Source organism: Rutidosis leptorrhynchoides, chromosome 6 (assembly GCF_046630445.1).
Source record: "Rutidosis leptorrhynchoides isolate AG116_Rl617_1_P2 chromosome 6, CSIRO_AGI_Rlap_v1, whole genome shotgun sequence".
Taxonomy (NCBI): domain Eukaryota; kingdom Viridiplantae; phylum Streptophyta; class Magnoliopsida; order Asterales; family Asteraceae; genus Rutidosis; species Rutidosis leptorrhynchoides.
In genome coordinates, this window is record NC_092338.1 from 42,111,548 (window position 1) to 42,255,726 (window position 144,179).

The 144,179-nt window shown below is 34.0% G+C and overlaps 5 protein-coding genes and 1 pseudogene across 7 annotated transcripts in view; 3 read left to right on the top strand and 3 right to left on the bottom strand.

Moving 5' to 3' along the window:
- The first annotated feature begins 40,854 nt into the window (after positions 1–40,854).
- On the top strand, positions 40,855–45,742 carry LOC139851978 (probable linoleate 9S-lipoxygenase 5). Its single transcript, XM_071841183.1, has 9 exons — positions 40,855–41,065; positions 41,854–42,143; positions 42,242–42,479; positions 43,031–43,360; positions 43,472–43,557; positions 43,705–43,812; positions 43,888–44,192; positions 44,276–44,539; positions 44,989–45,742. Exons 1-9 carry the CDS (start codon positions 40,855–40,857, stop codon positions 45,740–45,742), a joined length of 2,586 nt encoding a protein of 861 aa, XP_071697284.1.
- A 72-nt stretch (positions 45,743–45,814) lies between these two features.
- On the bottom strand, positions 45,815–79,717 carry LOC139853593 (isoleucine--tRNA ligase, cytoplasmic-like; annotated as a pseudogene).
- A 322-nt stretch (positions 79,718–80,039) lies between these two features.
- LOC139855984 (mannosylglycoprotein endo-beta-mannosidase-like) lies at positions 80,040–85,329 on the top strand. 2 transcript variants are annotated; one of them, XM_071845219.1, is made up of 12 exons: positions 80,041–80,358; positions 80,957–81,095; positions 81,213–81,440; positions 81,536–81,594; positions 81,695–81,743; positions 81,858–81,941; positions 82,035–82,088; positions 82,155–82,324; positions 82,793–82,997; positions 83,074–83,745; positions 83,826–84,053; positions 84,314–85,329. In XM_071845219.1, exons 1-12 carry the CDS (start codon positions 80,222–80,224, stop codon positions 85,100–85,102), a joined length of 2,814 nt encoding a protein of 937 aa, XP_071701320.1. In that variant the 5' UTR covers positions 80,041–80,221; the 3' UTR covers positions 85,103–85,329. The 2 variants fall into 2 exon arrangements, with proteins under 2 accessions (XP_071701319.1, XP_071701320.1); XM_071845218.1 differs by having other exon boundaries at positions 80,040–80,358; positions 81,858–82,088.
- An 863-nt stretch (positions 85,330–86,192) lies between these two features.
- Positions 86,193–88,296, top strand: LOC139855376 (pentatricopeptide repeat-containing protein At3g05340). The gene has a single exon (XM_071844593.1). The coding sequence runs from the start codon at positions 86,209–86,211 to the stop codon at positions 88,177–88,179; it is 1,971 nt and encodes a 656-aa protein (XP_071700694.1). The 5' UTR covers positions 86,193–86,208; the 3' UTR covers positions 88,180–88,296.
- Positions 88,297–88,532: 236 nt separating this feature from the next.
- LOC139852263 (mitogen-activated protein kinase kinase kinase ANP1-like) lies at positions 88,533–94,366 on the bottom strand. 2 transcript variants are annotated; one of them, XM_071841516.1, is made up of 17 exons: positions 93,988–94,366; positions 93,872–93,913; positions 93,168–93,233; positions 92,980–93,090; positions 92,819–92,899; positions 92,666–92,743; positions 92,491–92,573; positions 92,295–92,376; positions 91,956–92,056; positions 91,633–91,672; positions 91,494–91,550; positions 91,362–91,411; positions 90,639–90,834; positions 90,373–90,534; positions 89,466–89,803; positions 89,303–89,370; positions 88,533–88,848 (listed from the first exon to the last, which is right to left on the bottom strand). In XM_071841516.1, the coding sequence occupies exons 1-17, from the start codon at positions 94,273–94,275 to the stop codon at positions 88,748–88,750; spliced, it is 1,944 nt and encodes a 647-aa protein (XP_071697617.1). In that variant the 5' UTR covers positions 94,276–94,366; the 3' UTR covers positions 88,533–88,747. The 2 variants fall into 2 exon arrangements, with proteins under 2 accessions (XP_071697617.1, XP_071697618.1); XM_071841517.1 differs by having other exon boundaries at positions 89,287–89,370.
- Positions 94,367–139,813: 45,447 nt separating this feature from the next.
- Positions 139,814–144,179, bottom strand: part of LOC139853594 (kinesin-like protein KIN-14S) — a 7,107-nt gene continuing 2,741 nt past the window's right edge. The window contains exons 2-12 of the mRNA XM_071842977.1: positions 143,720–143,829; positions 143,533–143,633; positions 143,285–143,426; positions 142,975–143,217; positions 142,605–142,884; positions 142,363–142,524; positions 142,047–142,262; positions 141,759–141,796; positions 141,506–141,669; positions 141,291–141,404; positions 139,814–140,701 (exon numbers count right to left, since the gene is read on the bottom strand). Coding sequence (XP_071699078.1) covers positions 139,907–140,701; positions 141,291–141,404; positions 141,506–141,669; positions 141,759–141,796; positions 142,047–142,262; positions 142,363–142,524; positions 142,605–142,884; positions 142,975–143,217; positions 143,285–143,426; positions 143,533–143,633; positions 143,720–143,829 — 2,365 coding nt within the window. The 3' untranslated portion in view covers positions 139,814–139,906. The remainder of the gene's footprint in view (positions 140,702–141,290; positions 141,405–141,505; positions 141,670–141,758; positions 141,797–142,046; positions 142,263–142,362; positions 142,525–142,604; positions 142,885–142,974; positions 143,218–143,284; positions 143,427–143,532; positions 143,634–143,719; positions 143,830–144,179) is intronic.

Here is a 144,179-nt window from a genome sequence, read left to right on the forward strand (position 1 = left end):
ATGATATGAAAATAAAAATAAAGATAAAATAAAGATTTCTAAAGAGCACTAAAAGACTATAATATTTCATCTCAAGATTTCAAGTTAAAATGATGGAAATCACTAAACCTGCGCACTTGTACGAGAAATATCATAACTAAATCATACTAACTCGAAAAAAGGGTGATTCCAGTGTCCAAACGACTGTAACTCAAAAATCTACAACTTTCGTGAAGACACTATACGCGGATCGCGTACCCATCTACGCGAAACGCGTAATGTTTCAAAACATTACGTAGAATTTGTAAACTTTACGCGAAACGCGTAATGTTTAAATAATTGAGGCAACTTTACTGTTTTTCACCGTTTTTCACTATTTTAACACGTTTTATGTATATTATATTATTATATTATATTATTTAAATTATTATCAATCATCGGTTAGGTGAGAAAAATGTCTATAAGTTCGTCCGATTTCGTTCCAGTTTATCACTCCCTCTTCTATCTATCTCTGATCTCTCTCTATATATAAATAAAAATAATAATAATAATAATAATAATAATAATAATAATAATAATAATAATAATAATTATTATTATTATTATTAATATTAATGAGATTAATATTATTATTATTAATCATTGTTGTTAGTAGTAGTATTATTATTTATACAAAAAATACTACGACGGAGTGCTGTTCGGGTAATTTCAAAACGGGTTTTCAAACGGGTTAGAGCTAAGAAAATTATGGGTTATAGCTAAGGAGGTTATGGGTATTGCTTGGGGGTTTTGATCATGAGTCAAAGGTCAACCTAGCGTTTATCATCTCCGTTGCGTCTACGTACCTTCCTACAATATTGAATCACAATATTGATACGTGAGCATTCATATCTTATCTTTTATATATTAATAGTGTATCCATGTCTAGTGCTCGAGTATATATGATTATGCATGCTTGTATGTTTAATTTTGTCATTAGATAGTTTATGATGAATCACGAATTTGATACATATGCTACTGATATAAAGTATATGATATGCATGTTTTTGGAAAGCTGGCGAAAAATTATTAACTTTTCATTTACAAAATCGCGTGATTTCGATGAACGGATTAAAAGATACCGTCAACTAAATTATATTTGGCGTTAATTGAAATTGTGTTTGAAACTGTAAATTAATATTTAAACAACTTGTCTATGAGATTGATAAATTGGATTTTTAGATATTACTAATCGAGTAAATAAATTTCTATACAAGGCACGTCTTGTTTTGTTGAACAATTGTCAAAGTTAATTGTCTTATCATGTTTTAAAGCTTTATAAACACTATAATATGATTTTACAAGTGTTGGAAAACTATGTGAAATAATAAAATAATTTCGATTGCCATGATAATTCAAATATAATATAGCTCATAAAATAAATAATATTTTGAGTTTGATAAACTGTAAATTCGTTTAATTATCAAGACTTATACTATGTTAATAAACATGTATAGATTTAAAGATCATATTGGGTCAGGTTGACTTTTGAGATGACCTTTGTTAACTTTTGCATGTCGGTCTCGAGCATTAGGATTGTGATACACTATGACCTGACCTAGCTTGTTAGACATGTATTGACCAACATATGTTCTTTAGGTTGAGATCTACGGTTAATTTGCATTCCGAGTTTCGGTCACAGTTCGGTGAATGACCTTATGTGCTGCTAAGGTGAGTTTCATTTGCTCCCTTTTTTAATTGCTTTTGCAATATATATTTTTGGGCTGAGAATACATGCACTTTATTTTCAACGCAATGGATACAAGTACACACTAAATTCTATACCGAGTTTGAATCGAAAATCCCTTAGCTTTGGTAACTAGTAACTGCTGGTTATAAGAAATGGTGGGCGCGAGTAGTTATATATGGATCCATAGGGCTTAACATCCTCGTCTGTTCCAGGTATAGAAACCCTAGCCTGAACTATAAAACAGACGTATGCTATTTGAGTTTAGTACACGTTGGTTTGCGTATATTGTACATGTTGGTTGCATGTATGTTAAAACAGGGGTACTTATTATATATACATTAAAGTTTAGTTACCAGGATGCTCAATCTTGTAGAATAATTTGATAAACGTTTCTGGATGAAACAACTGAAATCTTGTGATCCACCTTTATATACAGATTATGCGCAACATTAAAACTATGAACTCACCAACCTTTGTGTTGACACTTTTAAGCATGTTTATTCTCAGGTTCCTAGAAGTCTTCCATTGTTTGCTTATATGTGATACAAGCTATGTGCATGGAGTCATACATGCTTTATTCGAGAAAACGTTGCATTCACAAAATCATCACCATGTATCTTATTTAGACTGCATTATCAACGGATGTAGTATTTTAAACTATTAATTACGGTGATTGTCTATATGTAGAAATCATCAAACTTCAAAAACCTTGGAATTTGATATTTAATTATGGTGTACCTTTTCAAAAGAATGCAATGTTTACAAAATGTATCATGTAGAGGTCAGTACCTCAATGTGAAATCGATGAATGATGTATTTGTCCAAATGGATTTGGAAGGATCATCACAGTTGGTATCAGAGCTTGAGGTCATAGGGAACCAGAATTTGCATTAGTGTGTTTAACTGGTAATTGTTAGGATGCATTAGTGAGTCTGGACTATGACCGTATCTGTTTTTACCGAGTTTTGCTTATCATTTCTTGTTAGAAATTACATGCTTATCATTCTTAAGTCTAGACATGTTTGCCTGTATTTGTTGCATGAATAGTGTATAGACAAAATTCATATCTTAGCGTATCTGTTACTGTAAACTTTTCCTGACATTTTCCAAAAATTTCTCCGTAACTTATGGGATTTTGGTATTATATATACATATGTAAATTATGTATCGGAGAATACCAAACTAAATCCTATAATCTATCTCATATCAAAATCAATTCCCTGATTGTACAAGATGGATCACGTATCTAGTTCAAATTCCTTAGATTCCGATAAATATTCCGATATGGATTTCCATTCAAGCTCCGAAAGCAGTGTGACCGGAATGGATCAACCAATTAGCCATCATCTATTCTGGATGAATTGGGGATGAGTTTGTAGTCTACTTAATCATTGGAGACAAGAAGAAGGTGATCCCTTCCATCCACCATATTGCCCTCTTGGCGAGGAACCTAAAGCACTTACCGGCGAACCTATTCGTAATACCATATTCTCTCTCATTTCCAGAGTATCTCGTCATGATTATATACTATCTCAAATTCTAGATCTTATTCATCCGCTCGTCCGAACCGCCAATCGTCCCGGGGTAGTAGAAGAAGTCAACGAGCTTCGTGCTCAGGTAGTGACTTTAGAGAATATGGTGAAAAGTTTACAAGCACCAGCAGCATCACCGGCATCAGCAGTACCACCATCATCACCGACACCAACAGTATCATTACCACTACCAACAACAACATCCGCATCCCACACCTCAATATCACAATCTGTACCTCGAGCATCAACGTCATACGCACCATAGATACCAAGGAATACCAACAACAATAAACGATGAAGTATTGATTCATAACTTCATCGAAGAAATATTCTTCAGAGAAAATGTAGTTTCTAAAAGTTTTAGAGATTATATATTCTAGTCCTAGTCGAAAAACGGATGAGATTAATATTATGCTAACTCATTAAATCCATGATTACATCTAAAGAAAATATATATGTAGGTATATTTTCATAAAGATTGTAATTAAGAAAATTCTTTTGTACAAATTGTTAATGGTGAGAATATTTTAACGGTTAGGTAATACCCGAGAGATATATAAATTCACAATTAATATGTTACATTCTTCGATTCTGATTCAACAAATCATCAACTATACTCACTACTTTCACAACAATATATATATATTCTTTTATAAAAATCAAAACAACCATCCTCATCCAAATTTGATTACATATTTTGATTTTGACAAATCAAAATCCAAGTCAAGATTTAACAGAAGACACCACTCTTAGATTCCTATATCTTTCAAAGTTATACTTTGACTTCAAAACTGTGCTAGAACATCATGTGTATATTAACGATTACAATCTGTGTTCAAACCCTTCGAAATTCCTGAAGACACTTCAAATAATGAACAATCGAGATGATGATCCAACCACATGTTACCCACAGTTATGTACCTAAAAAACTCTTGAAACCAAAGTCATAATTTAACACGTATCTGTGTCAGACCCTTTGGCATTTATTAGCTAAAATAACTTTTCAATCCCTTCTAAAAATAGACATTTTTGTCGCAGCTCCAACAAACCAACTTCAATTGTTCATTCGAATAAGCCTTATTATAATGATTACCCTTTCATCATTGTTACCGGGGAACCTTTTATATCTCGCCACATTAGCAGTAAACTTACTAGCAACTTCATTGATCTTTGAGCCTCTTCGAAAAATCACTATACTTATTCATTGGAACCCTATCATTTACTCATCCGCATCTTGTAACAATAATTGCCATACCAACTACCGGGAATTAGAAATCAGTATTTTGAATCTCGCAGTATTTCTACGCCAATAGTTATATATATGCATATAACGTCCATCTTCTAGACTTATATATTTCAAATGTGAAGTTTCTAAAAAACACCACAATCTACGATTTAGTTCTCGAAATTTTGAAAAATGCTGATGAAGCAGCAAAAACTGTAAATGACCTTAACAGTAAAAAGTTTGATGATAAAGAATAGTATATTGGCAAAGCTCAGAAAAAAAAGAGAAGTTTTGGAACTGGAAAACAGATTGAGCAAACTATGAAGGAGGCTGTGGACAAATCACAAAGACTAAACCTGCCTTCAAAGAATCCAAATGATTCAGTATCTACTGAAGTCATTAACGAATATCTTGCTCCTGACTCTAAACCCTTGCGAACAATATTCTTCATCATCATCTGATATTAAAAATTCTAAGATATCATCATATCTTTCATTATAAATATCTTCAATGTTTCTGAAGATATCATCACAACTATTGCTATCCGAAATCATTTACTTCTTCGCGCTATCTGTGTAATATCATAAAAGAAACTATTTTAGTTTCTAAATTCTGAAACCTCCGAGTTTAAAATATGAATGTTATTGAAGTAGTGTTGGGAACTGAAGCATGAGTTAGTATAATATAATGACACTTGATCAACGTGATTATATTACAGTAAGTCATGCTGAGTTTCTAAATGGAACGTGACGATTCACATATCATAACGTCATAATGTGCCATATTACACGACTCCTGTATTCTATTTAACCTCTAAAAATATCAAGAAAATATTTTCTTGATGATTCAGTCTTGTAACATCCTCAATCGGGCCTAGTTGAGAAAAGGAGAAAGAGAAGGTTCAGTGATTAGATAACTGAACACCTTCTCGTTTGCTGGTAATCGGTGAGTGGGACTAACTGGAGAATATAGTATATAGTAGCATGTTATATTATGACTGCCATGCTTGTTAGATATACTTATTATTGTGGATAGTTAGTACATTGTGATGACTGCATGTTGGTTGATGCTTGTCTGCTGGAGCCCAGTGCGTCCCTATTGTGTGGTGGCCTCGGTAGGAGAGATCAACCTGCGGGTTGGGTTCCTCATGTGGTGGTCTAGACAATCGTGGTGTATATATATGTGAATGACGCGTCCGTCGCGTGTGGATTATGTATATACATACGGTGGTGGAGGAACTTCTGTTAAGCCCCAGTCTGATCAGATGGTGGTTAATGGTTTGGCCGAGCCGCCAGAGTCTCTGTAGACGGCACTTGGGTGATGTTTGTGTGTTAGACTATTGTGACATGATTAGTATAACACTTCTGTATGCTATGGCCTGTAGTTAGTCGTACTCTCTTAGCTTCGTGCTAATTCCCCTCCATCTCTTCCCTGCAGGTTGTTAGCTTTTGTAGATAGTGCTTTTGGGAGAAGACGGGCATGATGATGATATGTTTGACGGAGTCAACTCTGATGTGACTTTTTGAATATGAACCGTGTACTTTTGAAAACAGAATGTATTTACGTCTCTTCCTGTTAATATGTAAATTGTTTTAATGACACGTGACATCGGTTTGTACAAATGTCGATATCGTATTTAATTAATATTATGCTTCCGCCACGTATTTATTATAAAAAAAATAGCGGTGTCACAAGTTGGTATCAGAGCACTTGTGACACCGCTATTTTTTTTTTATAATAAATACGTGGCGGAAGCATAATATTAATTAAATACGATATCGACATTTGTACAAACTGATGTCACGTGTCATTAAAACAATTTACATATTAACAGGAAGAGACTTAAATACATTCTGTTTTCAAAAGTACACGGTTCATATTCAAAAAGACACATCAGAGTTGACTCCATCAAACATATCATCATCATGCCCGTCTTCTCCCAAAAGCACTATCTACAAAAGCTAACAACCTGCAGGGAGGAGATGGAGGGGAATTAGCACGAAGCTAAGTGAGTACGACTAACTACAGGCCATAGCATACAGAAGTGTTATACTAATCATGTCACAATAGTCTAACACACAAACATCACCCAAGTGCCGTCTACAGAGACTCTGGCGGCTCGGCCAAACCATTAACCACCAGCTGATCGGACTGGGGCTTACCAGAAGTTCCTCCACCACCGTATGTATATACATAATCCACACGCGACGGACGCGTCATTCACATATATATACACCACGATTGTCTAGGCCACCACATGAGGAACCCAACCCGCAGGTTGATCTCTCCTACCGAGGCCACCACACAATAGGGACGCACTGGACTCCAGCAGACAAGCATCAACCAACATGCAGTCATCACAATGTACTAACTATCCACAACAATAAGTATATCTAACAGGCATGGCAGTCATAATATAACATGCTACTATATACTATATTCTCCAGTTAGTCCCACTCACCGATTACCAGCAAACGAGAAGGTGTTCAGTTATCTAATCACTGAACCTTCTCTTTCTCCTTTTCTCAACTAGGCCCGATTGAGGATGTTACAAATCTAACCCCCCTTAAGAAGATTCCGTCCTCGGAATCTGGTCAAGGTCAAACAAATGGGGATAGCGCGCCCTCATTAACTCCTCAGTTTCCCACATCAAGTTAGAACCTAAACTGTTCCGCCATTCCACTAACACCATAGGAATCTGTTTCTTTCTTAGCTTTGTGACTTTCTTGTCCACTATTCTAACCGGCTCTTCTACTAACTTCTTAGTTAAATCAACTTTCAAATCCTTCAATGGAAGAATCTGACTTTCATCGTCTACTTTGCACTTTCTCAGATAGCACACGTTGAACGTGTTGTGAATTCCTGCTAACTCTGATGGAAGATCTAAAATAACAGTTTGATCATTCAAAATTTCATTGATCGGAAATGGTCCAATAAATCTCGGCGCTAGTTTACCACGTTTACCAAATCTGATCACCCCTTTCCAAGGTGAAACTTTCAAATATACACGATCACCTACATTAAATATCACCGGACGTCTGCGCGGATCAGCATACATCTTTTGCCGGTGATAATGCTAAAAACGAACATATATTTCATAGCATTATTCCTCAAGAAAGACAAGCTTTTAGTTGCAATTGTTCTATTTAAAAGTGATATTCGTTTAAATAATAAAAGGTGAAGACAAAAGACAGATTCGACGAATTGAAGACGCAAACGACCAAAAAGCTCAAAAGTACAAAAGACAATCAAAGAGGTTCCAATTATTGATAAGAAACGTCTCGAAATTATAAGAGTACAAGATTCAAAACGCAAAGTACAAGATATTAAATTGTACGCAAGGACGTTCGAAAATCCGGAACCGGGACCAGAGTGAACTCTCAACGCTCGACGCAACGGACTAAAAATTACAAGTCAACTATGCACATAAATATAATATAATATTTAAATAATTCTTATAATTATTTATATATTATATAAATAAAAAAATCCGTCGGCAAGAAAGACTCCAAAGTTTGTGAGCTGTAATTTCAAACTCAACGAATCGCGGAGTTTGAAGGCAAAAGTTGCCGCGAGTCGCGGAGTAACCCTGAACTCAATTCCCTATAAAGCCAACCGAATTCTGATCATTTTCATCATCCTTTTTCTTCTTCTCTCATAAAACGTATTATATATATATATATATTATAATTTTAATTTTAATTTTAATTATAATTCTAATAATAAGGGTATGTTAGCGAATGTTGTAAGGGTGTAAGTCAAAATTCTGTCTGTGTAACGCTACGCTATTTTTAATCATTGTAAGTTATGTTCAACATTTTTAATTTAATGTCTCGTAGCTAAGTTATTATTATGCTTATTTAAAACGAAGTAATCATGATGTTGGGCTAATTACTAAAATTGAGTAATTGGGCTTTGTACCATAATTGGGGTTTGGACAAAAGAACGACACTTGTGGAAATTAGACTATGGGCTATTAATGGGTTTTATATTTGTTTAACTAAATGATAGTTTGTTAATGTTAATATAAAGATTTACAATTGGGCGTCCCTATAAATTACCATATACACTCAATCGGACACGATGGGCGGGGTATTTATATGTACGAATAATCGTTCATTTAACCGGACACGAGAATGGATTAATAGCCACTAGAATAATTAAAACAGGGGTGAAATTATGTAAAAGGACACTTGGCATAATTGATAACAAAATATTAAAACCTTGGGTTACACTCAGTCGACATCCTGTTGTAATTATTAAACAAAGTATTAAAATCTTGTTATAGTTTAAGTCCCCAATTAGTTGGAATATTTAACTTCGGGTATAAGGATAATTTGACGAGGATACTCGCACTTTATATTTATGACTGATGGACTGTTATGGACAAAAACCAGACGGACATATTAAATAATCCAGGATAAAGGACAATTAACCCTTGGGCATAAAACTAAAATCAACACGTCAAACATCATGATTACGGAAGTTTAAATAAGCATAATTCTTTTATTTCATATTTAATTTCCTTTATTTTATATTTAATTGCACTTCTAAGTATAGCACTTTTATTTATTGTTATTATATTTAATTGCACTTTTAATTATCGTACTTTTTAATTATCGCAAGTTTATTTTATCGCACTTTTATTATTCGCAATTTCATTATCGTTATTTACTTTACGCTTTAAATTAAGTCTTGTATTTATTATTTTACATTTGGTTTTAACTGCGACTAAAGTTTTAAAATCGACAAACCGGTCATTAAATGGTAAAAACCCCCCTTTATAAGAATAATATTACTTATATATATATTTGTATTTTTATAAAAGTAAACTAATATAGCGTTAAGCTTTGTTTAAAGATTTTCCCTGTGGAACGAACCGGACTTACTAAAAACTACACTACTGTACGATTAGGTACACTGCCTATAAGTGTTGTAGCAAGGTCTAAGTATATCCATTCTATAAATAAATAAATATCTTGTGTAAAATTGTATCGTATTTAATAGTATTTTCTTGTAAAATTTAATAGTATTTCGTATACCCCGCTGCACACATCAAGTTATTTTTGGCGCCGCTGCTGGGGAACAATCTAGCTTAAAAGCCGGAAGCAACGCTAATATAAAAAAAAATAAAAATTTTGTTTACCTTTATTAAAATTCGTTTTTATAAAAATACGTTTTAAATATTCGAAAATATAAAAAGAAAAACAAAAATATAAGTATTTTTAAGATTTTGTTAAATATTTAAGTTTTATAAAGTTTCTATATTTTTATATAAGTTTTATTTAAGTATTTTGTTTTTATTTAAAACATATAAAAAAAAATATATATATATAAATCTAGTTTTAAGATTTTTATTTATAAAATTATAAAGTAGTTCTATTTTTATTCTAATTTTTAAAATATAAGTTTTTATTATATAAATATTTTAGATTTGAAAACAGAAAATATAAAACAGAAAAAAAAAACGTCAAATAAAAAAAAAACTGTACCAGAGTTGAATTTTGGAACCCCGCGACTCGCGGGGTTTGCTGCTTGGAATACCGCAACTCGCGGAGACACTCTGACACCGACAGAACCCTAATTTAGCATTTATTACGGGTAATTATTAATTATTATTATTATTAACCCTAATTAATTATTATTATTATAATTAGTTTTACTTTTTATTTAATTTATATAATTAGTTAAATTAGTTTAATTAAATTGTAAAATTAATAGTTTTAATAAATAAATAATATAAAAATAATATTTTTATAAAAATTGTACTTTTTACAACTTTTTGTATATTTTTATATTTTGTCCCTTTTCAATCGTTTTAACGTAATATTTGTATTTTTAGCTCATATTTAGTTTTAAACTTAGTTTTTGCCATAGTTATTTTTACTTCTAGATTTTTTAGGCTTTGCCGTAGAATTCCTTAAGTGCTTTTTCTTTAGACTAAGATTTAGGTGCTTTAGAATTTTGCGACGCCTTTTTAAGTTTTAGTTTCTTTTTAAGTTATTTCCATTTGGGATTTAGTTTTTCCTGTAAGCTTTAATATTTTTAGACACCTTTTACCTATGTATCAATTATCATTCCAATTAGTAATCTCAATTTGCGATTATAATTTTAAGTTAGTTGTAGTAATAAGGTTAGGTTAGTCAAGTATTTTTAAGTTTTATAAGTTTCTTTTATTTTTCCGTCACCTTTTATTTTTCAACCATTTTTCTTTTTCGACCTTTTTCAACGAACTCTTTTTCTTTCTTATTTCTCGCTATTCTAGTTTTAGGACATAGATTTTTATTCTCCTTCTTATCTAAATTTCTTAAAATTACGAAAATTTATTTTAAGTGGTTAAATTGATAGACATCAAAATTTTCTGGTTTGTAGTAATAGTTGGATTTGTACATGGACCGGGTTATTGGAGCCAAACAGTCCTCAATTATATTGAGACCAAACGAATCCTGCCCCTCTGCTGCATCTTTTGACTATTCGAAACGTGGGCAAAATCAGAAAAGTCTATTGATTGGATAACTTATTATAATTTTTCTTTCCTTTTAAAAATTAATAGGATAGGATATTCAGTGAATGCACCGAGCAAGACGTTCACCACCTTTTGTACGTTCACCACCTGTAACTAGATCAAGACATTTAGCAAATATTACTGCCGTTGATTTTTCTTTAGAATCGTCATCCAGTCGACCAAGTACTCCAGTTCAAATTTCCGATAATCCATTTTTTGAACCCGACCTCACAATTGAGAATCCGGAGAAAATTCAGGAACGATTCATAGATCCTGAACCACTAAATTTTCCTCCGGAACCACCAATCATTCAAACAGAGATTGTTGAGGAACGAACCATTAAATCAGAATCCTCTAGTGATTCCGATTCAACAAATTCAATTATGGAGAATCTGGAACCTTTAAGTATGGAAGACCGAATGAGAGCTAAACGCACTGGCCAAGGTCGCGCAATTACTCATCCAGACATTAATGCGCCAGATTATGAAATCAAAGGACAAATTCTACACATGGTGACTAATCAATGCCAATTTAGTGGTGCGCCAAAGGAAGATCCAAATGAACATCTACGTACCTTTAATAGGATCTGCACACTATTTAAAATAAGAGAAGTGGAGGATGAACAGATATATCTCATGTTATTTCCTTGGACTTTAAAGGGAGAAGCCAAAGATTGGTTGGAATCGTTACCTGAAGGGGCGATTGATACATGGGACGTATTAGTTGAAAAATTTCTTAAACAATTCTTTCCGGCATCTAAAGCCGTAAGACTTCAAGCAGAAATTGTTACGTTTACACAGAAGCCAAATGAAACTCTATATGAGGCGTGGACTAGATTTGGAAAGTTGTTAAGAGGATGTCCGCAACATGGTTTAGACACCTGTCAAATAGTACAAATATTCTACCAAGGATGCGACATCACTACAAGGAAAGACATAGATATAGCAGCTGGTGGTTCTATTATGAAGAAAACCGAAACTGATGCTTACAAAATTATTGATAACACTGCTTCCCACTCACATGAGTGGCACCAAGAAAAAGATATCGTTAGATCATCTAAAGCAGCTAGAGCCGATTCTAGCTATGACTTAGATTCCATTTCCGCAAAGATAGATGCTGTCGAGAGACGAATGGAAAAGATGACTAAAGATATCCACTCAATACGAATTAGTTGTGAGCAGTGTGGAGGACCACATTTGACAAAAGATTGTCTCAGTATTGAATTAACAATGGAACAAAGAGAGAATATTTCATACATAAACCAAAGGCCTGGAAATAATTATCAGAATAATTATCAACCGCCAAGACCGATTTACAATCAAAACCAGAATTATAACCAAAATATTCCATACAACAACCAACAAGGTCCTAGCAATCAACAAGTATCCAATAATACTTACAACCAGCAAAGACCTAATTTTCAAAACAAACCACCACAACAAAACGATGATAAAAAGCCGAATTTAGAGGATATGATGACGAAGCTAGTTGAAACTCAAACGTAATTTTTCACATCTCAGAAACAAACTAATGAACAAAATGCTCAAGCATTTAGAAATCAACAAGCTTCTATTCAAAATCTGGAACAAGAAGTAAGTAACCTAGCAAGGTTAATAGGTGAAAGAAAACCGGGAAGTCTACCTAGTGATACAAATGCTAACCCCCGAAATGAAACAGCTAAAGCCATTATCACAAGAAGTGGTACAACACTTAAACCACCTGAAATACCTGTAACTTCTAATGAAGCTATTCCTACTCCACAAGAACCACAACCTAATCAAGATAAGGAAAAAGAACCGGTAGTTGAAAAGGTTAATGAAGATAACACAATTAAGAATAAACATTATATTAAACCATACCAACCACCACTTCCTTATCCGAGTAAAATGAAGAAAGAGAAACTTGAAGCCGAGCAATCCAAATTCTTGGATATGTTTAAACAGATAAATGTAAATCTTCCTTTCATTGATGTGATTTCAGAAATGCCTAGATATGCTAAATTCTTGAAAGATCTAATCTCAAATAGAAAGAAAATGGAAGAACTCTCGGCTGTTACCATGAATGCTAATTGTTCAGCAGTGCTGTTGAATAAGATACCAGAAAAACTATCTGATCCAGGAAGTTTCACAATTCCATGTTTTCTGGGTAGTCTTAGTTCAATAGAAGCATTAGCAGATTTAGGTGCTAGTATAAATCTAATGCCGTATTCACTATACGCTAAACTAGACCTTGGAGAATTGAAACCAACCAGAATAAGCATACAACTAGCCGATAGATCAATAAAATATCCTAGAGGGATAATGGAGAACATGCTAGTTAAAGTTGGTACTTTAGTATTTCCAGTAGATTTTGTTGTTCTGGACATGGAAGAAGATTCTCAAGTTCCTCTCATATTAGGAAGACCATTCTTAAACACGGCTAAAGCAATGATAGACGTGTTCGGTAAGAAATTGACCCTAAGTATAGAGGATGAGAGTGTTACCTTTTCAGTTGATAGAGAAATGAAACAACCACAATCTGCAGATGATACATGTTATTATATTCAAACTATAGATGCACATGCAGAATTATTAGAAGAATTTTCAGAATTACAAGGAACAGGAGAATGTTCTTTAGGAGAAGGTAATGAACCAATTGATGAAGCTGAAATATTAGCTACACTTATAGCTAATGGATATGAACCAACAACAGAAGAAATTCAAATGCTAAAAGAAGAAGACAGATATCGATACAAATCATCGATAGAAGAACCTCCGAAATTAGAGTTAAAGCCACTTCCAAACTATTTGGAATACGCTTATTTACATGGTGAATCTGAATTACCTGTAATAATATCGTCTTCTCTTACTAAAAATGAGAAATCACAACTCATTTCTGTGTTGAAAGCTCATAAACCAGCCATTGCATGGAAGATTCATGATATTAAAGGAATAAGTCCTTCGTATTGCACACATAAAATCCTTATGGAAGAAGGTCATAAAACGTATGTGCAACGCCAACGAAGACTAAATCCTAATATGCAAGATGTAGTTAAGAAAGAGATTATTAAACTGCTAGATGCAGGTCTAATTTATCCAATCTCTGATAATCCATGGGTAAGCCCAGTCCAATGCGTACCTAAGAAGGGTGGCATGACTGTCATTACAAATGAGAAAAATGAGCTTATTCCTACTAGGACTGTAACAGGATGGCGTGTGTGTATTGATTATAGAAAATTAAATGACGCCCACTTTCCCTTACCTTTCATAGATCAAATGTTGGAAAGATTAGCCGGAAATAGTTACTATTGTTTTCTAGATGGATTTTCCGGATATTTTCAAATTCCAATAGCACCTGAGGACCAAGAGAAAACCACATTCATGTGCCCTTATGGTACTTTTGCTTACAAACGCATGCCATTTGGACTTTGTAACGCCCCTGCAACCTTTCAAAGGTGTATGATGGCGATTTTTCATGACATGATAGAAGAATGCATGGAAGTTTTCATGGATGACTTTTCAGTCTTCGGTGATACATTTGAAACATGTCTAGTTAATCTGAAATGAATGCTTATTATATGCGAACAATCAAATCTAGTACTTAATTAGGAGAAATGCCATTTCATGGTTAAAGAAGGCATCGTTCTTGGTCATAAAATTTCAAAAGAAGGAATTGAAGTGGATAGAGCTAAAGTAGATGTAATTGCTAAACTTCCACATCCCACCAATGTTAGAGGAGTTAGGAGTTTTCTAGGGCATGCCGGTTTTTACCGACGTTTCATAAAAGATTTTTCTAAAATTGCCACTCCTATGAATAAACTCCTAGAAAAGGATGCTCCATTCATCTTTTCAGATGAGTGTATCAAATCTTTTAATATTCTTAAAGAGAAACTCACTAATGCGCCGATCATGATAACACCAAATTGGAATCTACCATTTGAACTAATGTGCGATGCAAGTGATTTTGCAATGGGAGCCGTTTTAGGACAAAGAATTGAAAAACGATTTCAACCTATATATTATGCTAGTAAGACGTTACAAGGAGCACAAACGAACTATACAACTACTGAAAAAGAACTCCTTGCTATTGTCTTTGCTTTTGACAAATTTCGATCATATCTTGTTCTAGCAAAAACGGTGGTCTATACCGACCATTCTGCTCTTAGATACCTATTTTCAAAACAAGATGCTAAACCAAGATTAATCCGTTGGATCTTACTCTTACAAGAGTTTGATATTGAAATCCGAGATAAAAGAGGAGCAGAAAATCTCGCCGCTGATCATCTTTCTCGTCTTGAAAATCCCAAATTAGAAGTTCTAAATGAATCGGCCATACAAGATAACTTTCCTGATGAATATCTATTGAAGATAGATTATAAAGAAATTCCATGGTTTGCAGACTATGCAAACTATTTAGTATGTGAATTCCTTGAAAAAAGATTATCGTACCAAAGACGAAAGAAATTCTTCAGTGATATAAAACACTATTTTTGGGAAGATCCACATCTGTTTAAAAGTTGTCCCGATGGAATAATACGCCGATGTGTATTTGGAGATGAAGCTAGTAAAATATTAAACCATTGTCACACAGGACCAACAGGAGGGCATTATGGGCCTCAACTAACAGCAAGAAAAGTTTATGATGCTGGATTCTATTGGCCTACAATTTACAAAGACGCACACCTTCTTTGCAAATCCTGTGATGCTTGTCAATGGGCCGGAAAGATAAGTCAACGTGATGAAATGCCACAAAATGTCATCCAAGTATGTGAAGTATTTGACATTTGGGGTATTGACTTTATGGGTCCATTTCCAAAATCTCATAATAATCTATATATACTCGTAGCCATTGATTATGTATCTAAATGGGCGGAAGCACAAGCTCTCCCAACTAACGATGCACGAGTTGTAGTCAACTTTTTAAAGCGTCTTTTTGCAAGGTTTGGAACACCGAAAGCTTTAATAAGTGATCGGGGTACTCATTTTTGTAATAATCAACTTGAGAAAGTTCTTAAAAGATATGGAGTAACTCATAAAATCTCCACCGCATATCATCCACAAACAAGTGGACAAGTTGAAAATACCAACCGAGCTTTAAAACGTATTCTAGAGAAAACCGTAGGATCAAATCCGAAGGAATGGTCCATTAAATTGGAGGATGCACTCTGGGCTTTTAGAACAGCCTACAAAACTCCAATTGGAACCACACCTTTTAGACTTGTTTATGGAAAAGCATGTCATCTTCCAGTAGAAATTGAACACAAAGCATTTTGGGCTTTGAAGACATGTAATCTTGATTTACATGAAGCCGGACGTCTACGATTAAGTCAACTAAACGAATTAGAAAAATTAAGACATGAAGCATACGAAAATTCGTTAATCTATAAAGAAAGAACGAAGAAATGGCATGATAAAAGAATCAGAAGTTCAAAAGAATTTAAAGAAGGAGACAGAGTTCTTCTTTTCAATTCACGATTCAAGCTATTTCCTGGAAAATTGAAATCAAGATGGTCTGGACCATTCATAGTCAAAAGAGTTTTTCCATACGGAACGATAGAATTAACAAATTCAAATGGGATTGAATTTAAAGTTAATGGTCACAGAGTTAAACACTACATAGATAGTCCGATGGAAGTCGACAACGAAGTTAATCACAATTTCGACACCACAGCTAACTAAGTGTGGGGAGAATCAAGTCTTTAAAGGATAATATGTATTTCTGTTAGAGTTAGATTGTCTGTTTTCGTGTAGTTCTCGAAAATGGAATCCGAATGGTCTTTCCCTAGCAGACCCTAAAGAACTAGTCTTCTCCCCCCATTCTGAATTTTTATTTTTTTTAGGAAATGAAGACTGCCTGTGAACTAAACCATGGTCTAATGCTACACGCTTTGATCACTAAACGTAATAATGACACACTACCGAGTGAAATAGTATCATTAATCAGAGAAAGATTGGACGGAGTTAGAAAAGAATCCAGATGCGAAGATAATAAGTTACAATTTGGTAAAGGAAAATCAAAATCCGCAGCGAAAAGAAGAGCACGACACCTAGAAAGATGTCACAAATGTGGAAAATGGTCACATGGAGGTAAATGTTCAAATAATCAAACCTATTCAAACACCGAATTTGTTACTTTATGCAGAGACGGACCGTTCATATGTTTAGAAGAAAAGACACTGAATGCTCGAGGTTACGCCTATGTAGCTATGGAAAACCAATTAAACCGACTATCTTATGAATGGGATAGATCATATAACTAAGAAATCTATTTCACAGGTAAGTCTGTACAGTCTTTATTATTATTTTTTTTAACCTTTTGATAATAAACGCTAATTTGTTCGCTATAAAGTATTAAATTGGTATTGAATAAAATTAGGTTTGGCGACCGAAATTATTGATATCATTCAAAAATTTATTACATCACTGCGAAATTTAACATTTATTCTTAAGGTATAAATACCTTTAATCAATCAACCCAAAATATTTCAAAAATTCGTCATGAGTTAAATTAGGTCTTGGAACCGAAATTACTTTACCGAAAAGAGGGGCGCATATTTTTGATAATATTTGATTGATTAAAGTAGGATAAAAAGCCAAAAAGATTTTTAATTTTATTTTTACCATGTTTTTAAAATTAATATATAAATCTTAAATTAATATTGTAAACTTTGTAAAAACAATATATTTAAAATTGTAAATATTTAAAAAATTTATATAAGTTTGGTGTGAATTTATAATATGAATTTTTAAATTAAGTTTGGTGTGAATCTTTAATTTTTAAAAATATGAATTTTTAATTTAATGCATTTTAAATTTTAAGTTTGGTGTGAATTTTTAATATTAATTTTGAATTTTATGTATTTTTATTTTAAGTTTGGTGTGAATTTAAAAACAAAAATTTACTTTATCTCATTAAGTTAAAAATATGATTTTTAAAATTCGTCGTAAGTTGAAGACTAGGTCTTTAAACCGAAATTGCTTTACCCAAGGGAGGGACGCGAACTTTTATTATCATTATTTTTAATCTTATTGAATTAAAGTATGCCAAAAACATTAAAAAAACCCAAAAATCTTAGCTTTTAAAACAATCGCTACAAAAAGACAAATTTTAAAATTTTGTCGAAGGACGGACTAGGACATCGATCCGAAACGACCTCGTCCTAAATAACAAGGGAAACAAAATTTTAAAATTAATTACTTAATTGTTTTAATTAATATAAGATGTTATATAAAAAAAAAAACTCCGCGACTCGCGGAGTTTGAAGGTCCAAACACCGCGACTCGCGGAGGGACCAAAAATCAGGAAAAAAATAAAAACGCATAACTGATCAGTCCCCAACCCACAAACAATGAACAGGATTTGTTTTACCATATGTGTATTCGAGACCCACAAAGCGTTGTAAGTATACCTTATTGTGTGGGTTATTATTTATCAGCTATGGTTAGGGGGATGAGACCGCATAGCATAATAGGAGGTGGTATTTTTATTACTTTGATTGCTGAATATCTCGGTGTGGATATAAGTCGGGGGGGATTATTAGTCGAAGAACCAGAACCCCGCGATACAATAGGTTTAAATGTATACCATGGTGCGAAAGTTTTGAAGAGGCGAAATAACGCCGCAGTACAATACCATGGTAGACATCCACAGGTTGAGAGAAACCAACAGCAAGGTAATGTAGGAGGGGGAAATGAAATGCAAGAAATGCAAAGGTTTATAGCTTCACAGGAGTACAAAAATGCTAGACAGAGAGCATTTGAAGATTGGCAAGTTCATCAAAACCAAATCATAGCTCATTGCCAACATATAGGTAGAAACTATATTCCTACTCCAAAACCCATATTCCCTCCCTGGTCTATAGAGATGCAACCACCGTATCCTACGTATAACCCAGCCGAAGCATTTTATAGCACCTATGGTTATGCGTGGAACCCCTATTGGTATCAGTATCATCCCTAGTCTACTTAGTTTTATTTATTTTGTAATTTGTAATGTTGATACGTTTAATACTTATGTTAATATTGTAATAGTTTTTATAATTTTCTAACTTTTATTCTTAGATTTTAATAATTTTTGAATGTGGGGTAATATACCAAACTTCAAAAATATGTATATTTGTTTGCAGTTTATCTTATGTACACAACAGGGTAAAACAACGCATTTTCAAAGACTGGCATTAAGTTCAGCAAAAGCAACTAATTTTGACGACAAGATGCAAAATATATGTGAAATAACAACAAGACAGAATGAACAAATGATGTGTACCATTTATCATTCAGCAAACAAACACCAATATATTTGGAAACTTTGGTAAAATTTAATCATTTTCACACAAATCACCCTCAATAATTTAAATTGTTACTGATTTCTTGCAAATGAGGGCATTGCAAGATCTTAAGTGTGGGAAGGGGTTAAATTCTTTCGGATTTTAAAAATTTTTATCTTAAACACTGGGTTACCATTAAAAATACTAGTAAAGCAGTAGTTGTATTAGAATCTAGTGCTCTCTGATAATAAAGAACAGCCCTAGTCTTATATACTGACTACCCAATTCTAGTAAAATTTTTCAAAATTTTCAATTAAATGAACTCAAAATCATGTTTATACATATTTATGAACGATAAAACTAGGTTTTAACACCGAAATTATTGTTACCTCAGAAAGGACATAAATTGAGAAACAAACCAAAATGTTAAAATTCATTTAAAATGGAATAGATGACGATAAAAAGGAAAATAAAAACCAAGTGTGGGAAAATTTACCAAGTTATCTTAAACATATATCACATATTTTTATACAAATAACTGAAAATACTTTTGCTTTGGACTAAACTAAAAAGTTTTACCTGATTTACTGTAAGAAAGATGGATCTACACGATGAATCAATTCCATCATTAAAAGGAAGTAAAGTCTTCCGAAAAAGACACGCGCTTCTTGATTTAGGTCAAGAAGTTGTCGTCCAGACCAGCTGTAGGTTGACGAAAAATCTAGAAAAGTCATCACTAAAATCAGCAGGAAATCCACGGACCTCAGCATTAAACAGGGTCGCCAAGTGGTCAGATTTATCCCAACCATGAGAAAGATTTATCTCGTACAATGGGGGGGCACCATGCAAATTAGCTTGATAAGACTAATGAATCAGATCCTCAGAAAGGATAATCTCCTTAAAAGATCAAAAATCAGCTTTTAAGCCTGATATTACTCAATCCTTGAGATTGACCTTAAAGATTGAGAATTACAAACTCATGGAATTCAATGATATCTAAACTCGAGCTTGAACGAGAAAATATTTTGATCAAAATTACAAACCGATTTGTTTTCTGAAAACCCTATTTTCAATGCGTTCATTACCATTGAACGTAAAATCCTAGAAATTCACCTGGAATTCATTAGGTCACCTAAACTAAATCGGGTGTCAACCGTAAGAACGGTGGTTGCATATAGTGGTCAAAGACAGGACCTTGTGCCAGACCGAAAAATCATAAGGGTGAGCTTTACTATTGCTCCTACCAAGGATAGTAATTGCGTTCGACACGTTATAGACCATAATTAAAAGCATGTCAGGGGACATTGCCTTAACAGTTGCTTGTTCAACGCTTTCCTTTACAACCGGACGGTAGTTTACCAAAAGGTAATATACGGGACAAGTAAACTGGACGTGTTGCTTTCCTAATACAAGGTTAGCAAGTGGGTGACACAAAACCGCAAGTTTTGAGCTAAAATTTTCAAATCTGAAACCCACCAAACCCACAAAAATATTTTGCAAACACCGGTGAAGGGTTATTCCGGAAAACTTATCTAGGGTAAAAACTAGATTTAATTTTCAAAAGATCAAATGTTTTCATAAAGATCCAATTTCCTTAATGGATCTAAATTTTTATAGTCATGTGGGACTGTAAACCATATCGTTACTACCATTGTTTATACCGCCGTATAGAAATCACTGATGTACAAAGTGTGAAGAATAAAGAAGTGATTCTAGTATTTCAAGATGATATTGCTTGAGGACAAGCAACGCTCAAGTGTGGGAATATTTGATAATGCTAAAAACGAACATATATTTCATAGCATTATTCCTCAAGAAAGACAAGCTTTTAGTTGCAATTGTTCTATTTAAAAGTGATATTCGTTTAAATAATAAAAGGTGAAGACAAAAGATAGATTCGACGAATTGAAGACGCAAACGACCAAAAAGCTCAAAAGTACAAAAGACAATCAAAGAGGTTCCAATTATTGATAAGAAACGTCTCGAAATTACAAGAGTACAAGATTCAAAACGCAAAGTACAAGATATTAAATTGTACGCAAGGACGTTCGAAAATCTGGAACCGGGACCAGAGTCAACTCTCAACGCTCGACGCAACGGACTAAAAATTACAAGTCAACTATGCACATAAATATAATATAATATTTAAATAATTCTTATAATTATTTATATATTATATAAATAAAAAAATCCGTCGGCAAGAAAGACTCCAAAGTTTGTGAGCTGTAATTTCAAACTCCGCGACTCGCGGAGTTTGAAGGTAAAAGTTGCCGCGAGTCGCGAAGTAACCCTGAACTCAATTCCCTATAAAGCCAACCGAATTCTGATCATTTTCATCATCCTTTTTCTTCTTCTCTCATAAAACGTATTATATATATATATTATAATTTTAATTTTAATTTTAATTATAATTCTAATAATAAGGGTATGTTAGCGACTGTTGTAAGGGTGTAAGTCGAAATTCTGTCCGTGTAACGCTACGCTATTTTTAATCATTGTAAGTTATGTTCAACCTTTTAATTTAATGTCTCGTAGCTAAGTTATTATTATGCTTATTTAAAACGAAGTAATCATGATGTTGGGCTAATTACTAAAATTGGGTAATTGGGCTTTGTACCATAATTGGGGTTTGGACAAAAGAACGACACTTGTGGAAATTAGACTATGGGCTATTAATGGACTTTATATTTGTTTAACTAAATGATAGTTTGTTAATGTTAATATAAAGATTTACAATTGGGCGTCCCTATAAATTACCATATACACTCAATCGGACACGATGGGCGGGGTATTTATATGTACGAATAATCGTTCATTTAACCGGACATGGGAATGGATTAATAGCCACTAGAATAATTAAAACAAGGGTGAAATTATGTAAAAGGACACTTGGCATAATTGATAATAAAATATTAAAACTTTGGGTTACACTCAGTCGACATCCTGGTGTAATTATTAAACAAAGTATTAAAATCTTGTTATAGTTTAAGTCCCCAATTAGTTGGAATATTTAACTTCGGGTATAAGGATAATTTGACGAGGATACTCGCACTTTATATTTATGACTGATGGACTGTTATGGACAAAAACCAGACGGACATATTAAATAATCCAGGACAAAGGACAATTAACCCATGGGCATAAAACTAAAATCAACACGTCAAACATCATGATTACGGAAGTTTAAATAAGCATAATTCTTTTATTTCATATTTAATTTCCTTTATTTTATATTTAATTGCACTTCTAAGTATAGCACTTTTATTTATTGTTATTATATTTAATTGCACTTTTAATTATCGTACTTTTTAATTATCGCAAGTTTATTTTATCGCACTTTTATTATTCGCAATTTCATTATCGTTATTTACTTTACGCTTTAAATTAAGCCTTGTATTTATTATTTTACATTTGGTTTTAACTGCGACTAAAGTTTTAAAATCGACAAACCGGTCATTAAACGGTAAAAACCCCCCTTTATAATAATAATATTACTTATATATATTTGTATTTTTATAAAAGTAAACTAATATAGCGTTAAGCTTTGTTTAAAGATTTTCCCTGTGGAACGAACCGGACTTACTAAAAACTACACTACTGTACGATTAGGTACACTGCCTATAAGTGTTGTAGCAAGGTTTAAGTATATCCGTTCTATAAATAAATAAATATCTTGTGTAAAATTGTATCGTATTTAATAGTATTTTCTTGTAAAATTTAATAGTATTTTGTATACCCCGATGCACACATCAGCCGGTCTCTGGCTGCTTTTAACTTCTCTCATGCAATTTCAACCTTTTCTGCAGTTAACTGAACAATTTCAGGACCTGCAAATTGTTTCTCACCTGCTTCTAACCAACACGTAGGAGTTCTGCACTTGCGACCATACAACATTTCATATGGCGGCATTCCGATACTCGAATGATACGAATTATTGTAAGCAAACTCTATCAATGGAAGATGTGAATCCCAAGAACCACCATATTCTAAGACACACGCTCTCAACATGTCTTCTAACGTTTGAATCGTCCGTTCACTCTGACCGTCTGTCTGTGGATGATATGCTGTACTTAGATTCACACGTGTACCCAAATTCTGTTGTAAACTGTTCCAGAAGTTCGATACAAACCTAGTATCTCTATCGGAAACTATTGACAACGGTATACCATGTCGACTAACGATCTCTTTCAAGTACAATTCTGCCAAATCACTTAACGAAGCTGTTTCACGAGTAGCTAAAAAGTGAGCACTCTTTGTTAAACGATCCACAATCACCCAGATCTTGTCGTGTCCTTTCTGGGTTCGGGGTAACTTGGTTACAAAATCCATCGTTATATGATCCCATTTCCACTGAGGAATTTCTAACTATTTTAGAGATCCATACGGTTTCTGATGTTATGCCTTAACTTGCGTACAAATATGACATTTTTCGACAAAATTTGCAACATCTGTCTTCATTGTAGGCCACCAATACAATGTTTTCAAGTCTCTATACATCTTTGTACTACCTGGATGCACTGATAATCTCAATTTATGCGCTTCAGTAAGGATTAAATCCCTCAAATCTCCAAGCATAGGCACCCAAATTCGATCTTTATAGGTCTTTAATCCTCTAGAATCATTGCATAGGTCAAATTTTCTTTTAGTCATTTGTTCAGTCTTTAGGTTTTTGTCATTCAAAGCTACTAACTGAACGGTTTTCAATCGATCAATCAAGTCTGAAACTATTTCGATTCTCATAAATCTAACATTTTCGATGGTTTTCTTGCGACTCAGAGCATCTGCGACCACATTTTCTTTACCCGGATGGTACTTAATCTCACAATCGTAGTCTTTAATCAATTCTAAACATCGACGTTGACGCATATTTAATTCTTTCTGCGAAAAGATATATTGAAGACTCTTATGATCTGTAGAGATTTCAAAATGTGTACCATACAAATAATGTCTCCAAAGCTTCAAAGCAAACACGACTGCAGTTAACTCTAAATTGTGAGTAGGGTAGTTTCGTTCATGATTCTTCAATTATCGTGAAGCATATGCTATGACTTTATTTCTTTGCATCAGAACACAACCTAAACCTGCGTGTGACGCATCGCAGTAAACCACAAAATCTTCTATTCCCTCTGGTAAAGCTAAAACTGGCGATTGACATAACAACTGTTTGAGAGTCTGAAAAGCTTTTTCTTGTTCGTCAGTCCATCGAAAGGCTACATCTTTTCTAGTTAACTTATTCAACGGACCTGCTATTTTGGAAAAGTCTTTGATAAACCGGCGGTAATAACCTGCTAAACCCAAAAAACTTTTAATTTGTGTCGGCATTTTTGGCGAGTTCCAATTCATTACAGCTTCTATCTTAGACTGATCTACTTTGATACCCTGTTCACAAATCACATGACCCAGAAACTGTACCTCCCGCAGCCAAAATTCACATTTGGAAAACTTAGCGTACAACTGTTCCTGTTTCAGAAGTTCTAATACCAATCTCAAATGTGTAGCATGATCTTTCTCGGTTTTCGAATATATCAAGATATCATCTATGAAGACAATCACAAACTTATCAAGATACTGACGACACACCCTGTTCATTAAATCCATAAACACTGCTGGCGCGTTTGTCAACCCAAATGGCATAACTAAAAATTCATAATGACCATATCTAGTTCTGAACGCTGTTTTCGGTATATCACTCTCTGTAACACGTACCTGATGATACCCTGAACGTAAATCAATCTTTGAAAAGTAGGAAGCACCCTGTAACTGATCAAATAAGTCATCTATTCTTGGTAACGGATACTTATTCTTGATTGTTCTCTTATTTAAGTCGCGGTAATCTATACACATACGAAGCGACCCATCTTTCTTTTTCACAAATAAAATAGGAGCACCCCACGGTGAAGAACTTGGTCGGATAAACCCCTTATCTAACAGTTCCTGAATCTGAGACATCATTTCTCTGATTTCTGACGGAGCTAATCTGTAAGGAGCTTTTGCAACTGGCGTAGCACCTGGAACCAAATCAATTTTATACTCTACTTCACGTACTGGAGGTAACCCTGGTAAATCATCTGGAAATACTTCTGGAAATTCTAAAACAACGGGAATATCGGTCACCTGCTTCTTCTCTTTCTTAACATCAATCACGTAGACTAAGAATGAATCACACCCTTTTGTTATTGCCTTCCGAGCTTTCATTAGGGAAACCATAGGAAAGTTAAATCCACTGCGCTCTCCCCTAGCTATCACTCGGGATCCGTCGGCCAAACGAAAAGAAATCATCTTCTTATCACACTTAATATTAGCCCTATTAGCTCTTAACCAATTCATGCCTATGACTACATCAAAGCTAGGTATAGGCATCAACAAACAGGTTAAAGGAAAGGAATGGCCATCAATTTCGATGGTAATTCCAGACACAGATGATGTGCATGGAACCATTTTACCATCAGCTACTTCTATTCCCAAAGGCGCATCTAACCTCCTAACAGGCAAATTCAACTTATCACAAAAGCTTAAGGACATAAAAGAACGATTCGCTCCAGAATCAAATAACACACGAGCTGGCAAGGAATTAACCAAGAACATACCGATAATGACGTCATCGGTAGCGGTTGCAGCGTCTACCGTCATCTGAAACGCCCTTGCCTCTGCTGTTGGAGGATTCTTTCTCTTCTGCCCGGCAGTAGAAGCAGAAGATCCCCCGAAAGTAACTGACCTCGCCCCTGACCCTGCCCCAGAACCGGATCTTGACGCAGATGGAAAATTTGCTGATCTATGCCCCTCTTGATGGCAACTCCAACAAACATTAGACTTAAAAGAACAAGCTGTTGATTCATGACCTAACACTCCACATTTCAAACACCTTCTGGTCATTGGAGAACACGGACCGACATGGGTCGACTTGCAAACATTACACCACCCAGACTGACTAGAACCCGATCCACTCATACCAGACTTACTATTCTGTTTAAACCCACCTGACTTCTTACCACGAAATCCTGATTGCTTACTTGATTGTTGAACAGACTGACCACCTGTTTGACCTTCTGATTTACCTCCAAAAGATCCACTTCTCGAACTTTCTCTTTTTGCTGCCATTATATCACCTTCTGTAACTTTAGCCAACTCATGAGCCTGCGCCAAGGTTATTGCAAATCTCGCAACGGTTCTGTACTCCGGCTTAATCACCCGCATAAAATGCTGAATCTTATCTTTCTCAGTTGGTACCCACTGTTGAACGAACCTTAGCTTAGATGTGAAATCTCTGTCATCTTCATACTCAGAAACTCAGTTTTCAATCTTTCCATCTCATACTCAGAACAATATTGCTCACGAACCTTAGCAGCAAATTGTTCCCAGGTAATCTGGCTGATCTGTTCTTTGGGTAAATATGCAGTGATAGAGTCCCACCATTCCATTGCTTCACCTTTGAGAAGCCTACTAGCAAATAACACTATGGATTCTGGCTCACAAAAACATGCTTCTAACGCCCTCTCCACTTCTCTTAGCCAATTGAGGGTCATCGTAGGGTTTGTGTGTCTGCTGTACTCAGGAGGTTTGCAGTCCATAAACTGTTTATAGGTACACTTCCTTCTTGTCTCAGGGACTTGAAATGGGTACATCATTTGATTAGGAAAAGTCTGGTTAAATGGAAATGGCATTTGATAGTTTTGATAGGTATTTTGTGGAAACTGCGATTGAGAACTGCCACCGGCTTGATTATAAAGGTTTGAAGGAAAAGTTGTGTTTAACGCAGTGGTATTAGGGTTCCATTGCGCCCGTTCCTGTTCTAATTCCTTAATTTTCTCCTGAGCTTCTAGTAACCGACTTTGAAGTTCTATTACTTCTTGAGAAGTTTCTTCTTCTGAAGACACATGTCCATCTTCGTCAGGGGCTCTGAATGTACCAGTTCCAGGGGCAGCAGGGCCAGTAGCATTAGCTTCGTTATCTGTCATTGCTGCACTACCACAAAACTCACACCAAAGCTTAGTATAAATTCTGTTAGTACTAACAACTAACATATATCCTGTCCTAATACTCACTTAACGCATCTCCAGCATGTTATATTTGACATGACTCTTCTAAGTTTGGGAACATGACATGTAGATCACAATGCACATGCTGCCAAACTCAGCTCTGATACCAACTTGTGACACCGCTATTTTTTTTATAATAAATACGTGGCGGAAGCATAATATTAATTAAATACGATATCGACATTTGTACAAACCGATGTCACGTGTCATTAAAACAATTTACATATTAACAGGAAGAGACGTAAATACATTCTGTTTTCAAAAGTACACGGTTCATATTCAAAAAGACACATCAGAGTTGACTCCGTCAAACATATCATCATCATGCCCGTCTTATCCCAAAAGCACTATCTACAAAAGCTAACAACCTGCAGAGAGGAGATGGAGGGGAATTAGCACGAAGCTAAGTGAGTACGACTAACTACAGGCCATAGCATACAGAAGTGTTATACTAATCATGTCACAATAGTCTAACACACAAACATCACCCAAGTGCCATCTACAGAGACTCTGGCGGCTCGGCCAAACCATTAACCACCAGCTGATCGGACTGGGGCTTACCAGAAGTTCCTCCACCACCGTATGTATATACATAATCCACACGCGACGGACGCGTCATTCACATATATATATATACCACGATTGTCTAGGCCACCACATGAGGAACCCAACCCGCAGGTTGATCTCTCCTACCGAGGCCACCACACAATAGGGACGCACTGGGCTCCAGCAGATAAGCATCAACCAACATGCAGTCATCACAATGTACTAACTATCCACAACAATAAGTATATCTAACAAGCATGGCAGTCATAATATAACATGCTACTATATACTATATTCTCCAGTTAGTCCCACTCACCGATTACCAGCAAACGAGAAGGTGTTCAGTTATCTAATCACTGAACCTTCTCTTTCTCCTTTTCTCAACTAGGCCCGATTGAGGATGTTACAAGTCTTTTCAGGATATTCTGGTAATTTGACAAATCAAGATCATGCCATTATAATTTCTTTCTTGGAACATTAATCATGTTCATTCCGAAATTCATATCTACGAATTCTGGACCATATTTCGCTTGACTTAAAGTCGGGAAGAGAAAACAAAAGCATGAAGCTTCAAAATATCAATGGGAGTATAAATCACAGTAAATTGGAGAGAGTATTAACTGTGGATGTCAATGATTATAGAAAGACAGAAGCAGAGGCATCGTAATATAAGGGAAGATATAAAACCCAACAACAACCCAGAAGTTACAAACTGTATATATCGATGCATATAGTAATATAAAGGCACGGGAGAACTAAAAACACTATAAAACCAAGGGTATAGTAAAAGTAAATAGATTCTTCCGGCGGTAGATGAAAAAGAAGAATGACAGATATGAAAGTGAGGAGTATATCAAGAATTAGAACTGGATGGAGCATATCGATGAATGCTTTAAAGTATAAATTGGGAAAGAAAGAATAGAAGGTGTGAGTTGTAAGGAAAAAAAGGGGGTGAATTTATTGAAAAATATTCGACAGAGCAATCAAAACAGATGATCGTATTTAAATCGGATCCTAATTTCCTTGATTTTCGAAGAATCAAATCTTATTACGAAGATTTTCTACAAATCCCTTGAACTCTAGAAAATCAATCCTATCTACATCAAAAGATATGACGAATCTACACTTATTCATTTCACTCTTTTGTGATAACTTCACTCGTACGCTTCACTTAAGCAATTTGTTTTATCCATATTACTCGCTGATGATAAAATTCTAATTTTCAGCTCGTATGCGTCATGAAAACATACTTATTGTTAGCAATGACCATCCCAATCAAATTTCGGGACGAAATTTCTTTAACGGGTAGGTACTGTGACAACCCGGAAATTTCCGAACAAATTTAAACTTAATCTTTTTATGTTTCCGACACGATAAGCAAAGGCTGTAATGTTGAAATCTCAAAAACTTTGAACTATGTTCATGTATTCATTTACCTTTCGACTGCTCTCGACGATTCACGAACAATTATGTGTAAATAGATATGTATGAACATATATATATGTGTGATTATTAAATTGAGAAATATTAATGAAACATTAAATGGTTTGATTAATATGAAAATAAGTTACGAAATCTATTATATGACTTGAGAACATTAACAAGGTATTAGATGAATAATACTTTACATGAACGTAATTATTTCAAGATATTTTTCAACGGAATTTAAAAGATAATATCAAATGATTGATTTATCAGATACATTGTATGATTACGAGTCTCTGTTGAAAGGTCCACTTTGATTTAGGAAACCTTTCCTTTTTAACGGTATTCGGAATGATTGGTAAAGTGATTTACAAGTAAGAACAAAAGTGTCAATTAACGGTAACTGGACAAAAGTTAGTAGAGATTCCTGCTTAATTTTCAATGCATGCTTTACAATAACTTTCTCGTGACTCTTGATAAGTTAATTATTTAACTTTCATAAAATTTATAGTAAGAACATGAAATGTAAATGGATGTCGACAAAATAAGAAAATGGATATGTTGATTTAAAACGATTTCATACGTTTAATTGTCCATTGGACTTAATCCTACGATTCACGAATAAACTGTAAGTAAAAACTGGAAACCATTATGACTTATATATTATATGATTTTACTTTATGAAATGAAAATGTTTTATGACATAACAATTTCTATTATTTAAACCTTTGAATAAAATGATTTTTAATATAAGTAGTTTTGGAAAAACTAAACTTTATAGTATTATTTGATTTAGTTTCAAACGTACGAAAACATTTTTTTTGATATAATAGAATTTGATTATAAAATGTTTTTATGGATTTTCAATGATATGAAAATAAAAATAAAGATAAAATAAAGATTTCTAAAGAGCACCAAAAGACTATAATATTTCATCTCAAGATTTCAAGTTAAAATGATGGAAATCACTAAACCTGCGCACTTGTATGAGAAAAATCATAACTAAATCATACTGACTCTAAAAAGGGTGATTCCGGTGTCCAAACGACCGTAACTCAAAAATCTACAACTTTTGTGAAGACACTATATGCGGATCACATACCCATCTACGCGAAACGCGTAATGTTTCAAAACATTACGCAGAATTTGTAAACTTTACGCGAAACGCGTAATGTTTAAATAATTGAGGCGGCTTTACTATTTTTCACTGTTTTTCACTATTTTAACACGTTTTATATATATTATATTATTATATTATATTATTATATTATATTATTATATTATTTAAATTATTATCAATCATCGGTTAGGTGAGAAAAATGTCTATAAGTTCGTCCGATTTCGTTCCAGTTAATCACTTCCTCTTCTATCTATCTCTGATCTCTCTATATATATAAATAAAAATAATAATTATTATTATTAATATTAATGAGATTAATATTATTATTATTAATCATTGTTGTTAGTAGTAGTATTATTATTTATACATAAAATACTACGACGGAGTGCTGTTCGGGTAATTTCAAAACGGGTTTTCAAACGGGTTAGAGCTAAGGAAATTATGGGTTATAGCTAAGGAGGTTATGGGTATTGCTCGGGGGTTTTGATCATGAGTCAAAGGTCAACCTAGCGTTTATCATCTCCGTTGCGTCTACGTACCTTCCTACAATATTGAATCACAATATTGATACGTGAGCATTCATATCTTATCTTTTATATATTAATAGTGTATCCATGTCTAGTGCTCGAGTATATATGATTATGCATGCTTGTATGTTTAATTTTGTCATTAGATAGTTTATGATGAATCACGAATTTGATACATATGCTACTGATATAAAGTATATGATATGCATGTTTTTGGAAAGCTGGCGAAAAATTATTAACTTTTCATTTAGAAATCGCGTGATTTCGATAAACGGATTAAAAGATACGGTCAACTGAATTATGTTTGACGTTAATTGAAATTGTGTTTGAAACTGTAAATTAATATTTAAACAACATGTCTATGAGATTGATAAATTGGATTTTTAGATATTACTAATCGAGTAAATGAATTTCTATATAAGGCACATCTCGTTTTGTTGAACAATTGTCAAAGTTAATTGTCTTATCATGTTTTAAAGCTTATAAACACTATAATATGATTTTACAAGTGTTGGAAAACTATGTGAAATAATTAAATATTTTCGATTGCCATGATAATTCAAATATAATATAGCTCATAAAATAAATAATATTTTGAGTTTGATAAACTGTAAATTCGTTTAATTATCAAGACTTATACTATGTTAATAAACATGTATAGATTTAAAGATCATATTGGGTCAGGTTGACTTTTGAGATGACCTTTGTTAACTTTTGCATGTCGGTCTCGAGCATTAGGATTGTGATACACTATGACCTGACCTAGCTTGTTAGACATGTATTAACCAACATATGTTCTCTAGGTTGAGATCTATGGTTAATTTGCATTCCGAGTTTCAGTCACAGTTCGGTGAATGACCTTATGTGCTGCTAAGGTGAGTTTCATTTGCTCCCCTTTTTAATTGCTTCTGCAATATATATTTTTGGGCTGAGAATACATGCACTTTATTTTAAACGCAATGGATACAAGTACACACTAAATTCTACACCAAGTTTGAACCAAAAATCCCTTAGCTTTGGTAACTAGTAACTGCTGGTTATAAGAACTGGTGGGCGCGAGTAGTTATATATGGATCCACAGGGCTTGACATCCCCGTCTGTTCCAGGTATAGAAACCCTAGCCTGAACTATAAAACAGACGTATGCTATTTGAGTTTAGTACACGTTGGTTTGCGTGTATTGTACATGTTGGTTGCATGTATGTTAAAATAGGGGTACTTATTATATACGTTAAAGTTTAGTTACCAGGGTGCTCAATCTTGTAGAATAATTTGATAAACGTTTCTGGATGAAACAACTGAAATCTTGTGATCCACCTTTATATATAGATTATGCGCAACATTAAAACTATGAACTCACCAACCTTTGTGTTGACACTTTTAAGCATGTTTATTCTCAGGTTCCTAGAAGTCTTCCGCTGTTTGCTTATATGTGATACAAGCTATGTGCATGGAGTCATACATGCTTTATTCGAGAAAACGTTGCATTCACAAAATCATCACCATGTATCTTATTTAGACTGCATTATCAACGGATGTAGTATTGTAAACTGTTAATTACGGTGATTGTCTATATGTAGAAATCATCAAACGTCAAAAACCTTGGAATTTGATATTCAATTATGGTGTACCTTTTCAAAAGAATGCAATGTTTACAAAACGTATCATGTAGAGGTCAGTACCTCACTGTGAAATCGATGAATGATGTATTTGTCCAAAGGGATTTGGAAGGATCATCACAAAAGTATTTCGATAAAAGAGCCGATGATGCTTTCTGCATATATGATGACACCCACGTGATTTGTATTGTGTCTTCCTAATCTTTATAAATAGCGGGACCCTCCAGTAGAATAGATTGAAATATTGAAATATAGAATGGATTAAAAATTATTTTTACCAATGAATAAGAGATATGATGATGATGATGATGATGATGATGAATTTCGTTGATGCTAGCAGCGGCGGTATGTACGTCGACCAGGAATTTTAGGTATTAGGTTACAGCTCGTGATACCATGTTAAGGTGAATTATTATTGATAAATTGATGTCCCGTACAAGAATGCTAATATCAAATATAAATAGATGATAACTTAAACCTAATGGGCTAACACTATAAACTGGGCCCTTATAGAAATGGGCTTACAAAGCATAAACATAATGGTAATAATAATATCCGCTAACACTTATTTAGTTTATTATCCAACTAATATAATTACAAAAAGTTTTCTTAAAACTAATGGATACCTTTTAAACTTTATAAAATATTAGTCCAATAAATCTCACATACTCAAACCCTAAAAATAAGCCTATGTAATCTTCAAATGTACAAACGCATCATAATGTTATGCTTTCATCTTGCTCCTCATATTCCCATTGCCATGTTCGATCTCCTGTTTTTTCTTCTATCTTTTCCCGACATATTTCAACTCAGCGGAGACGAAGCTAAGAAGCCTCTACGCCATCGGGAAAAGAAATGACACGTAAAATATGACATAAGAGATGAATCGTTGACACTACTCTTAAATTTTAAAAGTAATATAATCGTAGACAGTTTTTTTAAAAAAATAAAAATTAATAATTAATGAATAATATAATATAATTAATAATAATAACAATATAATAAATAATAATAATAATAATAATAACAATAATATAATAATAATAATAATAATAATAATAATAATAATAATAATAATAATAATAATAATAATAATAATAATAATAATAATAATAATAATTGTAGACATGTTATTATCTTAGTGCATTTAATACAACTTACAAAAAAAACAAAATGATGTTAATTAAATCATCGTCGTTAGGTATAAGAATTAAAAATCAAAAGTTCCTTTACATGACTTCATCACTCCCAAATCATCACCCCTCAATCTCTCTCTCAAAACCCAATTTCTCATCCTTTGAAAACCCTAACCCCAACTCCGACGATGGTGCCGGATTTTCTGGTCAATTGCCTAACCCGCCTATGTTTTCTGATCTTCTTAGGTCAGTAGAAGGTGTCAACCTTCCTCATTCTGGTTTGAGTTCCGATGGTACTATTCCGGCTAAGAAGGCTGTGGCAGCAGAGGATTCCTCTCAATTTACGGTGTTCATTGGTAGGTTGGAGAAGGAGGTCACTCGCCATATGATCGAGAGTGCATTTTGCAAGATAGGTACGATCTCTGAAATTAAACACTGGACTGCTAGAAGGTACGCTTTCATCTCCTTCCTGGACCCTTCCAATGCCGTGAAGGCGGTAGAGATGTTGAATGGATCTTGTGTGTTTGGAAGACCCATTTATGTGGGATGGCCTACACGTTCAAGGTCTTATCGTTTTTCAAATAATCTCAAGATTTCTGCAGCCAAAGCTTTCCGATGCAATTTGTCTGTTAATGGGCCTTGTGCGAATGGTATGAATACGAGTTTGAGCATTTTGTTAGTCGATCATGTTCCGTTGGATGAAAAAAAAGTTCAAGATTTTTTGATTAAATCAAAGGCTGAGGTGTTTTCAATTCACAAGATTGGTGTCTTTGGTTGTGTGGTGTTATGCAAGGATGGTAACAGCTTTAATAGGATTTTAGGGAGTGATTTAGCTTTGGTTGGTTTCGTGTTGATCTCGCCTTTTGTTGCTCATGAATATGAATATAGTTGATTTGTATGGGTTGAAATCAGGGGTGTACCTTTTAAGTGTATATCGGAACACAACATTCAGCAGGTGGCGACTTTGTTTGGGGATGTGTTATACGTTGCTAACTCGTCCAAACACATCGGAAATATAGGGTCTCTTTTTGCGTTTGTTAGGTCTAAATACGTAAAACACATACATGAGTTAGTCATGGCTAAGTTGGATGACGATGGGGATTCTTCGATTCAACTTTGGGTTAACGAATTGGGGATGTCGGTTGATGTTCGTTCGATTATCAATGACGGTTTCTCAAGTGAAGTATTGGTGAATGTAAATCTTAGTATCACAGGTGGGTTGAGTTCGAATGTTGATAACTTTGCTGCTCCGAACAGTGACTCGGTGTTGGATGCAACTCCTGTTTGTAATGCTCAAAATGAGGACTCTATCGTGGACGATGACACGAGGGTTGTAGATGCAGTTATGTTGGCTTCGGGTTGTTTCGATGGTATGGAGGAGATGGCTGATTTGAATAAGGGTAACGACATGGCTATTGGGGATGAGAAGGCGATGGAGGGTAAGAAGTCGGAAGGCGTTAAGGGTAAGGAATCGGGTGTTGTTAAGGGTAACATGACTTGTGATGATGGTGGGATTAACAGTAATTCGTATTCTCTTGAGTTTGTTGAACAAAAGCTTAGCGGTTTAAGTGCGGGTCCTTTATCAAAAAAAGACGACTTGCGGAGGTTTTGAATCCGGTTGCGGGTGATAAAACTAATTGTGAACTACTAGATAATTTGGCTAAAGTTGCTACAGGGAATATTGAGGGCCGTAAGTTTTGTATTTGTGCGAATAAACAATGTAAAGGTTTTTGTAGGGGTTGGCACGTTCACTCTCGCAAGTTTCGAGTTAATGGGGGATAGAAGCTTGAGTCGAAGGGCAATTTAAAGATGAAAGGTAAGGTTAAGAAAAAAAGTTCAAAGGGTGGAGGGTTATGTTTGCACGATTCTAGCGATGAAGATGTTAATGGGGATGCTTCTCATGGGAAAACTTTTGATTCTCAAAACATTGAGAATTGTAAGTGGAAGCGCATCGGATCGGGTTCGGGAAAGGTGTTAGATGGTGTGGGTTTTTTTGATCAATTTAGGAATGGTGGCTTGAATGCGGATGGTGTCGGTATTGAATCAACGTTTGCGTTTAAAGCTAGGGCGGATGATGAAGCGAACAACAAAAACCATAATGTTTAAGTTGTAGTGTCTTGGTTCCCTTTTAGTTTGTGGAGATCTTTGTTTTATGTTCTTTGTTTGTTTTTTCGTTTTGTTTCTTCTCGGAGAGGCTCGGGTCTAGTTATAGTTTCTTTTTTGTCTTGTTTAGTTGATGTTTAATGTTGTTGATCCTCGGTCGTGGATGTTGGTTTTGTGCCTTTGTTTGCTTGGCTCTTTTCGAGTTCAAGTTTGTTATAAAAGTTTAAAAGTTTTTGTTTCTTTGCAAAAAAAAAAAAAAAAAAAAAAAAAAAAAAAAAAAAATCAAAAGTTTTGAGTAAAGTTACCAACTCCTAACAAACCCACATTAGACAACTATACAATACAATTTCAATTGACCATCTCTGTCTGACTAATCAACTATAGCCATCATAATTCTTTTCATTGATTATCTTACGTTGTAATACTAATATCTGTCTATAATAATTAACATTGGTAAATTTTTTGTAATAATTACTTTTTTAAAAGTTCGAAATTTTTGATGATTTCGAAAGTTTTTATTGTTTAAGTACTACACAACCTTTATTAGAAATATATAGATAATAGATTTCATATATACTAGTGAAATGACTCGTGGAACCACGGGTTTATTTAAACGAAACAGTTTAATGATATATTTTAAGTATTAAGTGAACGTAAATGCTAAAGTTATTTAGTTTAATGACCTGTGGAATCACATAGTCTGACCAAGAAACTCGTCAGCTGAACATTTCATCAAACACCTAAAATGCATATTAAACAATCATCATCCAATCATAAGAGATAATATTGGTTGTCATTTTATTTTAAAAGTGTAAATTAAAAATATAAATATAAAATTGGTTCCTTCTACCTAACTTTTATACCTTCTCGTATTCAATTCAAAATAATTAATTACAATAATTTAAAATTATTTAATTTTAATAATTAAAATAATTATTAATAAGATTTAATAATAATAACTAATTAATAAGATTTAATTTTATTTCAAAACTATTTAAATTAATGGCATCATCCACAATGCTTAGATTTTTTTCTTTTTCTTTTTTGATTTTTTCTTAACAACGGAATTAGCCTAATAATGACATCATCATTTTAGCAATATAATAGAAACTATACATACTTACAGATTTTATTTTAATTTTTTAAAAAGCAAAGCTTTTAATACAAGTCTTGCTTTTCAAAAAAAATAATAATAAAAGAAATAACATATGTTGATTGACAATTACTCGAAAATTCATTTTCTATCTATTTATTAGAAGGTCAAATAGTAAAATTAAATATAATATAGAGTATTTATCTATATAATTACTCTGAATATATAAATATATATTAATTTTTTTTTATAAAAGTTTAAATTCTTTTCACCAACAATATTATAAATTTAGCCGGTTAAACTTGATTTTTTTTTGTTAGCACAAAAATAACCTGAGACAAATACCATATAAATATTTTTACTTTGAAATATTATAGATTTTACACTGATCATTCAAGTACAAACAAGGTTGCAAAATTCGCTATTAGGGGATTAATCGGTCGGGATTTTGAAATGATTAATCAGAAATTCGGCGATTAATCGGAGATTAATCGGATTGTACTGTATACATTTAAATATTAAATTTTAAAAATTATATGTGTAACTATAGAAAAAACCATAAATATAAAGATAATTTTTAACATAATTGTCTAAAATTGTTCATCAAAACTAAAAAATTCTATTTTAAATTCATGTTAAAATGTTAAACATGTTTGACTTTGACTGACTTTGGTTACCAAATTCGATTTTGATCCATCAATTGACGTTGACTGTTTAATTAAACGTATTTTTGGAAATTGGAACGGATTGCTACTAAAAATGATTAATCAGATATTAATCGACGAATAATCGAGTTTTTTTACAACACTGAGTACAAGTACTCAAATTATAAGGAGGTGGGGGCCCATCTGGAGTACCCTTATATTCCGCTTGCTGTATGTAAGGCCACTTGGTATAATTTGATTCTTTCACAACCATTTTCCCTACTACATCAGCGCCACATAAGCACAAACTCTTTAACATTTGTTTCACATTCCTTTCACTAAACACTCACTATCATACACTCACTTTCAAACTTTAACCAATTTAAAATTATTATTTAAATACAATAAATAAATACCAATAATTAAAAAATAGTTTATTTAATAAAATAAAAAACATTACATTAATAATAATTTTAAACATTACATAATTAAAAAAATAAAAGACAATACATAAAAAAACGTTACATAATAAATAAAAAAATACGAACTTATTAATAAAAAAACGAGCTACTCGAGTGGTGTCGGGTCGTCGTCTTCGTTTTGTTGTTCTTCGGTGTTTGCGTTTTATTCGTCTTCGTCGGTTAACAAGATCGTCTTCATTTTTTGTCGATACTTTTGAAGTATTTTTTGGTCTTCCCTTGGCAAGTCCGGGTTGATGCTTGTATTGAAAATTCGAAATGCACGATTCATTACTTTCATCAAAGCCGATCGCCGTTTTTGTTTTTGAGTTAAAGCAATTTTTTGTTGGGCGACCAACATTTGAGAACGAACTTCTTCGGGCGACCAACACTTTGACGCTTCCGATATTCTTCACGCACCGCTTCAATGACATCTGCGTCATTATGTCTACTTTGCCAAAAAAAAATTAATTGGTCGTAAATACCAATAAAAACTTTGATATCTCTTGACATTTTCGCCCATTTCCCGGTGATTTGATCATTGTTCCTATGTCGATCGGCGACTTGATTATAGTTGTTCACAACCGTATTCCAAAACGAATCGACCGATTGTGAAGTTCCAATTTTCGAATTTTTCGTGGCATCGAGCCAACGTTCGGCCAAAATTTCTTCTTCTTCCTGAGTCCAGTGCATAAGTTGACGTTTCGGCTTTTCGCTTCCTTCAACTAATTTACTTTTTCCCTTTCTTTTAGCTTTTTGTTTTTTGGTCTTGGGTTGTGTTTCGGGGACGCTTTCAAGCGTCGGTTGTGTTAAATGTTGTTGTATGTATGGAAGTTGTTGTTGTTGTTGTGATTGGGAAAAGAATTGTTGTTGGTTAATAGAAAATTGTTGAGGTGAATAATATGTATTCATGTTTTGAAATTGTAATTGTTGTTGAAATGGTAGTGGTGGTGGTTGAACAAATTGTAATTGTTGTTGAAATGGTGATAGTTGTTGGGATGGAACAAAATTTTGTTGTTGAGAAAAACTAGTTTGGCTTGGAGACGAATTGCTAGCTTGGTTCGAAGATGATTGATTTGGTGACGGGATTGGATTGTTTAACATATGGTTGAAGAAATCGTTATTTGGTTAGACATTTTTTTTTTTTAATTGAAAGATTGAGAGTGTATTGTGTTTGAATAAAGATTGAGATTGAGAGTGTAGTGATTGAGTTTGTGTACGTAGTATGTGTATGTATATAGAGTGAAATAAAGTAAAGGAAGAAAAAAAAACTGCATTCTAGCCGTTGGGAAAAAAAAAGTGCATTTTAGCCGTTGGGAATATAAAAAAAAAAAAAAAAAACTGAATTTTAGCCGTTGGAAAAAAACAAAATATTGTAGGGCCCACATGTCAGCCCGTTAGAGCCGTTGCAGGCTTGGCTAACGGACGCTTTCACGGCTTGCTGGTGGTGGTGGTTAATCGTTAACGGGAAGTGGCAGTGGTGGTTAATATGCCATAGCAAGTGGCCTAACCATACATAAACATTACATACATTATCGCTCCGACTAGATTTTGACAAAACTTTTTGACCAAATGATATATGGCTACCAATATTTGATAATGTGGCATTTAAGTATAAGGAAACGAATCCCTTTTGAGCAAAATTAAAAATCAATATTAGTTCGAGTGTTAAAAATCAGGGTTTGGTTTAATGATAATTGATTGATTCTTAAATCGTGTAATCACTTTCTCAATTAAGCATTTCGACCCCATAACCTCGGGTATCACAAAATCTTAATTGGGATAAGACAAGAACAAGATTTGATTCCAGACAAAAAGGTCAATATCCAAGTTATATGAGAGAATGTGTATATTTCAATATGTTCTTATGAAAGCAAATTCCAATTCCCATATATATAAGACATGAAAAGGTGCAGTGAAATGACACAATCTTTCATTGAAAAGATGCAACATTTCAATGTAGAGGTGTAATTTTTCGTTCACACTTTTTTGGAAATTAACTGTAATATAATTTAACCATGTTAATGATGCAATTTCCATAACGTTATCGAGTTATCCTAAACGACCGTGCACTTCACACTCTTCAAACTCGCCATTAAATATAATTCGATAACCATTTGCTCGATAACCATTTGCTTTTCAGTAAACTCCGAGTAACTAAAATGATTGTTCAAAACACTAAAATTATCAACATCAAGTAATTATAACATTACATTTTACGTTACATATTTATCTATTATCCTTTTCCAATATTCTTCTTCTAAAGGTAAGGCCTATGTTATGAAGATTGAACATGAATCTTTAGTAGAAATTTTAAGTCTATCTCGAACACCATGTTATCTCCTCGACACTGTCTCTAATACACTTAATAAATAAACTATCACATATTCTCAGTTAAATAAATAAAGTTTTCTCTATTAATGCTATCAAGTATCAAGTAAGGTTAAATATTTTTTATTGATACATACTCTTTAAAATGTGGTGACCGTGATGTAATCATTAGACTGTCATTTCTTTACAAGTTGATGTCTAAAATACACAGGATCATGCATGCAGGCGGCTCACGTATGTAGTAGTTGGATTATGATGCATAATCAGCTTTTTGACTATATATATTTTTATTAATTTCAAGTTGTGACATATAATAAATCTTATATCATGACCCATTGTGATATCAGACAGAAGATAAGTACTGACTACGATCATAATTAAGGATATGATTATTCTATCTTCGCGGCTCGTTTCCAAGAGACCGTTGAAGAAAGCTTGAATTAGACTATATAAATATCAACTTAGTCTCCCTATCTTTATTCACTTTAAAACTTAAACTTTGATACACAAAAATGACTAGCCATTGTTTGTTCATTTCCGAGAAGAAATTAAATAATTATGAAGCTAAGAAAACAAGATCGAAGGGTACGTGCACGAATAACATGTTTCGTAAGGTTGGAAATTGTTTGTTGGGAGAGAATTATAATGAGATGAAGAAATATAAAGTTAAAGGGAAAGTGGTGTTAATGAAGAAAAACTTGCTGGATTTTAATGACTTGGGTGGCTCGGTTCTGGATCGAGCTCACGAGTTGTTTGGGCGACATATATCGATTCAATTCGTTAGTGCGACTCATGCCGATCCCCAATCCTCAGGTAATTATAAATATAACATACTTGTATTAGCTAGCTTTTGGTGCATGATCAAATTTTAATAAATACCTTTAATTAGTACGTTATTCGATGGATTATATGTTATGCTACTCGGTATGTCTAATGAAAAGATTGATAAAAAAAAAAAAAAACTAATCATATCCTATACTACACTACAACGTTAAAATGTTAGGAGTCTCTAGTATTGGAATTCTACTTTTCCGCTTGTATAACATCCGATCCGATTAATATTCATGTAATCTAATCCGTTTATAACGGACATCGATAATCTAAATAGATGAATATTTGATATGGATATGGATGTTTGTTGGGTCGGATATGAATGGCAAACTTTTTAGGTTATAGACTTATAGGTTCGAGTCCCGTTCTAAACAAAAAATTGGGGGGGGGGGGGGGGGGGGTGTGGGTGTGGGGGTGGGGGTGGGGGTGTGTGTTTCCCGAAAGAAAAAAAAAACATGTTATGTTCAAACTTCACTAACAACATATCTTGAGATAGACAAGAAAAAATGTCAAAATCAGTCACGAGATAACCCGGTTAAACTGCGTACATCTAAGTAAAATACTCTCAATTTTTGGGTAGTCTGAACACGCAAAACCTTATCCATTTACTTTACTTGTTTAACGTACAAGCCATATGTGAAACTAAAACTACATAGGCCAGGAACGGACTATTATAGGGGCATCAGTATCAAGGAATCTCATTAACTTAACTATTATTTGATCAGCAAAGTAATTAAATGCTAATTATGTTCATGGCCTTTCTGGTGTAGAGAAAAAGTTGAGAGGAAAACTTGGAGAACCAGCAATATTGGAAGACTGGATTAGCACCATTACTCCTTTAACCGTGGCAGAATCAACATATGAAGTCACCTTTGATTGGGATGAAGATTTTGGAATACCAGGAGCCTTTTTGGTTCAAAATCTGCACCACGCTGAATTTTACCTCATCAGACTCACTCTTGAAAATATTCCAGGTTATGGCCAACTTCATTTTGTTTGCAACTCATGGGTTTACCCTACCAAAAACTACACTAAAGATCGCATATTCTTCGCTAATAAGGTAAAACTTAATTGATATGTATAATCATCATGACACAGATTATGTTAATTTTATCAAAGATGATTTTTTTTAATGAGTCATGTAACAAAATGTTGTAGGCCTATCTTCCTAGCGAAACACCTAAATTGCTACGTCCGTATAGAGAGGAAGAGATGGCAATCTTGAGAGGAAATGGGACCGGAAAGCTCGAGGAATGGGACAGAGTTTACGACTATGACGTGTATAATGACTTAGGAGATCCAGATGATGAGGAGAAAGTGCGTCCGGTTATTGGAGGGTCGTCTGAGTACCCTTATCCTCGTAGGGGTAGAACAGGCAGACCACCAACTAAATCAGGTTAGTTTCGGTTATTTGCCCACATTTTTTGAGTGACAAATATATTATTGCATTGGATCAAAAAGATCAATTCAATGTAGTTTGGACCTAGAGGCCCATCTACTTGTTATCGAGTTGGGTTTAAATAAATAGTTTGGAATTTTTTTATAAAATACTCTTAAAATTGCTCGATATTTATTTATGATTTATAGTTTTTTGAAGGTAAATGACCACTGAGTACCTTTCAAGTATAATTAGTTTTGAAAAAATAATAATTTTGGATGCCTTTGAGTGTTGATCCCAGATTCACCACTGTCTGGGCTCTGATTTCCTCACAAGAGGTTACACGTTCAAACTGTCCGGGCTCTGATTTCCTCACCACTAAGTACCTTGTTAGGGCCGCGTACATTTGTCTAAAAATTACTTCTCCTCCTCCCCAGCTAACCTGAATAGGCAAAACATTATTTGTTTACAGTTTAACCTAAAAATTATATTGTATAGTTTGATTTATGTTCATGTAAGATGAAGAGTATGATGATAATGTAAAAGCTTTTATTTTCTGATTTTGGCAGATCCTAAAACAGAAAGCAGGCTATCTCTTATTAAGAGTTTAAGTTTGTACGTTCCAAGAGACGAGCGGTTCGGTCACTTGAAAAAATCCGACTTTCTAGCTTATGGACTCGAAGCCATTCTTAAAATCCTTCTCCCTGAAGTTGAGGTTCTAGCTGATGACACATTAGATGAATTTGATTCATTTGAAGATATCTTAAAGCTTTACCATGGAGGAATAAAGCTTCCTCAAGGCCATTTACTTAATAAAATCTCATTACAAGTGTTTAAAGAGCTCGTTCGTTCAGATGGCGAAGGACTTTTCAAATACTCGACGCCACAAGTCATTGAAGGTATCATCACAAGTCATACATCGTGTACACAAAGTAAATGTAAATTGTGATGTTTGGGTTTAATTAAGTTTTAGTTACTAATCCAACTTTTCTTCTTATATGGAAATATAGCCGATTTATCTGCTTGGAGCACAGATGAAGAATTTGCAAGAGAAATGGTGGCTGGAGTTAACCCTGTATCGATAAAACTTCTGACAGTAAGCTTCACATCTTTATAATTTGTATTTAAAAAAATAGCATGTACCAATTAGTTGTTTTGAACCCTACCTGATTCGAAGTGACCCGCTCGTTTTGCACCCTTAAAACAAACACTTATGTCAAAATGTGTTGCTTACATATTTCAGAATTTTCCTCCAACAAGTAATCTGGATGCTGAGGTATATGGTAACCAAAACAGTTCAATAAGATCACATCACATAAAAGAACATCTAGATGGTTTAGAAGTACATGAGGTAACTTTATAAGCTCAAATTCTTATTCTAAAAAAAAATTAACTTTAGTTGAAATCATTGAAATTTGTCATACAGGTACTAAAAGCAAATAGGTTATTTATATTGGATCATCATGACTCATTAATGCCATACGTGAAGCGAATAAACGCAACTTCTAGCAAGATTTACGCCACACGAACTTTACTCCTGTTACTAAAAGATGGAACCTTAAAACCTGTTGCGATTGAGTTAAGTTTGCCACATCCTGAAGATGATAAGCTCGGTGCCATTAGCAAAGTGTGTACGCCAGGACAACATGGTCTCGAAGCAGGAATTTGGAAACTGGCTAAAGCTTATGTAGCAGTTAACGATTCAGGGGTTCATCAACTCATTAGCCATTGGTATGTTTTTATAAACAGTTGATTACGCTTCGTTGTATAGTTCTAATTTGTTTGTTGAGATATATACGATTCATATTTTATAGGTTGAATACACACGCGGTAATTGAACCATTTGTGATAGCAACAAATAGGCAACTAAGTGTTCTTCATCCGATCAACAAGCTTTTGCACCCTCATTTTCGCGATACAATGAATATAAATGCAGCTGCTAGAAATGTATTGATCAATAGTAAAGGTATTCTTGAAAGAACGTTCTTTACCGGGAAATATTCGATTGAAATGTCTTCCAAGATCTACAAGAATTGGGTGTTTCCCAACCATGCTTTACCTAAGGACCTTGTATCTAGGTAAACAATTCAATCTTTTTGTCCTATATAGTAGACTTTTTGCGTCGTTCATACATCAAATTGCATGCCGCGTCCCTGTCATCTTTATTAGCTCCGGTGATCCTTTGATTTTACAAATGTTACCTTGGTGGTCCTCCGTCTATTTTTCGTTAATATGTCTGTTAGTTCAATCACGTGATGTCGTTTAAGATGAATTAAACATTATTTAACGACATCGTGTGTTAATCATGTGATGACACTTAACGGAAATTTTTAACGAAAAGTAGACGGAAAGACCACCAAGGCAACATCTACAAAATCAAGGGATCACTGGAGCTAAAAAATGACTGGGACACGGCATACAATTTGATGTATAAACTAGGGACCACCGACGCAAAAGTCTATAAATATATAAATGTTCTTGCTCTTACTAGTATGATAAATGACCAACATACGAATTTGATTCTTAGGGGAATGGCAATTGAGGATTCAAATTCTACTCATGGACTTCGTTTAACGATTGAAGATTACCCATACGCTGTAGATGGACTTGAAATTTGGTTTGCTATCAAAACATGGGTTCAAGATTATTGTACATTCTATTACAAAAACAACGATATGGTGCAAAATGATATAGAACTTCAATCATGGTGGAAGGAAGTACGAGAAGTGGGCCATGGTGACTTGAAACACGGACCATGGTGGCCTAAACTGAATACCATTCAAGATGTGGTTAACAATGTTACGATAATCATTTGGATATCGTCTGCTCTTCATGCAGCCGTAAACTATGGCCAATATCCATATGCTGGTTATCCACCCAATCGTCCAACTTTAAGTCGTAGACTTATGCCCGAACCAAACTCTCCCGAGTATCAAGAACTTATTGAAGATCCGACCAAAGTTTTATTGAAAACGGTTAGTCCTCAACTGCAGTCGCTTCTTAGTGTTACTTTGATAGAGATACTTTCAAGGCATACGTCCGATGAGGTCTACCTCGGCCAAAGAGAGTGCCCGGAGTGGACCATGGATTCGGAACCTTTGAAGGCGTTCGAAAAGTTTGGAAATAAGTTAAAAGAAATCGAGGAAAATATTATGAGAAGGAATAAAGACGAGAGTTTGAAGAATAGGTGTGGACCTATTAATGTACCATACACACTACTTTATCCTAGTAGTGAAGAAGGAATTACTGGGAGGGGTGTACCTAATAGTGTGTCAATATAAAATTAGTTAGTCTAGTTTCTTTTAAGTACTTTGCTTTATTTTCCTTTGTACAAAATTGAAATTTGTGTAAATTCAATTATGTAAAAAAGGAAAGAGCAAAAGTTTGCCTGAAAATAATTCAAGGATTGCATTTCTCGCTAAATGTTAATGCAGGTCTTGACAAAGTTATTTTGAAGTGGAAATTTGAAATGTTCTTGTAAGTCTCCTCAGCAATGATTACCTGTAAAGTGCAAATGCAGGATTAAGTACCATGAAGATATAAAGGTCTAACACATAGTAAAATGTAGGATCTGAAGAATAAAAAAATATTAGACAAAGGAACGTATTTATTAAACATTTAGCAGGCGTATTTGAGACTCGAGGGATCTTACAGCATGTGTTGGAATCATGCTAAAGTCAAGTAATGAAGATCTTAATGTCTCTTTGATGTATGTTTCCTGCAAAAAAGGTAACTTTTATTGAAGGTAACAAAATGGATCCTAGGTTTTGACAATGATCTAAAACAGGTAAGATTAGGACCTACCTGGGATTTTAATATTCCGGCAGAAACTGATGTATCTTCATCCAATGAATCAAAGTTAACCTCCACTGAATCGGAGGGTTCAAGTGCAGACTTTTTCCTTAGTTTTTTGGATTCGGTTAACAACCTATATAAGTAGTTCAAGATGTGAATATCAACCAAACGGCTTGAATACCATTTACATATTAAAGAAATATAGCTGCATTCCAAAACAATGTCAATAAAAAGGTAAAATAATTTAAGAATAGAATAAAAAGTGTTGTAACTTTAACAAAAGATATGAAATGGTAAGTAATACCTCCCGAGCAAAACCAGCTTCGACTAAAGACTCATCGGGTTGCAAATCCATTATAACCAAAACATCACCTAAACAATGTCCAGTTTCCCTACCGTCACTAGACGCCACCAACTGCTCATCCGTTTCATTATCCGGGCGCTTAAATTCAAGTTTAATCTACAATGACAACATTTATGTCGACGTCAACAGTTTCTATAACAGCTTCCATTTTTAAAATTTTTAAAGTATTAAATATAAGAACTGACATTGATGTCAGTGAGCTTCAAGCAGTGGCCATTAATAGTAATTTCCCCAGCTTTTTCAAAAGATAAAATATCGCCTTGTGACATAGCCTTCACCGAGTCAGCAACTACTTTCATTGATTTACCCAGTCTTTTACCCAACACACTGGTACATCAAACCCCAACAATGAAAAATAAGGTAATTCATGAATTATTCAATAATTCTATATAACTATTTAAATAGAAAAAGTGAAAGAAAAATCTTAAAAGTACCTGAAAATAGGTTCAGCACTTAAAGAAGCATACTTCAAAAGATCATTGCATGGAACAACAGATTTAACATTGAGCTCCTCTAATAAATACTTTAAAGTAAAAGTAAATTCATCCAAATACTTTAAAAAAAAAATAGAAGACAGCAACATATTTTTTGGAAAACTATTTTAACATAACATCAACATACTGCTATTCTACCCATAATCAAATCATTAAATGAAGGAAAAAGTATATCACTAATACCTCTTTCAGTTTACCAGCAATATCATCAAGAAACTCGGCATCTAGGTCAACAATAATCATCTTTTTCAGTGGAGGTTTAAGAGGTCTGTTATGTCGCTCGCGAATTTTAAGTGCATGCTTAATAATTGTCATCATTCCATTTACACTTTTATCGATATGATTTTCCAACTTAAACAATGTCATTAATCATCAATCATTTTACTATAAAGGAAGAATAAAGAATGAATGTGTTGAAATTACATATATACCTTTCCTTCTACTTTAGGGGCATTAGGGAAACTACAAAAGTGAACGCTTTCTTCCAATCCATTAGATACTTTTCTCAAATACTTATAAAGAACCTCGGCGAAGAACGGTGTGAATGGAGCCATTACTTTGCATAAAGTTAAAAGCACCTACGACCCATTATACAAAAATAACTTAATGCAAAGTAACAATGAGTATTATATATACCTGGAAATGGAAATTGAGACCCATGCTCTCAAATTTTGGTCAATTGGGTCAAATTTTCTGGTCAACTAGGTCTTGAGAAAAATTAGGCCCGACAATGTAAACAAAAACTTAAAAAAAGTTCCAATGGGTTTCCCTTCAACTTATTGGGTCCTATAAAAAATATAAAGAAAGATGTCTAATAGGTATCAAATCCTAAAGCTCAATAAATATAGATAGGTCTAATAGGTCTGTGAATGTGTCAAATGGGTCGACCATAACACCGTCAACATTTATGAAAGCATTCATGGTTATATCATTTACTATGTGTATATTAATATGTTCCTATATATAAAATAAAAATAAGAAATAAACAATAATAACTAAAATAATATAATAAATGTAAAAAATCAATGTAAAAGTATATGACCCGTTTTACCCATTTGACACATGACATGTTTTGACCCCATTAGCCAACCTGACCCATATGGACCTGTTTAACCCATGACCCATTTAACCCAAACACGTTTGACTCGTTACCCAAACTGACCAACCTGACCCGTTCGCCAGGTATAATATTATACATACAAAAGCGTATGTATATATAATTCGAAGAAGCATACATGATAGAGATTTGAAAGCGCAGTTCTGCAATCGTCTTCTCCAGTGCGACCTTTCAATCGTTTCCGGTTGAATCGTACGTATATATTCGTTAAACTATCAATGAATTTCAAGAGACGAGGAACCACCTGCAGATGTACTTAAATATTAGCCTTGTATGTGAATTATCAATGAATCGTACGTATATATTCGTTAAATTATCAATGAAATGTAGTAGCATAAAGCTCTTGTATGTGAGTATTATTTGTGTAGAAACGTTAAGGAAATATCCGACTTACTCTATTGAGTTCGTAAGCATCCATATCCTTTCGAACCGACCGAACCAGACTCTGAGTGGCTAAGTTGATCCACTGATCAAGCACATTAGGTGAGTTAACAAGAGTGGGGGGATCAAGAGGAACAAATGTTGCAACTTGCAAGACCCTCAAGCTCGAGTCTTTTTGCACTTTGAACAAGAAATCTATAGGCATTGTACCATGGAAATAATACAACTTTGACCTGCATTGTTGACCAGGTATTCAATAACCAATTACCAAATAATAATTAGAGAAAAGTAAAATTTCACAAGAAATATCATGTAAATGGTCCAATGAGTATTTATAATCAATTGTAAGACAGTTAAGATTACTCACAACATCATAGATTCCATCCTTTTTAAACCGTAAATCTTCTGCGCACACAACTGGGGATTTTATAAGGTACAATTTTAATGCATCCTGTTAAATATCCAGTCAAACAGTCGGACTAAACAACTTTAGAGAAGGAAGATGATGCAATTCTATTTCATATTTTCTGCCATAAAATAATGATGATTGTATGTTTCAGCTTTAAAAAAAAAAACATGGTGCACTTACAGCACCATAATTGTCGATAACTTCCATTGGAGAAGGATAGTTTTTCAATCTTTTAGCCATCTTTTTACCATCCTCTGCCAACACAAGGCCATTGCATATGAGATTCTTGAATGCTGGTTTATCAAATAATGCCGTAGACAGGACCATGAGAGTGTAAAACCTGCATAATTTATAGATACTTATATGCCTTTTGGAAAGAACTATAAAAGAAAAAAGGCATAAAATAGAATCCTTTAACACCTAAAATGGGAAAATTGCACTATTTTGTTCAACTTTATTGAAAAACTAGTTAATTGTCCGCGTTTTAAATATTATAACAACAAACACATCATTACAATATTATAACCTTACGATATACTAACTGGATATATAAATTTGGCATCTAATCGAAATGTACTTCAAGACTTAGTCGCTCTGCTCATTTCACCCATTTCTTTTTTATATATCCTAATTAATTTTCCCATTTAACCCAAAGATAAAACATAACACATAATATATATACATGTTCACTAGTAAATGGATCATAATTACCACCTATACTGATCAGTAAGTAGGACAATGACAAAGCATAAAAAATAACCAAAAATAAATAAATAAAAACATTAACTTGCAGGTGTATTACCATCCACGAGTTTGATCTAACCCCTCGGCTACAAAATCTCCAGGAAAATTCCGTTCAAAGAATTCTTTATTTTCAAACGGCTAATGGATATATGCATAAGGCATGGACCCATTCTCAAACCAGCAATCAAATACCTGAAATCACACAACAAATTTCTCATCATTAAAAAACAAAAACATAGATTTTGTCATCAATAATAACTAATCGAAAATATGAAACAAATATAATTTTCTTACATCCTCTACACGATGAAGCACACCGAATTCTGGACCACGCGGGCTGGGAATTGTGATGTGATCAATTTTGTCGGTCACCTGTGAGAACGAAATTAGTCGGTGAGTATTCAAAAACTCCAAACAAATAACAAAAAAAAATATCACTATTGCATAACCAACCTTCGTTCCAGAAAGCCTTTCAAGTTCTTCAACGGAACGAATAACTACGATATCTACACCATCGTTACTAATCCATATTGGAAGAGGAGTGCCCCAAAACCGATTTCGACTAATAGCCCAGTCTCTTGCATTTTCCAACCAATTCTGAAAGCGATGTTCCTGTATTTCCATAAATAAAAAAATGGACGGAAAATTTAGTTCTATTTAATTTAATAGATAGATTAAATTAAACATTATACTAAAACGTATAATTGGTTGTGTATCAATAGTATTATTACTAAGGACCTATAACGCAAATCAACAGAATCGTTATATAAATATCAAACCTTCACAGACGGTGGAACCCATGTCGTTTCCTTAATGTTCTCTAGCAATCTGTGTTTCAACTTTTCTACTGCAACAAACCTTGAACAAGACACAAAAGAAAATAAGTTCTAGATCATTAAACTCTTAAAACTATAAAATAAGTAGGACGGATTTCCAAAAAAAAAAAAAAAAAAAAAAAATTGAAAATATAAATAATATAAAATAAGCAGGAGGTGTACCAGCTGGGAACTGCTCTGTAGATGAGAGGTTTATCGGATCTCCATCAATAGGGATATGAATGTGTTAACGTTTCGTTTTTCACTAGCCTGTTTTTCTCCTGTATCAGAAATTTAAACGATAATTAATATTTTATGACAATTATTATTGATTGTGATATTTGTAATCCGTAGTTGTACGTATTTTTATGTTTACATTCGGTCATATAATAACAATCAACATTATAATTGTGACTATTGAACTTTTATGTGTGTGTTAATGTTTTATAACAATAGTTAAACTGTTTACACAGTCGACCGAATGTGTCTGGTAACAATATATATATGGGTTAATGCCTCCTTTGTGAGTCATTCCCTCAACCCTAAGCCATATACTTTCGTTCTAGTCGTTCTCTACACCTAATACCCTTTGTATTCATTATTTATTCACTATTAGATCTAACCAAGTTTTTGTTAAATTTTTGTTAGCAAAAACTTAACTTCGTGGTATAATTAAGTGACTTTTTCTTGAGAACAAACCTTCACATCAGTTGAATAACGTAAATGTAAATTAACATGCTTGCCACACAATTTTATTTTTTATACAAACACAATAATCGTCTTCACCAAATGCTGGATCACAGTGCACAATTCCAGTTCCACTATCAGAAGTTACAAAATCATCTGCAACAACTCTGAATGTTGTTTCTGTGTGATCCTTGAAGTAATCAAATAATGGCACATATCTGCAATTCAATATTTCATATAATTTAAGAAAATTCACCAATAAACAAGATTTCAAAATCCGCCAATAAATAGAAGCAGCATAAACACTCACCTTTTACCGACGAGGGAGGACGATCCTGTAAATTTATCCAACGTGTCATAAGAAACCACAAAGCTTTTAGCTTTTCCTTCTTTTGGCTTTAATGGAAGCTCTTATAATCGAGATTCAGCAACAACATAAACTTTACCGTTGGACTTACTCTTCACCTGATTTTATTTGAACTTATCATTGATTATGCAAATAACTTTAAAATAATAAGACAAAATTGTACGGTTGGTCCCCGTAGTTTTCATTAAATGAAGTCGTTAGGCCCTGATTTTTTTTTTTAAGTGGTTGATCCTTCTCATTTACAAATGTCTAGTGGATGGTCCCTGTTTAGGGACCAACAACGCCAGAGGCGATTCTAAGTGAAGATTCGTGGGTCACGTGACACCGCTAGTTTGAAAATTTTTAATAGAAAATACACTGTAAATTTTACAGGACACCACTAAATTTAAATGTATGACCCCATATATTTTTCAAATCTATAGTTTTTCTTTTAAATTGTATATGACACCACTAAATTATACCACTTGGACCCCAATTTTTTTTGAATTTATAATTATTTTGAACGTAAACTATTACCAAAATAGCAATATAATATAATTGGTACTGAAAAAAATTTTGGGACACCATTGAGTTATAATCCTGAAATCGCCACTGAACAACGCCCACTTTATAAACAATGACAACGACCACCCAGCCCATAAAAAGAACAACCACAGGAACCACTCAAGTCCATTTTGTAAACTACAGGGACCACCCGCGCGATTTGTAGGACCAATCACTTCGAAAAAAGATCAGGGACCAATGACTTCATTTAATGTAAACCACAGGGACCAACCGTGCAATTTTGTCTAATAAAAATCCTAACTTTTCACATAAGGTGGAAAAACGGGTATCGGAACAACACAGGCCTTAGACCGATTGTAACGGCATCAAGTAACGTCGTTACTTGCCGACGTGTAAGCCAAGTGACGCTAGAAACTGGAGTAACGGGCCGTTACTTGACGGCGTTACTTCAACGTTTGTACGAAAGAAACGGGGAAAGCAACGGCCATCTTGGCCACATGGCGTCCGCTGGTTGGTTGGGTTATTTAACCGTTTGAAATTTGACCGTTTCCTTTTTTTTTTTTTTTTTCATTTCAATTTTCCTATATATATTTTACATACATTTCAACTTAAACGCATTTAACTTAAACACTTTCATTTTTTACACACATTCAACCAAAAAAAAATAAAAATGTCTAATTCTCCTAACACTCCAAACACTCCTCGAAGTTAATGATTCCGATTCACAAATGAACAACAAAACATCGTTTACAAATCTAATGATATTCGGGAGTCCAAATGCTCCCGGAGTTTCAAACCGACCTATCCTTACACCTAGTCCACAAAATTTTGCCGACGTTCATCGTAATTTATTTGGCTTAAATCAACCGTTAACTTATGAACAACAACAACAATGGGTGTCATACCCCGTCCTAATCCATCTGGACGAAGTCACCAACATCTGGTCCCATTGCGATGATCGACTCCAAATAATGTCTTTAAAATGAGCAAATGCACAGCGGAAGATTTCTTTCATACCTGAGAATAAACATGCTTTAAAGTGTCAACCAAAATGTTGGTGAGTTCATAGGTTTATCATAAAATAATAAAATTCATTATTTTGATAGACCACAAGATTTAAATCGTGCATGGTACAAATGGGCCCGAATCCTATACCCACTTGTAATGTACATGCGATATCTTTTAAATACAGTACACCTTTCTCGTGTATGAAATCATCTTTCATAAATCTTAGTAACCGTACACATATCTCGTGCACAAAAATAACATACACATAACCTGTGTATAAAATCATTCTCTCGATACATAACATTCACTTTTCATTTCATTCATACCTTGGCTTGGTAACCGACCTTAACATATAATGCGCATAATAATATCCCCAAAACAGAACATCTCGTCTGTATAATAATCATATAAACTTCGAAATACTAAACACCACGCCCACTAGCTCTTCCGTCTAGTGAACATTCTGGGTGGGGGTGTTAAACCCGGTAGCTACCTTTAGGATTCGCGTCAATTAGGCGTGCACTAATTTTCAAAATTAGTGATGTTCCCTAATTCTTAGGTTACCAAGCAATAATAATCAGGGGAACAATATTCATATCAATTGTGGCAATTATCACGTCCACATAATTCAATGGTGGCAATTATCACGTCCACATAATTCATTCGAGGAATGTTTTGCTTGTGTCTATCTCGTCAAACATTTATAAAAGCATTTCATGTATTCGCAGTTCAAAATGTATTTCAAAAGCATTTAATAAAGCAGTTGTAAAAGTAGCGCATGTATTCTCAGTCCCAAAAATGTAAAGAGTAAAAAGGAATCAAATGAACTCACCATACTGTATTTTGTAGAAAAAATACATATGACGTTATTGAACAAATGTAAGGTTGGTCTCGGATTCACGAACCTATATCAATTATATATATTAAAACATATAATAGAAATCAAACGAATTTATATTATTAATGATATACTTGTTATTTTAGTAAATTATATGTTATATGTTTTAAGTATATTGTTATGTACTAATTGTTATTTGGTAAGATAATACTAATATTAATAAATAAAAAGTTGTAATTTCTTTATAATGATAATATTAATGATATCAATAATGTCAATTCAAATAAAAATGATAATTTTATTAATAATGTTATTTTTAATAAAAATATAGTTTTAGTAAAAATGATAATTTTAACAATAATGATAATAAAATAAAAAGTATTATTTTTACAATAAAAATTATAATTTTGATAATAACTCTTAATACTAATAATACTTATTAATAATACTTGATAGTAATTAATGTTAATAATAAAATAATATCAATGATAATAATAGTTATAATAATAATAATAATAATAATAATAATAATAATAATAATAATAATAATAATAATAATAATAATAATAATAATAATAAAAATAATAATAATAATAATAATAATAATAATAATAATAATAATAACAATAATAACTACCTTTGAAGCTTTTCACAAAAATAAATGCCTGAGACAAGGCTCGAACTCGCGACCTATCGGTTACACCCAACCTTCCTTAACCATTCTTCTATCAGTATTTTTCTATTTTAACATCCAGTTAATATCTATATAACCCGTATCTCTATAACTCGGCCCAAACTGAAAGTCCAACAACCCAACTACTTCGGCCCAATTATCTATATCTTTTAAAGTTACGGTCCAAATTATAATAAGCAAGTTCACGGCTCCCATAATAAATATAAACGCCCGCAATATTTAAAAAGAAAAGAAGAAAAAAAAATATAACAACTCCACAATCATGAGCTATATATCGGCCAACTTGACCCACTTGTTCCCCATGTGGGAACTCTTCACAGAATCACATATAATACTATGTCCACTATACTAGTCCACTGGTTAAAATTAATTCCTTTAAAGTGTCCATTAGATTAATCAACCAAAAGCATCGATCAGTTGTAGGTAGTGGTAGTAGCTTTGATCGTAACAGTAGACCAAGAGTTAGCAGTCGCATAAATAACAAGTGGTGTTTGTGTTGGGTTGCGGTTTGATGGTCTCATGGCTGAAAACAAAAAAAAAGAAAAGAGAGGGTGGTGGTAATATGGTTTATAGTGTTTGTTTGAGTTATGTCGATATGTATCAATTTTTAGGTGTTATTAAAGTATAATTAGAATATAAGATGGTGTTCGATTGTACAAGCAACAATCGTATTTGCTGTAGTTAAAGGATAAAGGATCGAAGTAAAAATAATTACCATGGCTTGATGGTATCGGTTCCTGGGGCAGACACAAAACAGTAGCAACTATCATTCATGGTGGTGGTTTATGGGTTTGTGAGGTGGTTAAATGGGTGGCTGTTTGGTCACATAAGGTAGTAGTAACAGCAAAAAAAAAAATATATAGCTTGAATTTTCTGTTGTAAAACTGAACCAGAATCAGCAAGATGAAGTGGGTTTTTAGTGGAGTTTGCCGGAGGTGGTTGTTCGTGGTAGCGAGGGTGAAAGAGGAAAGTGGTTATGGATGAGAGGTTCTCGGTTATAACAACAAAAAAAACAAAAAAAATGGGTTCAATGGTGATGGTAGTTCGAAAGTGATGGTTTGATGGTGGGTATTGTGATTTGTAGAAGGTGGTGACAGGCGGTGGTTTAAGGTGGCCAGAAGTGGCGGATGAAGGTGGAGCTCAAAGAAGTGAGAAAAGTGATTAGCTAAGTGAGTGTGTTGTTCTACCTGCCTATTAACTACATCTCTATATATCAATATACTCCGTAAGACTTATATTGTTAAGAACAAAACACAACTAATAATTAATAATAATATATAGTATAATAATATAACAACACAGTAATAATAACCAAAATTTCAAGAATTACACAGTTAGCATACGCTTGAATTGGATTATCCTACCGACAGTTTATCCCGGACGGCTATATAGTGCCCATTGCTAAACAGTTAATGTATAAAAGTGTCCCTAAAAATCTCAAATTTTTAGATTAAACATATTTAATTATTTCACTCATTACCTGATTGAAACCTGATCAAAAAGGTTCAAAAATTATTTATTTTCTGTTCAGATTTATATGTACGGAGTACTAATATTTAAACTTAAAAAGGTAAAAATACTTTTAACAAATCTAAAATCTTCGTAATCGATTTACAGTTCAACTTTTATTTTAATCCATCATAAACTTATATTAAATCTATATGAACGCTAACGAAATGTCAACCGAGTATTACTGATGTTTACTAATTAAGCTCGAAATCATTTATATTCCCTTTCTTTATATAAACAGTTTTAAAATAGCAAAGTTAATTACTAAAGCAAATATATTATATATTTTTAAACAAATAGATTTAATATACCTATATATATTTACAAGTAATATTTATATACATATTTATATATATCTATATATTCTATAGTTTCCATTAATCGCATTTTATTTTATTTATTTTACAATATAAATCCTAATAATCATATTATATAATTTTCTAAATTATATTTCAAATTATAAATACCTATTTAAATATATATGTTATCTATTTACAAATAGTTGTTCGTGAATCGTCGGGAATGGTCGAAGGTTAATTGAATGCATGAAACAGTTCAAACTTTTCGATACTCAACATTACAGACTTTGCTTATCGTGTAGAAAATATGAAATCGTATCGAGAGTTTGGTTCAAAATTAGTCGAAATTTTTCGGGTCACTACAGTACCTACCCGTTAAAGAAATTTCGTCCCGAAATTTGAGTGAGGTTGTCACGGCTAATGATAAGAATGTTTTCATGATGAATATGAGTTGATAAATAGAATTTTTCTCATCAGTTAGTAATATGGATGAAACAATACGTTTATGTGAAGAGTAGGAGTGAAGCTATCACTAAAGAGTGAAATGAAAAAGACAAGTTTCATCATAACTTTTAACTAGTCATGATTGAATTTAGAAAATAAGGTGCGTCTTAACTTTTGACGTTGTCTGGTTGAATTCCGGAATTCAAGAGATTTAAAAGAAAATCTTGGAAATCTATAAGATCTGATGCTTTGGAATTTATGGAAATTAAGATTTCTTTAATTAAATGCGATCATCTGTCTCGATTGCTTTGTCTGGTATTTCCACTATAAATGAACTTCTTCCATTCCATTATTCCCACAACTCTCAACTTTTATACTTCAGTTCATATTTCCAAAACATTTGCCAAATTATCAGAAGTCACTGGAAAAGATGAAATTATCAAGAAAATATCTTCATGATTTTGTTTAGAGATTTAGTAGAATGTAAGAGTCGTGTAACATAGCACATGATGACGTTATGATCTGTGAATCATCACGTTCCATTTAGAAACTCAGCATGACTTACTGTAATATAATCACGTTGATCAAGTGTCATTATATTATACTAACTCATGCATCAGTTCCCAACATTACTTCAATAACATTCATATTTTAAGCTCGGAAGTTTACAGAATATAGAAACTAACAGTTTCTATATGATTGTAACACTGATAGCACGAAGAGATTAATGATTTTAGATAAGAATAGTTATGAAAATATCTTCAGAAATATGGAGGATATTTATAATGAAAGATATGATGATATCTTAGAATTTCTAATATCGAAGGATGGTGAAGAAAATTTGTCTGCAATAATTTGGAGTCAGAAGCAAGGTATTCCCTAAAGATTTCATCAGAAACAGAATCATCAGGATTCTAAATGTACAAGTTTAGTCTTTGTGATTTGTTCAGAGACTCCCTCGTAGTTTGCTCATTCAGTTTTTCAGTTTCAAACTTTTTCTGAGCTTTGCCAACATACAATTCTTTATCATCAACTTTTGGTTGTTGAGGTAGTTTACAGTTTTTTTTTTTTTTTTGTTGCTTCATTCAACTTTTCAAAATTCAGATTATTAATTCGCAGAATGGGTGCTTTTCAGAATTTCAGAATGGAAGATCATAGTTCTAAGAGATAAATGTTATATGGATACATATAACTGTTGATGTGGAAACGTTGCGAGACTCACAATACAGATTTGCTGATTCCTGATAATTGGTATGGCAATTCTTGTTACAAGATGCGGATGAGTACATGATGAGACTTCAATAGATAAATACAGTGATTTGTCGGAGAGATTTAAGCCAAAGAGCAACGAGGTTGCTGGTGCGTCTGCTGGTAATATGGTGAAATATAAAAGGTTCCCTGGTAACAATAAAAGAGCACGCATATATATCAAGGTTATAATAAGGTTGTTTCGAATGAAAAGTCGAAGTTGACTTGCTGAAGCTGTGACAAAATTTGCTACTTTGAAAGGGATTACCAAGTTATTTTGGGTAATAATAACACTAAGGAATTAGCACAGCTACGCGTTAAACGTTTACTCAGTTGCCAAGAGTTTTTCAGGTGCATAACTATATGCATAAATCTTTCCTTTCGTGGATGAAGTGCGGTTGATTCATCCTATCGTTTGAGGTGTTTTCAAGAATCATGAAAGGTTTGAACGCAGAGTGTAATCATCAAGATACAAATGAAATCAAGTGGCAAACTTGAAGAAATGTTTAGTTTCATATGTTATAATCAGTATTTTAATTCATTTTAATTGTCCAATATTATTCGTCCACAGTCGATAGTCCACAGTTTAACAGTCCAATCATTCATATATAGTTTTTAATATATAATATTCGAATTAATTAATACGTATCGTAACCCGTGTACATGTCTCAGACTTGATCACAACTCAAACTATATATATTATTGTAGAATCAACCTCAACCCTGTATAGCTAACTCCAGCATTACTGCATATAGAGTGTCTATGGTTATTCCAAATAATATATATAGATGCGTCGATATGATATGTCAAAACCTTGTATAAGTGTCCCGATATTTAAAGTACGTAAAATAAATAACAGAAATTAAATGACGATAAATAAAATTGCGAGAATTAAAATTGCGATAAATAAAATGCGATAAATGAATTGCGATAAATAAAAGGTAATACGGAATTAACAGTTAGCTAGGAACAGTTAGCGTGGATTCTTAACAAAATTTCTCATAGTTAATTTGTTTGTTTCTAACAAATTTTATTTTGTCCAATGTTTTCTTCATTATGCCACTTGTTGGATTCTGATAAATCAAAATCCAAATATGAAATTGGATGAAAATAGTTATCCTGCGGTGAACGGATTCGTATATCTGTGGATGTAGGTAGGATAGTAAATGACTGTTGAATCAGATTCGAAGAATGTAAAATGTAACTTATTAATGTGAAATCTAAATATTCCTTGGGTTTACCTACCCGTTAAAATATTTTCATCATTAACAGTTTTGTACGAAAGAATTTTTAATTACAATCTTTCAGAAAACATATATACATATATATTTCCTTTAGATGTAATCATGGATTTAATGAGTCAATATGATATTAAAATCATTTGATTTACCATTAGAACAAGAATATATAATCTCTAAAACATTAGAGATTACTTAATCGCCATGTCGAACGAAAATAAAATAGATAGAATGATACGTAGTACGATGATTATACTCGAGGTACAGAATGAGATGTTGAGACATGGATTGTTGATGGTACTGGTGCTGTTATTGATGGTACTGTTGGTGCCGGTGTTGTTGCTGAAGCTGGTAAATTTTGCACCATTTTCTCCAAATTGATTACTCGAGCGCGAAGTTCGTTGACTTCTTCTATTATTCCGGGATGATTGTCGGTCGGAACGAGCGGGTGAATAAGGTTTAGAATTTTAGATAGAATATAATCGTGGCAAGATACTCTGAAAATGAGTGTGGAAATGGTGTTTCGAATAGGTTCGCAGGTAAATGCTTTCTTCGCCAAGAGGGGAATGTGGTGGATGGAAAGGATCGCTTTCTTCGCGTCTCCATCGATTAAGTCGTCTACAAACCCATCAGATGAATTGTGGATGGCTGATTGATTAATTCATTCTGGTGACACCGCTTTTAGAGCTTAGGTGAATATCCATGTCGGAATAGCTGTCGAAATAACTATCGGAATAGCTATCGAAATCTAAGGGACTCGAACTGGTTGAGGGATTCATCTCGTACGATCATATGAAGGATTTTCGATAAGAAATAGATTATAGGATGTAGATTAGTACCCTGCAATACATAATTTACATATGTATATATAATACTAAAATCTCATAAGTTACGGAGGAATCTACGGAAGCTGTCAGGCAAAGGTAACAATAACAGATACGCTAAGATATGAATTAGCAGATACGCTAAGATATAAGTTTTGTCTATACACTATTCATGCAATCAATGCAATAAGATGTGTCTAGACTAAGAATGATAAGCAAGCGATTCCCTAAGAATGATAAGCAGGTAATTTTCGACACAAAATGATAAGCAAAACTTTTGACATGCAGACACGGTCGAAGTCCAGACTCACTAATGCACCTAAACAACTATCAGTTAGACACACTAATGCAAGACCTGGTTCGCTAAGACCACCGCTCTGATACCACATGTCATGCCCCGTCCTAATCTATATGGACGAAGTCACCAACATCTGGTCCCATTGCGATGATCGACTCCAAATAATGTCTTTAAAATGAGCAAATGCACAGTAGAAGATTTCTTTCATACCTGAGAATAAACATGCTTTAAAGTGTCAACCAAAAAGTTGGTGAGTTCATAGGTTTATCATAAAATAATAAAATTCATTATTTTGATAGACCACAAGATTTAAATCCTGCATGGTACAAATGGGCCCGAATCCTATACCCACCTGTAATGTACATGCGATATCTTTTAAATATAGTACACCTTTCTAGTGTACGAAATCATCTTTCATAAATCTTAGTAACCGTACACATATCTCGTGCACAAAAATAACATACACATAACCTGTGTATAAAATCATTCTCTCGATACATAACATTCACTTTTCATTTCATTCATAGCTTGGCTTGGTAACCGACCTTAACATATAATACGCATAATAATATCCCCAAAACAGAACATCTCGTCTGTATAATAATCATATAAACTTCCAAGTACTAAACACCACGCCCACTAGCTCTTCCGTCTAGTGAACATTCTGGGTGGGGGTGTTAAACCCAGTAGCTACCTTTAGGATTCGCGTCAATTAGGCGTGCACTAATTCTCAAAATTAGTGATGTTCCCTAATTCTTAGGTTACCAAGCAATAATAATCAAGGGAAAAATATTCATATCAATTGTGGCAATTATCACGTGCACATAATAATGGTGACAATTATCACGTCCACATAATTCATTCGAGGAATGTTTTGCTTGTGTCTATCTCGTCAAACATTTATAAAAACATTTCATGTATTCGCAGTTCAAAATGTATTTCAAAAGCATTTAATAAAGTAGTTGTAAAAGTAGCGCATGTATTCTCAGTCCCAAAAATGTAAAGAGTAAAAGGGAATCAAATGAACTCACCATACTGTATTTTGTAGTAAAAATACATATGACGTTATTGAACAAATGTAAGGTTGGCCTCGGATTCACGAACCTATATCAATTATATATATTAAAACATATAATAGAAATTGAACGAATTTATATTATTAATGATATACTTGTTATTTTAGTAAATTATATGTTATATGTTTTAAGTATATTGTTATGTACTAATTGTTATTTGGTAAGATAATACTAATATTAATAAATAAAAATTTGTAATTTCTTTATAATGATAATATTAATGATATCAATAATGTCAATTCAAATAAAAATGATAATTTTATTAATAATGTTATTTTTAATAAAAATATAGTTTTAGTAAAAATGATAATTTTAACAATAATGATAATAAAATAAAAAGTATTATTTTTACAATAAAAATTATAATTTTGATAATAACTCTTAATACTAATAATACTTATTAATAATACTTGATAGTAATTAATGTTAATAATAAAATAATATCAATGATAATAATATTTACAATAATAATAATAATAATAATAATAATAATAATAATAATAATAATAATAATAATAACAATAATAATAATAATAATAATAATAATAATAATAATAATAATAATAATAATAATAATAATAATAATAATAATAATAATAATAATAATAATAATAATAATAATAATAATAATAACTACCTTTGAAGCTTTTCATAAAAATAAATGCCTGAGACAAGGCTCGAACTCGCGACCTCTCGGTTACACCCAACCTTCCTTAACCATTCTTCTATCAGTATTTTTCTATTTTAACATCCAGTTAATATCTATATAACCCGTATCTCTATAACTCGGCCCAAACTGAAAGTCCAACAACCCAACTACTTCGGCCCAATTATCTATATCTTTTAAAGTTACGGTCTAAATTATAATAAGCAAGTTCACGGCTCCCATAATAAATATAAACGTTCGCAATATTTAAAAAGAAAAGAAGAAAAAAAAAATATAACAACTCCACAATCATGAGCTATATATCGGCCAACTTGACCCACTTTTTCTCCATGTGGGAACTCTTCACAGAATCACATATAATACTATGTCCACTATACTAGTCCACTGGTTAAAATTAATTCCTTTAAAGTGTCCATTAGATTAATCAACCAAAAGCATCGATCAGTTGTAGGTAGTGGTAGTAGCTTTGATCGTAACAGTAGACCAAGAGTTAGCAGTCGCGTAAATAACAAGTGGTGTTTGTGTTGGGTTGCGGTTTGATGGTCTCATGGCTCAAAACAAAAAAAGAAAAGAGAGGGTGGGGGTAATATGGTTTATAGTGTTTGTTTGAGTTGTGTCCATATGTATCAATTTTTAGGTGTTATTAAAGTATAATTAGAATATAAGATGGTGTTCGATTGTACAAGCAACAATCGTATTTGCTGCAGTTAAAGGATAAAGGATCGAAGTAAAAATAATTACCATGGCTCGATGGTATCGGTTCCCGGGGCAGACACAAAACAGTAGCAACTATCATTCATGGTGGTGGTTTATGGGTTTGTGAGGTGGTTAAATGGGTGGCTGTTAGGTCACGTAAGGTAGTAGTAACAGCAAAAAAAAAAAATAGCTTGAATTTTCTGTTGTAAAACCGAACCAGAATCAGCAAGATGAAGTGGGTTTCAATGGAGTTTGCCGGAGGTGGTTGTTCGTGGTAGCGAGGGTGAAAGAGGAAAGTGGTTATGGATGAGAGGTTCTCGGTTATAACAACAACAAAAATAAAAAAATGGGTTCAATGGTGATGGTAGTTCGAAAGTGATGGTTTGATGGTGGGTATTGTGATTTGTAGAAGGTGGTGACAGGCGGTGATTGTGATGCCCCGTACAAAATCATCGTGTACGAATCATCAACAACAGGATCATTAAAAGGTTAAGTACTATATGCTGTAATAAAAGAAGTTGCAATCACGATAAAAAGCTGACGTCATAACCGACATCAAATGTTTTACACCAACAGTATGCTTCTACGAATAGCAAGCATGAATAAATGTATGTGACCCTTAGGTCGTTACAAAATATAGTTTCAAAAGTATAAAAGTTTGAATGCAAGATAAACAGTTCATGCGGTGATAACACTAGAGCAGCGGGTGTCTACGGCAAGACTAGCACGACAGCGGAAGCAAATAACCTTAAGCACCTGAGAAAAACATGCTTAAAAACGTCAACACAAAGGTTGGTGAGCTATAGTTTAAGTATAACATTATGTAAGGTAGGCCACGAGATTTTGGTGCTACAAAGAGCGTTTCAAAACAGTAAGATAAAGTATATGTTAACCGTGGGCACTTGGTAACTAACTTAACGTTTATACCCCCTGAAAGTACACTTGGCAAGTGCGTATGTCTACGAAGTATTAAACACTCATTAAATGCTAGCGCGACTAGCCCGAGTGGGGATGTCAAACCCTATGGATCCATATCTAAGATTCGCGTTCACCGGTTCAAAAACCAATGACTAAACGTTACCGAGCTAAAGGGAATGTTTCTGCCGTTGTATAATCCACACATATATAAGTTTAAGTACTTGTGCCTAGTATGTAAAACATAAAATCCGCATGTATTCTCAGTTCCCAAAATAAGTTAAAGTAAAAAGGGAATGCTATAACTCACAATGATAAAGTAGCGGTAAAGTATGACTCGGAAAGTAAGCAAGTAATGAAGGTTGTCCAAACGGGTCCTCAAACTAAGTCAAATAGTACTAAGTCAGTAAATCGTCTGAATAGGTTTAAAAGTATGTAAATAAGGTCTTAAAGGTCATCATCATTCATCATCAACAAAAATGCGTAAAGTAAGTTTCGTTTATGAAAGTAGTTTAAAACAAAGGCTGAGTTCGGTCAGTCACCACGACCTCCATACCTACTGAAATAAGGTGAGACCAGTGGCCATGGCTCCTTCTATGAGTCCTTTAAGTGTGGTAAAAATTACAGAAGCAAACTCGTCTTCGTTTGACCGTGACGACGGTCTAAGTGCGAGTAGGTCTGAATTTTCAGCACAACGTTAAATGGACATAGTGACTATAGGAGGGCCATAAATCCTAAACCGTAACTTGGATTAAGACGAGTCCTATATGAAAAGTTATCTAATCGAACAGAGCTATCTAAAAATCATAATTACAGTAGCCCAGGTCATACGGGTCAGACACAGAAATAGTAGAACAATAGGGTCAGTAGGTTCCGGTGGTTCTTGGTGCTCGATGCTTATCATGGTTCTCATCCTTGATGCATATAGCTTTAAGTGTACAACTCGTTGATGTGTTTGCATAATTTTCACCAAGGTTTGAACATCATAACCCAAGTGTAAGTCTAAGACATGAAGCACAACTCACTTAAGTGTTGCAAGTGTTTTGATGAACCAAAGTTACATCAAAGTCTTAGATCTAACACAAATATGAACTTTAAAACTAATAATAAGTTACAAACTTGAAAGTGAACTTATGAAATCAAGATCTTAAGTTGTAGAACATAATTCTTAGTTTGATCTTGAAGATCCAAGACTCAAAAGTCTAGACCTAACATAAGTGTACCAAGTTATAATTAAAGAAACTTACTTACATGTTCTTGAACTTTTAAAGTTAATTTTTGTTCAAGATTAATGAGATCAAAGTTAACTAGTAACATTTGACCAATATTAACCAACAAAAAAAATGAATTTAAAGTACATAATATAAGGTAGTAAACTAAGTAAATAAGTAAATTATTCATGGTGGTTCATACTTTAAAGATTCAAACCAAAGTTTGATCTTTAAGAAAGTAAACTTTAAAGTTTACTAACATGAATTACAAGTATGATTTTTACAACCATGAACTTACAAACTTTAAAACTTTAAAGGTAGAACATAAACTAGTAAGTTTATGTTCTTGAGTGTTCTTGTAAATACAAGATAAAAGAAGAATCTAACTAGAAAGTTGATCCTTGTACTAGTAAGTAAATAACAAACAACAAGTAAGTAAGTAAACCATAAACATGAACAAGTAACAACAAGCAAATGATGATGATTATGCTTATGTTAGGCCACGGTTTTGGATCAAAAAAAGTAGGGAGAAAAGAGTTTGTTACTTACAAGTCTTGAGAGAAAAATGAGATGAGAGAAAGTGTGTAAGTAAGTGTGTGTAAAAATGAGGAAGTGAAATGAGAGAAAGCAAGTAAGTAATTGATCAAAATTTGAAACCAAAACTCTCCCCATCTACACCTAAGGCCGACGGTTTTGGGAAGAGGAATGGGGGAGGAGATTGTTCACTAGTCCATGCACGGTAAAGCCTTAAAAGTGTGGATAAAAGATGGGTTTACATGGGGATTATATGTTAACTAGATTCCAATTGTTCTTAACTAACTAGTTTCCATTTACAAGTAATACTTACATGTGATGATGGGCTAATTAAGTCCATATAAGAAGTAGGGTGGGCTTCATGGGTCCATTGACACTAATAAAGGCCCAAGTTCCAAGTAATAACAAGTTAAGTCCAACAAAGCCCAAGTAATTAACATATAACCTTTGTTAATTAAAATGATTAATAAAACTTAATCATGAATGTAAATAATACTTGAAAATATTATTCGTGTAAGTTTCGTGTGTCACAAAGACGTTTCGGGCAATTAAAGTCAAGTACGGGCAATCATGGCAACATGTAAATGTAATAACGTACATTCGTTTAATCACAAGTATTAATAATAACAATTATTAATAAATAAACGTTGGAAAATCCAGGGTCATTACATTACTCACCTGTTAAAGAAAATTTCGTCCCGAAATTTAAGCTGAGGTAGATGGAGGAGTCGAGAAAAGGTGAGGATACTTCTGCATCATTTGATCCTCTCGCTCCCAGGTAAACTCAGGTCCTCGTTTGGCATTCCATCGCACTCGGACGATTGGAATCTTATTGCGTTTCAAAGTTTTGATCTCTCGATCCATAATTTCTACAGGTTCTTCCACAAAGTGGAGTTTGTCATCAATTGTAAGTTCCTCAAGTGGTATGATAAGTTCAGGTGCCGCAAGACACTTCTTCAAGTTTGACACGTGGAAGGTAGGATGAACTGAGCTCAATTGTGCTGGTAGATCCAAACGGTAAGCAACGGGTCCAACACGTTCCAAGATTTCAAAAGGACCAATGTATCGTGGGTTCAACTTTCCACGTTTTCCAAAGCGAATCACACCTTTCCAAGGTGCAACCTTCAACATTACATGATCACCAACGTTGAATTCAAAATCTTTACATTTAAGATCAGCATAACTCTTTTGATGATCACGGGCAGTCTTAAGTCTAGCTTGAATCTGAGTAATCTTCTCTGTCGTTTCATGGACTACTTCGGGTCCGGTGATTTGCTTTTCGCCTACTTCGGCCCAACAAATAGGAGATCGGCACTTGCAACCATACAACGCTTCAAAAGGTGCAGCATTAATGCTCGAGTGATAACTGTTGTTGTATGAGAATTCGGCTAACGGCAAATGCCTTTTCCAAGCCTTTCCAAAATCAATGACACATGCACGCAACATGTCTTCCAAGGTCTGAATCGTTCGTTCACTTTGCCCGTCAGTCTGAGGGTGATAAGCAGTACTCATGTCAAGACGAGTTCCCATGGCTTTTTGCAAAGAACGCCAAAATTAAGAAGTAAAACGGGGATCACGATCGGAGATGATCGATAAAGGTACACCGTGACGAGATACAACCTCCTTGATGTATAGTTGAGCAAGTCTTTCCATCGTATCTGTTTCCTTCATCACTAAGAAGTGTGCAGATTTAGTAAGGCGGTCAACGATAACCCAAATAGTATCATATCCGCCCACCGTCTTGGGTAGCTTGGTGATGAAATCCATTGTTATCCGTTCCCACTTCCATTGTGGGATTTCTGGTTGTTGAAGTAATCCAGAAGGTCTTTGATGCTCGGCTTTAACCTTCGAGCAAGTCAAACACTTACCAACATAAGTCGTAACGTCCTTTTTAAGATTCAGCCACCAATACTGTTCTTTAAGGTCATGGTACATTTTTCCCGCTCCAGGATGAATCGAATATCTCGATTTGCGTGTTTCATCAAGTATAAGGTTCCGTAGATCTCCATAAAGAGGTACCCAAATTCTTCCAGCATAACATCGGAGTCCAGACTCCCTAACCTCGAATCGAGAAACAAGTATGTTCAAATTTTTATGAGATATATTCCCCTCCTTGAGAGCCTCATCTTGGGCTACTCTGATCTGGCTGTTAAGGTTCGAATGAATGGTGATGTTCAGAGCCCTAACACGAAGAGGTGACGTCCTCTCCTTTCGGCTTAAAGCGTCAGCTACAACATTGGCCTTGCCAGGATGATAACGTAGTTCACAATCGTAGTCGTTGAGCGTCTCGATCCATCGACGTTGTCTCATATTCAGTTGCTTCTGATCGAAGATATGCTGGAGACTCGTGTGAGCGGTAAAGATAGTACTCTTAGTTCCATAAAAATAGTGTCTCCACAATTTGAGCGCAAAGACAACGGCTCCAAGTTCGAGATCATGAGTAGTGTAGTTCCGTTCATGAATCTTCAGTTGGAGGGAGGCATAAGCGATCACCTTTGATCGTTGCATCAGTACACAACCAAAACCACTTTTCGAAGCATCGCAATAAACGACGAAATCGTCACTGCCTTCAGGAAGCGATATGATAGGTGCGGAGGTTAACTTCTTCTTCAAGGTTTGAAATGCTGATTCGTGTGTGGGTTCCCAAATAAACTTCTTACCCTTGTGAGTCAGTGCGGTCAAAGGACGCGCAATCAGAGAAAATCCTTTAATGAACCTTCGGTAGTAACCGGCGAGACCTAGAAATTGGCGAATATGAGTCGGAGTAGTGGGGGTCTCCCACTTGCTGATAGCTTCAATCTTGGTGGGATCAACTTTGATACCCTGGTCGCTCACAACATGACCCAGAAATTGTACTTCCTTCAACCAAAATTCACACTTGGAGAATTTGGCGTAAAGTTGCTCTTGTCTCAAAAGTTCAAGTACTAGTCGGAGGTGTTGCTCATGCTCTTATTCGCTCTTAGAGTAGATGAGGATATCATCTATGAAGATGATAACAAACTTATCCAAGTACGGCTTGCAGACACGATTCATGAGGTCCATGAACACGGCAGGTGCATTTGTAAAACCGAATGGCATCACGAGAAACTCATAATGACCATAACGAGTTCTAAATGCAGTTTTTATCACGTCACTTTCCTTCACCCTCAACTAGTGATAACCGGATCGCAAATCGATCTTCGAGTAAACGCTCGATCCTTGTAGTTGATCAAAAAGATCGTCAATTCGTGGAAGAGGATACCGATTCTTGATTGTCAATTTGTTGAGTTCACGGTAGTCGATACACATACGGAAGGATCCATCCTTCTTCTTCACAAACAACACAGGTGCTCCCCAAGGCGAGAAGCATGGTTGGATAAATCCTCGATCAAGTAGTTCTTGTAGTTGGCTTTGTAATTCTTGCATCCCGGAAGGTGCGAGTCTATAAGGTGTGCGAGCTACAGGTGCAGCTCCTGGCACTAAATCAATCTGAAACTCTACTGCTCTCTGCGGCGGCAATCCAGGAAATTCTTCTGGGAAGACATCGGAAAATTCGTTCATAATTCGAACGTCGTTCACGCTCTTCACCTCAGTTTCTACCGCTTTCACATGCGCTAGGACAGCAACACGTCCCTTCTTCATAATCTTTTGCGCTTTCACGCAACTAATGAGGTTCAACTTCGAGGAACATCTCTCTTCGTAGATAACCAGTGGCTCACCGTCTCCTTGTGGTATACGAAGAGCTTTATCTCCACAAATAATATCAGCCTTTATCTTGCTCAACCAATCCATACCGACTATCACGTCAAAAATTCCCAGTTTGATAGGTATCAAATCAATTTCAAAATCTGCACCAGCTATGTTGATAATAGCTCCTCGACTAATGTGGTCAACTTTTTCAAGTTTACCGTTGGCGACCTCGACAAGCATACTCTCTTTTAACGGGACTAACGACCAATTAATCTTACCGCAAAAATGTCTACATACATATCTTCTATCCGCACCAGTATCAAATAAGACAGAAGCTAAAAGATTGTTGATTTTGAATATACCTGTCACCAAGTTGGGGTTTTCGCGTGCGTCCCTTGCATTAACATTGAAAGCTCTAGCGCGCGGTGGTCCGCCATCTTTTCGCTTATTTGGACACGCATTTCTGAAATGGCCCGTCTATCCGCATTCGTAGCACTTCCTCGGCCCTGTGGGGTTCGGTTTCCCATTCAAAGTGGTGACCTTGCAGTCTTTTCCAACATGCCCAGTCCGTTGGCACTTCTCACAAACAACATTGCAATACCCAGTGTGGTGTTTGTAACACCTCTTGCATTGTGGTAAGGTTCCCTTGTAGTTTGGGTTGGAGTTGGTGTTGTTGTTGGGGTTTCCACCGTTGTTGTTTCCCCTGAAACCCTCATTTCGTTTCGCCGGGTTCTGTTCATAGTTTCTTCCCATGTTGTTGTTGTTGTTATGGTTATCCCATTTGCGCTTCTCACTAGTACCTGCTTCAGTCTTAGTTTTCTCCGGTTCATCGATGGTTATTTGATTCATTAAAGTATGCGCCATGCGCATCGCTTCGGGAACATTTGGTGGTTTGGATGAGGTGACGTTTCCCTTGATGGACTTAGGGAGTCCCCAGAAGTATCTCTCTATTCGCTTGAATTCCGGGGTGACCATTGTCGGACACATAAGAGCTAACTCAAGAAACCTCCTGTTGTAACCATCAAGGTCGTTCTGAACGGCCTTTAACTGCATGAATTCCATTTCCATCTTTTAGATTTCGGTTCTCGGACAATACTCCTCAATCATGGCACACTTAAATTCTTCCCATGGCGTAGCATACGCCTCATCAATGCCTTGTGCCTGTGCCATTGTGTTCCACCACGTGAGCGCGCCGTCTGATAGTGTGCAAGAAGCAAATTTGGTTTTGCTGTCCTCCGAACAGTTGCTAACTCGGAATACTGATTCAAGTTTCTCGAACCATCTGGTGAGACCAACCGGTCCCTCAGTGCCGCTGAAGTTATGTGGTTTACAGCTCTGGAATTCCTTGTAAGTACACCCATTTCGAACGAGTTGAATAACCGGTGGTGGTGGCGGTGGCGGTGGAGCTTGGGGTTGCATTTCCGCAATGGCTGCGGCTACACGTTCTTGGATCATGTCTTCAATTTGAGCAGCAGTAGGTGTGGATCGACCGTTAGCCATGGTGTTCTATACAAACATTTTGACTCAAGTCAAAATCCAGCATTCAATATATAATAATATAGTATATAACAACCAACATGTAAACAGCACAACACATGTTAATTAAGTAACACAAGTTGATACAAGTACCGCAAAACACCATACAGTAACGTAAATAGAACACTTGTGCAAAAAGTAACATCACAAAGTTTCCATTCATTAATAATAAGTTTCATACATCATGATAGATTTGTACAATACATAAGTGAAATATGAAACTACAACTAGATTACATCATGAAATCTAATACAAAAGGTCCTACGGTGAAGGTGGGTGTAGGATGTCTAAAACTTGAGCCAACTGCTCCTCGAGCTCAGTAATGTAACATCCCGCGTTTTTCGGTTAAATTTATTTTAACGCCGTCTTTTTTTTTTTTATATAAAATCTTTCGTATTTAAATTAATAGTTCCGTTGAGTAACGTTCATAATAATCCCGTTATTTAATTTTAACGTCACCCGTTTACTCGAGCGTTTTTTTTTAAAATATTCGTTTAGCTTATTCCCGCACCCGCTCTGAAACTTGAGGGACTAGTTCCGCCACTTGACCAAAGAGGTGGCTAGTAGTTGACTAGTCAACCACTCACCACCTCCACCCACTCATTCATCCATTTCTTTTTTTTTTTCTTCTTTCTTTCTTCTTTTTTTTCTCTCAAGAACACAAACATAAATCATCATCTAAATCCGGATCGGGAAGCAAACTTCAAAACAAATTACATATTCGTGATCCTCTCATCATCCTCTTCGATTTGGTACCAATTTCATCCATTTTGGGTAACTTTCTAAAATCACTAATTTTCTTTAAATTCGTGTTTTTGACTTGAAATTGTGTTAGTTAGTGTCTATGGCTCGTGTATAATATGAATATATGTTTTGTTTGCTCGATTTGTTGATTTGGAGTAACTAGTATGAACTTTGAAATGGGTGTGCTTAATCTTTGATTTTGGATGATTAAATGTTGTTTAATTGTTAAAGTTCATGTATTAATTGTGTTACTAGTATCATTAGCTACATTTTGATGTGTAGGTTGATTAAGAAAACTTCAAAAACCCGATTAAGGATTTTGTGATGTTTGACTAGGGTTTGATAGTTCTTGACATGAACTTTTGATGCTTGAATGTCATGAAATGTTAATTGTTAGTGTTTAGTAGTAATGTATGCTTCATTACCTTCAAAACGGCATATCATATGTGTAAATTGGTTGCCCGAATCATGAAATGCGTTTTACAAACTTGAAACTTTGATTATGAACGTTCATTGAACGTTTGACGAGAATTTGATTATTGTAAATGATGTTTTTGATTGATGATATGTGGTTAGTTGTATTCCTCGTCAAAATACCTTTTCGACGATATATGATAGGCATTATAAGTGTTTGCGGGTCAAGAGTTGGGTAGAAAAGGTTTTGGTTCGTGCACACTTGGAAAAACTGACCAGAATTCTCTGCCCAGGTAGTGGCGAGGCGCGCCACATCCCCGCGCGGCGCGCAGAATCACCTGGCCAGATTCTGACCTCTTGGACCCATTTCACGTGAAATGTTTGACTAGCTATCGACCTCCGATTCACATGAAACTTGTTCTAATATACTTGTATATGAATAACTAGCATAGAAAAATAGTCCGGGACCCGACCCGAACGTGTTGACTTTTTTGTTGACTTTGACCAAGTTTGACTTTTAGTCAAACTTAACCAAACTTTTATGCAATCGTTCTAACATGCTTTTATACGTGATTCTTGTATGAAACTTGACAAATTGATTCACATGCTATATTTAATCGAGTCGTAACGAGCCATAGGACTAATTGAACACATTTCACCCGACCTTGTGTCGTAACCGGTTAATTGATACAACTTATTTGTTTAGGTCAAGGCTAAGCAACTATCATGCATACGTTACTTTGTGAAGTACTTTTATACTCGTGCACTCGAGGTGAGATCATAGTCCCACCTTTGCAAATACTTTTATACTTTTAAATCGTGGGCTGAGAAACATATACTTTATATACATTTATACGGTTTATACTTTCATACTTTGAATACAAATGCGAATACAAGAGCAAAGATACATACGAGTTAGAACGAAAATCCTCAAGTTCAATTACCATTAGTTACACTTGTAGGGTGTGAGCGAGAAATTATGTTGTGTGGCCATGCGGGTTTGACGAACCCTCATCTGACGGATGAAACGTATTTTCGGTATATAGTGTAGGTTCTAACACTATTATGCAGAGGTAAGATTCAGTTAAGTTTTGGTAATTGGGTGCTCGTGATACAGACAACATCTTTTGGGATGTATACGCTTGATATTCACTTTATACTAAATCTTATGGTTTACAAACACATCTTTTGAGATGTATACTTTTTGATACAAACACATCTTTAGAGATGTATACGCTCGATACTAAACCTTGTGATTTAAAAACATACTTTTACAAATACATTTATGATCTCACCAACGTTTTTCGTTGACAGTTTTCTACATGTTTTCTCAAGTTCATACTTGGCTACTTGATACATGCTTCCGCACTCTTTGATTACTTGATTGGAGTCAACCATGCATGCATACGCTAGGGATAGCACTTTTGGATTCAAACTTTTGTTTACATACTTACGCTATTTATAGCAACTGTGTTTTTAAACTAATTATGTCGCAAGTTATTTCATTTATACTTTATGACTTTTGTAAACTTAGACTTGTTGTCGAACGGTTTTGTAAACTAAACTTGCAAGTCTTGTACCTTTCAAATGAATGCGACATAATTTTGGTCAAACGAGTCTCATATAGGGACTACGACCACGCAACGGGACCTAAGTTAACGGCGCCGTCAATAACGGTTTTGGTCGGGTCGTTGCAAGTAACCCGAGCTCGGAGGATTCCCACCTCCCTCCTCAGTTCCTCCTTAGAAGGAGATGGTGGGGCAGGCGGTGCAGGCGGTGCAGGTGGTGCGGGTGGTGCAGGTGGTGCCGGTGGTGCAGACCGCACGAAACGGGGTGCAGACGTTTCGGCTCCAGAAATAGTCAGTACGTAACGGGGTGTCTTACGCACTTGTGGGTCAGCAGGGTACGTCACAAGCTGCTTACGAGCAGTAACCCTACGACGTCGACCAAACGCGTCAGTGAAGGCTCGTCCTCCGTTGATCCCCGGAATGATGGTACCGTCGAAGCGATACCGCTTCTTCGGCGGGGTGGAGGGTGGCTGAATAGGTACATCAGTAGGGTCCTCATCATCACTGCAGTCGTCTGAGGAGGTGTCGTCGGATGAAGCATCAATGGATGACGGGTTGTCCGAATCATGTGGTGGCTGTACGGGTGGCTGAACTGGCCGTCCGTGGGCGGCCATCATCTGTCTGTATCTGCCTGGCGGAATCGGCACTAAACGTCCATTAGGAGCGCGTCGGCACGGCATGCGCATATGGTTACGGAATGGCCCTTCCCCGAACTCCGCGGGAATCACAACACCACCGATGCGGGGCTGTGGCTCCGAGGGTCCGGGAGCAGACGGAGCTGGAATCTCCGTAGGGTCCACGTGTCCGTCAATAGTAGCCACTGGTGCCGGCGCACTACTACTAGCTCCGGAAGACGAAGCGCCGGGGTCACTGGTGCGTATCGGGATCGGTGTGTCGGCAGCAGCAGCAGGTGGGGCGGCTGACGAGTCTGGACTGCCCAAAACGATAGCAGGTGGAGTATCCGACATCTGAACAAGGAAAAATAAATTTTTCCATGTCAGTAAGTCATAAAGCAAGCATGTATTAGGCCAACAGTTTAAATCATGTATAACAATAAGTACCATGGCAATAATAACGAATCGTACAGAGGTAGCATGCAATCGAAAGCAAGTAATATCATACAATAGTGAAATCATATAGTAGCATATGGCATATAGCAGTAAAAGTAAGCAGCAGCATGCAGTAAGTCAGCGGAAACAAGTAAACTAGCAAGTTGTAGATTAGTCCTATTAGTGAATCCTAATCGGGTCGGTCTTAGACTCACTAATGCAACCTAATTCCCTACAACCAATGCTCTGATACCAAATGTGATGCCCCGTACAAAACCATCGTGTACGAATCATCAACAACAGGATCATTACAAGGTTAAGTACTATATGCTGTAATAAAAGAAGTTGCAATCACGATAAAAAGGTGACGTCATAACCGACATCAAATGTTTTACACCAACAGTATGCTTCTACGAATAGCAAGCATGAATAAATGTATGTGACCCTTAGGTCATTACAAAACATAGTTTCAAAAGTATAAAAGTTTGAATGCAAGATAAACAGTTCATGCGGTGATAACACTAGAGCAGCGGGTGTCTACGGCAAGACTAGCACGACAGCGGAAGCAAATAACCTTAAGCACCTGAGAAAAACATGCTTAAAAACGTCAACACAAAGGTTGGTGAGCTATAGTTTAAGTATAACATTATGTAAGGTAGGCCACGAGATTTCGGTGCTACAAAGAGCGTTTCAAAACAGTAAGATAAAGTATATGTTAACCGTGGGCACTTGGTAACTAACTTAACGTTTATACCCCCTGAAAGTACACTTGACAAGTGCGTATGTCTATGAAGTATTAAACACTCATTAAATGCTAGCGTGACTAGCCCAAGTGGGGATGTCAAACCCTATGGATCCATATCTAAGATTCGCGTTCACCGGTTCAAAAACCAATGACTAAACGTTACCGAGCTAAAGGGAATGTTTCTGCCGTTGTATAACCCACACATATATAAGTTTAAGTACTCGTGCCTAGTATGTAAAACATAAAATCCGCATGTATTCTCAGTTCCCAAAATAAGTTAAAGTAAAAAGGGAATGCTATAACTCACAATGATAAAGTAGCGGTAAAGTATGACTCGAAAAGTAAGCAAGTAATGAAGGTTGTCCAAACGGGTCCTCAACCTAAGTCAAATAGTACTAAGTTAGTAAATCATCCGAATAGGTTTAAAAGTATGTAAATAAGGTCTTAAAGGTCATCATCATTCATCATCAACAAAAAGGCGTAAAGTAAGTTTCGTTTATGAAAGTAGTTTAAAACAAAGGCTGAGTTCGGTCAGTCACCACGGCCTCTATACCTAATGAAATAAGGTGAGACCAATGGCCATGGCTCCGTATATGAGTCCTTTAAGTGTGGTAAAAATTACAAAAGCAAACTCGTCTTCGTTTGACCGTGGCGACCGTCTAAGTGCGAGTAGGTCTGAATTTTCAGCACAACGTTAAATGGACATAGTGACGATCGGAGGGCCATAAATCCTAAACCGTAACTCGGATTAAGACGAGTTCTATATGAAAAGTTATCTACTCGAACAGAGATATCTAAAAATCATAATTACATTAGCCCAGGTCGTACGGGTCAGACACAGAAACAGTAGAACAATAGGGTCAGTAGGTTCCAGTGGTTCTTGGTGCTCGATGCTTATCATGGTTCTCATCCTTGATGCATATAGCTTCAAGTGTACAACTCGTTGATGTGTTTGCATCATTTTCACCAAGGTTTGACCATCATAACCCAAGTGTAAGTCTAAGACATGAAGCACAACTCACTTAAGTATTGCAAGTGTTTTGATGAACCAAAGTTACATCAAAGTCTTAGATCTAACACATACATGAACTTTAAAACTAATAATAAGTTACAAACTTGAAAGTTAACTTATGAAATCAAGATCTTAAGTTGTAGAACATAATTCTTAGTTTGATCTTGAAGATCCAAGACTCAAAAGTCTAGATCTAACATAAGTGTACCAAGTTATAATTAAAGAAACTTACTTACATGTTCTTGAACTTTTAAAGTTAATTTTAGTTCAAGATTAATGAGATCAAAGTTAACTAGTAACATTTGACCAATATTAACCAACAAAAAAATGAATTTAAAGTACATAATATAAGGTAGTAAACTAAGTAAACAAGCAAATGATTCATGGTGGTTCATACTTTAAAGATTCAAACCAAAGTTTAATCTTTAAGAAAGTAAACTTTAAAGTTTACTAACATGAATTACAAGTATGATTTTTACAACCATGAACTTACAAACTTTAAAACTTTAAAGATAGAACATAAACTAGTAAGTTTATGTTCTTGAGTGTTCTTGTAAATACAAGATAAAAGAAGAATCTAACTAGAAAGTTGATCCTTGTACTAGTAAGTAAATAACAAACAACAAGTAAGTAAGTAAACCATAAACATGAACAAGTAACAACAAGCAAATGATGATGATTATGCTTATGTTAGGCCACGGTTTTGGATCAAAAAAAGTAGGGAGAAAAGAGTTTGTTACTTACAAGTCTTGAGAGAAAAATGAGATGAGAGAAAGTGTGTAAGTAAGTGTGTGTAAAAATGAGGAAGTGAAATGAGAGAAAGCAAGTAAGTAATTGATCAAAATTTGAAACCAAAACTCTCCCCATCTACACCTAAGGCCGACGGTTTTGGGAAGTGGAATGGGGGAGGAGATTGTTCACTAGTCCATTCATGGTAAAGCCTTAAAAGTGTGGATAAAAGATGGGTTTACATGGGGATTATATGTTAACTAGATTCCAATTGTTCTTAACTAACTAGTTTCCATTTACAAGTAATACTTACATGTGATGATGGGCTAATTAAGTCCATATAAGAAGTAGGGTGGGCTTCACGGGTCCATTGACACTAATAAAGGCCCAAGTTCCAAGTAATAACAAGTTAAGTCCAACAAAGCCCAAGTAATTAACATATAACCTTTGTTAATTAAAATGATTAATAAAACTTAATCATGAATGTAACTAATACTTGAAAATATTATTCGTGTAAGTTTCGTGTGTCACAAAGACGTTTCGGGCAATTAAAGTCAAGTACGGGCAATCATGGCAACATGTAAATGTAATAACGTACATTCGTTTAATCACAAGTATTAATAATAACAATTATTAATAAATAAACGTTGGAAAATTCAGGGTCGTTACAGTAGTTTAAGGTGGCCAGAAGTGGCGGATGAAGGTGGAGCTCAAAGAAGTGAGAAAAGTGATTAACTAAGTGAGTGTGTTGTTCTACCTGCCTATTAACTACATCTCTATATATCAATGTACTCCGTAAGATTTATATTGTTAAGAACAAAACACAGCTAATAATTAATAATAATATATAATATAATAATATAACAACACATTAATAATAACCAAAATTTCAAGAATTACACAGTTAGCAGATGCTTGAATTGGATTATCCTACCGACAGTTTATCCCGGAAGGCTATATCGTGTCCATTGCTAAACAGTTAATGTATAAAAGTGTCCCTAAAAATCTCAAATTTTTAGATTAAACATATTTAATTATTTCACTCATTACCTGATTGAAACCTGATCAAAAGGGTTCGAAAATTATTTATTTTCTGTTCAGATTTATATGTACGGAGTACTAATATTTAAACTTAAAAAGGTAAAAATACTTTTAACAAATCTAAAATCTTCGTAATCGATTTACAGTTCAACTTTTATTTTAATCCATCATAAACTTATATTAAATCTATATGAACGCTAACGAAATGTCAACCGAGTATTACTGACGTTTACTAATTAAGCTCGAAATCATTTATATTCCCTTTCTTTATATAAACAGTTTTAAAATAGCAAAGTTAATTACTAAAGCAAATATATTATATATTTTTAAACAAATAGATTTAATATACCTATATATATTTACAAGTAATATTTATATACATATTTATATATATCTATATATTCTATAGTTTCCATTAATCGCATTTTATTTTATTTATTTTACAATATAAATCCTAATAATCATATTATATAATTTTCTAAATTATATTTCAAATTATAAATACCTATTTAAATATATATGTTATCTATTTACAAATAGTTGTTCGTGAATCGTCGGGAATGGTCGAAGGTTAATTGAATGCATGAAACAGTTCAAACTTTTCGATACTCAACATTACAGACTTTGCTTATCGTGTAGAAAATATGAAATCGTATCGAGAGTTTGGTTCAAAATTAGTCGAAATTTTCCGGGTCACTACAATGGGCGTTTTATCAACAACGAATGTATCAATCCCAACCGCAAATGTTTCTAAACCAACAACAACAACTGTTACCAAACCAACAACAACAAGTGTTGCAAACACAAACGCTACCACAAACACAAGATCGACAATCGGTGGATACACAATCTCTACCACGGGCAATGCGAAAACACACTAAAAAAGATAAAGGTTCGATATATTTTATATATACTAGTTTTATTTATATTTATTATTGTATTAAACTGTTATAATATATATATATATATATATATATATATATATATATATATATATATATATATATATATATATAAGTATGTTCGTAGCCAAATGAATCAATACAACTTCCCGTCAAATGACGATGAGTAGTTTATGTTTTTACGTCTTTTTTATGAATTGAATAAATGTAATTTTTCTTTTTTAGGAAATTAAATTATGTATTTTTTTTATTAGTAATGGTATTAATAAAACGTGTTTTTTATTTAATTTATGTGTGTCTTTTTTTCTTCTTTCATTTATAAAAATATACATAATATAAATACAACTAAATAAAACAGGAAAATGAAAAAAATAAAATATCACCTCAGCGTTCCAAGTAACACCAAAAAAGAAACACCACCACTACTCCACTCAGAAAAGTAACACGTACTACTCATCAAAAAGTGCAAAAAGTCAGGTGTCACCAAAAGTAACACCACTTACCGTTACGGATGGTATTAGACCGATTGTAACGGGGGGTAAGTGACGGGGTCACTTGCCTTGCTGGACAAAAGAAACGCTACCAGCGACCGGTATCGGAGCATCACTTCCGGTGTCACTTTGGCGTCCGGGAGAAAGTGACGAGGCAAGTAACTCCCGTTTTTTTTTCATTATTTTTTATTATTTTAAAAATATTATTTTTACTCCCTTTTAATATCTAACCCAATTATTTTTTAACACATAATCACAATACTCCTAACTAACTCTAAATACAAACACCACCACTACTCAAAAAAAAAAAAAAACAAAACGTGCTAGTCATAAAAAAATGTAAAAAGACAAGTGACACCACAACTAAGATCACCCATAGTTACTTAGTTATGAACCATCAAGTTTTTTTTGGTCTATGTAAAAAGATCTTGTAAAAAGATCTTGTAAAAAGAAAAATAAGACATCCATCGACAATCTTTAAATGCTCCGTCCCAACAGCACTAACAGCCAGATAATCAACCGACCTCTTAAATTCCATTCTCTAAACATGAAACTACCTCACCTGCATTTTAATCTGTTACTGCAATGAGTTTAATTTTACTAAAATTAGGGTTAGATACCTCTTATATACATACGTGCATCAATAACAATCTCTAGCTTCTTCGATAACTAGAGTTAAAAAAGATGGTGAAAAAGGTTCTAGAAGGAGGATGGTTAGCTGCTCGATCCACCGACATCCAACTCACCGGAATTCAGCTCACCACCACTCATCCACCGTCTCCCGATCATTCTCCCTGGATGCCGGCGGCCGTCCCCGGAACGTACGGAATCCAACTTTTCATACATATATTTTTGTCTCTATATTCTATATGTATGAAATCACTTTAGCTTCAAATCTTTTAATTTGGGTCTTATTTTGGTAGTTAATCATTAATCATAGTAATAGTAATTGATAGATTAATTTCTCATAAAATTCGGAGCTTATTTTTTGGCACAAAAGAGGGGTTAGTACGGAATTCAATTCATTCATTATCTATATGTATTTCTATATTTCTATATGTATGTATCACTTTAGCTTGCAATACAGGAGCATTTTAGGTGCTTCACCAAACTTTAAGCTTATCAACACAATGATTACTGATAATTGCAGTTATTTTCTGGAGTAAGTAAAAGAAATAAAATGATTTTAGTATTAGTTAAAATTAAAATGCATTTAAAAGATGAATGTATTCACATCTGTTACATACACTGGTAACTCGAAATAGGTTATTGAGGCATTGCAGTTGTCGATTTAGACCAAAGGTGTCAATATGGGCGGGTTGAAGCGACAAGTAATAAATTAGCGTGTGAAGTTTACACGGTCTATGTTTTTTTCATTTGTTTATTGCAAATTTAAATTTTACTTTTTTATTTTGGCAGAGTTTTGGCAACCCTTGTAAAGAACAACATGATTCCAGATCCTTTTTATGGGTTGAATAATGAAGCAATAATGGACATTGGTGATTCAGGAAGGGATTACTACACCTTCTGGTTCTTCACAACTTTTGAGTGTAAGCCGGTACGTCACAAATCCTTTTAAAGTATTATAATTGTTCAATGCAGCATTTCGAATTTTAATGATCGAAAAACACTATTAAAATGATTATATTTAGCTGAATCGTTAAGCATTGTTCAGTCAAGTGATCAGCATGTTGAACTGAACTTTCGGGGAATCAATTATTCTGCTGAAGTATATTTGAACGGACACGAAACTGTACTACCAAAGGGAATGTTTCGCCGACATTCAATTGATGTTACTGATATCATCCTTCCTGATGGTCAAAATATGCTTGCGGTTCTTGTTCACCCGCCTGATCATCCTGGTACCATTCCTCCTCAGGGTGGCCAAGGGGGCGATCACGAGGTACCTTTTGTGTTCACTAATTTTCATGTGTAATCAGGTTTTGTTGTTAACGGATTTTAAACTAGGGGTAATTCTGTAATTTTTTCCTATGCCAGATTGGAAAAGATGTTACCACCCAATATGTTGAGGGGTGGGATTGGATGGCTCCCATCAGGTAACAACCTTGTATTTTAATTTTGTTATGATAAATTATAAATTAATTAGTTAATATTATTTATTTACTAATTCATTATTTTTTTTTTTTTTTTGGACAGGGATAGGAACACGGGAATTTGGGATGAGGTATCGATCTCTGTTGCAGGGGTGAGTTCTCAGTTAACTGCTCAAATTTGTTTTTCCTTATTTAACTGATTGAAGAAGATATGGCTGTATTTAAAATTAAATTTTTGCTCATAGTTTTTATTTACATTATTGTAGCCGGTAAAAGTTGTAGATCCTCATTTGGTTTCAACATTCTTTGATGATTACAAGAGGGTTTATTTGCACGCTACCGCAGAGATGGTAAACAGAAGTGCTAAAGCAGTCGATTGTTCGGTTAATATTCAAGTGTCAACTGAACTTACGGGAAATACTTGCTTACTTGAAAATCTTCAGACAAAACAGATATCGATTCCTGCTAGATCACATGTTCAATATACATTTCCTGAGGTGAGATTCTTATATAAGTCCTATTTTCAACTAAGTTTGTAATTAATTATATAATCTTGGATGCAGCTTTTTTTCTACAAACCAAATTTGTGGTGGCCAAATGGCATGGGCAAGCAGTCCCTGTATAATGTTGAAATCACTGTTGATGTTGATGGTTATGGAGAATCTGATGCATGGAGTCAACATTTTGGGTTCCGTAAAATTGAGAGCCAAATCGATAGTGCTACTGGTGGAAGGTATTACATGTATAACTCAGATCTGACAAAATGGGTAGAAACAGATCATGGAACTGGTTAAAATGGGTCTGAACGGGTCGAGTTGAGTTAACCTGCAAACATCTTTTTATCCCTTCTTTCTATAAAAGACACTTACAAAAATGTAATGCGTAAAGTACTATTAATAACTGTTTTTTTAATAGATAATCATTATTTTAAAACAAAGCTAGTTAGGAGATTTTATGCAGTATATGACATTTTTGGTAACTTTTAACCCGTTTGACCCCTTTCACCGGTATCCTTTTCAGCCAATTATTTTTTTTTTTTATTTTTTTTTTTTATCAATTAGACTCGCTAGAGTTAAAACATAACTTAAGTTGGTCCATTCATACGCAAGTGGGTTGGAATTGCCACTTACAGTATAATCATTCATCAACTTGAGTAGTTATTATACATATTGTCATGCATATTTACAAATCTATTTGTCAGGCTGTTTAAAGTCAACGGAGAGCCTATATTTATTCGTGGCGGAAACTGGATCCTATCTGATGGTTTACTCAGGCTTTCTAAAAAACGATATGAAACCGACGTCAAGTTTCATGCAGATATGAACTTTAACATGCTACGTTGTTGGGGCGGTGGATTAGCAGAAAGACCCGATTTTTATCGTTACTGTGATATTTACGGTTTGCTAGTAAGTCTTTTACTCTTTTACCCTTTCCTCTTTCAATCCCTTTTAGATTCAGTGAGTTAACAAACGGTTCATGTAGGTTTGGCAAGAGTTTTGGATCACCGGAGACGTTGATGGGCGAGGCGACCCGGTTTCGAACCCGGACGGTCCGTTGGATCACGACCTTTTCTTGTATTGTGCACGAGATACAGTCAAACTTCTAAGAAATCATCCGAGTCTTGCGTTATGGGTGGGCGGTAACGAACAAATACCACCCGATGACATCAACGAAGCTTTGACCAACGATTTAAAACTTCACCCGTTATTCCTAAAAGTCAACGAAAACAATGATAACTCAAAGGAAGAAACAGCGTTGACTTTAATGGATCCTAGTCAATATCTTGATGGAACACGAGTTTACATAAAAGGGTCATTATGGGAAGGATTTGCGGATTCTCAAGGCGGGTTTACTGACGGACCTTATGAAATTCAAAATCCCGAGGACTTTTTTAAAAATGATTATTATAAATACGGGTTTAATCCCGAAGTCGGTAACGTTGGTGTGCCAGTTGCAGCTACGATAAGGGCAACAATGCCTAAAGAAGGATGGGAGATTCCTTTATTTAACGAGTTACCGAGTGGTTACGTAGAAGAAGTTCCTAACCCTATTTGGGTTTACCATAAATACATTCCGTACTCGAAACCGGATCTTGTACATGATCAGATACTACTTTATGGTAAACCGAAACATCTTGATGATTTTTGTCTTAAGGTAGACTGTGACTTCGATGTTTTTATGCACTTTTTTTCTTGTTGTTTAATATTTTTTACAATTATTTAATTATTTCACAGGCTCAACTGGTGAATTATGTACAATATAGAGCGTTATTAGAGGGATGGACATCGCAAATGTGGACAAAGTACACGGGTGTTTTAATATGGAAAACACAAAATCCTTGGACGGGTCTTCGAGGCCAATTCTATGATCATCTTCACGATCAAACGGCTGGATTTTATGGCTGTCGTCATGCTGCAGAACCCATACACGTTCAGTTAAACCTGGCAACGTATTTCATAGAGGTAAATCACTAATTTTTATTCTGACCCATTTGGACATGTTTGAAAATTTGACCCGTTTGACCCATGACCCCAATCCAAAACCGTTTTGACCCGTTACCCAAACCGAATCAACCTGGCCCGTTAGCCAGGTACACGTCTGACTCTTAACCATTTTGCCATCTATAGATTAGCAAGTGTAACATTTTGTAACAAAAAAATAGTTGCTATTATTTTTTTTTTATTTTTTATTTTTTGATAATATTACTATTCCTTTAATCCAGGTGGTCAACACTACATCCCGCGAACTCGCTGATGTGGCGGTAGAGATGTCGGTATGGGATCTTGAAGGGACATGTCCTTACTACAAAGTCTCCGAAAACCTCTCAGTACCATCAAAGAAAACATTACCGATAATGGAGATGAAGTACCCGAAATCTAAAAATCCAAAAGCTGTCTACTATTTACTTCTCAAACTTTATAACATATCCGATTATCGTATAATTTCCCGAAACTTTTACTGGCTACATTTACCCGGTGGCGATTATAAACTACTCGAACCATACAAACAAAAGAAAATACCTCTCAAAATGACTTCCGACATATCTATTAACGGGTCAACTTATAACGTTCATGTACAGCTAGAAAACAAATCGAAGAAACCAGACACTGAAAGCGTCCTTCACAATAACAATTTTGTTGAAAGTAATTATGATGCTGATGTTGATATGATGTCATCAGAAACCGAAAAGGAAGGTGGTTTACTGCAAAAGTTTTACAAACGATTTTCAAGAGAAGAAAATAATAACGTTAGTGTGTCGGAAATAAATGGAAATGATGTTGGTGTTGCTTTCTTTCTTAATTTCTCGGTTCATGGTTCGAGTCAGGATCATAAAAAAGGTGAAGACACTAGAATTCTTCCGGTTCATTATTCAGACAATTATTTTTCGTTAGTTCCTGGTGAGAAGATGGTAGTTACGATTTCGTTTGAAGTACCGAAAGGTGTAACTCCACGAGTTTCACTTCATGGCTGGAATTATGATAGCGGTCATACCGTTCATCAAGCTTTGTAATACATCGTAGCGTTTGTATCATTCATCACGATGTTATTCAACTAAGTTAACCCGTTGTGGAGTCTGTGTGGGTGATTTTGAAAGGTTTGGACCGTTGTTTACTAGTGCGCATGTTGTATTAAGGTGACTGATATGTGTTATTCTATAGACACAATAATCATTACAACTCTTGTATGTTGTGATTTATTCTTATGAATCAAGTTAGATAGTTGAAATTTATTTATTTATTCATGTAACATGTTTTGCTTAAATGAGTTTGATAGCTTCAAGCACCCTATCAATAAGCCTTTTTCATGTTTAATTCACCAGTTTTTAGTTCTTGATAATCCGTTTGAGTTGACTCGTTTAATAATGATTCAGCTCAAGGTCAGTTAGTAAATTTAATTAATTGTCTTGAAGGTTGATCTCGATTAATTTGTAATTTAGTATTGTTTCGAGGCCACACACTTCAATTTCATTGATAAACTCGTCTACACTTGTATTAATATATCACGATTTAGTCGTTCGACTTGAAATTTACTACGACAATTTCTATCCATGACTGTGATATCACAGTCAGTTAGTGCACTTTTTGACCAAAAAGTGCAATCTGCATATGACATAGCAATATCAGTTTCTGATATTATATAATCGTTGTGTTAGTTATATGTGTCAAATATTGAGTAGGATGATGTGGTAAAATCTGATTAATAATTTAGTGAGAAAAAATAAATTAATAATAAAAAATATATATATTTATTAAATCAAAAAAATTAATGATCGGTTGTTAAAGAAAGTCACAGACGGTTTCAAAATCCTCACATACATAACTGACCGTACTCAAACTGACTGACGTCCCGCTAGATTCCTTCAGTTTTTGTTAGTTAAGTGACGGACAGACGATTATATATGGTCTAACGAGATTTTAAAGTAGCGGAGGTAAATAATTACTGAAATTATTTACTTAACCATCCAAAATTAAAAACTTATTTGTTTATTTACCTGAGGTAATTTTTGTTCTAAGCCAAACTCAAGGTTTCGAAGAAGCTGCCCCCAACTTGAAGTTTTGAGTATGAAATGCACACTATAATACACAGAAATTTAACAAATTGACCCGGTTTTCATGGATGAATCCAACATGGGTGTTCCGCAAACTAACAACCTATCTTCCTTCATGGCTTTCGTCTCTCACCACCCATCATTCATCATCACATCTCATCCTAAACCAACAGCAGTTATGCAGCTTGCTATCGAATTCTGGAAAACAAGGCCATTTCAGTATCGGGTCATCAATCCATGCCACATTAATCAAGAACCCACTATTCGGAAACCTTGATAACCCTGTCGAAAGTCGGTACATCATTGCTATTTGGAACTCCCTCATGTTCTTGTATTCAAAATGTGGACACCTGTCTGATGCACAGAAGGTGTTCGATGAAATGTCAATCAGAGATGTTATATCATGGAACACCATTATTTCAGGGTTTCTCACCAAAGGGTTTATTGATGTTGGATTTAATTACTTTAAAACTATGTATGGGTGCTCAGGTGATCATCGGTTTGATCGAGGAACTATCACCACGATTTTATCTTCCTGTGATGGATGTGAGTACTCCAAGATTAATATGATGATTCATACGTTGGTGATCGTTAATGGGTACGAGCGAGAAACGTCAATAGCAAATGCTTTGATAACAGCGTATTTTGGTAGCGGGTGTTTTAGTTCAGGAAGACGAGTTTTTGAAGAGATAAATGATAGAAATGTTGTTACTTGGACAGCAATGATATCTGGACTTGCACAAAATCAATATTGTGAAGAAAGTTTAAAGCTTTTTGTGGAAATGCATAGTGGGTTAGTGTCTCCCAATGCATTAACGTACTTAAGTTCGCTACTCGCGTGTTCTGGTTTGCAGGCACTTAACGAAGGGTGTCAACTACACGGGCTTGTTTTGAAGTTAGGTATGGATTTGGATTTGCATATAGAAAGTGCACTAATGGATATGTACTCTAAATGTGGTAGCATGAAAGAAGCATGGCAGATATTCGAGTCTGCTCAAGTGCTTGACGAGATTTCGATGACAGTGATTCTCACTGGTTTTGCACAAAACGGATGTGAGGAAGAGGCTATTCGTGTATTTGTTAAAATGGTGAAAGAGGGAATTGAATTTGATCCAAACATGGTTTCTGCTATTTTAGGTGTGTTTGGTGGTGATCATTCCTTGAATTTCGGTAAGCAAATCCAATCTTTAGTTGTTAAAAAAGGGTTTGGTTTAAATGTGTATGTTAGTAACGGACTGATCAATATGTACTCGAAATGTGGCGAATTAGAGGAATCGATCAAAGTATTTGAAAGAATGTGTAATAAAAACTCTGTTTCGTGGAACTCGATGATTGCAGCCTTCGCTCGACATGGTAATGCCTGTAAAGCTTTTGAATTATACGAACAAATGAGACGAGATGATATAAAACCAACAGACGTTACGTTTCTTTCGTTGCTTCATGCGTGTAGCCACGTAGGTTTAGTAACTAAAGGAATGGAGTTTTTAAAATCCATGGAAAAAGACCATGGAATTAGTCCACGAAAGGAGCATCATGCTTGTATAGTTGACATGTTAGGACGAAAAGGACTTTTAGATGAAGCCAAAAGCTTTATTGAGGGACTACCTGTAAAGCCTGATGTACAACTCTGGCAAGCACTGTTAGGTGCTTGTAGCTTTCAAGGTAATTCAGATATTGGAAAGTATGCAGCAGCACAGTTGTCGATTACAGCACCCGAGAGCCCTGTGCCTTACATTTTAATGGCGAATATTTATTCTTCAAAAGGAAAGTGGAAAGAACGAGCTGAAACTATACGAATGATGAAGAAGGTAGGGGTGGCGAAAGATACAGGGATAAGTTGGATTGAGATGGATAAGTGCATTCATAGTTTTGTCGTTGATGATCGTATGCATCCACAAACAGAGGATATTTTCGGTGTTTTATCAGTGTTGTTTAGACATTTGAGTGATGAAGGGTACGTGCCGGATAAGAGATTCATTCTACACTACTGGGATGATGATGAAGGGTTAACTGATTCACTGCAAACTCAAGATGCATAAGGGTAGAAGATTAATGAAAGAATTGTTTTGCTTCAAATGTATTACTAGATAAATTGCTTAAGGGTAGCTTTCATGAAATGTGGTAAAATGTGCGGTATACTATTTTACTTATATTTACGACCCGTAAGTAGTAATAAACAAAAACATTATGAACAAAAAAACAAGAGTACACAACACATGTTTATATACCAGATCTGGTTGGCAGTTAGGACCCTTGAATCTGGTTCAAAACAAAATGCTTTAAAAGAATATATAGGTAACTTGCAACTTCACCCTTCATATACATATACTTGTTCTGCTAGGCTGATAATGCTCAAAATGTATGTCACGTTAACAAAACTTACAACATGAAATGACACAAACCAACTGATGATGTAAATATGACATCATCTATGAAGAGTGGTAAATTCTCATATGGATGGTTGCTTTCATTTTCAAATACGCAATGAAAAAAATGCTTATTTTCTCTTCACTCTATTTTACACTCTACTACCTTACCTTAGTTTTGCTGCAAAGCATGGAAGATTTCTTTCACACACACAAAAAAAAACATGTTTATCATTCAATCTCAGGGAGATGCGAATCTTGATCTATCTTTCTGTCGACTTAATCCTCTATCATTCGGTGATGAAGTTTTTCCCCCAACACCTACTACTTGCCTCATCATCTCTGTAACCATCACCATTAAAAATTCAAAAACAAATAAACAAATTCAAGATACAAAACGATTACTGCTTCAGGTGTCCACTTAAACCCAAGTACTGTCGGGTAAATCTAACCCAGACGGCCAGACCCATTTTTAACAGTTTACTCAACTCACCCCATCCCATCCCCATATAGTGGACCCTAATTATTGTTTTTTATATTTAGGATCCATAATTGGTAAAATACAAACAAGTCCAAAAATCGACATACAGATAAAAAAAAAAATAAGAAGAAAAAAGAGGTCTGCTTTGCTAAGGACAATATAAATTACTCCCTCTATCTTAAAAACGTGTCACATATGGTTTGGCGAATACTAGATAATATTAGTAAAAAAATGAAGGATAGTATAAATATCTAGTGTCCAACCTATATGTAAATGGCCCTAAAAACGAGGAGTTTTACAATGCAAGATTTATACCTCGTTGTCTCTCAAGCTCTTGGTCGAGCTCCTCCTTCCACTTCCTCTTGACTTCAACAACGTTCACCCTGAAAATAGAGCATTTATTAGCTTCTGTGTGCACAATAGTTTGTATACAAATATAAAAACAACATTAAATAAACATCAAATAACATATACTAACCCAGGACTGCTAGCTTCTGGCTCAGATTCTGCCCGTGACATGTCGTCACACTGCGGCGATGAAATGTCCATTGGACTACGGCTATTTTCATCACCACTGAAATTTAATGTGCGTCGGCTTCCACTCACAGGGCTTGCATTACTTACAGCATCAATGGCTTTATTATTAGGAGTACCGAGTGGAAATCGACTTGGGGACTTGCTTTTAGGTGGAAGTTTCAGATAATTCGGACTACTTCCATTGCCTGTGACATCAGCGTTTTCTTTTAAACAGGAAGGAACAACGCTATTGTAAAACTCTTCATATAAAGGTGTTTGAAGTCTTTTCAGTTCTGATGCCTGAAATGATAAAGAAACAACATTGTAAGAATCTATTAACCACAAAACAGAAGCTAATTCCATACTCCATCCCATTCAAACTTAAAAAAAAAAAAAAAAAAAAAAAAAAAAAACGTATTGTAAGCTAGAGATGACAACATATGTCAGTCATGTTGATTAGGTAATGGGTCATAACAATTTCGTGTCAAATGGGTAACTCCCCGTTGAGTTGACCCGAAACATTTGTGCATTTCTCTGAAAAAATATTAGATGACAAATGAGTGATATATGATCACAAAAGCTAGATTTATAATGTAGTGGTTGTAACAAAATTACACTAGAGCAACCTCTGACTCATTTTACAAAGAGTAATATTGCATATTACATTAATAAAAACAAATACTTAAAAATAAACAATTTGGTAGGTTGTATGCATCAAAATCTGTTTGATCCATTCGATATGTTCTTCGTTTAGCTAAATTATTTAATAAGACCTGTTTGATTGGAAAAACTCGGCCAAAACTGACCCAATTATATGTGAATGAGTTAAAATTGTCACTTCTATGAGAAATCAAAAGTAAAGACAATACCTTTTCATCCAGAAAAGCTTTTATTTTACATTCAGTCAGTTCATCATCATCTTCGGAGAAAGAATGACCAACATGTCCTTCAGAATGTTGTTCACCATCCAACGTTGCTTGCTGCAGTTTATAAGAACCATCTATGGAAGGTTCTTCCATGGGGTTGAAACTCTAGTCACCAAATGTAATTGTAAAAACATTTAGTTCTTTAATGCTTCCATTCAAAATAGGAAGAAAAACTATATGTATAAAACAGAATAAATATATATATCCACCTTAGTGAAGTCATTGATCACTGAAACAGATCTCAACTTTTCACCCCCACTCTCCATAAAATCGTCCCCATCTAACTGACACATGTCATTATCGCTGTTTCTTGTTCCCAACTCACGCTTACTTTCTTTATAAATCCCAGATGTTACAGGAGAGACGTTGAAGGTACCCATATTGCATACATCAAGCGAAGCAGGGCTGGTTGTCATTTATAAAGGAAACAAATATATTAGTGCTTGATTACATCATCACCATAACAGACAGTATAGAATATGCACCAATTTCTTTTTCTGGATATCGCAGTTCCAACATTTTCGTCCGTCCAATATTCTACCCAAATTACTATTTTGCCCGTCCGTAAACATAAAATGTATGGTCAGGCCTTTGATGCACAAAAAGTTCCTATTTTTGGTCATCATTGATGCAAGTTTAAAGACTAACTAGTAGAATACATGAGTACCCAGCCAAACATTGCAAATAGGGGAAGTTTGGGTAAGCTTATTAAAGGGGTGTACTAGCTTATTGCATTTTGTGACATCTGATAATCCTTATAAAGTGTTTATAAGCTTAGGTGAAAGAGTTTACGGCTTATTATGAATTTAAAAGAAGCAATAAGATTGAGCTACTAGAACGGGGGCTTTCAAAACAGCTTAAGCTAAATCAAACACCTCCTTATTTAAGGATATATGTAGTTTATATGAAAGAATTTGTATTAATATACTCACGAGTGATTCAATATGCTTGTGTACGCAGAGGGAGGAGCTTCAATATTTTCCTGGACACGATAAAAGAATAAACAAAGAAATGATAGGTTGAAAATTTTCAGAAAAAGCAGATGAGAATGAGCCATAACTAACCAATGTAGGAGTACCAACAAAAGAAGTTTGCAGAGATTTCCCTGTAACAAAAGGATGCTGCAAGAAAAATATATGTAAATACCAAATAAGATAAGTTGAGACTTCTCAAAAAATTATAGAAGGTAAAAACTACATTTACCTGCAACAAATCAGAAGCAGAAGGTCTCAACTCAGGTTCCCTGAAATATAACCAATTATAAGACACTGCAAACACATGAAACGAAAAACCAACTAAACAGTAAAAACATATAAGGATATGAGGAATTTTGACCAAAAAAAGGAAGGACTGAATGTACAGTATCATAAAATACATAAACACCAGAAAAGGTGTACGTGAAAGGAAAGCCTTAGTCGTTGATACTCATGTTTCAGATCCAATTTCAGCATCGAAACTTTGACTTTGTGTTAATACTAAAAATCTGAAACATAAGCGTACAAAATGTTAAAAATGCAATTACTTACTTGTGTAAGCATTTCAGTAATAAATCCTGTGCTTCAGGAGAAAGTTGGTCAGGGATGGGAGGATGAGATTTTGTAGTGCCAATATAAAATAGAGCCGCGACCTGAAATGAAGATGAAAATATCACATGGCATTGAGCAATGAGCATAACATGGAGAATAAGCAATGGGTACAAAATGGGTGCGCAGTGTAGGGTTAACAATGGGTCAAAGCGAACACTATAAGTTTCTTATTCTGTTTTTAACTTAACAGAAAGTTAATGTGTCAAATAGGATCAGAAAACTGTATTGATATTACAATAATATATACAGTAATCTACTATAATCTACAATAATCTATACCTCCTGATACTGCTGACTCCAAGGAGGCTTTCCTGTAGCCATCTCAATAACTGTGCACCCTACACTCCATATATCAGCAGTGCTACAAAAATAATACAAGAGATAAAAATGAGATGAATAGAATAGAAAATTAATACTTCATAGAAAAGCAAAACACTAACTCAATTGTAAAGAGCATATATATAACTGTACTTACAAGCTGTGCCCCGTCTGCAGTATGACCTCAGGAGCCATCCAGTATGGTGTGCCTTTCATCGACTTCGCCCCTGGCCCATTAGCCTGACAAAATTTAAGCTTTGAATAAGATATGCTACTTGACCATGATACTAAATGTACAGATCAATAAAGTTGATGTGGGTAGTGGGGCTTACCAGCTCAACAACCTGTTTTGATGCACCAAAATCTGCTAATTTGATGCATCCTTTATTATCAACTAGAATGTTTGCTCCCTGTACATGAAAAGATATTAACAAATAAATGTACTAAGGTGAAGTGGGGGAAAATAAATAAGACAGAAAATGCACCTTAATATCGCGGTGCATTATCCCATTCCCGTGCAAGTAATCGAGGCCAAGTAAAAGTTGTTTTGTATACATTCTTATGACCTGGTTATGAAAAATAGATGAATAATATCATATGCGAAGACTAAATGGAAGATGCAATTTAAAAATTGAAAGTTATATACCGTCTCAGGAAAGGGTCCAAATTTTCCTAAAAGAGATGATATTGATCCTCCGGGAACAAACTCCAACAGAATATTTAAGGTACTGTCCTCTCGTACCGTTCCAAGATATCTCTAAAGTACAACAAGCTAACAACATTAGTTTATAAAATAATCAGCATTTCCTAGAACCTCAATGAGTTTGAACTTACAACGATATTTTGGTGAGAAAGATTCTTCAGAAGCTTTACTTCTTCTTCAAGTTCTCGTATGTGAATCTATTTGTACAATTCAATGAGCTAAATAAGCACCAATATATGATTTTAGTAACTTAAAATAGATGACAGAAAGAAGTTAGCGGCACTGGTGATAATTGCCAATTTTTATGGACGATTGTCCCAAAGTAATATACTATTCTACAAAACATGTGTCCATATACACAGAGAACGCAGAGGTTTTTGATATCACATTGACAATATCATTCTCAAAACAAATAAAATGTAGTAAGCATCAAAACATCGTAGTAATTCAGCTATGAGAGAATATGGAAACATGATATTATAACTAAAACCATTGCTATAGAACATCAACATTTCCACTTTGTCACTTTATTTGTGTAAATTCCACCAACGCATGACAATAAACAATAAAATAATAACAATGATCACATTACTAAAGTAAACACTGCCTTCTTACTAATCCACTATTTCAGGTGATCAGTTGTATGTGCAGGTGTCTGTTATCTAATATAGAACTTCAAGTAACCAAACATTCATATGGTTTTCAGTTGTATAACATTCCATTATATCGACCTACTTGAGGTAACCTAATTGATGGCCTATCCAAACACTGAAATCACATAGTTAGTAAAACTTATGCATTCAACTGTTAGATGTAAACAAACAAGTGATCATACCTGAGTTTTCTCTTTGGATCCACTATTGGCAGCAATCGAAACCTGAAAACGAAACAATCAAAACATCAAACCCCTAACTAAACCCAAATACACTTTAATAGAACATCAAAACTCACCTGTTTGACAGCAAGAAGCTCTCCAGAATCCAGATTCATTCCCATATACACTTGTCCAAACGCACCACATCCAATCAACTCACCTTTTCTCCACCGAATCGTCTGAACATTTTCACTTTTCTCTTTCGCCACCGGCTGCGGTGACGAAAGGATCGAATTAGTTCTAGTGAAAACCCTAGACTTGCGAATACATGAGTTGATTTTGTCAACTAGGGTTCCGGAATGATCGTCGCCGTCAGGAGGACGAAAAACAAGAGATCGGCGAACTGATCCGAACATATCGTGCATTTCAATTAGTGTTGGTATACTTGATAGATTGTAACGTGATTTAATTAGGGTTTATGAGTTGAATTTGATTTTGGGGGATGAAAATAGACGACAGTTTTGTGTAGTTGGAGAGAGAGTGTGTGGGGAAAGGAGGGAAAGGGATACTCATTCCTTTTTTTCAAAAAACTTTACCGACTGATACAATTGCATAGAGAAATATTTTTCTTAGAAATCACCATCACCATAAAATATAAAATAAGTATATAAATATAAGTATAAATAAATATAAATATATTAAATTGCCCAAAAAATTAACATAGAAGTCACAAATTTATAATAAATGGTATATCATTTTTTACTTTGCCCAAAAAGTTATCAGAATTAAATTTAGTGCGTAAAAATTATTCTAATTTGAAAAAAAAAAACCAATAAATAAAGATAATATACGTCCATATATGCTTTCACATAGACGCCATCTCATCGAATCCGATGAGGCCAGGTCATCGAATTTTTCAGCAAAAAAAAATTTTGACGACTTTTTCTGGACAAAATTCCGATTTTTTGGCGACTGCCTCATCGAGAAGATGATGACGTGGCGGCATCTCATCAGATTTGATGAAGTGGTGTCTCTGTGGAAACACAGGTGGACGAATATTATCTTTATTGATATTTTTTGATATCAGAATCTTTTTTACGCACTAAATTCAAATCAGACACTCTTTTAGGCAAAGAAAAAAAACGATCTACCATTTATTAATTTATTAGTAAATATTGTCTTTTATGTTAATTTTCAATTTGCCCGTATATATAAATATAAATAAATAAAGCGTAAAGTTAAATTAAAATATTTAAATATAAATTTTATAAATATAAATGTATAAACATAATAATTAATTCTTTATTGTAGTATATTATTAAAAAAAAACTAATATTATATAGTATATTTTTTTATTTTTTATTTTGAAAGGCAACAAACATTATATTATAAACGAATATACATATATACAATGTCAAAGCTACAGGCACAAATGCTTGACCAGAACTAGACACCACACCACACAGATATATACAAAGCTACATAGAGAGCGAAAACAACCCAAAACTAAGAGACACTGACCAACACATGTTTTGTCCAAAATGCAACAATCGAATGACCTTGGATTTGATAACCAACAATGCCATTCCAATGCTTGATTCTTCAATCTGCTCGAGATCCACACATGACTCACAATTTGAATTTCACTAAAAATTGCATCGCTACTCAAGATATCTTTGTTAAATGTTGATTTGTTCCTATGCTTCAATATGTCATATCCATTGATGCACTCGGTTGCCTGCCATAAGCTTTTTTCAGCTGATGTTTGAAAGCTGTAACTGTAATTTTCTTTGAAGAGCTCCCGAATACTTAGTTTCAAAATGGTCTGCTATGGACATTGACAGTCCATTTGAATGCTATAAATGTACATGAAGGAGTCATTAGTTGTTTTCAAGTTAAGAGTATACTCAAGCTTATGTTGATGTACCTGCTATTAGTACATATATGTTGTTCACCCCTTAATGCTTTTTTTGTTGCTCTTGTCATAATTAATTTATTTCTGATATTTGACAGTGGTTAAGTTAACTCTGATTGATCTTCCTGGGCTGACAAAAGTTGCTGTTGGTGAGTTAACGTCATGCATTTTTTGATTTAGGCAAGTTGGATCTGATTAATTCATATAGTACCATATGTAATCTTTGTAGAGGGTCAATCTGATATCATTATGCAAGACATTGAAAACCTGGTGCGCTCCTATATTAAGAAGGTATGTTGTTTTCAAATATGCCTACCAGTTTGCGAATTTAGTTACACTCATTGTTATTAGGGTTATTATTTAACATATTTATTAGTTTGTGAGAGTAAGTTTTTAGGTGTCTGTTATTTATATGCAAATTGTGACGATCGCTCCAAATTCATATGGACGAACACGTCATTCATCGATTTCATTGCGAGGTATTTGACCTCTATATGATACGTTTTGTAAACATTGCATTCTTTTGAAAAGGCACACCATAAATGAATATTTAAATCAAAGGTTTTCGACATCTGATAATTTCTACATATAGACAATCACCGTAAATAATAGTTTACAATAGTACTTCCGTTGACAATGCAGTCAAAATAAGATACATGGTGATGATTTGGTGAATGCAACGTTTTCTTGAAAAATATGCCATGTACGACTCCATGCACATAGCTTGTCTAACATATAAGCAAACAGCGGAAGACTTCTAGGAAACCTGAGAATAAACATGCTAACAAGTGTCAACACAAAGGTTGGTGAGTTCATAGTTTTAGTGTTTCGCATAATCTGTATATAAAAGTGGATCACAAGATTTCAGTTGTTTCATCCAGAAACGTTTATCAAAAGTTTGTCAATAGATTCTACGTAACAGAGCACCCTGGTAACTAAGCTTTAACGTTATAATAATAAATACCCCATTCATTTTAATACACGCAAACCAACGTGTCCTAAACTCAAATAACACACGTCCGTTAAAAGGCTAGCGCTCTAGCTCGGACGGGGATGTCAAGCCCTATGGATCCATATACTGTTATTCGCGCCCACCAGTCCATATTCTATGTACTGGCAGCTACTAGTTACCAAAGCTAAGGGATTTTCGGTTCAAACTCAGTGTAGAATTAAGTATGTACTTGTATCCATTGCGTTTAAAATAAATTTCATGTATTCTCAGCTCAAAAATATATATTGCAAAAGCAATTAAAAAGGAAGCAATGAAACTCACCTTAGCAGCATATAAAGTTGTTCACCAAAATGTGACCGAAACTCGAATTACCAATTAATCGTAGATCTCAACCTAGAGAACATATGTTGGTCAATAAATGTCTATTAAGCTAGGTCAGGTCATAGTGTATCACAATCCTAATGCTCGAGATCGACATATAATAGTTATCCAAAGTCGTTTCAAAAAGTAAATTTTGACAATAGTTCAACAAAACGAGACGTGCCTTATATAAGGATTCATTTACTCGGTTGGTAATATTTAAAAGTTCACTTTATCAGTCTCGTAAACAAGTTGTTTAAATCTTAATTGCAGATTCAAAAGTAATTTCAATTAACGTCAATCATAATTCAGTTGATCATATCTTTTAATCCGTTCATCGAAACTATTCGATATCTAAATGAAAAGTTATTGATTTTTCGCCAGCTTTCCAAAAACATGCATATCATATACCTTTTATCAGTAATATATGTATTTACTTCGTGATTCATCATAACTATTTAACGACGAAATTTAGCATACAAGCATGCATAAATATATATACTCGAGCACTAGACATGGATACACAATTAATATATAAAAGATAAAATATGAGTGCTTACGTATCAATATTAAGATTCAATATTGTAGGAAAGTACGTAGATGTAACGGAGATAATAAACACTAGGTTTGACTTGCGAATATTACCCACGAATATTACCCATAACCTCCATAGCTATAACCCATAATTTCCTTAGCTCTATCCCGCTCGAAACCCATTTTGAAAGTGACACGTTCATAACCTCGTCGTAGTATTTTATATATAATACTAATAATAACGATATCTAAAAATACTAATAATAATAATAAGATTAATAATAATAATATTAATCTTAATAATAATAATAATAATAATAATAATAATAATAATAATAATAATAATAATAATAATATAGAGGGAGTACGAGATAGATAGAAGTGAAGAATGCATCATAAATCAGAAAAACGATCGAATTTATTGATGTGGCCAGATTTCAGACCCCATGCGATCGCATGGTTTCTGTGTGTAATGGCCATGCGATCGCATGGCCTAGGATTCCAGCTCACAATTTTTTGTATTTTTGTTTGTCGACATATTTATTAATAATATATATAATTTAAATTAATTAATTATATATTATATTAAATTCACGTGCATAGTTGACTTGTAATTTTCGTTCCGATAAGTCGTACGTCATCACTCGACTTATGTCCCGGTTCCGGTTTTTCGAACGTCCTTTCGTATACTGAGAAAACTGGTACTTTACGTTTCGCAGATCGTACCTTTATCAAAATATAGTCTTAAATTATCCATAAACTATACCACTAGAATTGTAACTTATACACTTGAGTGTTTTGGTCATTTACTTCTATAAATCATCGTCTCGCTATTTGTTAATATATATATAATAACAATTCGTTTTATGACCAAGTTAATATTATATTTTCTCGTATTGTTAAATATATATTTTCAATATTAATAAACACGTTTTTAAAATACACATCGCAAGTTATTTATATTTCTTTTAACCAAAGTTCCAAATTACGTTATATGAACAAACACTTTACCATTTATTCCGAATACCGTTAAATGAATGATTTCCCAAATCAACGTGGACCTCACAACAGAGACCCGTAATAATATCATAATTCTTAAGGGACTTAATAAATATCTTTTAATTCAATCGTTTGGCATAATCTTTTAACTCCGTAGTTAAATATATCAATCAGATAATCAAACCAATAAGGTTAATGCACAGTATCGTTTACTTAACACTTTGTTACATTTTCAAGTTATAGTATATGTATCTATTTACATATAATTGTTCGCGAATTGTTTAGAACAATCGAAGGGTAATTGAATAGTTCAAAATTTTGAGATTCAGTTTAACAGACTTTGCTTATCTTGTCAGAAATATTAAACCATATCGAGAATTTGGTTTAGAATAAGTCGAAATTTTCCGGGTCATCACAGTACCTACCCATTAAAGAAATTTCGTCCCGAAATTTGAGTGAGGTTGTCATGGTTAATAATAAAAATGTTTTCATGACGTATATGAGTCGATAAATAGAATTTTATCACCGTTGAATAATATGGATAAAACAATCCAATTACTCGAAGCGTATGAGGGAAATTATTGTAATAGAGTGAAATGGAGAATAGAGATTCATTTTAACTTTTGACATAGTAACGGTTGATTTTTGGAATATAAGGAATAGAAAATCTTCATAATAAGATTTGATTCTTCGGAATTTGCGGAAATTAGGATTTTCTTTGATTAAATGCGTAATCTACCTCGATTGCTATATCTGATATTTTACTATAAATTAAACACTTATGTTTCATTATTTTCACCACTCCTACATCTTCTTCTTCATTTCATACTTTCAAAAGATTGTGAAATGCTTCATCCAGTTCTGATTCTTGATATACTCCTAACTTTCATATCTGTCATTCTTCTTTTTCATCTACCACCAGAGGAAGTTATTTTCTTCTACCATTACCTTGGGGTTATAGTGTTTTTCATTCTCTTGTGTCTTTATATTGCTATATGCATTGATATACACGGTTTGTAATTTCGGGGTTGTTATAGGGCTTTATATTTTCCATTATATTTCGGAGCTTCATGCTTTCGTTTTCTCTTCCCGACTTTAAGTCAAGCGAATAATGGTCCAGAATTCGTAGGTATGGATTTTGAAATGAACATAGTTAATTGATGTTTTGCGAGGTGTACTAGAAAATAGTATTATTTTTACAACGAAATAACTATTAAATACGATACAATTTTACACAAGATATTTATTTATTTATAGAATGGATATACCTAAACATTGCTACAACACTTATAGGCAGTGTACCTAATCGTACAGTAGTGTAGTTTTTAGTAAGTCCGGTTCGTTCCACAGGGAAATCTTTTAAACAAAGCTTAACGTTATATTAGTTTTAATTTATAAAAATACAAATATATATATATATATAAGTAATTTTATTATTATAAAATGGGGTTTTTACCGTTTAATGACCGGTTTATCGATTTTAAAACTTTAGTCACAGTTAAAACCGAATGTAAAATATATAAATATAACTTAATTTAAAACGTAAAATAAATAACGATAATGAAATTGCGATAAATAAAATTGCGATAATTAAAAAGTACAATAATTAAAAGTACAATTAAATACAATGACAATAAATAAAAATGTGATAATTAGAAGTACAATTAAATATGAAAATAAAGGAATTATGCTTATTTAAACTTCCGTAATCATGATGTTTGACGTGTTGATTTTAGTTTTATGCCCATGGGTTAATTGTTCTTTGTCCTGGATTATTTAATATGTCCGTCTGGTTTTTGTCCAAAACAGTCCATCAGTCATAAATATAAAGTGCGAGTGTCCTCGTCAAATTATCCTTATATCCGAAGTCAAATATTCCAACTAATTGGGGACTTAAACTGTAACAAAGTTTTGATACTTTGTTTAATAATTACACCAGGATGTCGACTGCGTGTAACCCAAGGTTTTAATACTTTGTTAACAATTATGCCAAGTGTCCTTGTACATAATTTCACCTTTGTTTTAATAAGTCTATTAATATTAACTATTAATCCATTCCCGTGTCCGGTTAAATGAACGATTATTCGTACATATAAATATCCCGCCCATCGTGTCCGATTGAGTGTATATGGTTATTTATAGGTATGTCCAATTGTAAATCTTTATATTAAAATTAACAAACTATCATTTAGTTAAACAAATATAAAACCCATTAATACCCAAAGTCTAATTTCCACAAGTGTCGTTCTTTTGTCCAAACCCCAATTATGGTACAAAGCCCAATTACCCAATTTTAATATTTTTAGTCAAACATCACGATTACTTCGGCATTAAATAAGCATAATAATAACTTAGTTACGAGACATTAATTTTAAAAAGGAGGACATAACTTACATTGATTATTTATCGCGTAGTGTTACACGGACAGAATTTCGACTTCAAAACCCGTAAAATAACCTTAACATAACCCAAACTAACTAATATAAAACTAACCTATACTATATATATACATATATATATATATATATATATATATATATATATATATATATATATATATATATATATATATTATAAAGGGAGTATTATTTTTTTTTATTTTTTTGTGTGTGTAAAACTCGGCAGAAGCTTGTTGCATTTATAGGACATTTCTGATTTTGGCTGCTCCGCGAGTGCGGAGGTTTAAGCCTTCACAGCTCCGCGAGTGCCGAGTTCCCTGGGCCAGCTCACCAATTTTTGGCCATTTGCTTGTCGACGTTTTATTTAAATATATATAATATATAAATAATTTATATAATTATTTAAATATTATATTATATTCTTGTGCATAGTTGACTCATAATTTTTAGTCCGTTGCGTCCGGCATTGTTAGTTGGCTCAGGTCCCGGTTCCGGATTTTCGAACGTCCTTTCGTATAATTTAATATCTTGTACTTTGCGTTCCGCAACTTGTACTCTTGTCATTTTTAGACGTTTCTTATCAATAAATTGAACCACTTAGATTGTATCTTGTACATTTGATCTTTTTAGACGGTTTTGTCTTCGAATCTTCGTTTTCGCCTTTTGTCTTCGCACTTATTTAATTAAACGAATATTACTTGAAAATAGAACAATTGCAACTGAAAACTTTACATATTGGAAGGATATTGCTACTAAATATATGTTCATTTGGAGCACTATCAAATATCCCCACACTTGAACGTTGCTTGTCCTCAAGCAATACAGAACTTGAAATTAAATCACACGAATCACTTCTTTATTCTTCACACTTTATACATTAGTGATTTTGATACGGCGGTATAAACAATGATAGTAACGGTGTGGTTTACAGTCCCACATGACTATTAAAAATTTAGATCCTTTAAGGAAATTGGATCTTTATGAAAACATTTGATCTTTTGAAAATTCAATCTAGCTTTTACCCTAGATAAGTTTTCCGGAATAACCCTTCACCGGTGTTTGCAAAATATTTTTGTGGGTTTTGTGGGTTTCAGATTTGAAAATTTTAGCTCAACACTTGCAGTTTTGTGTTACCCACTTGCTAACCTTGTATTTAGGAAAGCAACACGTCCAGTTTACTTGTCCCGTATATTACCTTTCGGCAAACTATCGTCCGGTTGTAAAGGAAAGCGATGAACAACCAACTGTTAAGGCAATGTCTAATGACATGCATTTGATTATGGTCCAAAAACGTGTCGGATGCTATTACTATCCTTTGTAAGAGCAATAGTAAAGATTATCCTATGATATTTCGGTCTGACACAAGGTCCTATCTGAAATGTCCCGTTCTTATTGATTAAAAACGTTCCATATTAATTGATTTCGTTGCGAGATTTTGACCTCTATATGAGACGTTTTTCAAAGACTGCATTCATTTTTAAAATAAACCATAACCTTTATTTCATAAATAAAGGTTTAAAAAGCTTTACGTAGATTATCAAATAATGATATTCTAAAATATCCTGTTTACACACGACCATTACATAATGGTTTACAATACAAATATGTTACATCGAAATCAGTTTCTTGAATGCAGTTTTTACACAATATCATACAAACATGGACTCCAAATCTTGTCCTTATTTTAGTATGCAACAGCGGAAGCTCTTAATATTCACCTGAGAATAAACATGCTTTAAACGTCAACAAAAATGTTGGTGAGTTATAGGTTTAACCTATATATATCAAATCGTAACAATAGACCACAAGATTTCATATTTCAATACACATCCCATACATAGAGATAAAAATCATTCATATGGTGAACACCTGGTAACCGACATTAACAAGATGCATATATAAGAATATCCCCATCATTCCGGGACACCCTTCGGATATGATATAAATTTCGAAGTACTAAAGCATCCGGTACCTTGGATGGGGTTTGTTAGGCCCAATAGATCTATCTTTAGGATTCACGTCAATTAGGGTGTCTGTTCCCTAATTTTTAGATTACCAGACTTAATAAAAAGGGGCATATTCGATTTCGATAATTCAACCATAGAATGTAGTTTCACATACTTGTGTCTATTTTGTAAATCTTTTATAAAACCTGCATGTATTCTCATCCCAAAAATATTAGATTTTAAAAGTGGGACTATAACTCACTTTCACAGATTTTTACTTCGTCGGAAAGTAAGACTTGGCCACTGGTTGATTCACGAACCTATAACAATATATACATATATACATATATATCAAAGTATGTTCAAAATATATTTACAACACTTTTAATATATTTTGATGTTTTAAGTTTATTAAGTCAGCTGTCCTCGTTGGTAACCTACAACTAGTTGTCCACAGTTAGATGTACAGAAATAAATCGATAAATATTATCTTGAATCAATCCACGACCCAGTGTATACGTATCTCAGTATTGATCACAACTCAAACTATATATATTTTGGAATCAACCTCAACCCTGTATAGCTAACTCCAACATTCACATATAGAGTGTCTATGGTTGTTCCGAAATATATATAGATGTGTCGACATGATAGGTCGAAACATTGTATACGTGTCTATGGTATCTCAAGATTACATAATATACAATACAAGTTGATTAAGTTATGGTTGGAATATATTTGTTACCAATTTTCACGTAGCTAAAATGAGAAAAATTATCCAATCTTGTTTTACCCATAACTTCTTCATTTTAAATCCGTTTTGAGTGAATCAAATTGCTATGGTTTCATATTGAACTCTATTTTATGAATCTAAACATAAAAAGTATAGGTTTATAGTCGGAAAAATAAGTTACAAGTCATTTTTTTAAAGGTAGTCATTTCAGTCGAAAGAACGACGTCTAGATGACCATTTTAGAAAACATACTTCCACTTTGAGTTTAACCATAATTTTTGGATATAGTTTCATGTTCATAATAAAAATCATTTTCCCAGAATAACAACTTTTAAATCAAAGTTTATCATAGTTTTTAATTAACTAACCCAAAACAGCCCGCGGTGTTACTTCGACGGCGTAAATCCGATTTTACGGTGTTTTTCGTGTTTCCAGGTTTTAAATCATTAAGTTAGCATATCATATAGATATAGAACATGTGTTTAGTTGATTTTAAAAGTCAAGTTAGAAGGATTAACTTTTATTTGCGAACAAGTTTAGAATTAACTAAACTATGTTCTAGTGATTACAAGTTTAAACCTTCGAATAAGATAGCTTTATATGTATGAATCGAATGATGTTATGAACATCATTACTACCTCAAGTTCCTTGGATAAACCTACTGGAAATGAGAAAAATAGATCTAGCTTCAAAGGATCCTTGGATGGCTTGAAAGTTCTTGAAGCAGAATCATGACACGAAAACAATTTCAAGTAAGATTTCCACTCGAAATAAGATTGCTATAGTTATAGAAATTGAATTAAAGTTTGAATATGATTATTACCTTGTATTAGAAAGATAACCTACTGTAAGTAACAAAGGTTTCTTGATCTTGGATGATTACTTAGAATGGATTTAGAAAACTTGGAAGTAAACTTGCAATCTTGGAAGTATTCTTGATTTTATGAAACTAGAACTTTTGGAATTTATGAAGAACACTTAGAACTTGAAGATAGAACTTGAGAGAAATCAATTAGATGAAGAAAATTGAAGAATAAAAGTGTTTGTAGGTGTTTTTGGTCGTTGGTGTATGGATTAGATATAAAGGATATGTAATTTTGTTTTCATGTAAATAAGTCATGAATGATTACTCATATTTTTGTAATTTTATGAGATATTTCATGCTAGTTGCCAAATGATGGTTCCCACATGTGTTAGGTGACTCACATGGGCTGCTAAGAGCTGATAATTGGAGTGTATATACTAATAGTACATACATCTAAAAGCTGTGTATTGTACGAGTACGAATACTGGTGCATACGAGTAGAATTGTTGATGAAACTGAACGAGGATGTAATTGTAAGCATTTTTGTTAAGTAGAAGTATTTTGATAAGTGTCTTTAAGTCTTTCAAAAGTGTATGAATACATATTAAAACACTACATGTATATACATTTTAACTGAGTCGTTAAGTCATCTTAGTCGTTACATGTAAATGTTGTTTTGAAACCTTTAGGTTAACGATCTTGTTGAATGTTGTTAACCCATTGTTTATTATAACAAATGAGATGTTAAATTATTATATTATCATGATATTATGATATATAATATATCTTAGTATGATATATATACAGTTAAATGTCGTTACAACGATAATCGTTACATATATGTCTCGTTTCGAAATCATTAAGTTAGTAGTCTTATTTTTACATATGTATTTCATTGTTAATACACTTAATAATATATTTACTTATAATTTAACATAATTAACCAAGTGTATAAATATCTTAATATGATTCATATGTACCTAGTAAGACGTTGTTATAACGATAATCGTTATATATATCGTTTTCGAGTTTCTTAAATTAATAGTCTCATTTTTATGTATATAACTCATTGTTAAAATACCTAATGAGATACATACTTATAATAAAATCATGTTAACTATATATATAACCATATATATGTCATCGTATAGTTTTTACAAGTTTTAACGTTCGTGAATCACCGGTCAACTTGGGTGGTCAATTGTCTATATGAAACCTATTTCAATTAATCAAGTCTTAACAAGTTTGATTGCTTAACATGTTGGAAACACTTAATCATGTAAATAACAATTTCATTTAATATATATATAAACATGGAAAATTTCGGGTCACTACAGTACCTACCCGTTAAATAAATTTCGTCCCAAAATTTTAAGCAGTTGGAGGTGTTGACGTATCTTCTGGAAATAATTGCGGGTATTTCTTTTTCATCTGATCTTCACGCTCCTAGGTGAACTCGGGTCCTCTACGAGCATTCCATCAAACCTTAACAATCTGTATCTTGTTTTGTTTAAGTCTCTTAACCTCACGATCCATTATTTCGACGGGTTCTTCAATGAATTGAAGTTTTTCATTAATTTGGATTTCGTCCAACGGAATAGTGAGATCTTCTTTAGCAAAACATTTCTTCAAATTTGAGATGTGGAAAGTGTTATGTACAGCCGCGAGTTGTTGAGGTAGCTCCAGTTGGTAAGCTACTGGTCCGACACGATCTATAATCTTGAATGGTCCAATGTACCTTGGATTTAGTTTCCCCCGTTTACCAAATCGAACAACGCCTTTCCAAGGTGAAACCTTAAGCATGACCATTTCTCTAATTTCAAACTCTATATCTTTTCTTTTACTGTCCGCGTAGCTCTTTTGTCGACTCTGGGCGGTTTTCAATCTTTGTTGAATTTGGATGATTTTCTCGGTAGTTTCTTGTATTATCTTCGGACCCATAATCTGTCTATCCCCCACTTCACTCCAACAAACCGGAGACCTGCACTTTCTACCATAAAGTGCTTCAAACGGCGCCATCTCAATGCTTGAATGGTAGCTGTTGTTGTAGGAAAATTCTGCTATCGGTAGATGTCGATCCCAACTGTTTCTGAAATCAATAACACAAGCTCGTAGCATGTCTTCAAGCATTTGTATCGTCCTTTTGCTCTGCCCATCAGTTTGTGGATGATAGGCAGTACTCATGTCTAGACGAGTTCCCAATGCTTGTTGTAATGTCTGCCAGAATCTTGAAATAAATCTGCCATCCCTATCAGAGATAATAGAGATTGGTATTCCATGTCTGGAGATGACTTCCTTCAAATACAGTCGTGCTAACTTCTCCATCTTGTCATCTTCTCTTATTGTCAGGAAGTGTGCTGACTTGGTGAGACGATCAACTATTACCCAAATAGTATCATAACCACTTGCAGTCCTTGGCAATTTAGTAATGAAATCCATGGTAATGTTTTCCCATTTCCATTCCGGGATTTCAGGTTGTTGTAGTAGACCTGATGGTTTCTGATGTTCAGCTTTGACCTTAGAACATGTCAAACATTCTCCTACATATTTAGCAATATCGGCTTTCATACCCGTTCCAGGATGTATTGAGTATCTGGTTTTATGAGCTTCTCTAAGTACCATTTCTCTCATATCTCCAAATTTTGGTACCCAAATTCTTTCAGCCCTATACTGGGTTCCGTCTTCCCTAATATTAAGATGCTTCTCCGATCCTTTGGGTATTTCATCCTTTAAATTTCCCTCTTTTAAAACTCCTTGTTGCGCCTCCTTTATTTGAGTAGTAAGGTTAGTGTGAATCATTATATTCATAGATTTTACTCGAATGGGTTCTCTGTCCTTTCTGCTCAAGGCGTCGGCTACCACATTTGCCTTCCCCGGGTGGTAATGAATCTCAAAGTCGTAATCATTCAACAATTCAATCCACCTACGCTGCCTCATATTCAGTTGTTTCTGATTAAATATGTGTTGAAGACTTTTGTGGTCGGTATATATAATACTTTTGACCCCATATAAGTAGTGCCTCCAAGTCTTTAATGCAAAAACAACCGCGCCTAATTCCAAATCATGCGTTGTATAATTTTGCTCGTGAATCTTCAATTGTCTAGACGCATAAGCAATCACCTTCGTCCGTTGCATTAATACACAACCGAGACCTTGCTTTGATGCGTCACAATAAATCACAAAATCATCATTCCCTTCAGGCAATGACAATATAGGTGCCGTAGTTAGCTTTTTCTTCAATAATTGAAACGCCTTCTCTTGTTCATCCTTTCATTCAAATTTCTTCCCTTTATGCGTTAATGCAGTCAAGGGTTTTGCTATTTTGGAGAAATCTTGGATGAATCTTCTGTAGTAACCAGCCAATCCTAAAAATTGATGTATATGCTTCGGAGTTTTTGGGGTTTCCTACTTTTCAACGGTTTCGATCTTTGTCGGGTCCACCTGGATACCTTCTTTGTTCACTATGTGACCGAGGAATTGAACTTCTTCCAACTAAAATGCACACTTTGAAAACTTAGCGTACAGTTTTTCTTTCCTCAATACTTCTAGCACTTTTCTCAAATGTTCTTCGTGCTCTTGATCATTCTTTGAGTAAATAAGTATGTCATCGATGAAAACAATGACAAACTTGTCAAGATATAGCCCACACACTCGGTTCATAAGGTCCATGAACACAGCTGGTGCGTTAGTCAATCCAAACGGCATAACCATAAACTCGTAATGACCATAACGCGTCCTAATAGCAGTTTTTGGAATATCATCCTCCTTTACTCGCATTTGATGATATCCAGAACGTAAATCGATCTTCGAATAAACCGACGAGCCTTGTAGTTGATCAAATAAGTCGTCAATTCTCGGCAGTGGATAACGGTTTTTGATGGTAAGTTTGTTCAACTCTCTGTAGTCAATACACAACCTAAATGTACCATCCTTCTTCTTGACAAACAAAACAGGAGCTCCCCATGGTGATGTGCTTGGTCGAATGAAACCACGTTCTAATAGTTCTTGCAGTTGGCTTTGCAGTTCTTTCATCTCGCTGGGTGCGAGTCTATAAGGAGTACGAGCTATTGGTGCAGCTCCTGGTACAAGATCTATTTGAAATTCAACAGATCGATGTGGAGGTAGTCCCGGTAATTCTTTCGGAAATACATCGGGAAATTCTTTTGTGACGGGAACATCATTGATACTCTTTTCTTCAGTTTGTACTTTCTCGACGTGTGCTAGAACAGCATAGCAACCTTTTCTTATTAGTTTTTGTGCCTTCAAATTACTAATAAGATGTAGCTTCACGTTGCCCTTTTCTCCGTACACCATTAAGGGTTCTCCTTCTTCTCGTACAATGCGAATTGCATTTTTATAACATACGATCTCTGCTTTCACCTTCTTCAGCCAGTCCATGCCAACTATTACATCAAAACTCCCTAACTCTACTGGTATCAAATCAATCTTAAATATTTCGCTACCCAGTTTAATTTCTCGATTCCGGCATATATTATCTGCTGAAATTAATTTACCGTTTGCTAATTCGAGTAAAAATTTACTATCCAACGGCGTCAATGGACAACTTAATTTAGCACAAAAATCTCTACTCATATAGCTTCTATCCGCACCCGAATCAAATAAAACGTAAGCAGATTTATTGTCAATAAGAAACGTACCCGTAACAAGCTCTGGGTCTTCCTGTGCCTCTGCCGTATTAATATTGAAAACTCTTCCGCGGCCTTGTCCATTCGTGTTCTCCTGGTTCGGGCAATTTCTAATAATGTGGCCCGGTTTTCCACATTTATAACAAACTACATTGGCATAACTTGCTCCGACACTACTTGCTCCGCCATTACTCGTTCCGACACCATTTGTTCCTTTCGTTCTGTTAACCCCTGGTCCGTAGACCTCACACTTCGCCACGCTATGACCATTTCTTTTACACTTGTTGCAAAATTTGGTGCAGAACCCCGAGTGATACTTTTCACACCTTTGGCATAGCTGCTTCTGATTGTTGTTGTTGTTGCGATTGTTATTGTTGTTGGGATGATTGTTGTAGTTGTTGTTGTTGTTGTTGTTGTTGTTGTTGTTGTTGTTGTTGTTGTTGTTGTTGTTGTTGTTGGGCCGTTTGTTGTAGTTGCGATTGATGTTGCGATTGTTGGGATAATTGTTGCGATTATTATTGTAATTGCTATTGTTGTTGTATTGGTGATTCTTATCACCGTTTTCCTCCTACTTTCTTTTGACTTGCTTCACATTGGCCTCTTCAGCCGTCTGTTCTTTAATTCTTTCCTCAATCTGGTTCACTAGTTTGTGAGCCATTCTACATGCCTGTTGTATGGAGGCGGGCTCGTGTGAACTTATATCTTCTTGGATTCTTTCCGGTAATCCTTTCACAAACGCGTCGATCTTCTCTTCCTCATCTTCGAACGCTCCCAGACACAATAGGCACAATTCTGTGAATCGTCTTTTGTACGTGGTAATATCAAATCCTTGGGTTCGTAACCCTCTAAGTTCTGTCTTGAGCTTATTGACCTCGGTTCTGGGACGGTACTTCTCGTTCATCAAGTGCTTGAATGCTGACCACGGTAGTGCGTACACATCATCTTGTCCCACTTGCTCTAGATAGGTATTCCACCATGTTAACGCAGAACCTGTGAAGGTATGCATAGCGTACTTCACTTTGTCCTCTTCAGTACACTTACTTATGGCAAACACCGATTCGACCTTCTCGGTCTACCGTTTCAATCCGATCGGTCCTTCGGTTCTATCAAATTCCAAAGGTTTGCAGGCAGTGAATTCTTTGTAGGTGCATCCTACACGATTTCCTGTACTGCTAGATCCAAGGTTATTGTTGGTATGTAGCGCAGCCTGTACTGCGGCTATGTTTGAAGCTAGAAAAGTACGGAATTCCTCTTCATTCATATTCACGGTGTGTCGAGTAGTCGGTGCCATTTCCTTCAAAATAGTCAAATGGAACAAGTTAATCATACAGAATATTAAGAGTAGTTAATAGTATTTCGTAGCATAATATGAACTCATTTATAAAAGCTTTTTCTTCATATTAGAGTTTTATAAGTTTAAATTCGGGTAGTACCTACCCTTTAAGTTCATACTTAGTAGCTAATATACAATTCAACTACTACAATTCTATATGAAAAACTGATTATAATAATATTTCGCGTTCAAACTTTTATACAATATTTTACAAACTTACAATACCGCTTATTTTACATAAAGCATGAAATATAGCACACAATAACTTTGATACAAGATAGTTGTGAAGATAATTCTAGCTAGTACACAAGTCGTTCAGCAAAGGCAATAAAGACACGTAATTCATACGTCCAGAAACAAGTCATGCATTCTGGTTTTACTAGGACTACTTCCCATCCTTGGTCTTGTGGGACATAACCGTTATGGCCGTTGATAAGACAGCGTGTTGTAACGTCGTCAAAGGGACGAGGGTTACGTAATGACCAACAGTCTCGTAATAACCTAAAAACCTCATTTCTTACCCCAATTACCGACTCCGTCACTTGTGGGAAAGTTTTGTTTGATAGTTGTAGCCCGATGTTCTTTTTCTCACTTTGGTGAGAAGCGAACATTACTAACCCGTAGACATAGCATGCTTCTTTATGTTGCATGTTAGCCGCTTTTTCTAAATCATGAAGTCCTATATTCGGATACATTGAGTCAAAATAATTTCTTAACCCGTTGCGTAAAATAGCATTTGGGTTCCCCGCAATATATGTGTCAAAGTAAACACATCGTAACTTATGGGTTTCCCAATGTGATATCCCCCATCTTTCAAACGAAAGTCTCTTATAAACCAAGACATTCTTGGAACGTTCTTCGAATGTCTTACAAACTGATTTCGCCGTAAATAGTTGTGCCGAAGAATTCTGACCGACTCTAGACAAGATTTCATCAATCATGTCTCCGGGTAGGTCTCTTAAAATATTGGGTTGTCTATCCATTTTGTGTTTTTATACTGTAAAATAGACAAGAGTTAGATTCATAAAAAAATACTTATTAATACAAGCAATTTTTACATATATCATAAAGCATAAGCACACTATATTACATATATTACACCACACGAATACAACTATCTTATTCCGACTCGCTCGTTTCTTCTTCTTCGGTTTTGGTTCGTTTTGCCAAGTTTCTAGGGATATATGATGTTCCCCTAATACGAGCTGTCGTTTTCCACAACGGTTTAGAAAAACCTGGTGGTTTAGAGGTTCCGGGGTTATTGTTACAACTTAAGGGCTTCGGGGGTTAACGATACATATAAAGTTCATCGGGGTTGGAATTAGATTTATCTATTTTTATGCCCTTTCCCTTATTATTTTCTTTTGCCTTTTTAAATTCAGTTGGGGTAATTTCTATAACATCATCGGAATTCTCGTCGGAATCCGATTCATCGGAGAATTGGTAATCCTCCCAATATTTTGCTTCCTTAGCGGAAACACCATTGACCATAATTAACCTTGGTCGGTTGGTTGAGGATTTTCTTTTACTTAACCGTTTTATTATTTCCCCCACCGGTTCTATTTCCTCCTCCGGTTCCTCCTCTTCCGGTTCTGATTCTTCTTCCGGTTCTGATTCTTCTTCCGGTTCTTCTTCGAGAACTTGTGAATCAGTCCAATATATATTCGACTGTTCGTTATTATTAGGTGAGTCAATGGGATTTGTGCTAGAGGTAGACATCTATCACACAATATCAAACATGTTAAGAGATTAATATATCACATAATATATACATGTTAATAATATATAGTTTCCAACAAAAATGTTAAGCAATCATTTTTAAAGAAAACACGGTCGAAGTCCAGACTCACTAATGCATCCTAACAAACTCGATAAGACACACTAATGCAAATTTCTGGTTCTCTAAGACCAACGATCGGATACCAACTGAAATGTCCCGTTCTTATTGATTAAAAACTTTCCATATTAATTGATTTCGTTGCGAGGTTTTGACCTCTATATGAGACGTTTTTCAAAGACTGCATTCATTTTTAAAACAAACCATAACCTTTATTTCATAAATAAAGGTTTAAAAAGCTTTACGTAGATTATCAAATAATGATATTCTAAAATATCCTGTTTACACACGACCATTACATAATGGTTTACAATACAAATATGTTACATCGAAATCAGTTTCTTGAATGCAGTTTTTACACAATATCATACAAACATGGACTCTAAATCTTGTCCTTATTTTAGTATACAACAGCGGAAGCTCTTAATATTCACCTGAGAATAAACATGCTTTAAACGTCAACAAAAATGTTGGTGAGTTATAGGTTTAACCTATATATATCAAATCGTAACAATAGACCACAAGATTTCATATTTCAATACACATCCCATACATAGAGATAAAAATCATTCATATGGTGAACACCTGGTAACCGACATTAACAAGATGCATATATAAAAATATCCCCATCATTCCGGGACACCCTTCGGATATGATATAAATTTCAAAGTACTAAAGCATCCGGTACTTTGGATGGGGTTTGTTAGGCCCAATAGATCTATCTTTAGGATTCGCGTCAATTAGGGTGTCTGTTCCCTAATTCTTAGATTACCAGACTTAATAAAAAGGGGCATATTCGATTTCGATAATTCAACCATAGAATGTAGTTTCACATACTTGTGTCTATTTTGTAAATCATTTATAAAACCTGCATGTATTCTCATCCCAAAAATATTAGATTTTAAAAGTGGGACTATAACTCACTTTCACAGATTTTTACTTCGTCGGGAAGTAAGACTTGGCCACTGGTTGATTCACGAACCTATAACAATATATACATATATATCAAAGTATGTTCAAAATATATTTACAACACTTTTAATATATTTTGATGTTTTAAGTTTATTAAGTCAGCTGTCCTCGTTAGTAACCTACAACTAGTTGTCCACAGTTAGATGTACAGAAATAAATCGATAAATATTATCTTGAATCAATCCACGACCCAGTGTATACGTATCTCAGTATTGATCACAACTCAAACTATATATATTTTAGAATCAACCTCAACCCTGTATAGCTAACTCCAACATTCACATATAGAGTGTCTATGGTTGTTCCGAAATATATATAGATGTGTCGACATGATAGGTCGAAACATTGTATACGTGTCTATGGTATCTCAAAATTACATAATATACAGTACAAGTTGATTAAGTTATGGTTGGAATAGATTTGTTACCAATTTTCACGTAGCTAAAATGAGAAAAATTATCCAATCTTGTTTTACCCATAACTTCTTCATTTTAAATCCGTTTTGAGTGAATCAAATTGCTATGGTTTCATATTGAACTCTATTTTATGAATCTAAACAGAAAAAGTATAGGTTTATAGTCAGAAAAATAAGTTACAAGTCATTTTTGTAAAGGTAGTCATTTCAGTCGAAAGAACGACGTCTAGATGACCATTTTAGAAAACATACTTCCACTTTGAGTTTAACCATAATTTTTGGATATAGTTTCATGTTCATAATAAAAATCATTTTCCCAGAATAACAACTTTTAAATCAAAGTTTATCATAGTTTTTAATTAACTAACCCAAAACAGCCCGCGGTGTTACTACGACGGCGTAAATCCGATTTTACGGTGTTTTTCGTGTTTTCAGGTTTTAATTCATTAAGTTAGCATATCATATAGATATAGAACATGTGTTTAGTTGATTTTAAAAGTCAAGTTAGAAGGATTAACTTTTATTTGCGAACAAGTTTAGAATTAACTAAACTATGTTCTAGTGATTACAAGTTTAAACCTTCGAATAAGATAGCTTTATATGTATGAATCGAATGATGTTATGAACATCATTACTACCTCAAGTTCCTTGGATAACCCTACTGGAAATGAGAAAAATAAATCTAGCTTCAAAGGGTCCTTGGATGGCTTGAAAGTTCTTGAAGCAGAATCATGACACGAAAACAATTTCAAGTAAGATTTTCACTCGAAATAAGATTGTTATAGTTATAGAAATTGAATTAAAGTTTGAATATGATTATTACCTTGTATTAGAAAGATAACCTACTGTAATTAACAAAGGTTTCTTGATCTTGGATGATTACTTAGAATGGATTTAGAAAACTTGGAAGTAAACTTGCAATCTTGGAAGTATTCTTGATTTTATGAAACTAGAACTTTTGGAATTTATGAAGAACACTTAGAACTTGAAGATAGAACTTGAGAGAGATCAATTAGATGAAGAAAATTGAAGAATGAAAGTGTTTGTAGGTGTTTTTGGTCGTTGGTGTATGGATTAGATATAAAGGATATGTAATTTTGTTTTCATGTAAATAAGTCATGAATGATTACTCATATTTTTGTAATTTTATGAGATATTTCATGCTAGTTGCCAAATTATGGTTCCCACATGTGTTAGGTGACTCACATGGGCTGCTAAGAGCTGATCATTGGAGTGTATATACTAATAGTACATACATCTAAAAGCTGTGTATTGTACGAGTACGAATACGGGTGCATACGAGTAGAATTGTTGATGAAACTGAACGAGGATGTAATTGTAAGCATTTTTGTTAAGTAGAAGTATTTTGATAAGTGTCTTGAAGTCTTTCAAAAGTGTATGAATACATATTAAAAAACTACATGTATATACATTTTAACTGAGTCGTTAAGTCATAGTTAGTCGTTACATGTAAATGTTGTTTTGAAACCTTTAGGTTAACGATCTAGTTGAATGTTGTTAACCCATTGTTTATTATAACAAATGAGATGTTAAATTATTATATTATCATGATATTATGATATATAATATATCTTAGTATGATATATATACAGTTAAATGTCGTTACAACGATAATCGTTACATATATGTCTCGTTTCGAAATTATTAAGTTAGTAGTCTTATTTTTACATATGTATTTCATTGTTAATACACTTAATAATATATTTACTTATCATTTAACATAATTAACCAAGTGTATCAATATCTTAATATGATTCATATGTACCTAGTAAGACGTTGTTATAACGATAATCGTTATATATATCGTTTTCGAGTTTCTTAAATTAATAGTCTCATTTTTATGTATATAACTCATTGTTAAAATACCTAATGAGATACATACTTATAATAAAATCATGTTAACTATATATATAACCATATATATGTCATCGTATAGTTTTTACAAGTTTTAACGTTCGTGAATCACCGGTCAACTTGGGTGGTCAATTGTCTATATGAAACCTATTTCAATTAATCAAGTCTTAACAAGTTTGATTGCTTAACATGTTGGAAACACTTAATCATGTAAATAACAATTTCATTTAATATATATATAAATATGGAAAAGTTCGGGTCACTACACTATCTTCGACCATGCTATGCAACCACCGTTCTTACGGTTGACACCCGATTTGGTTTAGATGACCTAATGAATTCCAGGTGAATTCCTAGGATTTTACTTTCAATGGTAATGAACTCATTGAAAATGGGTTTTCAGAAAACAAATCGGTTTTAATTTTTATCAAAATATTTTCTCGTTCAAGCTCGAGTTTAGATATCATCGAATTCTATGAGTTTGTAATTCTCAATCTTTAAGGTCAATCTCAAGGATTGAGTAATATCAGGCTTAAAAGATGATTTTTAATCTTTAAGGAAATTATCCTTTCTGGGGGTCTGATTCATTAGTCTTATCAAGCTAATTTTGCACGGCGCCCTCCCCATTTTACAAGACAGATCCTCTCATGGTTAGGATAAGTCTGACCACATGGCGACCCTGTTTGATGCTGAGGTCCGTGGATTTCCTGCTGATTTTAGAGATGACTTTTCTAGATTTTTCGTCAACCTACAGCTGGTCTGGACGACAACTTCTTGACTTAAATCAAGAAGCGCGTGTCTTTTCCTTAAGACTTTACTTCCTTTTAATGATGGAATTGATTCATCGTGTATTCTTTCAAAAGTATTACAATAAATCGGGTAAAACAGTTAATTTAGTCCAAAACAAAAGCACCTGCAATAACTTTACAGAAACATGTGATAGATAGTTTTTAATTGAATAACTTGGTACATTCTCCCCACACTTGGCTTTTTTCATGCGTCTTTTTATATCTTAATAAATAAATTCAAGCGTTTTAGTTGTTTCTCAATTTATGTCCTCTTTTTAGGGTAACAATAATTTCGGTATTAACACCTAGTTTTATCGTTCATAAATATGTATAAACATGATTTTGAATTCATTTAGTTGAAAATTTTTAAAATTTTCACAATATTTAGAAAATAAGCCAAGTATAAACCCTAGAGAATTTATAACTCTTCCCCACACTTGAGATCATGCAATGCCCTCATTTGCATGAAATCAGACTCTAATTATAAATTCATGAGGGTGATACGTGTAGAAAAGTGATTGAAAATACCCAGTTTGTAATTACAAAGCTCGTCGAATGATAGATGGCGCCTCATCGTTCATTCCTTCTTGTTTTATCACACATGTTTTTCTTCAAAAACGGTTGCTTTTCTAAACTGTTATCTAATATTTGAAAATACGTCTTTACCCTAACTCATCATGCATTTTTATTAATGAGTTATGCACTAACCCGAACCCCTAATTTAACGTTAAGTGGGGTTAGACTTCCCCACAATTAGCTGACGACATTTGAAGTCGGTAGAATAAGTTCCACGAATTAAAATAGTGAGCCCGTTATTTACATCTAGGGTGGTGTATAATATATCAATGGGTTTAAAGTTTAGAATCACCCGATTGTCACTACTTAATTCTTTTTAAGTGTAGCTTTTAGTAAATGGATATGTCTCTTTTCTGGTTCTTGGTCAAATGGATTGTTATACACCGACATACATACTATAGGGTGGACAATTCCTAACATTTCCTTCCGTTCATTCTCGGGATCAAAGGTTTCACCTTTATTACCCAATTGGGTGAAATTCGAGGTGTCAATATCTATTACAGCTCGTAGTTCATCTTCGATGGATGACTCGTCTATTGAGAATATTGGGTTGGAAGGTTGTGGAATGGTGAATTTCGGGATCGAAGTAGATTCTTCTTCATTAACGGTACTTATCGGTCCCACTACTTTGGTCTCGGGGGTAAAATTTTCAACGTTATCGTTTTCCCAAGAGTACCAATTTGTCACCCTTACTTTTTCTTCATTCATTAATTGATCGATGATTTCGTCGGTAGAGGCTAATGTGTCGATATGTTGTGAAATTGGTAAAGCTGAATAAAAAGTATCATCGGCATAATTGGTGATTTCGGAGCTCTCGAATTCATCAAAATTCGATGATATGAGATTTTCTTGCACACGACTCCTCAGATCAACAGGTGTGTAATCTGATAGAGTTTCAGCTTGCCGATTTACAAACTCTCTCATTTGTTCATTTTGAGCATCAAGTTCTTCGAGTTTGATTTTCATATAATCTAAAGAATTTTCAGGCACATAATTTTCCTCGTCTTCTGGTTGTTGAGTTTGGATATATTCTTGGGAATAATCCCAATTTGAATTGTATTCCTCATAATCATTCCATTCAGGTTCTATGGGTGCATAATTTTCCATAGGAACGTAATAATTACATTCCCATGTTGAGTGATAATCTCCACAGATTTCACAACCAGTTATTGTTTTGTCATTCGTGATCCAAGATTGACCGAACGAATTGTCATCAACACCCGTTTGAGAGTATTGATTAAATTGATTTCGGATGTCATAAAGAGTTTCCAAAATATTCTCGAGATTTTCCATAATGCGCTTATTACCAAATTTTAGCTACAATGTGGTGCATTTACTAATTATCCTATTAGTTATAAAACTAAAAATTATATAAGTTATCAAATTAATAGACTTTTCTGATTTTGCCCACGTTTCGAATAGCCAATAGATGCAGCAGGTAGCCAGGACCCTTTAAATCGGAAGCCCACAACTCGCCACTAACAAATCCAACTATTACTACGAACCAGAAAATTTGGATGTCTATCAATTTAACCGCTTAAAATAATTTTTCGTTTGAAATTTTAGAGAAGAAATAGAAAATCTATGTCCTAAAAACTAGCGTGTCGAGAAATAAGAAAGAAAAAGATTACGCGTCGAAAAAAACGTCGAAAAATAAAAATAAGAAAGTAGCGTGTCTAAACTTAAAAAGGCACTAAAAACTAAAAAATAAAAGTTGCGTCTAAAAATATTAAAGCTTAAAAGAAATACTATATCCCAAATGGCAATAACTTAAAAAGGAACTAAAAACTAAAAACGGTGTCGCAAAATTCTAAAGCACCTAGATCTTAGTCTAAAGAAAAAGCACTTAAGGGATTTTACGGCAAAGCCTAAAAATCTAGAAAAAAAAATAACTATGGCAAATACTATATTTAAAACTAAGTACAAACGATAAAAAAATACAAATTATGCTAAAACAAATAAAAAGATACAAAATATAAAAATAAACTTAAAGTTTATAAAATTATAATTTTTATAAAAATATTATTTTTATATTATTTATTTTATAAAAGTATTAATTTTGTAAATTAATAAAACTAATTAAACTAAATAAACAAATTAATTAAAAATTAAAACAAATTAATTAAATATTTAAAACCTAATTAGGGTTAATAATAATAATTATTATTAATAAAACCCTAAACTGTAATTAATGCGTACTATGTTTGACCTGTCAGAGGACCTCTGCGAGTGCGGTTAGTCCTAGTTCAAAAGCTCCGCGAGTCGCGGAGGGTTCAATTTCAGCTGAGAAAGGTTCGATTTTTATGCAGGTTCAGATTTTTTATTTTTTTATTTTTTTATTTTTTTACTTTTTCTGTTTTTCTGTTTTATAAAATATAAAAAAATATAAATATAACTTAAATAAAAATTTAATTTTAAAACTAAAATAAAAATACTTATTTATTTTATAAATATTATAAACTCTTAAAAATATAAATATTTTTTTTTCTTTTTGTATTTTTGTATTTTTACTATTTTTAAAACTTATATTTTTATAAAAATAACTTAACAAAAACTTTTATAAAAACTTTTTTTTTCTTATTTTTAGCGTTGCGCTTTCGGCGTTTAACTTCCCCGGCAGCGGCGCCAAAAATACTTGATGTTTTGCGAGGTGTACTAGAAAATAGTATTATTTTTACAACGAAATAACTATTAAATACGATACAATTTTACACAAGATATTTATTTATTTATAGAATGGATATACCTAAACCTTGCTACAACACTTATAGGCAGTGTATCTAATCGTACAGTAGTGTAGTTTTTAGTAAGTCCGGTTCGTTCCACAGGGAAATCTTTTAAACAAAGCTTAACGCTATATTAGTTTTAATTTATAAAAATACAAATATATATATAAGTAATATTATTATTATAAAAGGGGGTTTTTACCGTTTAATGACCGGTTTGTCGATTTTAAAACTTTAGTCGCAGTTAAAACCGAATGTAAAATATATAAATATAACTTAATTTAAAACGTAAAATAAATAACGATAATGAAATTGCGATAAATAAAATTGCGATAATTAAAAAGTACAATAATTAAAAGTACAATTAAATACAATGACAATAAATAAAAATCTGATAATTAGAAGTACAATTAAATATGAAAATAAAGGAATTATGCTTATTTAAACTTCCGCAATCATGATGTTTGACGTGTTGATTTTAGTTTTATGCCCATGGGTTAATTGTTCTTTGTCCTGGATTATTTAATATGTCCGTCTGGTTTTTGTCCAAAACAGTCCATCAGTCATAAATATAAAGTGCGAGTGTCCTCGTCAAATTATCCTTATATCCGAAGTCAAATATTCCAACTAATTGGGGACTTAAACTGTAACAAGGTTTTAATACTTTGTTTAATAATTACACCAGGATGTCGACTGCGTGTAACCCAAGGTTTTAATAGTTTGTTAACAATTATGCCAAGTGTCCTTGTACATAATTTCACCCTTGTTTTAATAAGTCTATTAACTATTAATCCATTCCCGTGTCTGGTTAAATGAACGATTATTCGTACATATAAATATCCCGCCCATCGTGTCCGATTGAGTGTATATTTTTATTTATAGGTATGTTCAATTGTAAATCTTTATATTAAAATTAACAAACTATCATTTAGTTAAACAAATATAAAGCCCATTAATAGCCCATAGTCTAATTTCCACAAGTGTCGTTCTTTTGTCCAAACTCCAATTATGGTACAAAGTCCAATTACCCAATTTTAATATTTTTAGTCAAACATCACGATTACTTTGGCATTAAATAAGTATAATAATAACTTAGTTACGAGACATTAATTTTAAAAAGGAGGACATAACTTACATTGATTATTTATCGCGTAGTGTTACACGGACAGAATTTCGACTTCAAAACCCGTAAAATAACCTTAACATAACCCAAACTAACTAATATAAAACTAACCTATATATATATATATATATATATATATATATATATATATATATATATATATATATATATATATATATATATATATTATTACAAAGGGAGTATTATTTATTTATTTATTTTTTTGTGTGTGTAAAACTCGGCAGAAGCTCGTTGCATTTATAGGATATTTCTGATTTTGGCTGCTCCGCGAGTGCGGAGGTTTAAGCCTTCACAGCTCCGCGAGTGCGGAGTTCCCTGGGCCAGCTCACCAATTTTTGGCCATTTGCTTGTCGACGTTTTATTTAAATATATATAATATATAAATAATTTATATAATTATTTAAATATTATATTATATTCTTGTGCATAGTTGACTCATAATTTTTAGTCCGTTGCGTCGGGCGTTGATAGTTGGCTCAGGTCCCGGTTCTGGATTTTCGAACGTCCTTTCGTATAATTTAATATCTTGTACTTTGCATTCTGCAACTTGTACTCTTGTCATTTTTAGACGTTTCTTATCAATAAATTGAACCACTTGGATTGTATCTTGTACATTTGAGCTTTTTGGACGGTTTTGTCTTCGAATCTTCGTTTTTGCCTTTTGTCTTCGCACTTATTTAATTAAACGAATATTACTTGAAAATAGAACAATTGCAACTGAAAACTTTACATATTGGAAGGATATTGCTACTAAATATATGTTCATTTGGAGCACTATCATTAATGTTCTAAGAAGGGAATTGTAATGGCACGATCTTGATTTATCAAATTACCAGAATATCCGGAAAAGACCGAATCATCAAGAAATATATTTTCTTGATATATTTAGAGATTATATAGAATAAAAGAGTTATGTAACATGGTTCATGATGAGGGTGGGATCTGTGAACCTTTATCGCGTTCCATTAGAAACTCAGCATGACTTACTGTAATATAATCACGTTGATCAAGTGTCATTATATTATACTAATTCATGATTCAGTTCCCAACACTACTTCAAAACATTCATATTTTAAACTTGAAGGTTTCAGAATTTAGAAACTAAAATAGTTTCTTTTATGATGTAATACAGATAGCGCGAAGAGATGAATGATTTCAGATAAGAATAGTTATGAAGATATCTCCAGAAATATCGAGGATATTTATAATGAAAGATACGATGATATCTTAGAATTTCTAATATCAGAGGATGATGCGGAAAATCTGTCTGTGAAGGATTAGAATGAGGAGTAAGGTGTTTGCTAACGATTTTAGCAGACACTGAATCATTTGGATCCTTTGAAGGTAGATTTCGTCCTTGTGATTTATCCACAGCCTCCTTCATGGTTTGCTCAATCCGTTTTCCAGTTTCAAACCTTCTCTTTTTCTCAGCTTTACCACCATACTATTCTTTATCATCAAACTTTTGACTGTTAAGGTCGTTTACAGTTTTTGCTGCTTCATCAGCATTGTTCCAATTTCATAGAACTAGTTCATAGTTTGGGATGTTTTTCAGAAACTTCACATTCGGAGTAAATAAGTCTAGGAGATAGACATTATATGTTTATATATGACTGTTGGCGTAGAATTGCTGCGTTCGAAATACTGATTGCTAATTCCCGGTAGTTGGTATGGCAATTACCGTTACAAGACGTGGATGAGTACATGATAGGGTTTCAATGAGTATAAGGATTTTTCTAAAGGTCAAAGATCAATGGAGTTGTTGGTAAATTTACTGCTAATGTGGTGGGACATAAAAGGTTCCCCGGTAACAAAAACGTATATGTCAAGGTTACAATAAGGCTAATCGGAAAAGTTGAAGTTGTCTTGTTGGAAGTGTGATAAAACTGGACTTTGAAAAGGATTGCAAGATTATTTTCGGTAATAACAACTTTAAAGGATTTTGCACAGTTTTGAAGTCAAAGTATAGCTTTGAAAGATGTAGAGATCTAAGAATGATGTTACTGGTTAAGAGTTTTGACTTGGATTCTGATCCGTCAATATCAGAATATGTAATCGAATTTGTATGAGAATGATTGTGTATCATTGTGAAGATAGTGAGTATAGTTAATGATTTTTGAATCAAAGTTGAAGAATGTACAGTGTAATATATTAATTGCGAACTTAAATATTTCCCGAGTATCACCTACCCGTTAAATATTTCACAATTAATACTTTGTACAAAAGAATTTTTATTACCATCTTTATGAAAATATATGTATGTAAATTTTCTTCAGATGTAATACAGATTTAATGAGTTAATATCATATTAAGCTCATTTGATTTTTGACTTGACTTAGAAATGAATAATCTCTAAAACATTAGAGATTACATAATCTTCGCGGAGTATTTTACTAATGAAATCAATACTTCATTATTTATTCTTATTGATATTCCTCAGTGAAGGGAGTTGATATTTGTGGAATTCTTGCAAACTTCGCAAGGTGCAAATGATGTTTTCTAGAAAGTTTTGAGTGTATCGAAGATGAAAGTGTAAAATCAACTATGTTATTGAATAATACACTTGGTTTATTATGAAACGAAATTCATTGAATTGAAACAGAGCTTGTAGTTAACAAAGGTTAAGTTGTTAACGAAGGATGCATATCATAGTATATTAATAATATGAGTTTAACCGAGTAATATTTACCCTTTTTCAATTCATACATAATAGCTTAGTACGAAAAGATTTATGATGGTTTTAAAATTTATATATTTAAAATATACATAAAAATTCTTCAGGGGAAATGAGTTAATATTTCATAACTCGTTGATACAATATACGCGTTATTGATTCGTAATAATGTCCACGGTGCTTTCTTGAACTGGCGGAGCTTGTGATGTTAGAGGTGCTGATGATTCTAACGATGTTGACAGCACTGAATGTGCTGATGAGGCTAAGGGTACTGTTGATGTTGTTGGTAAAATAAGTCTAGCTTGTACCTTACGCACCATTCCTGTCGGAGTTTCTATTCTCCTCTCTACTCATCTGATTTATGATTAGAACTGGGATAAATAATCTCTAAAATTTTAGAGATTACATAATCGTCGTAGAATATTTCTCCGATGAAGTTATGAATCAATACTTCATCGTTTATTGTTGTTGGTACTTCTTGGTACCTATGGTGCGTATGATGTTGATATCCGAGATACAGATTGTGATGCTGAGGCGTGTGATGCGGATGTGATTGTTGGTGGTGGTAATGATATTGTTGGTGTTGATGATGGTGGTACTGGTTATGCCGCTGGTGCTGCTGCTGGTGTTCGTAACCCTTGCACCATATTCTCCAAAGCCACTACCCGAGCACGAAGCTCGTTGACTTCTTCTATTATACCGGGATGATCGGTTCGGATGAGCGAATAAATAAGATCTAAAATTCGAGATAGTATATAGTCATGACGAGAAACTCTGGAAATGAGAGAGAAAATGGTGTCTCGAACAGGTTCGCCGGTAAGTGCTTCAGGTTCTTCGCCAAGAGGGCAATGTGGTGGATGGAAGGGATCGCCTTCTTCTTGTCTCCAATGATTAAGTAGGCTACGAACCCATCCCCAATTCATCCAGAATAGATGATGGCTAATTGGTGGATCCATTCCGGTTACGCTGTTTCCGGAGCTTGAGTGGAAATCCATATCGGAATAGCTGTCGGAATATGAGGAATTCGAACTAGATGCGGAATTCATCTTACACGGTTAGATAAAGGATTTTTGATATGAAATGATTTTGGAATATCGGATGATATTCTAATTACATAGAATACCTATATATAGTACAAGGGATCCACAAATTACGGAGGATCTTTCGAAAGCTGTCAGGCAAAGTTTACAGTAACAGGTACGCTAAGATATAAATTAGCAGATACACTAAGATACGAATTTTGTCTATACACTATCTATGCAATCAATGCAATAAGACGCGTTTAGACTTAAGATGATAGACAGGTAATTTCCGATAAGAAATGATAAGCAAAACTTTTGACATGTAGACACAGTCGAAGTCCAGATTTACTGTGATGACCCGAAAATTTCTGACCAAATTTAAACTTTATCTTTAAATGATTTAATGTTTCCGACACGATAAGCAAAGTTTATGAAGTTGAATCACAAAATTTTAGAACTGTTTCATGTATTAAATTACATTTGACTGCTCTCGACGATTCATGAACAATTATATATATATGTACAAGTAAAAACGACTTTCCTACCGTAAAACACTATTTGCTACAGTAAAACACTATTTGCTACAGTTAACCGTATTTTGCTACAGTGCTACAGTGAAAACGACTTTGCTACAGTGATTTGCTACAGTCCAGATTTGCTACAGTGCTACAGTGAAAACGGCTTTCCAACTATCGAGAATTAGCAATCAGTATCTTGAAATCTTGTAGCACGTCTACGCCAACAGTTATATGTGTACATATAACGTCTACCTCCTGGACTTACATACTTCGAATGTGAAGTTTCCGAAAAACACCCCAAACTACGAAACTAGTTCTCCGAATTTTGGAAAAATGTTGATGAAGCAGCAAAAACTGTAAATGACCTTAACAGTCAAAAATTTGATGATAAAGAATAGTATGGTGGTAAAGCAGAGAAAAAGAGAAGGTTTGGAATTGAAAAACGGATTGAGCAGATCATGAAGGAGGCTGTGGACAAATCACAAAGACTAAATCTACCTTCAAAGAATCCAAATGATTCAGAGTCTGCTGAAATCATTAGCGAATACCTTGCTCCTTACTCTAAAACCTTTGCGGACAATATTCTTCATCATAATCTTATCTTAAAAATTCTATGATATCATCGTATCTCCCATTATAAATATCCTCCATATTTCTGAAGATATTTTTCGAAACCATTCTTATCTGAAATCATTACCTCTTCGCGCTATCTGTGTTACATCATAAAAAAAACTATTTTAGTTTCTAAAATCTGAAAAATTCAAAAAAAATAGATGTTTTGAAGTAATGTTGGGAACTGAAGCATGAGTTAGTATAATATAATGACACTTGATCAACGTGATTATATTACAGTAAGTCATGTTGAGTTTCTAATGGAACATGACAAAGGTTCACAGATCACACCCTCATCATAAACCATGTTACATAACTCTTTCATTCTATATGATCTCTAAATATATCAAGAAAATATATTTCTTGATGATTCGGTCTTTTCCGGATATTCTGGTAATTTTACAAGTCAGATTGTGCCATTACCGTTTCTTTCTTAGAACATTAATTATGTTTATTCTGAAATTCATACCTACGAATTCTGGACCATTATTCGCTTGACTTAAGGTCGGGAAGGAAAAACGAAAGCATGAAGCTCCGAAATATAATGGAGAACATAAAGCCCGATAACAACCCCGAAATTACAAACCGTGTATATCAATGCGTATAGCAATATAAAGACACGGAAGAATGAAAAACACTATAACCCCAAGGTAATAGTAGAAGAAAATAACTTCCTCTGGTGGCAGATGAAAAAGAAGAATGAAGGATACGATAGCCAGGAAAATATCAAGAATCAGAACTGGATTAAGCATTTTCACAATCTATTGGGATGTATGAAATAAGAAAGAAGATTATAGGAGTGGTGAAAATAAATGAAACGGAAGAGGTAAATTTATAGCAATCGAGACAGATTACGCATTTAATCAAAGAAAATCCTAATTTCCGCAAATTCCGAAGAATCAAATCTTATTTAGATTATGAAGATTTTCTATTCCTTAAATTCCGGAAATCAATCGTAACTACGTCAAAAGCTAAGACGAATCTCTATTCTTTCATTTCACTCTTTTACGATAACTTCTCTCATACGCTTCGAGAAATCGGATTGTTTTATCCATATAATTCAACGGTGATAAAATTCTATTTATCAACTCATATTCGTCATGAAAATATTTCTATTGTTAGCCATGACGACCTCACTTAAATTTCGGGACGAAATTTCTTTAATGGGTAGGTACTGTGATGACCCGGAAATTTCTGATCAAATTTAAACTTTATCTTTAAATGATTTAATGTTTCCGACACGATAAGCAAAGTCTATGAAGTTGAATCACAAATTCCGACACGATAAGCAAAGTCTATGAAGTTGAATCACAAAATTTTAGAACTGTTTCATGTATTAAATTACATTTGACTGCTCTCGACGATTCATGAACAATTATATATATATGTGCAAGTAAAAACGACTTTCCTACCGTAAAACACTATTTGCTACAGTAAAACACTATTTGCTACAGTGAAACCGTATTTTGCTACAATGCTACAGTGAAAACGACTTTGCTACAGTGATTTGCTACATTAAACACTATTTGCTACAGTAAAACACTATTTGCTACAGTGAACCGTATTTTATTATTAGTAGTATATATACCTAAAATACTACGACGAGGTTATGAGCGTGTCACCTTCAAAATGGGTTTTTGAGCGGGATAGAGCTAAGGAAATTATGGGTTATTGCCAAGGAGGTTATGGGTAATGTTCGAGGGTATATTTGTGAATCAAATATAGTGTTTATCATCTCTGTTGCGTCTACGTACTTTCCTACAATATTGAATCTCAATATTGATACGTAAGTACTCATATTTTATCTTTTATACATTAATTGTGTATCCATGTCTAGTGCTCGAGTATATATATTTATGCATGCTTGTATGTTAAATTTTGTCGTTAAACAGTTATGATGAATCACGAAGTAAATACATATATTACTGATAAAAGGTATATGATATGCATGTTTTTGGAAAGCTGGCGAAAAATCAATAACTTTTCATTTAGAAATCGCGTAATTTCGGTGAACGAATTAAAAGATATGATCAACTGAATTATGATTGACATTGATTGAAATTGCTTTTGAAACTTGTTTGTAAGAATGATAAATTGGATTTTTGAATATTACCAGCCAAGTAAATGAATCCATATATAAGGCACGTCTCGTTTTGTTGAATTATTGTCAAAATTGACTTTTTGAAACGACTTTGGATAACTTTTGTATGTCGATCTCGAGCATTAGGATTGTTATACACTATGACCTGACCTAGCTTGATAGACATTTATTGACCAACATATGTTCTCTAGGTTGAGATCTACGGTTATTTGGTAATCCGAGTTTCGATCACATTTTGGTGAACGACTTTATATGCTGCTAAGGTGAGTTTCATTGATCCCTTTTTAATTGCTTTTGCAATATATATTTTTGGGCTGAGAATACATGCACTTTATTTTAAACGCAATGGATACAAGTACATACTAAATTCTACACTGAGTTTGAACCGAAAATCCCTTAGCTTTGGTAACTGTTAACTGCCAGTTATAAGAACTGGTGGGCGCGAGTAGTAGTATATGGATCCATAGGGCTTGATATCCCCGTCCGAGCTAGAGCACTAGCCTTTTAACGGACGTATGCTATTTGAGAAGCGTACACGTTGGTTTGCGTGTATTATTAAGATGATTATACAAAGGGTACAAATTATATATATGTTAAGTTTAGTTACCAGGGTGCTCAATTTTGTAGAATATTTTGATAAATGTTTCTGGATTGAACAACTGAAATCTTGTTATCCACCTTTATATACAGATTATTCGCAACATTAAAACTATGAACTCACCAACCTTTGTGTTGACACTTGTTAGCATGTTTATTCTCAGGTTCCCTAGAAGTCTTCCGCTGTTTGCTTATATGTTAGACAAGCTATGTGCATGGAGTCATCATACATGGCATATTTTTCAAGGAAACGTTGCATTCACCAAATCATCACCATGTATCTTATTTTAACTGCATTATCAATGGAAGTATTATTGTAAATTATTATTTACAGTGATTGTCTATATGTAGAAATCATCAGATGTCGAAAACCTTTGATTTAAATATTCATTTATGGTGTGCCTTTTCAAAAGAATGCAATGTTTACAAAACGTATCATATAGAGGTCAAATACCTCGCAATGAAATCAATGAATGACGTATTGTCCATATGGATTTGGAGCGATCATCACAGTTGGTATCAGAGCGTTAGTCCTAGCGAACCAGGTCTTGCATGAGTGTGTCTAACTGATAGTTGTTAGGATGCATTAGTAAGTCTGGACTTCGACCGTGTCTGCATGTCAAAAGTTTTGCTTATCATTTTTGTCAGAAATTACCTGCTTATCATTCTTAGTCTAGACACGTTTTGCTGTATTGATTGTATGAATAGTGTATAGACAAAATTCATATCTTAGCGTATCTGTTACTATAAACTTTTCCTGACATCTTCCGAAAATTTCTCCGTGATTTATTGAATTTGGTATTATATATACATATGTAAATTATGTATTGAAGAATACCAAACTAAATTCTATAATCTAATTCATATAAAAAAAATATCATCTCCCTAATTATACAAGATGGATCCCGTATCTAGTTCAAATTCCTTAAACTCTGACAGCTATTCCGATATGGATATTCACCTGAATTCCGAAGACAGTGTAACCGGAATGGATCAACCAATTAGCCATCATCTACTCTGGATGAATTGGGGATGGGTTCGTAGCCTACTTAATTATTGGAGACAAGAAGAAGGCGATCCCTTCCATCCACCACATTGCCCTCTTGGCGAAGCACCTGAAGCACTTACCGGCAAACCTGTTCGTAATACCATTTTCTCTCTCATCTCCAGAATATCTCGTCATGATCATATACTCTCTCAAATTCTGGATCTGATTCATCCGCTCGTCTGAACCGCCAATCATCCCGGTGTAGTAGAAGAAGTCAACGAGCTTCGCTCTCGGGTAGTGGCTTTGGAGAATACGGTGCAAAGGTTACAAGCACCAGCAGCATCACCGGCATCAACAGTACCACCGACAACAACACCAACAGTACCATTACCACCACCAACAACATCCGCATCGCAAAACTCAACTTCACAATCTGTTCCACGAGCATCAACATCATACGCACCGTAGTTACCAAGAAATACCAGCAACAATAACCGATGAAGTATTATCTCATTTCCCCTGAAGAAATTTTATGTATATTTAATATATATGAATTTTTAAATCAAAATAAATCTTTTCGTACTAAGCTATTACGTGTGAATCTTAACTGGTAGGTACTACTCGGTTAGTTCATATTACTAATATGCAATGATGTACATCCTTCCTTAACAACTTAACCATTGTTAACTACAATCTCTGTTTCAACTTAATGAATTCCATTTCATAATAAACCAAGTGTATTATTCAATTACATAATTGATTTTACATTTTCATTTTTGTTGTACTCGAAACTTTCCAGAAAACATCATCTGTGCCTTGTAAGGTTCACAAAGATTCCACAAGCATCAACATCCTTCACCGAGAAATAAGAATAAATAATGTATATTAGCGAAATACTCCGCAAAGATTATGTAATCTTTAATGTTTTAGAGATTAATCATTTCTAAGTCAAGTCGAAAATCAAATGAGCTTAATATGATATTAACTCATTAAATCTGTATTAGATTTGAAAAAAAATATATATATATACATTCATATATTTTCATAAAGACGGTAATAAAATTTTTTTTGTACAAATTATTAATTGTGAAATCTTTAACGGGTAGGTACTACTCGAGAAATATTTAAGTTCACAATTAATATGTTACACTGTACATTCTTCAATTTTAATTCAAAAATCATTAACTATACTCACTATCTTCACAATGATACACAATCATTTCATACAAATTCAATCACATATTCTGATATCGACGGATCAGAATCTAAGCCATAACTCTGAACCGGTGACATCATTCTTAGATCTCTACATCTTTCAAAGCTATACTTTGACTTCAAAACTATGCAAGATCCTTTAGCATTATTTTTACCGAAAATAACCTTGCAATCCCTTTTCAAAGTATCCAGTATTATCAACCATTCAACCAGTCAACGACGACCTTTCAGACTTGTAATTTTGGCATATACGTTTTCGTTACTGGGGAACATTTCATGTTCCACCACATTAGCAGTAAATTTACCAATAACTTCATTGATCTTTGACCTTCCGAAAAATCCTTATACTCATTGAAACTGTATCATGTACTCATCCACATCTTGTAACGGTAATTGCCATACCAACTATCGGGAATTAGCAATCAGTATCTTGAAATCTTGTAGCACGTCTACGCTAACAGTTATATGTGTACATATAACGTCTACCTCCTGGACTTACATACTTCGAATGTGAAGTTTCCGAAAAACACCCCAAACTACGAAACTAGTTCTCCGAATTTTGGAAAAATGTTGATGAAGCAGCAAAAACTGTAAACGACCTTAACAGTCAAAAGTTTAATGATAAAGAATAGTATGGTGGTAAAGCAGAGAAAAAGAGAAGGTTTGGAATTGAAAAACGGATTGAGCAGATCATGAAGGAGGCTGTGGACAAATCACAAAGACTAAATCTACCTTCAAAGAATCCAAATGATTCAGAGTCTGCTGAAATCATTAGCGAATACCTTGCTCCTTACTCTAAAACCTTTGCGGACAATATTCTTCATCATCATCTTATCTTAAAAATTCTAAGATATCATCGTATCTCCCATTATAAATATCCTCCATATTTCTGAAGATATTTTTCGAAACCATTCTTATCTGAAATCATTACCTCTTCGCGCTATCTGTGTTACATCATAAAAGAAACTATTTTAGTTTCTAAAATCTGAAAAATTCGAAAAAAATAGATGTTTTGAAGTAATGTTGGGAACTGAAGCATGAGTTAGTATAATATAATGACACTTGATCAACGTGATTATATTACAGTAAGTCATGTTGAGTTTCTAATGGAACGTGACAAAGGTTCACAGATCACACCCTCATCATAAACCATGTTACATAACTCTTTCATTCTATATAATCTCTAAATATATCAAGAAAATATATTTCTTGATGATTCGGTCTTTTCCGGATATTCTGGTAATTTGACAAGTCAGATTGTGCCATTACCGTTTCTTTCTTAGAATATTAATTATGTTTATTCTGAAATTCATACCTACGAATTTTGGACCATTATTCGCTTGACTTAAGGCCGGGAAGAGAAAACGAAAGCATGAAGCTCCGAAATATAATGGAGAACATAAAGCCCGATAACAACCCCAAAATTACAAACCGTGTATATCAATGCGTATAGCAATATAAAGACACGGGAGAATGAAAAACACTATAACCCCAAGGTAATAGTAGAAGAAAATAACTTCCTCTGGTGGCAGATGAAAAAGAAGAATGAAGGATACGATAGCCAGGAAAATATCAAGAATCAGAACTGGATTAAGCATTTTCACAATCTATTGGGATGTATGAAATAAGAAAGAAGATTATAGGAGTGGTGAAAATAAATGAAACGGAAGAGGTAAATTTATAGCAATCGAGACAGATTACGCATTTAATCAAAGAAAATCCTAATTTCCGCAAATTCCGAAGAATCAAATCTTATTTAGATTATGAAGATTTTCTATTCCTTAAATTCCGGAAATCAATCGTAACTACGTCAAAAGCTAAGACGAATCTCTATTCTTTCATTTCACTCTTTTACGATAACTTCTCTCATACGCTTCGAGAAATCGGATTGTTTTATCCATATAATTCAACGGTGATAAAATTCTATTTATCAACTCATATTCGTCATGAAAATATTTCTGTTGTTAGCCATGACGACCTCACTTAAATTTCGGGACGAAATTTCTTTAACGGGTAGGTACTGTGATGACCCGGAAATTTTTGATCAAATTTAAACTTTATCTTTAAATGATTTAATGTTTCCGACACGATAAGCAAAGTCTATGAAGTTGAATCACAAAATTTTAGAACTGTTTCATGTATTAAATTACATTTGACTGCTCTCGACGATTCATGAACAATTATATATATATGTACAAGTAAAAACGACTTTCCTACCGTAAAACACTATTTGCTACAGTAAAACACTATTTGCTACAGTGAAACCGTATTTTGCTACAGTTCTACAGTGAAAACGACTTTGCTACAGTGATTTGCTACAATAAACACTATTTACTACAGTAAAACACTATTTGCTACAGTGAAACCGTATTTTATTATTAGTAGTATATATACCTAAAATACTACGACGAGGTTATGAGCGTGTCACCTTCAAAATGGGTTTTTGAGCGGGATAGAGCTAAGGAAATTATGGGTTATTGCCAAGGAGGTTATGGGTAATGTTCGAGGGTATATTTGTGAATCAAATCTAGTGTTTATCATCTCTGTTGCGTCTACGTACTTTCCTACAATATTGAATCTCAATATTGATACGTAAGCACTCATATTTTATCTTTTATACATTAATTGTGTATCCATGTCTAGTGCTCGAGTATATATATTTATGCATGCTTGTATGCTAAATTTTGTCGTTAAACAGTTATGATGAATCACGAAGTAAATACATATATTAATGATAAAAGGTATATGATATGCATGTTTTTGGAAAGCTGGCGAAAAATCAATAACTTTTCATTTAGAAATCGTGTAATTTCGGTGAACGAATTAAAAGATATGATCAACTGAATCATGATTGACATTGATTGAAATTGCTTTTGAAACTTGTTTGTAAGAATGATAAATTGGATTTTTGAATATTACCAGCCAAGTAAATGAATCCATATATAAGGCACATCTCGTTTTGTTGAATTATTGTCAAAATTGACTTTTTGAAACGACTTTGGATAACTTTTGTATGTCGATCTCGAGCATTAGGATCGTTATACACTATGACCTGACCTAGCTTGATAGACATTTATTGACCAACATATGTTCTCTAGGTTGAGATCTACAGTTATTTGGTAATCCGAGTTTCGATCACATTTTGGTGAACGACTTTATATGCTGCTAAGGTGAGTTTTATTGATCCCTTTTTAATTGCTTTTGCAATATATATTTTTGGGCTGAGAATACATGCACTTTATTTTAAACGCAATGGATACAAGTACATACTAAATTCTACACTGAGTTTGAACCGAAAATCCCTTAGCTTTGGTAACTGTTAACTGCCAGTTATAAGAACTGGTGGGCGCGAGTAGTAGTATATGGATCCATAGGGCTTGATATCCCCGTCCGAGCTAGAGCACTAGCCTTTTAACGGACGTATGCTATTTGAGAAGCGTACACGTTGGTTTGCGTGTATTATTAAGATGATTATACAAAGGGTACAAATTATATATACGTTAAGTTTAGTTACCAGGGTGCTCAATTTTGTAGAATATTTTGATAAATGTTTCTGGATTGAACAACTGAAATCTTGTGATCCACCTTTATATACAGATTATGCGCAACATTAAAACTATGAACTCACCAACCTTTGTGTTGACACTTGTTAGCATGTTTATTCTCAGGTTCCCTAAAAGTCTTCCGCTGTTTGCTTATATGTTAGACAAGCTATGTGCATGGAGTCATACATGGCATATTTTTCAAGGAAACGTTGCATTCACCAAATCATCACCATGTATCTTATTTTGACTGCATTATCAATGGAAGTATTATTGTAAATTATTATTTACAGTGATTGTCTATATGTAGAAATCATCAGATGTCGAAAACCTTTGATTTAAATATTCATTTATGGTGTGCCTTTTCAAAAGAATGCAATGTTTACAAAACGTATCATATAGAGGTCAAATACCTCGCAATGAAATCAATGAATGACGTATTGTCCATATGGATTTGGAGCGATCGTCACACTTACTAATGCATCCTAACAACTATCAGTTAGACACACTCATGCAAGACCTGGTTCACTAGGACCAACGCTCTGATACCAACTGTGACGATCGCTCCAAATCCATATGGACGAACACGTCATTCATCGATTTCATTGCGAGGTATTTGACCTCTATATGATACGTTTTGTAAACATTGCATTCTTTTGAAAAGGCACACCATAAATGAATATTTAAATCAAAGGTTTTCGACATCTGATAATTTCTACATATAGACAATCACCGTAAATAATAGTTTATAATAGTACTTCCGTTGACAATGCAGTCAAAATAAGATACATGGTGATGATTTGGTGAATGCAACGTTTCCTTAAAAAATATGTCATGTACGACTCCATGCACATAGCTTGTCTAACATATAAGCAAACAGCGGAAGACTTATAGGAAACTTGAGAATAAACATGCTAACAAGTGTCAACACAAAGGTTGGTGAGTTCATAGTTTTAGTGTTTCGCATAATCTGTATATAAAAGTGGATCACAAGATTTCAGTTGTTTCATCCAGAAACGTTTATCAAAAGTTTGTTAATAGATTCTACGTAACAGAGCACCCTGGTAACTAAGCTTTAACGTTATAATGATAAATACCCCATTCGTTTTAATACACGCAAACCAACGTGTCCTAAACTCAAATAACACACGTCCGTTAAAAGGCTAGCGCTCTAGCTCGGACGGGGATGTCAAGCCCTATGGATCCATATACTGTTATTCGCGCCCACCAGTCCATATTCTATGTACTGGCAGCTACTAGTTACCAAAGCTAAGGGATTTTCGGTTCAAACTCAGTGTAGAATTAAGTATGTACTTGTATCCATTGCGTTTAAAATAAATTTCATGTATTCTCAGCCCAAAAATATATATTGCAAAAGCAATTAAAAAGGAAGCAATGAAACTCACCTTAGCAGCATATAAAGTTGTTCACCAAAATGTGACCGAAACTCGGATTATCAATTAATCGTAGATCTCAACCTACAGAACATATGTTGGTCAATAAATGTCTATTAAGCTAGGTCAGGTCATAGTGTATCACAATCCTAATGCTCGAGATCGACATATAATAGTTATCCAAAGTCGTTTCAAAAAGTCAATTTTGACAATAGTTTAACAAAACGAGACGTGCCTTATATAAGGATTCATTTACTCGGTTGGTAATATTTAAAAGTTCAATTTATCAGTCTCGTAAACAAGTTGTTTAAATCTTAATTGCAGATTCAAAAGCAATTTCAATTAACGTCAATCATAATTCAGTTGATCATATCTTTTAATCCGTTCATCGAAACTATTCGATATCTAAATGAAAAGTTATTGATTTTTCGCCAGCTTTCCAAAAACATGCATATCATATACCTTTTATCATTAATATATGTATTTACTTCGTGATTCATCATAACTGTTTAACGACGAAATTTAGCATACAAGCATGCATAAATATATATACTGGAGCACTAGACATGGATACACAATTAATATATAAAAGATAAAATATGAGTGTTTACGTATCAATATTGAGATTCAATATTGTAGGAAAGTACGTAGACGTAACGGAGATAATAAACACTAGGTTTGACTTGCGAATATTACCCACGAATATTACCCATAACCTCCATAGCTATAACCCATAATTTCCTTAGCTCTATTCCGCTCGAAACCCATTTTGAAAGTGACACGTTCATAACCTCGTCGTAGTATTTTATGTATAATACTAATAATAACGATATCTAAAAATACTAATAATAATAATAAGATTAATAATTAATAATAATAATAATAATAATAATAATAATAATAATAATAATAATAATAATAATAATAATAATATAGAGGGAGTACGAGATAGATAGAAGTGAAGAATGCATCATAAATCAGAAAAACGATCGAATTTATAGATGTGGCCAGATTTCAGACCCCATGCGATCGCATGGTTTCTGTGTGTAATGGCCATGCGATCGCATGGCCTAGGATTCCAGCTCACAATTTTTTGTATTTTTGTTTGTCGACATATTTATTAATAATATATATAATATATATAATTTAAATTAATTAATTATATATTATATTAAATTTACGTGCATAGTTGACTTGTAATTTTCATTCCGATAAGTCGTACGTCATCACTCGACTTATGTCTCGGTTCCAGTTTTTCGAACGTCCTTTCGTATACTAAGAAAACTGGTACTTTACGTTTCGCGGATCGTACCTTTATCAAAATATAGTCTTAAATTATCCATAAACTATACCACTAGAATTGTAACTTATACACTTGAGTGTTTTGGTCATTTACTTCTATAAATCATCATCTCGCTATTTGTTAATATATATATAATAACAATTCATTTTATGATCAAGTTAATATTATATTTTATCGTATTGTTAAATATATATTTTCAATATTAATAAACACGTTTTTAAAATACATATCGCAAGTTATTTATATATCTTTTAAGCAAAGTTCCAAATTACGTTATATGAACAAACACTTTACCATTTATTCCGAATACCGTTAAATGAATGATTTCCCAAATCAACGTGGACCTCACAACAGAGACCCGTAATAATATCATAATTCTTAAGGGACTTAATAAATATCTTTTAATTCAATCGTTTGGCATAATCTTTTAACTCCGTAGTTAAATATATCAATAAGATAATCAAACCAATAAGGTTAATGCAAAGTATCGTTTACTTAACACTTTGTTACGTTTTCAAGTTATAGTATATGTATCTATTTACATATAATTGTTCGCGAATCGTTTAGAACAATCGAAGGGTAATTGAATAGTTCAAAATTTTGAGATTCAGTTTAACAGACTTTGCTTATCGTGTCAGAAATATTAAACCATATCGAGAATTTGGTTTAGAATAAGTCAAAATTTTTCGGGTCATCACACAAATACTATACATTCAGGCACATTTTGGCAATGCAATGGAAAAGCTATATGATCGGGCTCCGAATATGATGACAGCTCACTGCAGGAGCAATATAACAAGGTGAATACAGTGTTTGTTTTCATTTATGCAATTTTTGACTTTCTTTGACTGAAATACTTGATTACTAATTGTGTAAATTTATCATACGTATATCTGTAAGACTTGACTTTAAAAGAAGCTGAAACAATTACTCTTTCAATCCATAAGAATTGAAATCAACTTTTATGTGGCTTTATTATTTTCTTCATATTTTAGTGAAGTTTTGGTCTATTTGATAAATTTAATGTAGGTTTGCCCGTTGAATTATAATTGCAATTTTTTTTCCTCCATATGCCGGCATGTAATTCTCCGCCATGGATATCCATACGACATCGCTTCACAGAAAACGATCTCTCTATCACTCCATGGTAACTTTGACTATCTCGGTTATAATGTTTCAGTGCTGAATAAACAGTAATGATTACGAAAACTACTTTTTACACCCATCGTGCAACGTACGGGCTCCTAATAACATAGACGTACCATTTGGAGAAGGTTAGAGTGTTTGGCGGAGATTTTCGACAGGTGTTAAAGAAAAAAGAGAGGATATTGTAGCCGCATCAATAAACTCATCGTTTCCAGTTGGTTTGATTAATGAAGTTGGTGATGAAAAGACAAGCTTATCTACTTATCATCTTAACTAAATGGAACAGCCTGGCTTCTTACAACATGAAGTTAAAACTTATGATTGCGAAATTACCATACCGCGTGGTCGGGTATTAGTAAGTAAACATTCTTATCTTTATACTATTTAAACATAATCATGAACACATTTTTTATTATCAAAGTTTTAACACAATATATTTATATTGAATTTTTTTTTAATTTTTTTTAAGATTTAACTAACAGTTTATTTTACAAATGTATCTTTTTTTTAGCGTCTTCCGAAAGAATTGATGCTACTTCCTGGACTACGAAGTGGAAAAATTGTTTCATGTTACAATTTAGCAAGGAAAAAATACAAATGGCGGTTGAAATAGGAAAATTCAAAGTCAAAGCCAAACCTTTCTGTTACGTACGGTTTTTATCATTTCAGAAAAGAAAATCGCTTAAAGTCGGGAACAAACTGCATATTCACCTACTATTTCGACGAACACGCTTTCTATCTATATTGATGTTTAGCACAATCATTTAAAAACTTCAATGCATTTGATGGATTGAAAAACATTGTTTGTTTAATTATCTACTATGATGTTTTATTTCAATGTTCATTTGTTATTGTCATCATTAACTTATGTTTTAATAGTTAGTGTAATTAGAGCCATCCGTGCAACGCACGGGCTCTCAAAGTCTACTACTACTAATACTTCACAAATTTAAAGGTGATTTTTTGAAATCAAACTCACACACTAACACCAATTTTGTCTATAAATATATTTAAAATCTCCACCCTTGATCCACAACCTCTTGCTATTCATGCTTTCGACGAACACGCTTTCTATCTATATTGATGTTTAGCACAATCATTCAAAAACTTCAATGCATTTGATGGATTGAAAAACATTGTTTATTTAATTATCTACTATGATGTTTTATTTCAATGTTCATTTGTTATTGTCATCATTAACTTATGTTTTAATAATTAGTGTAATTAGAGCCATTCGTGCAACGCACGGGCTCTCAAAGTCTAGTACTACTAATACTTCACAAATTTAAAGGTGATTTTCTGAAATCAAACTCACAACAACAACAACAACAACAACAACAACAACAACAACAAAACCCAATCCAGCTAAATCAAACTCACACACTAACACCAATTTTGTCTATAAATATATTTAAAATCTCCACCCTTGATCCACAACCTCTTGCTATTCATGCTTTCGAAACGTATTTCGTATGACATTAACAATTACTCGTATCTATTATATCCAGGTCATGATCAAATCTTGGAAACACGATTCTATTTTTCTAATAAATCACACCTGATGATCCTATAATTCGATTGTGAATCATGCTTCAAAGCGTAATTCGAATCGCATGACCATGCTGGATCACATTAACCAGTGTCAATTTTTCTCCCGATTCTCATACAATTCCTCGCAAATTTCAAAACGTAAATCGAATCACATGATCATGATAACATACTACACTTTGTTATAGTCAAGTCTGCCATGACAAATATCGGAGCTACAAAGCTCGCCATCTGTATATGCGAGTTGAAACGACAATAAGAGTACTAATAAAAACTACAACTAATATGCGAATGCAACAAGCTTTGCATTCCAAACCTTAAACACGGATAATATTTTGCCAACCTTTAAAAGAAGGCAGCAGAGTAGACCAAAATGAATAGAAAAAATAACATTCACAGTATTTTATTTGTAAAAAAAAAAAAAAGAAAGGACCCCACAATTCACACAAACGATTTCCTAGCACCCTTAGTACCTCTGTATTTCAGTGGGCTCCACACCAACTGTTTCCGTTGCAACGCGACAACCGTAGGATGCTTCGGTTTCCAAGACCCAACAGCAACTGAAGCCGGGCTACCCATAAGCCTACTGCTCCTCGGTGCATCGACAGGTGTCGCCTCAACAGCCATTGACCGAGATGACGATGCTTCCTTTGTAGATCCTCCTCCCAAAGGAGATTGCATCCTTTGAGCACGCCACATCCTTTGTGGGTCCCACACAAAGGATTGCCGGCCCACCACACGGTCATTTCTGACCGCCCGTGGAGCAGCGTTCGATCTAGTGATCGGAGTGGTCATCATGCTGGAGCTTGAAACGGGCTGAAAGGTGGCAACTGACGCCCGTCTTTTCGGCTTCAGAATTTGACTAGTCAACGGCTGAGTAGGTTTTACAGCAATCGACCCTCGCCTGGCCTGTAACAGAGGTTTCATGTTCATGTTTATGTTTGTTCCCCTTGAAAAATTCTCTTTGTTTTCATTCGTGACTTGTCGAGTAAACGATTTTGGATTCGGTTTAAAAGCGGGTGATGGATGATGAGGTGGCACGAAATTACTAATTCTTCGAAGCGGAAGTCTTGATTTTGAGGATGGGCCTAAAGGAGGTCTCTTTTCAGATATTGTGCTCAGACTTTGTCTTAAAGAGGAAAGTGCCGATTGTGAAGAAGCCACTGCAAGAGCTCGGTTTTCCTGTTTCTGCCTCGTTTTTCGCTCTTCAGCTAGCTGGTTTTCAAGATCACGAACCTATTCATATACACAGATAACAGTTACTCATTGTCCGTTAGATGTATAAGTAAAATAGCTAAGATGAGTTTTCATTATTTACATCCTAGATCACTTTTTTAAAGTAAAAAACGGTTTACTACTTTACTACAACTTAATTATAGACTGAACCATTTGTAACATATTGTAAACATGACCCAATTGACCCGTATAAATAATATCATCTGAGCCCATTTGCCCAACCTGCCACCCGCAGTAGTCAATGGTTTCATTGACTACTACACATATAGCTTGCAAGAGAATCTGTTTACCTTATCTTGCAGAGTTTTAGATATGTGTTCCCGTGTAGAAAGACGAAGTTGCAGAGACTGTAAATTATCCTGCAATGGTTTCATTATTTACATCCTAGATCACTTTTTTAAAGTAAAAAACGGTTTACTACTTTACTACAACTTAATTATAGACTGAACCATTTGTAACATATTGTAAACATGACCCAATTGACCCGTATAAATAATATCATCTGAGCCCATTTGCCCAACCTGCCACCCGCAGTAGTCAATGGTTTCATTGACTACTACACATATAGCTTGCAAGAGAATCTGTTTACCTTATCTTGCAGAGTTTTAGATATGTGTTCCCGTGTAGAAAGACGAAGTTGCAGAGACTGTAAATTATCCTGCAATTTTTTTGTTTCTTTTTCATCGTGCTTTGCTTTCTCTGCCTGTTAAACATAAAAAGTTAAATAAATGAATTTTTAAACTTATATAATTAATTGTTTTTTTTTTCTTTCGAATTTGATGTGTATTTGCAATGTCTACTTACCAGCTGCTTGTACTTTAAAAGCTCGGTAACGTCTGTTTGTTTGCGAGCAGGTCCATGTTCAACACCTCTTACACGACTTGCAAAATTTAGTGAGCAAATGGTTTCTCCCAAATCTGATGAACTTGGGCTAATTTGAACGAACATAAGAGTTTTACAATCACCACCTGTCCGATTCATAAGATCAAAAGTTAGTTCCTGACAGATTCAACAAATGGGGTACAAAAATAGTAAGTTATACATCAAAAAACCTCACCTAGAGAGCTCTGCAGGATATGAGTAAGCTTCGAATTCCTGATTTGGACAATAAGTAGACATGCATAAGATAATAGCTGACACTAGTAAGTAGTCGGTATATCGATGTATAACATAAGATTCTAAAAGCTGTATGTTTATAAAGTATATTATAATTTTATGATAAACCAATGTATTATATGTTTAAAGACACTTTATGCTACTTTTGACCAATCTTTTCAGCCAAGTTTAAAACTTTATCCCAAGATGAGAAAAGAAAGACCGAACTCGATCATAGTTTAAGATATACCTGTAAGGAATGTGAGATGTTTTTGATGCAAGAGCAGAAATAACATCTCCTAAAGCTGAAAGTGATTTATTAATAAACTGTGATTCCTTCAATCGTTCACCTTCAACCTCAGTCTTTCCTACACGCTCGCTTCCAGCCAGGTCTACAAGCCAAAGATGGCTTCTAGTTCTGTGTCCATTAACCAAGTTCTCCCCAAGAACAGTCACTCGCAATAAGCTGGATATAACAAAATTGCACAATAACTTTAAAACTTGAAACTTTTTTAACATGGCTTAGCTTGAATAACAAAAAAAAAGGCTATGGTAATTTAATTTACCAGTGAGAACGGCTACTAAGCTCATTTGCATTGGTTGATCCAACAGATCGAACACGACTACCAGTCTTAAGCAACTCCCAAACTTCATCTGTCTTGTTCACTGGTACTTCAGATAGTCCAGGAACTTCTTGTGTTCCTTCAGCCGATTGTTTAATCTCCAATCTGCATATTCTTGATAGTTGTAAATTGTAGTTTTGTAATGTAATTGAAAGTACATATTAAGTATATGTCAAAAAGCTTACTTTTTTGCATGTTGGTCAGCATCATCAACCAACAGATCTTTTATCTTCTCATTATACACCTCCAACATGCTTACAAACAGTTGGTATTTCATAATATCACTCCTTTCTTCTGAAACCCTGAACAACTCCTCCAATGTACGGTAGTTAACTCCCCTGTTTTCAGCAGTTCCTTCCATTGTAAATGTCTTTCCAGTTCCAGTTTGCCCATAAGCAAAGATACACACATTGAACCCATCAAGTACAGACACCACCAGAGGTGAAGTTTGGGTAAAAACAGCATCTGCATACAAAGTACAAACACATAAACACAACAAAGAGAGTTTTCAAGATACGTAAATGAAAAGGAAGCAATCACAAATTCTGCAATTACCTTGGTTGTCTTCAGGTCTAAATATATGATCAAATTTAAATTGCTTTTTAGATGAATCAGCGCCGATGATCTTTAGCTCATTATCAAGAGCCGAATCAAAATCAACAACCGAAGTGCATCCTTTAGCTATCTCATCACTGTTTAATGGTCTACACCGACAATAAACCCTAATGTTTCCTTTAAGTTCAATCAATTCGTTGTACAAACGTCTTCTCTCCGAACACTCTAGACGGCATCTTCTCTCTGACCACACATAAATAAAATACAATAATAACAAATTAAATAGCTTAAATGATGTACACTAAAAAACTCAGCAAACAGGGAGCACAATTGCGAAACTTACCAAGATTTTGTAAAAAATGTAAAAAAGTGAGAAATTCGGAGCCAGGAAAATGATCAGCAATTATACATTTTACGTCATTACGAAGTGATATATGTTCTTTCCTCAGATTCTGAAGCATAACAGATACATCATTATTTTGAATTGACATAAATAAAATTAATACATTATTATCATTTCAAATAATTTAAAGAACCAAAAGTAATCTTAAATTGTACCTTCACTTTATTGCTCAGTTTATTGAGTTTTTCAAATACAGGGAGGGTTTGTTGTTCTTGCTCAGATTGCAATTCACTATTACTATCAACGTTTTCCGAAACTGAAAAAAAGAAACAGATAACATCCAATTAGAAAATATTAAACAACAAAACTATTACGGAGTACAATTAGGGTTAAGAATTTAACCTGCATCCGAAATTGGGGATTCTGCTATGGCTTGATCAGGATCAAGTTTTAATTGCTTCATGTTCATAGTTAGAGTCTCCAATTCTTGAGATTTATCTAACAATTCGATTATTAGAGATCAATTGTACGCAATTCAAAGAATGCAAACCCTAAATTTATCAACTAATTAATAAAAGTTACCTGCCATGAATCGGCTTGTAATCGTACGATTATGGATTTATCCTAGAAATCTTCAACAAAACACGCAAGATTATACTACCGTAAGTAGAGGACGAATAAAAGAATCAGAGCGTATCAAATCAAATAAATGAGAAATTTTAAAACGGGCAAAAAGAAGTAGAGTATAAAAGGGGGGTTTTGATAGATTTTGAATTTGAAGTAATCTGAGCCGTTGATTTAGATGATCAAATCATAACGGATATATAATTCATTAAGTGACGTGATATTTCGTTTTAGCCAC

Excerpts from the sequence above, each read along its gene's own strand:
- LOC139851978 (XM_071841183.1), top strand. The coding sequence starts at position 40,855 with ATGTTTCGTAAGGTTGGAAATTGTTTGTTGGGAGAGAATTATAATGAG. Across the intron at positions 44,193-44,275 it reads CATCAACTCATTAGCCATTG|GTTGAATACACACGCGGTAA; the intron begins GTATGTTTTTAT and ends CATATTTTATAG. Across the intron at positions 44,540-44,988 it reads CCTAAGGACCTTGTATCTAG|GGGAATGGCAATTGAGGATT; the intron begins GTAAACAATTCA and ends TTTGATTCTTAG.
- LOC139855984 (XM_071845218.1), top strand. The coding sequence starts at position 80,222 with ATGGTGAAAAAGGTTCTAGAAGGAGGATGGTTAGCTGCTCGATCCACC. Across the intron at positions 81,096-81,212 it reads CAACTTTTGAGTGTAAGCCG|TCAAGTGATCAGCATGTTGA; the intron begins GTACGTCACAAA and ends AGCATTGTTCAG. Across the intron at positions 81,744-81,857 it reads TATCGATCTCTGTTGCAGGG|CCGGTAAAAGTTGTAGATCC; the intron begins GTGAGTTCTCAG and ends ACATTATTGTAG.
- LOC139855376 (XM_071844593.1), top strand. The coding sequence starts at position 86,209 with ATGAATCCAACATGGGTGTTCCGCAAACTAACAACCTATCTTCCTTCA.
- LOC139852263 (XM_071841516.1), bottom strand. The coding sequence starts at position 94,275 with ATGCACGATATGTTCGGATCAGTTCGCCGATCTCTTGTTTTTCGTCCT. Across the intron at positions 93,914-93,987 it reads AGCTTCTTGCTGTCAAACAG|GTTTCGATTGCTGCCAATAG; the intron begins GTGAGTTTTGAT and ends TTTCGTTTTCAG. Across the intron at positions 90,535-90,638 it reads TGATCAATGACTTCACTAAG|AGTTTCAACCCCATGGAAGA; the intron begins GTGGATATATAT and ends TTTGGTGACTAG.